General features: G+C 36.5%; 5 protein-coding genes across 5 annotated transcripts; 3 read left to right on the top strand and 2 right to left on the bottom strand.

The window, feature by feature from the left end:
• Positions 1-25725: 25725 nt before the first annotated feature.
• Positions 25726-86327, bottom strand: LOC116174620 (leucine-rich repeat and calponin homology domain-containing protein). Its single transcript, XM_031492559.1, has 12 exons — positions 86227-86327; positions 81389-81462; positions 42462-42658; positions 39381-39698; positions 39093-39330; positions 38597-38795; positions 36055-36123; positions 35395-36001; positions 33336-33473; positions 33206-33283; positions 26523-26642; positions 25726-26011 (listed from the first exon to the last, which is right to left on the bottom strand). Exons 1-12 carry the CDS (start codon positions 86325-86327, stop codon positions 26006-26008), a joined length of 2145 nt encoding a protein of 714 aa, XP_031348419.1. The 3' UTR covers positions 25726-26005.
• Positions 86328-90602: 4275 nt separating this feature from the next.
• On the top strand, positions 90603-131449 carry LOC116173642. Its single transcript, XM_031491264.1, has 5 exons — positions 90603-90780; positions 106948-109560; positions 119007-119105; positions 119154-122838; positions 129221-131449. The coding sequence occupies exons 2-5, from the start codon at positions 106968-106970 to the stop codon at positions 130920-130922; spliced, it is 8079 nt and encodes a 2692-aa protein (XP_031347124.1). The 5' UTR covers positions 90603-90780; positions 106948-106967; the 3' UTR covers positions 130923-131449.
• LOC116173643 (galactoside 2-alpha-L-fucosyltransferase 3-like) lies at positions 104359-106115 on the top strand. The gene has a single exon (XM_031491265.1). It carries the CDS (start codon positions 104878-104880, stop codon positions 105868-105870), a length of 993 nt encoding a protein of 330 aa, XP_031347125.1. The 5' UTR covers positions 104359-104877; the 3' UTR covers positions 105871-106115.
• A 3535-nt stretch (positions 131450-134984) lies between the features above and the next one.
• Positions 134985-137587, bottom strand: LOC116173636 (bystin). The gene is made up of 4 exons (XM_031491257.1): positions 137427-137587; positions 136870-137371; positions 135318-135753; positions 134985-135269 (listed from the first exon to the last, which is right to left on the bottom strand). The coding sequence occupies exons 1-4, from the start codon at positions 137559-137561 to the stop codon at positions 135047-135049; spliced, it is 1296 nt and encodes a 431-aa protein (XP_031347117.1). The 5' UTR covers positions 137562-137587; the 3' UTR covers positions 134985-135046.
• Positions 137588-137701: 114 nt separating this feature from the next.
• On the top strand, positions 137702-139202 carry LOC116173641 (cyclin-dependent kinase 2-interacting protein-like). The gene is made up of 4 exons (XM_031491263.1): positions 137702-137838; positions 137903-138012; positions 138064-138452; positions 138507-139202. The coding sequence occupies exons 1-4, from the start codon at positions 137831-137833 to the stop codon at positions 138663-138665; spliced, it is 666 nt and encodes a 221-aa protein (XP_031347123.1). The 5' UTR covers positions 137702-137830; the 3' UTR covers positions 138666-139202.
• The last annotated feature ends 254 nt before the right edge of the window (positions 139203-139456 follow it).

The raw sequence follows: 139456 nt of genomic DNA, 5'->3' as shown, positions 1-139456 counted from the left end.
TTAAATTGTGGTCAGTGTAATTGTGTCGCGAATAGTAAGGCTGTTTTAAAGCGTACATAAGGGAGTGTCAGCGAGTTGTAAATTTGCACGAGTCCGCTAGAAATGGAATGATAAATTGTGATGTTTATTTGTAATTAGAAAATTAAGTTAATTGCGTGTTCAAGACACCCTCGAGTTCTTAAGAAAAGGGCCTTGCAGGTATATTGTTATATTTTCAAGTCAAAAACGTTTCCAATCTCATTAATGAACTAGATTTTTTATATTCGTAATTAATGAACAACCTGGTACAAAATTCTATTCAAAATAAATTGGATGCTAAATAAGATTTAACCCACCCAAAATAAAGGTATTGCTGAACTCAACTTCACAAAATAATAAGAAAAAATGTACCAATATCTTTGGTTTGAATTCACTCATTCATAAAAAATAAACAAATTTGTTCACGGGATAAATTCCCGTGGGTCGACCTCTTCAGGATTGTTACAATGACTAAACCAATTTTTTATGTAAAATCCCGATAAAATCGACTCCTTTGTTTACTCAATGCAAAAAATTCAAAATAATTTACTGATTTATCGATGAGTCAAAATTTTCTCCAATTGACAGTGATTTTCTCCTTTGGAAAGGTAGCAGCAATTTAAAAAATTGAATGATGGAACGCCTTGTACAATACAATCAGACCTTTTGTATCACCAAGTAAACAATTTGGTTACTCGTAGAAAGTGAATTTCGAAAGATGTATTAGAGGTAGAATACGGAACAAATCATGCTACAGGTTTCTCGAAGTTTAATAGTTGAAATTTGGTTTATTGACTGGAATAATATGCCAATGTTCCGCAGTATACCCTTTTGTTTGACAGCCAACAAAAGCACGAATAAATTTCCTTTCACCTTCTTACCGGTTGACGTTTAATGTAGATCTAATAACATCCCGCATGCACTAGAGACGTAAACAGTTTTGATTGACAAACTTGTTTTTTAATCGTCTAACCGTGCTAAATATATTGGCAATGAACATTTTGCACCTTGGACCCCAACGCTTTCGTGGTAACTTTGGAAAGGGCTTTTAATTTCCTGCGCGTCTACTGTTTACTTTTCAAATTCGAGCGACTCTTTTGGAAGATGCACTTGACTGTAGGGCTCAGGTAAATATGTGCAACAAACTACGTAACACCAGTAAGTACCAAGACAAAACATTGGCATCTGACCTTTCAGATATTTCATCAGTTGCTCATAATGGGGGAAGTTTTATCAGATTTTATGAGTCTAAATGTTTGAGGTTTGATTATGTAGATTTTGTCATGATTTATGTTCTTCAGGGCTGTTTTGTGTAGCTAATATTTCTTATGAACGTGTTTATTCAGTAAAAGCTTGAATATCCATTAGATTTATTTGCCATTTGACAACCCATGTCCTTCAAAGGGCTTGCTCAAATTTAAACACTAAACCATAGGCGTGTACGAAATGATGTGTCACTCGACCCAGCGTTCATTTTTATTGAAGCGGCGACAACCCAGGGGGTTGATGCTAGGGTGTAAATTTTAAAGTAAAAGATGTCCCTCTTCCAACCAACATTGACATGAATTGATCAGTACTTCCCGAAAGGTCACGTAACGGACTTTTTATGTGTACAAAGAAAAATAAATATTCGTATAAATAACAAATTTAGCATTGCGCATGCGCACATCTGATTTTTACAAAATGCGATATGTTTATCTTTACTAGAAGAATTTTTAATTAAAATTTAAAAAATATCTCTAAATAAGAAATTCGATATTGCACACGCGCACAACTCATTTTTACAATATGCGATAGGTTTGTCTTTACTAAAGTATCTGTGGTTAAGATTTCTAAAAAAATATCTCCATAAACGAGGAAGTTTACATTGCGCATAGGCACATCTAATTTTTACAATATTCGATATGCTTGTCTTTACTAGACTGTGGTTAAAATTTAAAAAAAATCCCCATAAATAAGAAATAAATTGACACTGCGCACTTGGCATATGCGCAAATTAATCGTAAAGATTTTGCTGGGTTGAAATGGCAGAGCTATAAGCTACCGAATGAAAAAGAAACGAACAAAATATCTTGAATACTGGAGTAGTACTCTTACTTTAGACATTATTTTTTAATTCTTAAATTGTTTTGGTATGTGTTTTTATTTCTGAGTTTATCTATATCAAGTGTACACTATGCTTTACAAGTGCTTACAATTGTAACAGTTTTATTTTTGCAATTACATATAAATTATTTTTGGTTGAGTATCACTGTAATTTTAGCTCGAAGATCATTGTAGTTTTCTAATTTTTATACTATTTCGTGGTGGCGAATTATGATTGGTGGTTTCTTAAAGGTGTTGACTGTTGGACTCCCCATCGTGGCTTTTGTTTCGGTTTTATTCTTTTCTTTACGTTACGTGCATCGCTATAAATTTCAATGAAGGTGTAATTGAAATAGTTTGAAGTATAAGTATTGTTTCTGGTGATTCACACGTTTTCCTCGTAGTAGTTTTGGAATCGAGTGACCACTTTTCTCCCAATTTTGGAGACTATAAATTGAATTCATTAGTGGACGCATGCATGGACTGCCAGTCGAAGGTTGAACAATTTAATTTTCAACCGTTGTCGTGCTGTTATTGTTTTTTAAATCGCCCTCTTATTAATTAAGAACCTTCAAGTGTTAATTTCACGTTCTAATTGTGAATGTCAGTCCTACATCCTGAGTGTAATTAAAAGTTCAACTTTACGTCTACGCCAATTACAAGGTATATCAACATCTGTCTCTTAACAAAGTCCACATATCTGCTAGAGGCTAGCCGCTAGACGAACAATCTGTAACGGCTACCTTGTTATAACAACGCTTGGAATGGAGATAAGAAATTGGGTCAATTAGAATAATCCATAATTTTGGAATAAAGCAACTTCATAATTATTGGATAATTCCTCTTCAAGGGAATTGTGAATTATTAAATTATTATAATCGATCACTTTTGAATTAGGGGTTTATTTTCCATGTTTACCGTAATAATTTTGATATATGGAAATATTTTGTATTAGAGGGGAAAATTTACGTACGTTTAATTTTTGCATTTTTGTTGTGGATTAATAAATTAGTAAATAGTATTTCATTGGTTCATTTAATTGTTACTTCCTTGAAATCTTCCCAGTTTTATAAGAAACTGGGTGGTGCTCAACCCTTTTCGAGGAAGATCCAAAGAATTTTATGCCTGACGAACTAACCGCTGTAAAGCATCTGCCCTTCTCCTTTCACATCTCTGCGCTAGGTAGCCCTTTCTGCGTCGGGTTTTGAGAAAAAGCACTGCCATATTAATTAACGTTACACAATATCCCGATTACGCCTGGCCTGTAGGTAAGTACCTACTCAGTCCGCCCCTGTGTAGCGCGTTTTACTGCCACTGGCGCGATCACAAAAAAAAGTATGTACCCCACTTCAACCCTCTGATGGAGAGTGCATGCAGCACCTCCCTGAAAATAGTAGTCTACGGAATTTTTAAAACTTGAGATACATTTATGTACAAACTCTCATAAATCACCCATTTCCCAATACGTAGACGCATGGACTCTCTTTTCTTGCAAATTATTCCAGATGGTTACGCAGCGCGGTATCAATTATATAAACTTGGATGCTTCCTCCCCATAAAACGTGAGACCGTCGGCTTATTATTCTTTCCCATGTTATAATAACCCACAAATAGAGGAAATTATATAAATCAACAAACTCTGTAACTGAACAAATAGATTTTCGGTCAAAAAAGCTTGGGTAATTCCTTCGACTTTACGCTGTAGTGTAAAACTCTTCTGGGGACTTTTTATGTTGATACTTATAAGAGTTAACTTTAAATACTTGTAAACCGAGATTTACGACTCTAGCTTTACTATCAAATTGTGTACTTAATCATTACCTTTGTTTATATAATGGTTAATGATTAGATGGCTTCGCTTTAAGTGTATAAAACAGTAGCCAGATGCCTTTCGATCGTTAATATTTTTTCGAAGCCATAAGTAAAAAGAAACAAACGTCGAGTGAGTCGTTTAAATTGGGCCATTATCCGAAGTTATAGGCAAATTCAAAACCACTTACTACATTTTGTAATTGTTTCATAATTTTTTAGAGTACACGCCAAACAAAAGACTAGACAATTAGTGTCTGCCACTGTTGTCTAAAAGTAGAATAGTCTAAAAAATCAACTTTATATTAATTACTTACAAGAGAATTGATATCTTCACTTTCCACTAGCGGGATGATCAAAACGAACTATTTTCTAAGCGTTTCCAAACTATGAAAGTGAAGGTGTATATTAAGAACTATAAAAGAAGGTACTGTTGTAGTAAAACCGATCTCGTGTAATTCATTGAACAGTTTTTGAAACATAACGGCATTTCAAAATAGAAAACGAGGGCATTTCAGACATCACCGTTCATCGTTTAGCTGTATAAATTAGTGAACAAAACCTCCCATTATTGCTAGTTTGGCAAACCGTTTAAAATCGGAATTTATTAGTTTTCTTTAAATCAGGCAACTTCAGATTGCATCAGTTTCGCAAATATTCAAAACTTCGTAAACGCGCCATGCCAAATGAGCGACCTAGCAGTCAGGTATTTTCAGTTTTTTTCCGATTGTTTTCAAATACGGGTCGTCAATCTTGTCCTGCGTGGCGGAATTTTGTTTTTTTCCTAGGGGCGAAATAAACCACCTTTTGCACGACGCGCTTCGAGGGGTAGTCGACTTGTGGCCCCAAAAGTTTCTTACAGCGCGAATCGCGGTCTCTCTTTCTCATGTCGCCAATAGAAGCTCGAGCTATGAGAAGTACCCAAAAACTGAGTACCATTTTGTGCCGGGTGTTTAGCGAAATCCGCCAAAATGCGAATCTGAACTGTGTACTGACAAAGAGAATGTGGTAGCCTCGGATAGTCCGATAAGATCTTACTGATGATGCAGTCAAAACATCGCGGGTGAACAGGACGTCGGAGGTGATCGCGGGTGAACAGGACGTCGGAGGTGAGTACCAACAAAGGGAATATGCTAACCCCCGACGAGATTTTACGTCTCTCTTTCTCGGCAACCATAAGAGTTACAAAGATGGGTGGCACGTCTTTGAATAGGTTTTCGGGAATGCCCTATCCGATTTTGAAAAAAAAATGTCAAAATTCCTACCACGCATCCATAAACAAAATTAAAGAAGAAATCCAAATTTCACCACTTCTTTGGGGGTGGGTCCCAAACGAAACCAATTACACCTTCGGTTTATTTGGAAAAAGTGCTTGTTTTGATCCCCTCTATCATCCAATTTTTTTACATACGGTCATGTAACACCCTGTATAACAATAATTGCATTCGTAGGTTTTTTGTGTTTTAACACAATCTTTGAATATAAAATTTATATTCAAAGACACAATGCTTAACATTTAATATTTACAGTCCGGACTATTTACATAAAAGTCAGGAAAACGATACATTACTGGCGAGGAAATATTGAAGTGCGAGGCCCCTTTGGGCCGAGTACTTTAATGCCCCAATCGGGTAATATCATTTTACTGACGAGTTTTGTATTAAATTTTACCCGAAATCGTATTTTAATATAAAATTTCAATTTTTATAATTTTTGATTAATGTCAATCTGTCAGTGATAACAGGAGTCATTATAGACAAATTTCCTGACAGAAAGTAGACATAAAAATGAAAGTTTCAGGACGATTTTGGGTAAAAGTACATTTCCGGAATATTCCCTCATCAGAAAATCGCCTTACAGAATTTAACTGATGAAAGTTCATTTGAAACATTCGCTTCTAATAGAAAAGGTTCTCTACGAAACATTTTCCCTCTCCTTCCCCCAAGAAAAATTCGGTCATTAAAAATTTCCCCCAAAACATTTGCTCAAGTAGCCTCAGTCGTATTCTCCCCGAAATATTCGCCTCTAGAAAATTACCACGGAGTATTCCCATCAACAAACAAGCCCCTACAACATTAGGAAACGAAAATTAACTTCTGAAATATGTTCTCCAAACATTCATTCTCGTAATATTTGTGCCCGTAAAATATTCTTCGTTAAATTCACCTCCGGAATATTTGCACCCGGGAAAACTACATTCGCCTCCAAATATTCGCCCCAGGAATATTCGGCCTTGTTTGGCATACTGGAGAAAACAGTCAACTCGGCATTGAAGGCAAATAAAAAAGAATCCACGGAAAATTCACATCCATAAGTTAGTTTTCTTGACATTAAAATCCTAGCCATTAAATGCTCCAAAATTTTAGCTCTTCATGAATCTCCCACCTAAAGATTCGTTTACGAAAGTTAGTCTGAATATTCATCTCCAAGAAAACTGGCCATCGGGAAAAGTTTCTATGTCGGAAAATTCCCCTTGTAAATTCTTAATTCGGCCCCATCGAAAAATCAGGATTCAGGCTCCAAACAAATGTGATGAAACAATCCCCATCTTCTTTGCGCCTATGAAATATTCGACCCCCCAACATTTAATTGTGGACGTTTACTCTCGGTATATGCGTCCCGCTAGCTCTAAAATATTAATCGTGAAGCATTAGTTGTCGGAATATTCTATAATAATAATAATATCTTTATTATATATTCATCCAGGGAAAAGTTCACTTAGGGGCAACATCGCCACCACTCGCCCTTCTACTTGACTCATAACCTTAGGCAAATTCTTATCCTGGATATTTATCGATTTATCCCAATTCTATTCACTCCAAACTATTTGCGTAAGATCCTATCCGGAACATTTGCTTCCCACAAAATCGCCAAGTAGAATTCACTCATGCAAGCCCATTTGGGTCACTCGCATCTAATATAAAAAAGTCATCGAAATGTCTACCTCCCCCTTCCCCAAGAAAAATTCATGCCATCAAAATTTCTCCCAAAACATTCGTCTCAAGCAATATTCGCCTCCGGAAAATTACGACCCCAGAATATTCGCATTAAAAAATAAACCCCTACAATATTCGAAAACGGAAAATCTCTTCCCGTAACCTTCGCCACAATCATTAATTGTCGTAATATTCACGCCCATGAAATGATTTTCCGCACAATCCACCTCGGGAAAGTTTGCATTCCTGAAATTAATTCACGATGTATTTACACAAAAACCTTGTTATAGAATATTCGCTTCCAAGCGCAGCAAAAATTTTGATTCAAAGAAAATTTGCTGAAAGATCCCCTTTCTGGAATTTTCCCCCCTCTGAATAACATTCGCCACGAGATCACCCACAAAAGCTCGTCCCAGGAGATTGGTCTCTATAATACCTATTCACGGCAAGTACCTACATTCGCAAGGGAAAAATTGCCTCCTCTCAATTCTCAAATTCTATCGGAGGATTTTGCTCCCATTATATGCGACCGGCTATATTCCGCCAAAATAGTTTCGAAATACTGATTGTTGCAATAGTTACGTATGCTATCCCCTGAATATTTGCCCCTGAAAAATCACGTACAGTAGATTCGTCCTGGAATATTCCTACAGTTCATAAAGATGTTCCAGTCTAAAAATTGCACTCTCGGGATATTAGATCGATTAAAACACTTGCACCAAAGCATCCCTCTCAGAATAGCGCTTACAACAGAAAATGAACACGTATTTTTAGGAGCTCCAGGAAAAGTACTTCCAGATGGGGATCGTGAGGTTGTAGGATCACTGGCTGAAAATACCTATATTGCAAGGTGACAAAATATCCAAATAGCAATTCAAGATTTTTTCCATCATTGTGTCCAATCCAACGGTCCATTCTGGATTTGTATTGGGATCAATAAGACCTAAGAGCTTACTTTTTGACTATACCGCGACGCACGTTTCCAAATGGGTTTTCTACCCGGAAATGCCTACCTGAATATTACTGTAGCTCACTATTACGTCTTTGTGTCAACAAATTTCAGGGGGTGGCTATTTCTCGTCGACTATATTGTCGTATGTGGTACACCACCTTTCTTCCTGGGTTGCCACGAGTTCGCCCATCATCAACGCTATGGGCTATCGAAAACTGCAAACCTATTCAGTAAAAACATAAATGCAGGTACTTTTTGATTTTTGTATGAATCACACCAGAAAATTTGTATGGACCCTTCCCTTAATTATCCTTGAAAAGAATCTGCCAATTTCTAAGGCAATAAGTCGCCGACTAATTCTTCGGTATCAGTTTTCACGTTTTTTCAAAATATACCCACATGGTTTGAATAAACTTCATCGGCATTAAATTGAAAACATGTTTGAAAATAAAGCGCGCAGACATTCCGGGAATATTGTCGTGTGGCACACTAAATGGAAAAAAAGTTGGCATCTGACGCTTTAGATCTATCGTCACGTCTCTTTTCTTTTACATAATATTATTTCAAAGAATTCGGCCACCCCAATCTCTGATTAAGAAGTATTCAACACACGCGCTCTTAAATAGAGATTTGAATTGATGAAGTGACACGAACCTTCTTAGGTCAAGAGTTGGTTCACTTGATTCAAGTTTTTTTTTGAATTGTTTACTTGGTGATCGGCCGCCTCCTTACCCAACACGAAAGAACGATGACTTTTATTTATTTATTTATATTTAAAATTTTAAATGAAGCAGACGCACGTCAAGAATGATAAGTAATTAATACGAACTTTCTCTCTCGTTTTGTTTTAGTTCTTGTACGATTTCCGCCATGCGACAAAAAACGAGGAATGAAAAACTTAATTAGACTTTTACTGGCTAGCGTGCGTCCAAGTAGCGTAAGTCCCGTTTCCAACAGATACTCCTTGTTTCCCGCTAATGCTCCGTATAAATTGCACTTCTTTGATGATAACTTACTAAAAGCTAATTGCTTTGCGTTGATTTGTTAACTGTTTTTGCCACCGTTTTCTATGGTTTATGCGTCCACCAAATAATTAATCATTTTCAACTTGCTTCTTTTTTCAAATTTTAAGCGGGTTATTCTTGCGGATGTAATTTAAATTCTTTTTAATCTGCCACTTGTTAGGAGTCACGTTTCAAAATTTTCATTTTTGGGGTAGATTAATGTAATCTTCTCTACTCCAAATTAAAAATGCAGTCGTACTTGAAAGTGAAGTGCCGACTATTAGAGCATTTTAGTGAATTTCTAAAAACATTTTAGCAATCCTCATTCTAGCCTCAGTATAGTTCTGTTTGCGACCAACGGAAGAATTTTTTACAAATTTGTACAATTGTAACCACTGTATGACCTGATGATACCTTTTTAACCGAAACATGTCGCCTTTTACTTAAGATTTTGCCTCTAAATAAATTTTAAAATTTTATGGGGAAGGTTTAGCGCACTTTCCCTCGGGTTTATCATTTTACTCCATTTCGAGCGTCCTGAGAGAGAGAATGGATACCCATCAAGTCAAAATTCTTAAGTTTTACCAAAATTTCTAAGTGTTTTAAAGAGACAGGTTTCGAAATTGTTATATTTGCTAACAAGATTTCGTCAACATAGTATTTCCAATAAGATAAGATTTTGGAAAAGATTGTTATGGCAATTTCTAAGATTTCAAGGAAGACTTTCAAGAATACTTTTCTACGAAATATTTCTCAGAAAACTCCTACAAATATTTAGTTAAGAGGTTCATTAGGGACATTAAGGATTTTTCCGAAGATTATCTGCATTTATTATCTAATCTAATACAGTTTCTAAAAATCCAACCTCAGTGCACACCAAAAATTTGCTAGGTTAGGTTTTTAAAGAAATTCCCATAAGGAAATCACTAGAGAACCTAGACATGGTCTAAGTAGGTGTCTAAGAAAGTTCTTGAACATAATTTTAAAAAAAAGTTCTTGACAGGGGAGAGAAGCACAATAAACGGAAAAGATTTAAAATTGTGAGGAATGAAAATATTTTTTCTTTTGTGGCACAGAAAAAATTCCTTCCTTGATGCAATTTTCGACACCATCACGAAGTAGATACTGGAAAAAGTAGCTCACTCCTAGGGACAGACGGAAGGACGGACAAAGTGGCCACAACATTTTATTTTTGTAGAAATGCAAACTATACGAAATTCGAATCAGTACTTAAAATTTGTATAAAAATTGAATAATTTCCTTAACCTTCGAATTTTAAAAAAGACTCATTACTATCCGTAACTCAAGAATTCTAACCCGAAACAGACCTGATTATTTCCTTAGCACATGAAATACATTTATAGTACATATATTACTATTATCTGGAACTAATTAAAACTCAAAAAGTTTACCCAGAAATGGCCCCAAATATTCTTTTGGCATTGGAATATAAAAAAACCGCTTAACTTTTTATAACAATGTCATAAAACGAAAAGTCTTAGAACTCCAGCCAGAACTCCAACTCTTCGTAAGTCCCTAAGAAAAATGGTCAAAAATATACCTTAATATCTTAACAAATTGAAAATGAATGCACATGTCAAAATAGTTATTTATGTATTAAGGGCATAATAGTGATGTTTATATTCTCGAGGGCGACAAGTTAAAAAGCTCGAGGGCCTATGGCCCGAGAGCTTTTTAGTCGCCCAAGAGTATAAACATCCGTTTATGCCCGTGGTACATACACAATTTTATGTTTTACAAATAGTTTTCTTCGTCAAAATTCGTTTACAAAATAATTCATTATGTTTGATCGAGTATGCGTGGTTCGAATTTGTTAATGTGATTGAAACCATCCAATCGTCAAACGTAATTTTAAATAAGTTCCAGAAACTATACGAAATAAGGTCAATTTTGTGATTTAGTAGGTATTGACAATTAATAACGTTTCTAATTTTCAAGGACTTGAAAATATTTGTTTGTTTTGTCATTAAGTATAAATGAGTGGTGATACTTAATGCCCTAGGGCATAAAGTGGTACTTTATGCCCGCGTATCACAGACATAAAATGTGCTATTATAGGTTAGTAAGACATAAATGATCTAACGTTATTACTTGTGTGCTGTGGTTTCGTGAAATTTTAACTAAAGACTAAATGTGTTTCTTACAAAGCGAACTGAAAACTGTCTTTATTTGTGGACCAATTTTTTCTCAAATTGTAACAGTAGATGCCTCTTATCGAGCTTCTTATAAAGGAAAATTGAAAACGTATGTCAGAAAATGGATTGCGCGTGCACAGAGCCATTTTCACAAAAATAAAACAATGTGCTACTGTGTTCACATTGTGCACTCATCCGTGAGTCCGTCTGTCCATCCCTACGGCTGTGTCGCTTTCAGATCTTAATCTTACGAGCTGCTTTTTAGCGCATTTTCCGACGAAGTCACTTTCTCTGTCCGTCCGTTCGAGGCCTTAACCACTCCTACAGTTTTAAATTTTTTCTGGTTCGTTCTTTTTGAATTAGGTAACTTATAGCTCTGGCACCTGAGCTTAATGTGCGCATGCGCAGACTGCGCAATATCAACTTTCTTATTTAGAATATATTTTGCTGCAATTTTAAACACAGACACTTCTAGTAAAGGCAAACATATCGCATATAGTAAAAATCAGATGTGTGCATGCGCAGGTTGCGCAATGCCAACTTTCTTATTTATGGAGATATTTCTTTGAAATTTTAACCAATGATGCTTTTAGTAAAAGCAAACGTATCGCATATTGTCAATATCAGATTAATGTGCGCATGCGCAGGATGTGTAATATCTCTGAGATATCTTTTTGAAATTTTAATCACAGATGTTCTGTTAAAGGCAAAAATATCTGATATTGCAAACACAGATGTCCGCATGCGCAGTCAGTGCCAAATTCCTTATTTCTTTGAAATTTTAACCATAGATGCTTCTAGTAAAGAAAAACATATCACATGTAGTAAAAATCGAAAACTACAAAATGTCATTTACAAAGGTAAACACGTCAGATATAGTAAAAATCATAGCGCATATAGGTCTGACCTTTTGGGAAGTACTGAACAATTCATGAAAAATGCGCTGAAGTTACTCGCCTTAGGGCGAAAATCTTTTTACGTGTTTATTGATTTGACAACTATTGCTGGTAATCACGCAGGCTGGATAAAAATTGCATTGTAGACCACTTTAGAGATAAAAATATCGGCAAACAAATGGCCTTCAAGTGAAATAATTTTCTTTTTCTAGAAATTATGTAAGTATACCGTGTGTACAAGACTGATTTGACCAGGTAACGGAATAAAGTGAGATAAGAACGGGTTACCCTAGTTTTTAGTCGTTTTAAGATAGCAGTAAAAACAGCTCAAGTTGACCCACCCTAAAAACCCAACCCCACCTCTAGAATTTAATAGAATTTGGTTTTAAAAAATTCTTGTATGGATTAAAATAACCTAATCAACAAATTTTGTTGTCTGAAATCGTAAATAGGCAATTTGGTGTTTTTAAAAAAGTAGGCATCGATGCAGTTATTGTTATGTATTTATTTATTGTGAAAAATTGGCTGCATCCATACCTCCTTTGTTCAGACCACGAGACTACCCACAATACGAGCCAATTTTAAACAACGAAATCTTCTTAAATAATAATAATAATATATTTACGGAATTCACCTGTTACATTAAATACCACAAAAAAAACATGTTCTAAGCTAATTTAACATAAATTGATTTTCAACCCAATAAACCTTCGCTAAACAATACAAATAGAAAACTAGAAATCGCACAATAGAATAAAAACAAAAATAGGTAATTTTAATCCCAGCAAGAAACTTTAAAAATTATAAAAGGTGCTATTTCAAATTCTAGATGTTTTTTACTTTCGTTTTAAAACGACTAAAAAACTAAGGTAAACCATTCGTGTCCCATTAGAGTTGTGACACCCGGTATACTGTATATACACTAAGTAAGTATTGTTCCATCATCTGAGTATTAATTTAAGTTAACCCCCAGGTTCTACGCTAACTTGACACTACAAGAACGGCAATAAAGTCGACCCGGAAACGTTTAAAAATGGCCACTATTCCCTCCAAAACTAAACAAGATCCCGCTTAAATTTGAAAAGTGGCACGTGATAAAACATCTAAGGCAGGACCCCCTTACGTTAGTTGTAGACAACGCTTTGACCTGAAGCACAGTAGGGAAGGAACGTAAAATAAAACACTCGGAAATTTAGGTCCAAAGTAAATTACATTGCAAAAATAAACTTTGAAAATGGTAGTTCACCGAATCAAAATAGAAATAGGCTGGTGAAAAGAGAACTTACCAATAAAAAAAACCAGCCGTTAAATTAATATCAATTTGTGTTGTAAAATTAATTGTTAATTAATTAAAAAATTAAGCGTTCACTTACCTCCCATTTGTATTTATCAAACATTTTCTAAAAAAACACAAACCATGAGCACAAAAGTACAATTTTTTTGGCTTGGACCAGTGGGCATTCAACCAGCTTCGTTATGTATAGTTTTTTTTTAAATTTACAAAGTGATATTTCCATCTGCTAAAAATTCTATTAAGCATGAAAAAGCCTTTTTGTTAATATGCAAGAATTGACAAAACATTGTAAGGACCCGATATTTTTCTTGCTACCAACTGTTGACCCAATTGTTTTTGCTGCTTTTGAAATTTTTTGCGCTCAAAGAAGATGTGGTCTAGACTTCCAACCATTCCGCAATGCACGCATGCGCTATTTGGTAGAACCTCGGGTAGAACGTTTATCTTGAAAAGGTGTTCAATTAATCACAATCAAACCACTATGCAATACCGCTATTTCAGTATACACAAGTTTCAATTTCGGAGGGGTAGGCGTTTCTTTTTTTATCAACCATTTGATTTTTCGAAATAAGTATTTCTGATAAGAAACCGAGAGCGTACAAGCCAAATTAAAGTACCTCGTAAAGTACTATATCCCAGATCGTCATTAAAGTATAAAAAGCAACCTCCGCTAACTATTCAGTCGTCGCATTCTTTGGGTAAAAAAGTCATATTTATTTCGTATTTGTAAAAATTCCAAAGGTGATACGACAGTCGACAGCACCTCATTTTTGATCGTATGGTACTTTTTAAAAGCATCTCAATAGTCAATTCCAAAAGAGACTTCTGCTTTGCTTTGTGTGCTCGTAGGTACGTAAATCGCTGTTTTTTGCAATATGAATTTATGCCTTTTTTGGCATAAAATTACTCCAGCTCATTTTGAAATGAAATTCCTGCATATTCTTATTTTTTGAACTGTAAATTAATAGCGGACAAATCTATCATCAACTTGTACCATACGAATTTAAATTTTTATTATCCAAAACGTTAACGATCATTTCAGGTTATTTTGTTTAAAAGCAAAGGCTCCAGATATCGTCATTACTTGTCAAACTGTGAAGGACATTTTAATGACTATACGACAATAAAACATGCTGAACTTACAACCCCACGGCCCACGCAAGAGTGCGTTTAAGTGGATAGTATAATATAAACCAACTCGAGCAGACCAAAACTTTTTTCAAGTTATTAAATGCCCTAAAAACAGCGCTCGAATAACACGCACAAAAACTTGATTTTCTAAACTGCCTCCCGTCAATCACGGCATCACGTTTCACGCCTTTAAAGTGAAAAGCTGATCGAGATCGACGTTACAAGCTTTTGACATTTTAATGTGCCTTTCGGGTTTCGAATATAGGGGATAGGAAGTTCGTCAACTGCTTAGCAAAAAATTATCGTTATTACGGTAGAAAACTCTGCAGACTCAATAAACAAACTGCAAGTACGTAGATCTCCTTATCAGAGAGGCATTTCCTGCCGGAAAAAATGAAGAGACGGATTTTTTTATTCATCTGTGTCAGTCAGCTTTTGATAAAATTCAATCTTGTGCAACTAATCTTATTTATAATTAATTACAACCTAAGAACTTTTAATTAGCCTTATCAAAATTTAAGTCGAGATATTTATGTTATAAAAAAGTGATTTAGAGTAAACATTATTCATTTCCGCGTTTTTATGTGAACTGCAACGTCCAAATACTCCAAATGTTATAAGATGAATTGTAATATAGTGGAGGGCTCAGTTGGCTTAATATTATTAAAACCACACATAGTGCAAATCTGGTGCATTTTTTTCAAAATTCTGAAACCATAATTCTTGTTGTCCATTTTTTATAAATATACTAATTTCACAAATGTTGGAACGTGTGGAAGGTTTGCGATGTAACTTGTAGAGAAAATTTGCTACATTGCAAACTTCCCAATCGTCATTGGTGGGTACCCTCTTCCGACAATCCGTTCTGCAGATATAAGGGAATATATCTGATCACGGTAAGAGGTCGAGGAGTNTTTATTTTTTTTTCGTAAACCATCACAGTTAGCGATATTCATCAAGAGACAAAAAATGCTTGCAAGTAAACTGTCTATCAGTGTCTAAAAATTCAGAACCGTCAAAATAGTAGTTAAAAAGTTTTAGACCTCTTCAGATGTGGATGGTCAGTATTTTACCACCTACATAGCAACTACAATCAAAACGATGATATCACAAAGACCCTTTTTACATTGGACATTCACATCCCGAATTTCATTTTAATCGGCAAAACCATTTTCCGATAAAATAAAAATAACGATTTTTTTTTTTAATCTTTGGCGGTAGATAGCGCCTTACCGAAGCACTTTTGGATAGAGGTAAGTTGGGTTAAATCGTCCTATTTTGATACCAAGAACCCCTGGTAGCGCGTTGTACAGACCTTTTAGGGACACCCTGTATATACTTGATAAATGAAATAGGAACGCTTTAACTTTAACCAAGTAGGCAACAGAAAACGAGCATGATATTTCTAGTCGATTCCTAACGGTAACAGCTTGATTAGTCTATTCACCCTTCTCATTATTGGTTGCTATATTGTCCATCGATCAATCATAAACGAACTATTTAAGAAACAGCACGAACCAAATTAGGGCCCATTTACTTTTCGCTCCTGTCAATAAAAGATAATGGAGAAAACATTAAAACAATGACGTTGGATGTAAAAGAGAGGCTCATTGATAGTCTGGTTATAGGGAAAAATTCGCAAGAATTTATTTGCTGCGTTTAGGAAAAAAAGCCCATCTTTCCAAGCAAGTATACCTATGTGTATAGCAAGCTCCAGTGAGCTTTTGTTAGAAAAATCACTATTGAAATTACTGGCGTAGTAGTACAGTCAAATTGTATCCAAATTCGTCAAATATCCAAGAAAATTGCGAAGTCTTTGTAACTTTGTATACTTATACATAAATATATTCTGTTTAAGAATTCGACGAGTCCCTAGCGTTACCTAGTGTGCTCAACCCAAAATGAAGGTTTAAAAACCTTCGCGCCGCTCGCCCACCTGTCGTAACGGCTCATTCACACAGTAAAGTTTTCCCTGATCGGATTTTTACCGTATACGCAGAACTAGGAAATAGGATGATCTCGTGGAAGTCTTCAAGTATGAACTTGCTCCGTATCGTATCCACTTTCAGTGTTTAAAGGCACCAGCGAAATAAGGAAGACAAAAAATTCTGCTCTTTATGACGTGTTCTGCTCAAAACATATCAAAGTTGTTATTCTTGCACCGGGATCGTTGGGAAAAAGACCAAGAACATTATCGCAATGGCCAAGACATGAATTTAATGCCTTTTTTGGCGGATATATGTATTTCCATCCAAGTTTTCAAAATTGTTATTTATGCACCAAGATCGTTTGGAAAAACATAACAGCATTATCTCAATGCCCAGGACATGAATTGATGCATTTTTGTTGACTATATGTATCATCCAAGATAAAAATAGATGGTCGTTAAAAAAGTGATGGTAATCCTGAGGATCCTTCGATATTTTGTTGTATCGGCTTGTTTTTACTGAAAGTATGAACAATATAAATGTTTAACAATGGAGGAACATGCGTGTAGGCAGCGAGGATGTTGATTCCTTTGTTCTCTTGCCTTTACCACCAAAAAATATAAAGATAAAGTTAGACAAAGGCAAAACTAAAAAGAAAATTTTTGCAGTAGTGATACCACATATTGTATGTTTCAGAAGCAAAAATTACCATTTCTCAAACTATTGCAAAACAAAATGCAATTGGCTATAGTGAGAATCTTCAATGACCAAAATTTCAACCCTACCAGAAGTAAGAGAAGCTGGTGAACCCCTTTTTCTGATGGTATACGGTGAGAAGAAAATTTGAAATCTTCCTTTAATTCATATAGGTTTTACCAATTTAAAAAATTGTGGGAAAAGCAAAAATCAGGGCCGAATTATTACCACTAACTTGAGTGGCCGCTGCTCAGCATTACTCACGAGTATTCTACCAATTTCCGATATGGCTTCGTAGTACCAAAAATACTGAACAGTGGGGCTGGAAGAAAATCAACGGTTCATTGTAGCCTATTACAACACTCTTTACGCGAGGACCACAATCCGTACTACAACTTATTTCGTGCAACTGTACCGTTGCATACATGGAGCAAATTTGCTAACATCTTTACCATGAAAAATAGAGCATGTGTTTACCTCCCCCCCCCCGTTTACAAAAGTTATACTTGGCATCACTATATACTTATACAAAATCTCAAACCAATTGGTTTTCGTATATAAAAGTGATGCACGTTGTACTCTCAAAAACAGCATCTCAGGAAATAATTAATGGGTGGGGGGAGGGAGGGGGGGGCTTAAAACAGCGAATTTGATGGCCGCCTGGTGCACCTTCAAGATATAGGCTACCTATTCCAGGACTTTTTTATAGGATTTAACTGCCACTTCCTGTTAAAAAAGTGAAAATCCAGTTCACCCTACGTTGTTTGAGCATGACCACTCCAGCACACCTCTTGCGGTTAGGGACTCTTCGGTTCCTTGAAATATACGTATTTTCAAACGTCTACACCAAGTTTCAACTACTTCGCAATTTTCTTGTCTATTTTGGACAATTTTCCTGTACTATAGGTAAACTATGCGTAAAGAACGTAAACAGTATGCAACATAACCTCGAACATAACTAATAGATCTGATTTCCACGATTGTCATCAGTGACTAGGTGCGTTGGTAAGCTGTAGGCGGTGATCTTGTCATCATTAAGAGCCCGGAAGGTTCTTCTTGAAGTCATTGTTCGTCAACTTGGCCGTCTGACCGCCCGCCGTGTGAACGATAACTTTCGAACAAAAGGTCTTAGGGTCTTGAAATTTGGTTCAAGTAAGAGGCGTATTGAATTTGGGGTCAAAGTGTCAAACGTCCGTCCGTGCTAACCATGGTGGCCTTTGACCTTATGGCTCCAAATTAAATAGGGTTCTTAGTTGGGTCAAGAGGAACCTATAGAGGATGTATGAGTACACTCGTACCACCTTTTCTCTCCAAAACCTTTTGACCCACCACCCACACAATGGACAAAAAAATTTTATTACCAAATCAGACCCGAAGAGTTAATTGGACATACAATTACGCGAACATCTGAGTTATGCCAAAAGTAGGGATCAACTATCAAATCAGAAACTTAGTGCTCAACGTGCCACTATAATGGACAGCGATCCTTTTGGTACTACATTCTAGAACACCAAAACCAAAGCAACTACGAGCTGCTCCAGAAAATGTCCTGCACTTGAGTCCACAACATATGCGTTGATAATTCTGTATTACACTGAGGGTCCACAGGCACCGACCAATAATCTGCGTTATGAGTGAACTTCCCCGTTTCTCTTAAAAGAAACCTCATCTACTCAAATTTTTCTGCAAATTGCCCGACATTTCGTAGGAAAGCAATTAAGCAATATTGACGCGATTTTGAAAAAAAATCGTGCGGATTCAACTCAAAAGTAGAAATTCTTTTTTCTATTTCGGTGTCACAATGATGATTTTGTACAACTGTTTTCGGCCGAAAACAGTTGTACAAAGACAGTGATTATAGTCGTTTTTTTTTTTGTAACTCATCTCTTAAGTTGGCAGTTACTAGTTAGTACAAGTAGGTACTTCGTTGGGTACTTCCATGTTTGAACTTCAAAATGTCAGTCTTACTACGCTCTCAACCTAAAACTTAACGGCATAAAAAGTGTTCCCAACATAAAACATGTTAGTTCTAATGTTCCCTATAGTTTATGATAATGATTTTTTTAATTAAATTAAAGCACCGAAATAGAAAAAATAGTATGAAAAACGCGTGTTACAATGCTTTATTGTAATACTCCTATCTTGCGGACACTCGTGGCTAGGGATGGGCGATAACTGTTTTCACCTATCGATAAGTATCGGGTACTTACCTATCGATATATTTTACTTATCGATATGTCGATAATTATCGAAATATCGATGGTTATCGATACACCGATAACTATCGATATGTCGATAATTATCGATATATCGATAGTTATCGATAGTTATCGATATTTCGATAGTTATCGAGATTTCGATAGTTATCGATATATCGAGTTATCGATATATCGATAGTTATTGATATATCGATAGTTATCGATATATCGATATGTCGATAGTTATCGATATATCGATATGTCGATAGTTATCGCTAGGGATGGGCGATAACTGTTTTCACCTATCGATATAAGTATCGGGTACTTACCTATCGATATACATATTTTACTTATCAATATGCCGATAATTATCGAAATATCGATGGTTATCGATATACCGATAACTATCGAAAGATCGATAACTGCCGCTATATCGATAAGTATCGGTATATCGATAGTTCTCGTTATGGCGATAGTTTTTAATAGGTATATAGGTATCGATATAATGGCCCGTATGAATAAAAGTAAGCAAATGCTTATACTTGCAAAATTCAAAGTAAATACTCGTAACTGCCCCTTCATACTGGTCTGTTTAGCATGGTTTAGCAGCGCTGCATTGCGTCCTGTCCTTCTACTTAGAAGCGCTGCTAAGTCGCCCAGTGCGAAGGAGCACTTACGAGTATTTACTTTGAATTTTGCAAGTATAAGCATTTGCTTACTTTTATTCATACGGGCCAATTACCGATAATTTTTTTGAAAGCGTGTCTAAAAACTGCATGAGTTTACTTTTATATTTTGGCGAAAGAGCCCGACAAGACAAGAGGGCTCTTTTAACAAAATATGAAAATAACCGAATGCAGTTCTTGCAACTTTAATGGAGTTACCATATTAGCTGTGCAATTATCGCAGGGCTCTTTAGCTTTATACAATGCAATTACCGCTGTAATTAAGCGGTAATTGCACATCTCATTTGAGAGAAATATTCGACGTATCGATAGTTATCGACAGGGATAGTTATCTTATCGAGTTTTATTAATAAAATCCATTTTCCGGTTTATTCTCGTGTATAAAGTGACTATTAATAGTTACTCGACGTTTCTTTGCTACCTTTATCAAGAGTTTTTTGTTAGATTTCGTAAATGTCAATCAATTGAAACTGTATATCTAAATTTGAAGTGTTCTTAGCTTTTTCTGTTTTTTTGTGACTGATGGTCCTCTGTAACCATCAATCAGATACCGATACATAGGCCATGATTACACCCTTTGATTGTCTTCTTTATTTTATCTAAAGAGTAGCCATTTTGATGCAACATTTTGTTCAAGTTTTTGAAGTGCTTCTTTTTTTGAGCAATGGTCAGTAAGACGAAAAGATCTATTTTCTAAAGATTTTATTACTGCGTTTATTTGGCATGGATGATGATGTGACGTAGCGCTTCTCTTGAGAAAGGGAGCAAAGTTAAGTTTCCGAAATGCCGAGCAACTAAAAATAGTAAATTTACACGAGAGTAAACCCGAAAATGGATTTTATTAATAAAAATAGTAGCGCTCGTTGAAATTTCAACAATAACATAATTTTATCGTACCAATAGTTATCGACATATCGATATATCGATAGTTATCGACATATCGATATATCAATAGTTATCGACATATCGATATATCGATAGTTATCGACATATCGATATATCGATAGTTATCGACATATCGATATATATTGATATGTTATCGACATATCGATAGGTATCGATATATCGATAAGTATCGATATATCGATAGTTATCGATATATCGATAAGTATCGATATATCGATAGTTATCGATCTATCGATATATCGATTTTTTAGCTCTACCTATTGTTATTCGATATATCGATAACTATCGATACCTATCGATATATCGAAAAAAATTCCCATGCCTACTCGTGGCTACGCTTCGCGTCGCCACTCGTGCCACAAGATAGTCGTATTACAATAGGTCGCATTGTAACACTTGTCTTTCAATATACTATTTCCTGTCGTACAGGTCATCTACATAATTTCTGATCCCGATGTTTGGGATGAAACTGACCATTCGCTTGAACTCGAGCCGCCAGACGCCGAAACACGTTATGAGACTACTATTGCTGCTGCGGATATCACAGCAGAAATAAAATATGTTTTAACATTATTACAAGAACTAATGATGTTCGCATCATCATTGCGGTTATGTATAGGAATAAATTAAACTACTCTCTGTGCCTGATTTGATGATTCCTCGATTGCATAACTCCAAAAGTTTTCGCTTGTATGGGCAGAGCCGTCGTTAGGGTGGAGCGAGTTTAGCGGCCACTCCCGGACTCACGCTGAAAAAGGCCTCGCGCTCACTCAAAAATAAGTAAAAGTTTTGGTTGGGAATGAAAATAATATAATAATGTACAGATAGATATACGTACCAGAGCTGGATCGAGCGTTCTAAAAAAACCGCGTTCTAATTGTCTCAAAAATGCTCGCAAGCATCGAGTTGTTTTGCAAATCGAAACCGCTTGCGAGTTCCGCAGTTGCGCGAGGACACGCGCATTTTTGTGCATTGAAGTAAATGTTAATGAAGAGAGAGTTTGCTTTTTGGTGGTGGATATTTCATTGGCGACGAGGAGTTTTAATAATAAAGATCAGGAAAATGATGCATGAAGCCTTTGAATATAAAATTATTCAAAGATGAAGTACATTGACGAACGAAGTATGATATTTTTCAAATGAGACAGATTAATTTTTCTGAACCATGTATTTTTGTGAAATGGTTACCAATTACATTCGCATTAAAATATTAATCAGATTTTATACATGCACACACAGCACACTCGCAGTAAATGTATTATAATTTTTAACCCTTATATGGAACCTAGTTGGCATTTTAGAAACTACCATCATTCCGAAATTCGATTAAATTTATTCAACTGAATTAATTATTTTTCATTGTCGCTAATAAGCCGATAGCGATTTACACTTGCAGCATAGATAGATAGCACTTAACTATTTACTCGGCTCATTTTTAGCGAATTTCCACAAAAATAAAAATGTCCTCGTGTGAGATCGAAGGGACTTCAGCGCATTTTTGTGCGGCAGATCATCAGTATTCTATTAGCCACTTTTGACTGAACCATCAATAAAAGATCTTGTCGAAGGCTACTACATTCACTCGGTACCCGCTTCCCACTTTCCGCGTGCACCCGCAATTCGCGTTTGAAGATTTGACTCCAGCATCAGTAAGATCACAGTTAAATCTGTGGTAAGACCGTGTCAGGGGCTATCACATTCCCTTTGACGGTATCCAGTTCCGACTTACCGTTCACCCGCATTTCGCATTTGAAGATTTGACTTCACCATCAGTTAGATCTTGTCGGAGGCTACCACATTTCCTTTTTCGGTGCATACTTATATTACACCCACATTTTGGTGGATTTCGCTAAAAACTTTCCACAAGATAGTACTTAATTTTTGGGGCACTTCTCATTGCTCGAGCTTCTATTGGCGACACGAGAAAGAGATACAGCGATTTAGGAAACGTTAAACCGCGTGATAAAATTCGCAACGGAAGGTAAAAGGCACCCTAGGACAAAAAACAAAACTCCGCCACGCAGGAGTTGTGCGCGTTTACAACATCTTTCCAACGACACCAATTTGAAAAGGATCGGACCAAAACTGTAGTAGAAGATCGGAAAAAACTGAAAAACCTTCACGTCAGTAAACTACGCTCTAGAATGACGCCCAGATGTCGCCAACCTCACATCATGTAGCCCTGTCCCTAAGGTTGACAAATTACACGGCCTTGTAGATACACGTACAGCCGTTGCCTTTCTACAAGAGTTCTTCTACGCATCCACATTTGCTGCCAGCCAGCCAGCCAGCCAAAGTGAGATTAAAAGCTACTTTTTACAAATAAATTTGCAAAAATGCACTATTGTGGCTACTTTGTTGTTGTGTTCCATAATTTTACACTTTTGATAATTTTGTATCGCCGTCTGCCCGTCTATCTCCGTCTGTCTGTCCACCCGTCTGTCTCTATCCAGGTGCAGTTGTGCATGATAACTTTTGTATTTGCGTAATCCAATTTTCTTATTCGTTAAGATATTTGTATGTAGGCGCCTCCAGTAAAGGTAAAACTAATGCCGAATTAAAAATTTCCAATTTTTTTTAATGAAATGTATGTAGGCACTTCGAATGAAGGCAAATCAAAATAATTACCTATTGCGCATGCCCAGACCCACATTCGTTGTTTGTAGACTAATTCTTCTAAAATTTTAGAGTAGGGTTCTTCTTATAAACTGAAGTAGCACGTCAAAAATGGATTGCACATATGCAACGCTTACTTTATTAATTGTGGCCCGATTTTTACGGTTTTAACAGAAGTTACACCTTACAAATGGGAAATGAATGCAAGTGGAAATGCGCTTTTTTCACTCATGGTATTAAAAATAGAGCAGGGTTTGAATCTAGTTCTAATCTAGTGAAAGCTTGAGCCAAATTACCAAATTTGCTATGGCCAGCACACCTGCGCATGCGCTTTCTGTCCAAAAGCTTTTCAGCTCTTCCTGTTATGTCTATAAGAGTACGAGTATGTGTACCAAATTTGATTCCAATCAGGTTTAGTCGTTTAGCCGAAAATTAGAGAATAGACAGACAGACCGACATCACCGGGATTTTGTTTGATGCGGATTCCAGGCGCTTGAATATATGTATTTCTGTAAAAAAAATGGGCGGGTGGTAAAAATAAAAGATTCACCGTCAAGACTCATTCTTCAACTGGTTGATTGTTACTTGAAAAGACTTGCGTGTTAATGCTACTTTTAGTGATTGATTCATTATAAAAATTTCAAGTTTTTTTTTACATTTTTTACCCTTCCACCCTTCTTATTTCCGATGGTTTCGCTACTGCCCTGGACAAAAGACCTGCAAATTCAAACCCACAACATCACGCACCCATTAAATCAACAGCAGAAGGCAATCACCTATACCTATTTATTTAATGGTACCTACAATAAAATTACAAAGAAAAGCCCTCGGAAAAGCCTTAAAACTAACGCACGTACGCACCCCAAAGCGCCTATCTTTCTGTCACCTCAACTAAAATAGTTATTTGTCCAACTAAAGAAGCGCTTCATTCAATTTGTTTTCTCCTTCTAGTGATGTAAACATTTAACACTTTCTTTTGGAAAATTAAAATTTTATTATCTGATCTAAGTAGTTTATTTATGCCCTTAGGTTGGAGATTTAAAAATCAGTTGTGTACTACCCTAGAATAGCTTTTTACTTGAATTAGTAGCATCTGATTCAAACCCATTGATCGTATTGAAATTGCAGTTGTTGGAGTTGTAACGTTTTGAGACGCTCCCCCCCCCCCTCCTTCCGCAATCGCGCAATCTTGACTAACCTTTATACTTACAGTTGCTAACTCTGGTGAAAAAGAATATAATTAGAGCCATCAAACTTTCAAATCAAAGCAACAAACAAGACGTTTCATGGCACATTCTGGATAGTACATATTATTAAAAAAAGACCCTACGTTCTGTATACTAGCAGTTCTTTTTATGTCTTGGGACGTGAGACATAATCAGGAAGGGAATTAAATAAAATATATTAGGTACAAAAGGCGATACCAGGGAAACCTTTTATTGGCAGCATATTTAAAAAGAAGTTTACCATTTGATGAGTCATTATTATTGCTTTATATAACAAAATGGAAACATCTCATTTCAAAATTTCAAGGCACGTGGGATCTGAGAATTGAAAAGCAAAGGCAGAGTACCACAATAGGAGTTTTTACAGATGATGTGTTTATCCCAATAGTTACCAGTTTCCGGAAATGGCAGTTTTGACCAACACATTTTCAGCCATGAAGCACGTTGATTCCCTATCCAGGAACATAAACCTCAGACTGCCTGGCGTACTGAAAGAGTTTTCAAGCAGCGAAGGAGATTGAAAAAATTAAGGTGGATTTGAAGCAACAGCACCACACACTTTAGACATATTCTAATATGCACAATAAATATGAAAAAAAATTGACAGTTCCTATAAAATTTGCAGGTGAATTTAGTAATTTAACTAAAAATTCTCTAATTTTGCAAATACATTTTATATACAAAAGGAAGATAGATGGTGCTTCGTTCTTGGTCTCAAATAATTAGTAAAATTGGCTTTACATTAAATAAACTAAAAAAAGTGAAATATGTATTTTATTATTGACTAGACATACATATATAACTCAATTACTATCCTACATTTTGCAGACCTGTAATTTCAATTAAAATTTATTTTGAGATCAATAAAATTCCTACTTAACCAAGAAGAGTTTTATCATCAATCACAAATAAATTCGAAGAATGTATATATACTGTTTGGTAATAATTAATTGTATCTACCTAAAAATTATATAAAACATAATCACTACTTCCGAGAGTTCTTAACTCTTACATTTTTAAATTATACTTTTTGTAAAAATTATACTTAAAATTTATATTGCATCACTAAATTTCGAAAATGAAAATCTTTGGCACTCAATTTATAATATCGTTGCTGTAGTACGCACGGTATTGAAGAATGACTTCGTTATTATATAATAAATAAATATTCAGATGTGGCAGTTAATTCTAATATAGTATAGAAAGTGTACTGGTATCTAGAAGGTATCAAACTTCAATACCATGTAAACCAAAAAAGCTGTACATACCAGATACAGGCACAATATGTTCACTTATAATTAAAAAATACAAAAAATAGTAGTATTTACAGACTTATACTGAAAAAATTCCAGCATGCCATACATCTCAGTTGGCATAGTGTAGAAGACGACCCAAAATAAATATCTGGTGTTATTTCGCTTGTATCGATAATTGAGACTGCACTCCATTTAAACGACGGAGAATCCAGGCTAATGCTGAAACAGGTGGTAAATAAAATAACACTGTAAGTAAGTACTTTTTGATTAGGAAAGCCAATCTTACTCTATTTACATAACATAATACATAATTTGTATGGGATAACTACGCCAAGAGATCTATCAGACATTTATGGTGTATTTTCAAATGAATTTAAGAAAGGAAATATTACAAGTAGGTAATAATAAGCAAATTTTGCAATGTTATAACTTTAAAATAGTTAACTAAGTAATTATTATTAATAATCTTTAAATTATTAAAAAAATACATATGAGTATAATTAAAGAAATAAACAAAAAATGTGGAAAATGAAATTACAAAGTAATTAATTTTCGACACTTCTGAATTTATATTTTGTGCAGTTATTTTAAAAAAACTTCCTTTGTGAGGAGAATAAATGAATAAATACGGGAAGAACCTCTAGCTTGAATCACAACTTCCAAGATTGCACTATCAGTGCAAGCTAATCTACAGTAATATATAAAACTAAACTAATATTGAAACCCTTACCATATTTGCGTGAAGTGGAGATTTATTATTTGGATGAAATCGAATAAGTTCAGCTACTGTAATGGCAATTTGTACTAGTCCCCTTCCTTCCAGGACATCGGACGAACAACACACTAAATGCTACAATAAAGTACGGTATAACACAATGTGTAAAGATAGCATGTATTTAGCAAGGTGGGAATGTAGGAAATTGATACTACAAGAAAGGAAGGGTTACTCCATTGTCCTAAACTGTAATAGTAATATAATAACGTATAATAACCATTCCACTTTCTCTTTTCATTTGCACTTCTTACTTTCCAAACAGCCTGTGTAATTTTAATATTAAGTATGCTCTTAGTAACTATATTTCCTTGTTATACTGAGATGGGTTTGAGCCAAGGCAGCTGTGCCAACTCTATCCTTTAAACAGATACTCATCTAACACAGATGTGAACCAGGAGCCCTCTGTGTTATAATCTAGCATCTACTCATAATCCAACCACTATGTCAAGCGAATTAGCAAGTTTCTAAACGTGACTTGACATAAAAACAAATGCACCTTGGTACTGGTAGCAGAAAGTAGCGGTTGATGGTAAGCTGCGTTGGTAGGTTATTTGTTGGTTTAGACATTTTCTTTTTTTTAAATGAAAACAGAACCAAAAGCAGAAACAGAACCGAATGAAACATTATGTGTCAATTAAACATTGCTTCTGGCTTTTGATCTTCAAATGATGTTTCAAATAAGAAACAAACTCAATAAAAAGGCAAATGATAAAGATCTCACACCATAATTCAAATTGGAAACTGTATGCCGTTTAATTAATGTGCCTCAACTGACTGTGGCGTGGCCCCAAAGGAATCCAAACCACAGGGAAAGAAAGACCGGCAACATTTTTACCAACAGTGAGAACAAAGAATAATTTGACCAGTTAAGCTGTTGGGAGCTTATATTAGGAAGAAGTGTACTGGTTTCGTTCATGATTACCATGCTGGTAAAAGGATTTTCCTTTCCTGTTTCAAAAAGGACGCTCCGGTCGATAAGTTTTTCGAAGGGTTTGCAAATCTGGTTTCCTCGTAACCTATTTTTTTGCTATATTGTTCTGGAACGAAAGACGATCAATAAATCAAGAATGAAATAGTGAGGAACCGGCGCAAATAAATGCATCACCTACAGTACATTTTTGGAAAGATCTTAAAAAATTCTTTTGTTGTTACCATACAATTGTATATAAAAAAAAACTTCGTATATTCCAATATGAGTTGGAAAATGCTTACCCTAAGAGCGGAAGGTAAACGTTATCTTGGGTCAAAGACACTATGAGTTCTAAAAAGTATAAGTGTATCATATCCACCATTGCTTCAGAATGAAACGACTCTTCAGATGGAGGAGGTAAGCAATCGAAACACACCTTTTCTTTTTCATTTATCGACAAGTGTCAACTTAGAATTTCAATTGTCTACTGGCTAAGTACATGATTTATCAACACAACAACACAGCCAATGGAAATGAATATTTCCAACAACCTTTGTTGTTACTGCTTGACAAATCCATGTCTGTTACATTAAACAACACATTGATCCTTAATTACAACATACACTTGTTTTGCAAGTTTGTTGATAGAGTTAATTACAGTCCATTGGAAAAATTTTGTTTGCATAGTTTTGTTGTGAAGCGTTCACTATCAGTTATTTCGAGTGAAATGAGAGTGAGACACACTGATAATATATCTATTTTATTAATAACAAGCTGCAAAAAATACTGAAATACATAATACTCCTAAGTGATAGAGTAAAGAAATGCGTAACAATAAAAATATACACTTTTTTTAAAATTTTAAAGAGCTACAACAAATTAAGGCAACTTAAATCTACCCCTAAAGCACCGACATATATTCAAAATAATAAATAAAAAAACTTAACACGCATATTTGGTAGAAATTGTACAAATGGAATGATTGGCGATTTACATTAACACAGTTGTATAAAAAACCTTTGGATCTTGCTACCCTAATACCTTTGTGAATATATATGTATAAAAACGTTTATATATTTAAAAAAACTTTTCATGGCACTTGTATGCGTGGAGAATAAAGTGATTGTGTATAAATAAGTGCCATTATTTACAAGTATGTGTCTTGCTCAGAAGACTATCCAATTTTAAAATGGATTCATGCTCCAAGTTTGAAAATTGCTGTATGCGACAAACTATGGGTAATCTTTGAGCACGACACATACCTGAAAATACTACTCATAATACTAAGTAGCAGTCTTCACATAGGAATAGGTAATACTGAGAGCTACCGCTAGTGACTAGATATAAGTCTATGTTTAGCACTTAGTTGTATTCATGGCAAATATGTGTTATATCAACAACTGAACTATAATGTATTTATTGACCATTTCAAAAACAAACTTTGGTGTAAATATTATGTGGTTCAGATACATATATGTTAGGTTTTATCTACAATGGTATCTGTACAATACCCAGCTTCTTTTCAGAAAAAAAATATTAGTATTTTATGACTACTTTGAGTTTTGTTTAGGGAAACAATTACAAAGCCGTTGAAGTGGGTACTTAATAATAGACACAATTGCTCTGTTAATAAATTTACACACATGCTACAGAGAAAAATTCTACTGTGTGTATTTACACTATCCCTTAACAAAGATGAGACATAAAATATTGTGAAAAAAAATTGTTTAATAGTCTGAATTTTTTCTTACTTAAACTTAGTCTTTTGTATCAAATATATTAAATGTCATAAAAAATTGGCCGCATCCCAACCACTTACTACTTCCTTATAACTACTTGAGGCACAGCTTTTTTCACTCAATTTACAAATCTACTATCCTTAAGAATTATGTTTAAGTACGCCGAATTTATCAAATACATCGTAACACTTTTAAAGACACCCAATCACACTAAGTAATTCGTAGATGAAATTGGTCAGGTACGAATTTCAAACATCTGTTACATTTCTTGCTGAAATTATACGTACTTAAGGAAACTCACACTGAGTGAGTTGCAATCATAACTTAGCTGCAGCACCATTAAATAGTAAAATAAGTATAAACAATTAGAAACGCCTCCAAAAAAATAAAAGCACTTCATTTTTTTGTATGAAAACGTAAGCAAATTCCATCAATTAATTCTTCATTCCATTTTAAACAAAAAACTTTTGAATTCATCCCTTAATAGTTGAAGTACTGTGCAAGAAAATAATTCAAGCATGCCATTTGACCTCCTTATAGCTGCACGGAATTAATAAATAGTATATCACAAGTACAAGACCTCGATTTTAGTGACCATTTACCACTTCTGAAAGGTGGCAAATAACCCAAAATGCATAAATCCAACTGTAAGTTAAAGCACTACAAATTATAATTTCAAGGACCTATAATTTCAATTCAAAAAGGAATTACGGTATACACTTCATTTTTTGAGTTTATGTGCGATGTGATGAGACTATTCCCCCACAAACAAATTAAAAGAATTGTTTGCTAATGATGTGAGCAGCGAGTGGAACTCTTGGAGAATGTCCTTGTAGCCGCTCCACGAGAAATGGTTTTCCAACACGACAGAGGTCCTGCACATTACAGCGATTCGGGAATATAAGATTTTCAGATTCATGGATTGGCTGTAGGAGTCCAGTAAGGTTGCTGCCAAGATCGCAGACCTCACAACACTTTTTTAATGAACAAAATGTTACCCATATTTTTTAAATTTTTTTTAAAATGGCACACTTGGGTTCGAAAAATAGCGTTTAACTCAAGAAGAGGTCTTGACCTGGGTCTCAATTCCTAACTTAACCGCCGCGCCGACGCGATTTAGTTTCTCTCAAAACAAATTCGAAAAACTGGCAAATTTTTCAGTTTTTTTTAAAACATGGAGACGATAACTGTGTACAATTTCACTCTAAGACTTTTTTCGCTATCTTTTAAGGTAAAGGAATTATTATCCGAGGGGTGTTAGATGCTCCACCCTGTATAAAAAAAATTGGTTGATAGAGGGGATCAAAAACCAAAACCAATACTTTTTCCTCTTTAATCCAAACAGCTGGATAACAGCGATCAAATCAAAAACAATTGAGTATCCAAGGATCAGGATACCAAAAAAAATTTTAAATAAATACCCAGTATACCTTTACATTTTTTGAATGAAAATGATACTTTGAATAATTATTTTAAACCATATCCATCAGATAATTAAAAATTAAAATTAAATTAATTAAATTAAAATGTTCTCAACAAAAAATTCCGAAAAAGAAAAAACTAAATTAAACGCAAACAAAAGATAGAAAACTGTTTCAGTTCGCCCAACAAGACGCTTACTAAACTATGTACTTTTAATTATGCTTTTGATCAAGATCAGCAAATTTTCTATTCGAAATACATTATTTTAAATTAGAATGATTAATTAATCGAGGGAAATATACAGGGTGAGTTTTTTCACTTCACTATGGGAATCTCGTAAACCATAACAGATACAAAGTGCAACGATATGTAGAATTTTTGCTGAGTAATTTTCCCATTCAAAGTTTCTTGTAGCTCTAGTAATAGCCAAACAAACCGAAAAATGTAATTTTTGAGAATGCGCCATTCTAGATTTTTTTATCACTTGATGGACAAAAAAAGTAACATGTGCTACTAAACACAGTGTTTCATTTGAATCAATCTTGAATTTTTGGGTTTAGGTTTACGATGGTATTTCTTATCCCCATATAATGGGCAGGTTCGACAATTTTTTATTTTAACTGAAATTGAGAGATTTTAGTTAAAATAAAGGACATAACAAAAATGTCGACCCTCCCTAAGACAATAAACAAATGAATTTGATTTCAATCATAAGAAATATTTAAAGCCAATAATTCAAAATTTAGTGTTTAGTATTACTGCTTTTGTAATTTTTTGTCCATCAAGTGATATAAAAATCCAATATGGCGTCCTTAAGAAATAAAAAAGTTGATGTGATTTACTCTAAACACGGAAGTCATATACAATTACCTCTCGCTTAAAGACTGTTAGTTTTGATCCTCTCTAACCATCCAATTTGTTTACACGCCTGTAAGTGGGAAATTTAGAGTGGCAGCGCATTTTTACTTTTGAGGTCTTCATCTTCTTGGCATTGGAAAATAGTGTTTTACATTTGTATAATTAAAATAATGTATGCCTTATTATACAATGTGTTTTTTGGGGAGCTTTAGTAAAACGTTGCTACGAAAGTGAAATAAGTAGGTAGGTTTTTGAAAATTTGTCCTTGAGAGTTACCTACTCTCAAGACCGAATCGATGTAAAATATTTTCAAAATAGTGGCACTTGAAATGGGATACACACTTTTTAAAAGTCAAAATAACTTGAAATCCATAAATTGCAGATATTGACAGGTGGATATCTAGCGAATTGAAATCCTAAGTAGAATCAAAAAATGTAATAAAAAATAGGAGTTACCATTTAAAATAACGAAGTTACTAGCTACTTCCCGTATTTCCGAAAGTGCCACCATTTTGAAAATATTTTACATCGATTCGAAGGTCTTCTAAATACAATTTTAAAAAACCTACCTATTTCATTTTCCCAGAAACGTTCAACTAAGGCTCCCAAAAAACACCCTGTACATAATATGTTTGTTATGGCCACTGATTTATTGTACTTTTTGAATGTTCCCTATTTGGGTTATCAGACATTTTGTTAACATTCAAACATACTACAATGTGTAGTGTGGATTTTCATATGAAAAGTGATGCAGTCAATACAACTTAATTAGAAATGCTAACTCCACCTCCTTCCTTCCAACACTTAGTATTTATTTGGCCAAATGACTATCATTACAAAACTAAAAGAAGTGAACTCTTTCAATTCACAGACTTTAAAATAAACAATATTTCGTCGTCTTTTATGACTACATTAAGGAGGGAACAGTCCTAAACTGAGGTCTAAGTCTGTAACTTACTTTTGTTTTAAAACTCACATAACCTATACAGTGTGTCCCAGATCGGGTGGATTAAATCCCACGCGATCTGGAACACACTGTATGCTTGATGCGACCTATAATACCCATGATCACATCTTAAGGAGGATGTATTAATTCATTGAGAGCTACAGAACAAATTACTCTTTTTTTTCTACTAAGTACAAAAGATAAACATTTAACATATAACATTAATCCTAAAAATGTAACTAATCTTTAGTCTCTGTTGAAATTAAACCATATACCTTAAAAATAAATATTTCTACATTTTCCAGGTCCGATAAATTATGATCAAAATTATAGTACTTACTGTTCTTTCATAAAAATTGTAAGCTCGTTGAGACGTGGGGAAATTTTAAATTTAGTCAGGAGGGGGGAAAAGGATCAGCAATACGACAGTACTAATAAACACAGTAAGAAGCAGGAGTGAGACTGCAGTATCGTGTTGACCTCGAACTGGTGACATTTTCAGTGTTGTTACTTCTACCTGGCAGAGCGCTTCCACCGTGTCCAGCAGGCGTGGCAAACCTCGTCCTGCCAGTGCTTCGGTAACATCTACACTACTGCATAGTCGGCCCTGCAACCAACCCACAGTCTCACTCTCTGTTTCAAAGAAAAAAAGCATTGTTTAATACACCGGCCAGCAAAAATACACTTCAATTTCAATATAGTGCCACTTTGCTTGTCAGCATATGCAACACACAAACTACTCACAAAATTAAAGTTAACTCACCTCATCGACACCTATCCTCCGACATGCTTCGATGAAATTGTCTACATTCCTCCTACATCTCGCCATTGTCAGTTTTGGCTGTGAATTTACACAATTACAACCTAATTAACAACAACGTCAAACAACTTACAACTGCCGGGGAGGGAACGTGAATACTAGCCACCGATCTAGGCCTAATGTTATTCGCTAGATGGCACAGTACCACTCCGTCCGTTAGAGCCGACGATAAGTCATCTGGGAGAGCCATTTTCAAACGGGCTTCAATTATCTGCAACATGAATACTTTAGCTCCTTTGCTGTTTGTATAATAATAGTGTTAAGATGTTAATTATATTATATTAAGTCGGCACTACAACTTTCTTAGTTGTAGAGTAAGAAAAACTGTTGAATTAGCAAAATTGTGTATTTTTTTCTACTGAATCCAAATCTGTATATAACACAACACAACATCGCGTTTAGATAACAAAAATTTGACATTTTTATATGGAACACCCTGTATGTTATTACATCATATGACACATTATTAGATTCTCTACAAAAGTTCTAAATGCACCATAGTCCGGTCAAGTTAGCCCAAAAAATAGGGGTATCCTTGCATAAATTCCCAAGAAGCTGAAAATTCACATGAACATTAGGGATACCATTATAAGTTCGCAGAAATGGGTTTTCTGGATTTTTTTAGTGAAGCGGTTAGTTTTATGATAAAAATAGCCCAGACACAAATTTTAAATCATGCAATTATATACAAAAAATGTCCTTGCACTTTTTCTCTTAAGACTCAGTACTTCTGAGAAAAAACGATTCCAATATTTACTAAAGGATATTCTCTATACTATACGTTTCCACGCCACCTGTGAGGTAGTGTACTTGGCGCGTTTTTTTTAACGTGGTTTCCACGGTAGGCCTACTCTTCGGTCTATTTTATTTAATCCTAGTAAAATAATAGGTCTTATTCAATTTATTCTTGTTTTTCGTCTTCTCTTTCTCCATGAACTTCTTGTTTTTCTTCGTTTTCTTCTTCCTGAGTCGACGTAAATTGTTCAAACAGTGGTACATCAGGTGTTTCGTCGTCGATGTAAGGATCTTCTCTTGTTGAAGATCTAAAATTTGAGCAAGATTGTTCTTGACAACTGGTGCATGCTGGTGAACAAAATAAACCTACATTTTTGCGGCCGCATTTCGAATTACACCCCTTTTTGCAGTTGCAAAAAATAGTATTAAGGAGCTTCTCTGGTGAAGGTGGAAGTAGTGTGTGGATTGGTTCCAAGACATTATCAATTAACTTCCAACCCCATTCTTCTGGGATAGTGTATACAAGTTTACTACACAATTTATTTAATTGAAAACATAATCAAGTTGATTCAAATTTGCACTCATTTTTTTCCATCCTGTTTCATACAGGATTGTATTTTGAAACTACTGTTTGATTAACTGAACTTTTGATTATCCGAAGCACGACCGGTCCCAATTAGTTCGGATAATCAACGTCCTACTGCACCACATCTTTCAATACCAGAGAATGTGGAAGACTAATGGCATTTTGTTGGGACCATAACAAAAAAAGCAGAAAGACGCGCACTTATCATTCAATATTAATGTATTAGTCACGCAGACTAATAGTTTCACTTATATTATTTGTCCAATGATGTGCATAGGCAGCGTAGTCACGCATGTTATGGGGAATGCAGCTTTATAGTCAATCGCTTTTTCTCAGAAATACTCAATCTTAGGGGAAAAAGTGTAAGAACAATTTTTATAGATAATTGCATAATAATCTACAATTTTTGTCTAACCTATTTTTATCATAAAACTAACTAACTAACTTTTTAATTGCAGTTTTCGATTCAGTAGTATTACTTACAAAATGGTGGAGTATTTGAGCAAAATTACTTTTCATAATTTCTAGGATAATTTCGAAGATGGTTGGTTTATAATAAAGTTCTATGGATTGTCTGTCATAAAAAAGATTTATCAACAAATTCCCAGGAAATCTTAGCAACAGACATACCAAGTTTACAACATACAAATTACCAGGGAACGTTCTTAAAAAGTCTAGTTACTATTCCATTCACCTAGCTAAGGCAATGAATAAGTGCTATGTTTAATTACTATTATCACCAAGAAAAATTTGAAAAAATCGCAAGCTTTAAATGCTAAAAGAGCAACCTATATTGAGGCCAATTACTTACATTACGCAACTGGTCGATCATCTCCGACTCTTCTTTCGCCTTGTCTATTTCTCGGCGCATAGTAAAGCTAATTTTTTCGGTAGGAACACTTTCGTTCCACGACACGCTGCGATTTGTCTTCAAACCATTTGCACCCTTCGCCGCGCCATTAAAGTAACTTATTGTGTTCGCTATCCGTGGACTGCTTGGTTTACCATTGATAAAAGTCACCGCGGTCGTTTCGGTCGGCGGTACATTATTGTGCACCATAATGCCTGTGGAGTTTTTCAGAGGAGATTTGGGCTTTATATAGTCTTGCATGTATTTATTTGTACCATTCATCGTATTGCCGTTTGATTGAAGATAATTTGCATGATTTTTCGACGGGGACACTTTTAGTACGGGTTTTCTCGGACTAGTATCGTCGAAGACATGTTTAGGGCTACTTAAAACAGAATTTAGTGGCGTCGGATCTGACTTCGATGTTGCCAGAGCACTTCTTGATGGCGACATGTGATGCGTAGGAGTGTTTGGTTCCGTTTTATAGTTGTGGTCATCGTGCTCTCTTGTACGGTATATTGAAGGTACATCTTGCGCCCGCTGCTGTCGAAGTGCCTCCTTGTACTCTCTAAAAATTGTTAATTATCGTTTCAAATACACAGTACAATACTTTCGACTTACTTGTAAGTTTGAATTTGAGTCAATGGGCGACTTTTATCTTCCATGCCATTAACCAACGTTGTATCAAAACTAGAAGTTATAAAAAATGAGAATTTTGCACCGACTTGGGTCTCCCCCCCCCCCCCACCTGCTACTCCAGTTCAATTCAGGAACATTTAAACCTATTCCCTTTTTGTTTTGTCAATGTTGCCATCTTACAATTTTTTTCGGAATAATTACTCTTATGGCCGTTTGCACCGACAAATTTAAGCGGAGTGTAGCTTAAAAACCATGACAACGATTATTGAGACAATGGTTGCCATGGATTTTTAGCTACGCTTAAGCTAAGCTCCGCTTAAATTTGTCGATGCAAACGGTAGTTAAACAAGCCTCACTTTTATTGATTGTAGCAACCTTGTTTGTTGTAGTTAAGAACTAAATTTGAGCAATAATGTTATCCGAGTAAAGGGCAACACTTCAATAATAAGAAAGTAGGATTTAGTGATACAGGGTGTTCCAAATGAAATGGTAACATTTCCGAAATTTCAAAGTGCCATAACTATTTTTTTTTCAAATCAAACTACCTGTATTTTATTTCGCTATTCCATAGTATTTTGTGTTCTCTTCAATTTTTATAAGAGACGTCCTGTATCTAAACTTCACAGTTTTGAGATTATTCAATACTTTTCACAAAAGTACCTACCTATTAATTAATTACATGTTTATACACAGGAGTAAGCCATGATACTTTTGTTTATTATTATCACGACCTACTCCAATACATAAACGTAAGTAATTAATGGGTAGGTAAAATACACTAATAATTATACCAGTCACCTTCTCCCAGATTCAGGGCTCCTAGATGATATTGTAAGGACCATAGACGTTGTGTCTTGTAGTATAAAACACCACTCGACACCAATGGACCACGGAAACGCGGACTGGTATTAGTTTCCAAACTTCCTGCGGTCTGTTAAATTTAATTAAGTCTGTCTTCGGACCACGTCCCCAACGGCGGCATTGGCTCACCCTTTTCGAGGCAACTAGACCACTAAGTTTTGTGACTTATAAACAAAAACAATCTTAAATTACGTATTGAATTCAATTATTCAATATAAATGAAAAGAAATTACCTTTGCAATATTCCTACAATGGATTCGAACTGAATATAACTAATAAATGCCTTACTACATTTCATATTTCTCTTCTAAGATTCAATTTGATCGAGTGTGTATATTTTTAGTAAAGCTCTACTCATGGAACAACATTGTACATTTTCTTCTAAGGAGTTGCTCGTTAAACTTGCATATGTCTACATATTTCACCTGTGAATGAGTAAGCTTGACTACCTACCCGAACGCTTCTTTTACAAGTTAAATATCCATTTGGGGTTTTATTCATTACTTCCTGGAAACGTTAACGAGCCCAAGCATTTCTGTTTATACAATCAGTACCGTATTCAAGTTTTGATTATGTGAAAAGTTATGAAAATGTGTAGCATCGAAACTGCGTCAAATAAATATCGTCCATTTATGAAGTGACCCATATTAATATTTAAGAAAGATCTTGCAACGCTCGTTGAGAAATATTAATTTAGATAAATCGCTAAATTATTAACTTTTACATAGCGTTCTGATACCCATTGCAATTCATTAAAGACGGATCACTTCAGTACTTGAAAAATATTGAATAACTAAACCTAAAAACTAAGAGGTTTAGACACAGAGCATCCCTTATAAAACTTGAAGAGGACACAAAAGACTATCGAGTAACAAAATAAAATAGTTTGACTTTGAAATTCGGAAATTTCATGAACATCCTGTATCACTAAATCCAACTTTCTCATTATCAAAGTGTTGCCCTTTACTCGGATTAACATTGTTACTCAAATTTATTTCTTAACTTCAAAAAACAAGGTAGCAATGATTCATCAAAGTGGAATTATTCGGAAAAAAATTAATAGGATGGCAATATTGACAAAAAATCAGGTTTCAATGTGGAAGTTAACAAATGGGATCGAAACAATTAAAAATTTACTGGGTGTTCCATTTAAAAAAAATCAGTTATTTATTTAAACCGTAAAAATGGAACACCCTGTACATTCAAAATTAATTTCTATAGATGCGCAGCCATCTATAATTGACATTTGCACTGCACAAAAGGTTTTTTTAAAAATATTGTTTAAAATGCATGAGCTAGGAAAAACCACTGTTGCAGGACCCCGTATAATGTATATTCACCATTGTATCTATAAATCATGGCTTATAAATTAAATTGAAAAGACTCGCTTTAAGTGTCCTTAATTAACTTCTAATTTATGCACAAAATATTGCTTTATATATTTGTCCTTGAATGAGCGAGTCTCAAAAATTACAAATGGATCCAATAAGCAGACTCAACCACCCCACAATACATTTTTAATTCCTACTCATTTAAATAAGAAACGATTTTATACTTGTAATATAAAAAGCTCTTTACCTTATGCAAATTGTTGATGCTATCCTTGAATTGATATAGAGCCCTGGTGAGGGAGAGGGGGTATGTCCAAACAGGTTGTACTTACCTATTAGAATCTCGTACAGTCTTACTATCCTCTCTCCTGTCAAAATCATTAAATAGTGATTTTGATGAAAGATCATCATCTATTGTTGTATCAGGAGCAGGTGATATCGTTGAAGGTGTCGAATTAGGCGAATTTGTACCATTAAGTTCGTAAGCACGTGATAAGATTGGTGAAGATGTCCAATGTTTCTCTGTGTCGGCTGAAAATTCACATTTTCTTTCACTTCTTTCATCATTTGGTGTGACGTACCAAATTAATAGAGATAGATAACAAAGATCAGACATAAAAGGGCAAAAAGGAGGAGAAAGAATGAAATACCTACGACAAGTAAAAATATGAGACAAAAAACATAATGCTGGTGAAGGAAAACGATACTACAAACAGAAAAAGTATTCATTCAAAAAATATTAAAAAATACAAAACCAAATGAAATTAAAGAAAATAAAAATCTTCGAGCACTAAAAATGAACATACTGTAACAAAAAGGACTACTTACGAGCGATTTCTTGCGACCATCTTTTATCTAAACCATCGCTGGTACTGTAGCCACTATCGACGTTATGCCTTTTTTGCCTTAATCGTTCAGGTAAATGTGCAGGTGGGCCAGAAGTTCCAGACGATCGCCTAGATTTTCGACTTAAAGTATTATTACCACTAATTCCGGTTTTACGCTCTAATTTAATAACTTCAGTCTCAAGATACTTAAAGATATGTATTCTTCCTCGCTTACACAACTGCAAGAGGATTGTCAGTTCCATTTCCCACACATTTTCGGTATACTCACGCTCGCAGGGGGACTCGTTAAGGGGTTGTCTTCGATGAAAAGTTCTACAAGCGACGTAATATTGATCATCTCTACTGGAAGTGTGCTAATTCGATTTGCTCTTAGATCTAATCGTGTAAGATTCAAGTACGTAATCTCGAGAGGAACGCATAATAATAAATTACTTCGTACTACGAGCGATTTCAAATTTTGCAGATCGCCCATCCGCGGCGGGAGATGCGTTAGCTGGTTACCCGAAGCGTCCAGCTCTGTTAGCTGCGACATCCGTCCTAATTCGTCAGGTAAACACGCTAGCCTATTGTTTGAAACTAACAATATCTGGAAAAGAAAACGTCATTAAAGAAATGGGAATGGCATAAAAATGAGTAGTAAAAGTGTGCGGGATTTTAATTTCCGTAATAGCCAGAAACAGCGCTGTTAAGAGTTTATTACAAGTGTTAAAATTGTAAAGCGTAATAAAATTTAAGACCTCGTTAATTGCAATGATTTTGAAAGAAGTACTTTAACCTTCTACACCCGCTTCTACATGTGTAATAAAATAGTTATTCATTTTTGTATTTCAATTTGGCCAATGTATTATTACTTTCAGACTTCAGTTTCAACAGGTGGAGAGAGCGGTATCCACACAAATCAAACGATTTTAATTAACATTGCAAAAGAGATTTTCTGGTTCTAACAGTTTAGTTAGCCTGGTACTGAAGCCCTAAATTCAAATGACTCCGCCACACTTACTGCCACAGTCCAGTACCTTAAAGTGACCAACCTGGTCAATAAACTGTAAAAAATAATAATGTAGTTTTAAGGTGCTAAAAACAAAGGTTGATGTACCTCCAAATAAATCGTCAATTTAAAAAAAAAAACCCTTTTGAAGGTAACCGTAGCGATTCCTTTACATTTACAAGTTAGCGTACATGTTGACATAATTACAGAAGCTTATCTACTACACTACCACAAAGTCAAGATTAAAGAAGGATGTGTGTATAAAATCATTTTTCCTTCTAAGTATTTTTATATTATTAGGGTGGGGAATTAAAAGTAAATAACATACCACCGTACCACATATGCAGTGAGAGGGTTTTTTTATGTCAAGCATGGAATCTCAGAAACTATTGGAGATAAAGGCGGTGAAATTACAGAACTACGACCCGCATGTAATGTAACTTTACATTTTTGAAAAAAATCTATACATATATCTAAATATTTTTGTAAAAACCCTTTACTTTCAGGGGAGTAGTTACCCAAAATCTATGAATGGCGAAAGGAAAGTTCATAAAAATCGCCAATCCAAGCAAACCGGCTGCAATTTCGCGACACTAACACTCGACATCGTGATTGTGCACATGTGTAATAAGCCAATGTTCCGCAGTGTTGATATTATTGTCGAATTTATTAACTAGTTTTTGTAAGTTATTGGCGTTGTGACCTGAGAACGCAGCAGTTTCATCGGAAGTCAAATTAATCGGACGTTTCGCAAACCCATTCAGGAAGGATTATCGTGGAAATGCAATAGAGATAAACTCTTTCGGTAAAATCTACGTGCGATCGATTTCGTATGTAGAACTATTGAAAAATTATAAAAGTAGGGCTTTAGACTGACCATTGGAACGAATACAGAAAACTGTACAGTTTAGTAGAAATGAATAATCTAAATATAGATACGAAACGATACCCTTGTGTGTGCGAATGTGGGTTTTAGCATTGAAAGGAAATTAATTATTTCAGTTATTTATAACCCAAGTTGATTTGCTTTATGTAACCGTCATAAGACTAAAACCGTTGAATGAAGGAATCAGGTACAGGCGGAACCTCCATACTAAGCATTTCCCTTCCTTATCCAACGTACTGGAACGCCGACTGGAAACTTGCCGTCGGGATCTGAGATTCCATAAGCGCCGTGTAAATCTCAGATCCTACGTACGCAACGATTTCAAGTATAGGCATTGAGCCTCTATCTCGATTCCTTCAGTCAATGCTAAAACGCAATTATGAAAAAGTAACAGTCGCGGTGTAGAATTCAGATGTAAATAAAGTGAATGAATATGTATACTGCATTACGTGTGTATTTATACAATTCATCGTTATAAGAAAAGCGTTTCTTGAGTCAGAACTTATAACTGCGGTACCTAAAAATATGAGTGCAAATAGTAGGAAAGAGCATTGGTTAAGCAACCGTAATTGCTGCCGTCCACTTGATGTATCCCGAACAAAGCAATTAAGGCAAAACCGAGAAATCATATCCATCGAGCCATCGCCGAGCCGTAGACGAAGATTTTCGCAGCATTTCCAAGAAAGAAAACAAGATAGTTGAACATTTCCACGGTGTAACTCAGACAAGGATTCTGTAACCGGTCCGTGCACAGTACATCTGAAGGCCAATTTCATTTCCAACAAACGATCTCAAACTTGGATTATATAACCGGTCCGTGCAGAGTACATCTGGAGGGAAGACCATTTTTATTTCAATTTTGCACCAGGTTCGTGTTTGTGGACACTGGACACCGAGTGCCAGTAGAGTTTAAACTGGCACCTGAAACTTCTTAACATACTAGAGTAATGCAGTTCGTTTCGTTTTTATTATACAGGGTGTTGATGAAAATACAGTACAAACACAATTACTTTTCTTTTAGTGTCTGACAGCAATTCATTATACATTGCGTTTGGTTCATTTGCAAATAAAGTTGCATACTAGGTTGAATACTTCCTTTTCCTATCAATGCAAATTGTGTTTTCGTGAATGTATGTTTTTTAACCATTTACCTCAAACCCCTAAACCCAAACCCCAAGATTTTATCGTTGTAAATTGTATTCATTGCTTAAACATTTTTTCAAGAAAACAATAACACTCAAATGAAAGCACGAAAAAAATTACTTATGTAAGCAATACGAATGCTGGATGAAGGCGTGATCTCATCGGCGGCTCCGGTGTTCTTGCTCATGTAGCAAGAGTGGTCCGGGGAAAGGATGGAATACGCGGAAACCCAACGTATTGTGGAGCAGTTAGAGTTAGAATTTTATTTTATGAACTGTATTAGTTTGAACTTCTTACTTTTTCATTTTTATTAATAAAATACTTATACTTACTTGAATAGGTAACTGGCAGATCTCTTTTGGAAGAACAGTCAAGTGATTTCGGCTAAGGTCGAGGTAATTGAGACATTGAAGATTACTAACGGTGTCCGGAATTTGACGTATGGCATTGTGATGGCACTGCAATCGTTCCAAAAACAAAAATTCGGTAATTTCTTCTGGAAGCTCATTAAATCGGTTTTTGGACAAATCTGGAAAAAAAAACAAAATTATTACTTCATTTGCGTGTTACACAAAAACACTGTAATTTGCCCATAGAAGGTAATTATGCTTTGACTATTACTTCTTGGTCTTAACATTAATCAATTTTTTCCGGATATAGATAATCAATTAGACACTGACCGTCGAGTCTTTATGTTGGTTCAACAGTCATTCCCAACACAAGGCACGTACCGAATAAGGTAAAAATGTATTACAACTTCTCTGAAACAGTCAGTCAAGTTTATAGTATAGTTGATAATTACGCGTAAGTACAAAGAGTAACTAAATTAAAAGTTAAGTAAAACAATGACGAATAAAGGATATCGACATCCTTCTTGATAAAATATGTATTGTTCGATGGATAAATTACTGGCGCCGTGGTCAGCATACAATTATTTGTTAGTAAATGAATATTAAAAGGCGTCTAGCCATTTTTTTGTCATGGCGCTGTACCGTTGGCATCTCAGGGGAAATCTCAGTTATCGCACGGAAATTGATATAATTAATTAGGTAATAATGTTACGTAATCAGTATTTATTAATGCTATTTCACATTCAAAATGTCTCCGGGCTAGTGAAAGTAGCGGGACTAATAACTAAGCGCATCCGCGTAATCCCGTAATAAAATCCCAATAAAATGTGATAATGCAAAAAAATGGCACCTACTAGTAATAATTCGAAAATTTGACCACAAATACGAAACAACACGAATAATTACGATTTTTTCTCGTCGTAAAATGCAAATAACGAGTATGATAATTATTATTTTTGTTTAAACATTAAGGTACATTTATTATGCAATTAGTGAACAGTCAATATTAATACCATTGAATATTCAATTATAACACTTAAATAAACAATTAACAAATAATTTATGCACGAATTACCTATATATTTATTATGTACTTTTTATTACAAGAATTGATTTGCTCCGACCCACTTCACGTAGGTGCGGATATGAAAAAAAAATTTTCTTATGCACTAAAATGAAATTTTGTGCCATTGGAAGAAAAGAAGCTGTTGCAAAAATGCGATTGTTTTTCCCATTAATCAAGTCCTACTAATCAACAATCTATGAATGCATTCCACATTCCACTTCTGCTTGTTTTGATTTTTTGTAATAGACCTTGAAGGTGTGTCAGTCTTGATTGTTGGAAGGATGAATTACTTCTCGAGATGATGTTTAGCAACTAAAATTTGCGTTTTCTGAAAATGGGACTGTAAATGCGTCTGGTTAAGACAATCATTTATAACATTTTGTTTCAGTTGTTATTTTTTTTCTGCATACAACTTTTTTTTTTAAATTTTCGTCTGTGGGGTTTGCTCAACATTGAATTTGTTGTGGGTAGATTTAAGTAGTATTAGGGAAGATTAGGATTTAATTTGTAATCGCTTTTAAATTTTGTCACGTATGTTTACGAACCCAATAGATTTAGAGTCTTTTGTAATTCGGGTAAGTCGAGTGTGTGATTTAAAATATGATTGTGAAAATAAATGCAAGTAAATTTTGTTTGTAAATCTGGTTTTTGTGACCTTTTGAATAAGTCATTTTCAGTGACAAATAGTCTCATTTATTTGATTAAGTGTTAGCCATGAAGTTTTGCGGATCTCATCATTTTGTATTTTTGTGTGGATCATACTGGACGAAGCAAATTAGATCTTAAATATCTGAAAAGTGAAAGTACGGTTGGACATTCACCTGGTAAATATCAAATGTATAGCACCTAACCTAAAGCACGGACGGGCAGACGAACATAGTGTTGGGAAGTGTTCGGAAGCATTCGTAAAAGACCGACGTTTGCTATATAAGCAAATCGAATTGCGATTCGATAAATACCTCGCGCTGTATTTGTGAGCAATAAACAATATTTTAACTGCTGTAAATCATTCAATTATAAATTTATTGTTAATTAATTGATTGTAAATAAATAAATCACGGTATTAAATTTACTTTACATTATCATCATTTCGATTATGATAATGATTAATTTTGATTCAGAACAAATTTATTTTTAAGAAGTATTTTTTCGAATTCAAATTTGGTGAACATAGGGAAATTTACACATATACCGCTTTATAGATAACAGGAACGAAATTACGTCTGGAAAGTTCTTGCTGGACAAAATTTAAGCAAGTCGCAAACGCACGAGATCCGACTGTGTCTACGTTACTGTCTGATTACTACGAGAATTATTTTCTGTTAGCGTGACTACATTGTAACCTTCAGATTAGCTGTGTTATTTGAGATATTAGCTACCGTTGCTTTGTAAATTCGTTTTTGAAGTTACCGATACCTAGATAGAAAAATGCTAGGAAAAATGTAATAACAAATTGAAAATTTGCAGGAGGTCGATTCAGTTTTGCTCAATATAATTATTGAAATAAATCTTAATGAGGAAACGAAACTTATTCATCGTTATTCCGCTTCCACCCGTATCTTACACAATAATATATAATATGTATAATACAATTCTAAAGAGTTTCTACAGAGGTAAATCAGGCCGACTTGCTCTGTATAGATTTGTTAGTTCAGGGAAATATGTTTAACACTTGGAGATGATTAAACTACTCTACGGCTATGCAATAGAAACTCGAGAGTCAAGACAATGCACACAGCAGAGTTTGAAGCAGGAGCGGAGACCGTACGGTTTTGATACTTTTCGTCTTGGAAATTGTTAGACAGTTGGACTTGTGTGAAGGGTCCAATGACGCTGAGGAGGGTTCGTAGGATCCACATTGATCCATCGTCGTTTAACTAACTAAACAAAAATATTATTTTCGTTTTCACGCCAATTTTGCATTGGCGCGTGTTGATTTTTATATTTTTACCCGTGACAAAATGCACATCAAGGACGTTTGCACTTTTTAGAATGTTTTATTACCTATTAGTAGTACATACAGCGGGTAATAGGCATACGTTACAATTTGTATGCAGATCAAAAGACGGCATCTTTAAGAAGGCACTCATCCGCCGTTGCAAGATAGTAACAAAAGGGACCAGGGATATAATGAAGCGCTTGACTACTCTTGTGGAAAATTAATTCCTCTTAACTTTTTGTTTGAAAAAGACAAGCTCAAGTGCGAAATCCTTGCCCTATACACGAAAAGTGACCGTAATCGACGGTAGATAGTGAAATTAATTTTCAAATTTTAAAAGTTCTTGTACATTGTGACACACAAAATTTACAAAATCACGTCTGTATAAATGAGAGTTTAACGATTAGAATTCCATCTCACATCTACTAACCAAATCCCATTGTATGCTTGATTTTATGCGAAAAAAAGCTTCCCATGAAAAAGAGGGGCCAAAAATAAACCAATGTACATGAGTTACGGTGCAATGTACCCCAGTCTATTCCGTTTTTCATTGTACGCTGAATCCAGGCCGTTGTCATAAAATTCGACCCCAAAAATATTGAGAAAAAATTCACGCAAACACAGAAACATTTTGATAATAAATGATCGTTATGCCTTCTTCAGTCTTGAGCGTTTAATTAGCCAGATTCATTTCTATATGTCCATTGTCCGTTATCCAAAAATGGGATTACGAGAGGGCACAATATTAAAGTAGATCATTTTCTATATCGGAAATTTCACCGCAACTTCGCTTATTTTCAAACTGAATTAGCTTTACGTTGCGACAAAAAACTCTTATCGCAATGACCGGAGATAAACTTTAAAATAATACAATGCAATTATTTACAGTTAAACCTCGAGTTAAACCTTACCTTTTTACGCGATATTCAACTTCACAATAAAGTACATAAAACAGATAAACCGATTATTTAAACTAAATGAACGTCAAATAAATGTGATATAAAACACATTGACCTCAAATTCAAATAAGATGATTGAAATTGTGGTCATTCTAAATTAGCAACCACATTTAACGTCAAAAGTAAATTAAAATAAAGAGTGACCCAACAGTACCGTAGGTGCTGAAACCAAATAAAACGTCCGCATGACGTAATTTACGGACCAGTATGTGTGAACACAAAAAAATCGAAAATCTTAGCGCACAAAGCGATATATAAATTCATGGATGTCTGATTAACATACAGTGAGTTTATTCAGTTTTCATTCTTCCGCATGTACAGTCGTGCACATGCAGTTGCAGCACATGTAACGGGAGCCCTTTAATGAGCTTGATTTAGTTTGATTTTTTTATATACAGTATATTGATTTTGCATGCCCAAGCGTATATTTCTTTTAGTATTAGACATAGGAAGAAAGGGTAAAAAACAAAAATACTCCACTTTTGAATTCTGACACAACTGCATATTAAAAAAACAAATGAAATAAAACAAAAGAGCATCAGATAACAAAGTATTTTTTTAAATGATTACTTTTTTCTGCAATATTCTTAAAGAGCTTGAAATTCTCTTTACAATGATACCAAGGCTATAATTACCTTACAAATTAAAGCTACAGTCATGTTTTTAAAACCATTCACAGTAACAAATTTAATCAAAAACAGAAAGTTTTTCATTTGCCACGTCTGTCACAAACCTAGTGGACAATATAACTTATAAGGTCCACAATGCAACAAAATAATAATTACACAAATGATGAAAAAATGATTTTCTCTATTCGATGTAATAATTTATTTATTTATTTATTATCCCTTTCTTGTTCTGGGCAATGTATTTAAATTTGTCTTAAGTTAACTGCTTTTTATTTGTTGTCTTCGCTTCCTGTTGTAAATTTTATGATTTTGTTTAAATTTCCACAGTTACTGCGATTGGTTCTAAGCACATTGGTTAAATGCACCTGTCAGGGTCCAGTAAAAACCTGAACGTTTAAGTTGAGGAGAAAGCTTCCTGTATGTCCTATACCTGCATCCGGTTGCCTTGATCAGAATCCGTGTCTGTATTGAATAACTTAAGCGTATAATATGGCGACTATATATCAATAAAAAATAATACCCATTTGAAGCCACATTGCGCTCTGCATTGAAAGTGGTATGTCAACCGCCTGGACCTTAGCGACCATGACACATGGCCATATGGTTTTCCTACTCCCACTAGATAGCGATGCAAATAAAATTCTGTTCTCAGGAAAAATTGCAGCTGGAAGTGTTAAGTGTGGAGGTAAAACATCCAAACTTAATTAGGATCAAAAATAAAAGAATGTGCGCGTTAGTGCAAAGATCCCACTTCCCCACTCAGTTTCCCCTAGAAATACCAGAATGTAAAAATTTCTACTGTGACTGCTCCTTGCCTTCGTGCTTTTGCCAGACTTAGCAACGCCTACCCTTATCGCCAGATCCCTGGTTCCTATAATTGAAACTTTTCCAATCCCAGCGCCGGTGCTTTTTATTAATTTTTGTTAGTATACCGATAATTATAATAGTAAACGATATGGTAAACCGTTAGTCAGTTATTAAATTCATAAACATGAGCACTTTAACATAGTGCGATATCCTCTTTCCTTGTGGTTGCGTTTTTCGTAATTCTAGTGACGAATCGATCGTTCGCTGGTAGGATTTATTTTCCTGCTGTCAAAATCGCCCCAGAAGTTGTTACAGAACTCCAAAAGGATTCTTCAACCCATGTACCTAAATTATGCTCATTAATTTGATTATACCAATTTAAGTTTGAGTTGCGTATCATAGTACCCACCAATAGATAACCAACAACGAACAAAGAACATAAATTACAGATTTCTACATCGAATGTTGTGGTTATACAAATGCTGTGCTGCCAGTTTTTAATACGAGCATAAGTAAACCACTTTTGGCTAGTGCACTCCAGGCAAAAACCTATCTGACCTGAAAATGTAAAAAAATTCTGTTTCTGTTTGGAAATAACTAGGAAATGCATTTCAGGATACCATAATGATTTGTTTACCCATTTCTACAATTTTGCTCCTTTAAACTTGTAATTTTTAAGATCAAAGACAGAATCGACCAACTGCAATAGATTTTATGATAGTTCCTCGCTAATCGAAGTATGTATATTTACTTTATTTTGATGCAGTAGTTAAAAATAAACATACACTTTAAATGAACAGGTCCACAAACGTTCCGCTTAATGTTAGTCATGTAAATTACGTTGCCAAAATATTTATTTGATCTCGTAAAGCATCGTGACCACGCTCAAAATTGATAAAGGACGACGCAATCCCATCTTTTACGATGCCCTTGCGATCGCTTTGGTTACTGACATTTGACCTTTAAACTAATATATAATCGATCTAACATTAGTCTCGTTTATTTGTGGAAATCCTGCAAAAATTAAATTGCTTTCTCCCATAATGAAGTTTGATATATTAAACGAACCAAATTAACTTGAAAGGGTATGCGCTTAATTAAAATGGCGCGTTGCCGGATGAATGTTTAAACTGACGAGATGAGAGAATACGCTGTATTTATTAAAGTATGTACAGTACATGTATATAGTGGCTGCAAAACTAACAGAACAAAACATTCATGCATTGGCAATAAGGGTACTTTTTCTCTTCATTCTTCACATTTATTTTATTTTCCCTTTTGCATTTGAATTTCATTCGGTTAGGGCTGTTCTACCAACCCAGCCAAACACGAATCATGTACCCTAGGTGGTTTTTGGTCCATCAGCCACTCCACTACTCTAAAAATGCCGGCTGTACACGCTCGCCGAGGCGACTCGAGTACTGGGATTGGAGGTCCCGCGTTTGTAGGCTGTGTTGATATTTTCGTAAATAAAGGAGGTATAAGAACTAGCATTAAAAAGTAAATTGAAAAATCTTTAAAACTACGTTTTTTAAATGAAATCTCTCTGTTTTTTATGACAGTGTCTTAAATAAGGGTCCTTTTCTATTCTTCTTCTTTTCTTTTCCAAACATTTTCAGTTTTAGAAATATTCACTAGGTATTTTATACTATTTCTATTGTAAAGATACCACTAAGTAGGGTTAAAAGAATTTTTGACAGCGACGAAAAAAAATATCGAGCACTAAAGAAATGACGAGTCATGGCCGCAATCAATAGCATTTTTGCAATAGTAAAATATTAAATAGCCAATATTTCAAAAACTGATTTAAATACGTCAAAAACGGGTACATTTAGGTAATAGGTAATGTATATACAATATAAAAATGAAATATATAGGGTGTCCCATTTAAAGTAAGCAGGTTGGAATCAACTTCCATTATAGCCGGAAGTTCTTAAATGAAAAGTCAAATTTTTAAAAAACTCCAAAGTCTCCCTTTCTAAATATAGACAACCGGCATTCATTGTGAAACACTCTGTATGTATGAATATGATTGTTAAATAAATATTTTCACACGGTAAGGAGCCAGTTTCTCCTATCAGATGTAAAAATTCGCTCTGTATGTGTACGATTATTCACACAATAGCAACAATATAATAGTGCAAATTAAGGAAGGATCATTAATAAGGAAGAGTTAGATTGTCCAGTTAAATTCAGACAACCATACTACAATTGTTCAATTTTGCGACAGAAGTTGCGTGTGGATAAAAGCAAAGCCACAAAAACTCAATAAGGCCACTTTCTATTGATTTTCAATTTTCTGTAATGCGTTCACCGGTTAGAAGTTGAAATATACTAGAATGTCTTAAGATAAAGTATGTAACAACGTTTTGTGGCTTCATAGAAATTCACCCTTCTTGAAATCCGGAATGTATAAGCTACGCGACGTGAATACTAAAACAGTTTCGGCAACCGTTGTCAATCAATCATTTATCAAATTTCAAATTTTGAACAGTTTCACCAATAAATCGAATAAAGAATTGATACGGTTTGAAGGCAGGGAGAATTTTAAAAATAGAATTCCACCCTTGCAACAACATAACACGACTATCCGACAACGGAAGTACAGAAATCCAAACTTCCTTGTGTTTTTTTCTTGTTGCCTGTATTATATGTAGTACACGAAGTTACGTTTCATTAGATCGGTTAATTAAGTTTTAAGAAGCAAACTTCGTTTACAGAAAATCCATAACGAAGTTCCATGATTGGTCAAGTTTGGAAGAACCGTTATTTCAATTGACGTAATTTTTATTATAAGTACATACACGCTGTGCCACTTCCAATTTTGATTATTGTGCTAACTGAATGCTAATGAAACTGGTGAGCTTATCTGCGTCTAAATGTAGAGCTGGTTCTTATAGTCGTGCGCAAATTTTAATTTGTCACTAATGTATAAAAGTCAAAACCCCAGTTCCATTAAGTCTGAATCAATCAATATGGATGGCCAGAATTCAAAATATTTGTTCTTATCACAGTGTTATTATTTTTTATTTATTGTCCCTCTCTTGTTCTGGGCCCTCAACAGGTTTTCGCCCAATTACAGAGTGACCCGCATAATGCTCTTTATACGTTTCCACACATTGCGAATGACACTGCAATAGGTTCACATTTCTATTAGGTATCAAAGCGCGGAGGACCCATCAACAAATTTCATAAGTTAGCTTTCTTCTTTGAACTGTCATTCGGGATGCCATCTCAAATTGTAGGTTTTCATAACTGAGCTTTCAAGATTCGTGTAGCTCTGGAAATGTCCTAGAAAGTAGAAAGCGCAGGATGGATATTTATGGAAAGCACTTGAAGTAAAACTGAAAAACATACGCATGCGTCGAAAGCACATAATACAATAGTACATTATATATCAAGGTAGAGAAGTACAGTATTATTGCCTGAGCACCAAGATTACATCTCGAGGCGCTTGCGCCGAGGGGTGTAAGGTGCGAAGTATATATACTGTTTTTTTCACTACTAGCACTTGAAATCCTCTAAATTAACATATTAATTTGATAAGAAAGTGAACGGTTGGACAGAATTGTTTGTTTCTTAATTTAACATGTCAATCAAGTACGTAGAAGTACAAGTCAAACAGGCCGTATTTTCATCATTGGGATATTTTCAAAGAGTAATTTCGTTCGAATTTTTTCAAAATATGATAATTTTAGGTATGTAATTTCTCTGGAAATGGCGGATGGTGGCAATTATTCATTTTAGAGAACTTGTCCAAACGTTTATTGAGCGAAATTTCGGGTTGTTTTTCTAAAAGTGACAGCGTGACAGTTCTCATTATTGACTACTAGTTAATAATGTCCACATTATTAACCACTTTGAACAAATGCCGAGAAAGCCTACTTTACAAGTGGAAAAAAGGTTAATAATCATGTCATCAGACGCTAGTAGTGAAAAAAAGTACTTATTTATTGCTATGCTGTAATGTCTATTTAGCATGTTTTTTTTATGAAATTAGAACTTTATTTAACATTAAGCTGAAACCCACACAAATGAACAAAATGTATTTAGACTCGAAATACATTGCAAACGAGGGTTGTAGAGTCTTATTGATAATAATTTTTATTTAATAATAAAAGTGAATATATCTTCATCGTTTTCGGATTTTTCCCTGAATCGTTTTGTAACGAAGCACACGTTTTCCGCCATGAAGTTCATACCCGAAGTTATGACCACACCGTATATTTGTGATGTCGACCAGCATTAATGAAAGCCCGCTATCTAGAAGAGTTCTAAGCTGGCTCTAAAATTTGTAGTTTCGGAATTTACTTATTTGCTGTAGGAGACGAGGAATGAGTTCTGTGTTTTCTTTTTTGTTAATTATTATTTATTTCTTTTTTATTTTATCGCCGATAACGCACGTAAGTTTTGTAGTGAATGTATTGGATTTCCAACCGTTCCGGTAGTAATATTTACATTGTATTTACAGCCGCCGAAAGCTCTCTTGCCAGAGAAGATGAACACGAATTAATATTTTGAGATTTCAGTGCAGATAATTAATTATTAACCATTTTAGTTTCCAATAGCGAAAGAAAAGCAGGATAGAAACGAGTTACAAATCGAAGTGTTTACCCGTTCTCAATCTTGCAGCGTGCAACTGCCCAGTGATATAAAATCCTCCCATAATATTACCGCTTTTTGTAATAAGATTAAATCATGGCTATTATCCCAAGAAGACATCAATGTACTGAATTATGTGTTGTCCTAATGCTGTTATATTCAGTGTTATCTTTTGTTTAGAAATTACTCAGTTTTTCAAATCCGGAAGCCATATTAATATCTTTTGTTGTTGTGATTTGTTAAATACATAAAATATGCATGTACCTCATTTTTTCTAGCATAAGATTAGCTTAATCTCTGTTAGACGCCATGTGGAGAGGCATTTTGTTTTCTGTTTTTTACCTTAGTGAACTGGACTCTGTACTTTTTATTTTTATATAGTTAAATATTATCTAGCGTCGGTCACTTACTACTGGTATCTGTGACCAACGTAATTCCGAATTTCTATACCTTTATATATTTTGTAAACGATTAATGGCGGAATAAATTCATTATTTCATTTCATTATTTCATGTGTGTAGATAACAACAACAGTCGTTGTGTCGGGAAAATTCCAATTAGGCCTACGTAAATTTATTTGGATTATCGCATATTGCAGCTTGAACGCGCCTAATTGGGTAAGAATAATTAATGACTGACATTTTTATGAGTTGCAGTGAACGTTATCAGAAGCAGTCGTGAGAGGTCTCTGGATTCCCTCTAATTTTTCCAGATTTTTGCAAGTTGTCCCATATTTTTCCGACAACTGCAGGCCGAGTAATTAATTAAAAACAATTTAACTTCGTTTAACTTATCCAAGGTATACATGTACGAAATGAAAATTTAGCAACTTTCTTGCCTACCGTTCCGCTAACTGCAAGGTGAGCTTTTTATTTTCCGTTTCACTAACTATAAGGGGGGAATACTTTTCCGGAATTGCTTTTCCCCCGCTTCCCCCGATTTGTGTTTTTTTGCTTTCGTATCCGAATAACGAAAGCGAGTCCGAATAACGAGTGAGAAACCCAGTGTGTTGGTAGCAAACGAATTTGATTCTAGCGACGCCATTTTACGGTGGTTCAGACATTGTTTGCCCATGAGTGCATTGCTATTGACCACCACCAAACATACCACTTTCAGAAACTCACGAATATTTACTAGGTCCCCTTCCCCCGGATGACTATGACAACTGGACTAAAAAAGACATTTTCATGTAAGTAAACCTACCTCCGCTTGGATATAACTACAAACCGCAATCAAAGCTGAAACTCACCTGTAACAAAAAAAAAATGCAATTAGAAATAGTCACATAGGAAATTAATTATCTAAGATATAAATGCATGTCATTCTGTTTCTTTGTATAAGACCAGGTGTAAGAAGTGTGTGTTTCTTCATTGCCGTTATAATTCAAATGAGAGTAAAAAAGTACAACTCACGATTTTACCTGGATTTGAACCAAGAATCCACAATGGCGGCATAGTCAAACTGTCAAACCATCTCTTATGCAAATTGCGTATCAAAAATAAACTGGATTGCCGAACAATTTATTTGCAGGTATGGAGACCCACTCCCAATTTCCACTAGTCAAAGTATAAAAGGCAGCGAACAAATTAAGAACTGGGAGAGGGAAGGCGATTACACTTAACATTAAAAAGTCGAACTCCTAACTCCAAACTTCTATTCTTTTAGGCAACCCGCCCTCTTTACAATATTTGACCACAATTTTTGGCACTGATATCGATCGAGCAGGTTTTTGAGTCTCAAAATCCCGGACTAGGCATCGATCTTCGTCGCCCAGGTCGATACAACTTCTAGGTTTCGTATAATGAATGGTTCCTTTGATTTAAAGTTATGTGATTCGTCAGGATCACAAAATTTACCTGTTTAAAAACCTCCGCTATTGTTCGTGTTTATCGTAATAGTTTCCAATTTTCGCAAGATATCCCCTGAATATGAAAGTCATCAAAACTTTAATTTACACGTTTAATGCACACGCTAATAGTCGCGCGCAAGTATCTCACCAATTGTGTAAACTACGTCATGCGGATGTTTTATTTGGCATCATCATATATAATAATGATGGGTCACCCTGTATGAGGTATTTAAATTATTTATAACGTTAAATGTTAGTTGTAATTTGAGATTAAACACAATCTCGATCATATTAGTTCAATTCGAGATCAATGTTGTATACTAGAATTATTGGACGTTTAATTTTTGTTTATATAATCGCCTTTTAATTTGTTCATTTTACTGTTCACATACAATTACATGATATGTTTCGTAAAAGTTTGTGGCATGTTATCTCCGGTCGGTGCGATAAGGTAATTAAGTTCACCTAAGCAGATGTTTTTTCGCCGACTTAAATACATACGGTAGTTATACGACGACTCAGTAATTTTGATAAGGAGATGGTCAGGAAAGAAAGATAAGAAAGAAATTAATATAATTAAAGTTTTATCGAGATTTTTCGTAGTAGCGGATACTGGAGGTGTCCTCGGAAAATTATAATCATTTCGTATAAAAAATGTTCTTATGACCTTTGTTTAATTGAACTAGCTGAACAGGTGCTTGTGGGTGGTTTAGTGACCGTTTGCCATAGCACATATATGTATATAAAACCACCCTGCGCTTAATTACAGATAGTTATCCTGTTCTACATGTGATTGACTTCACTCACAACTGAACGCGTTTTTCGCAACCAAATAAAACCACTTTACGTTACTTTACAGGTGACCGGCTTAACTGCGCTGACGGTTTGACGCTAATTGTCTTACGGTTCTACATCGCGGTGCAACGCCCCGATAAGGCGACGCCATCTCCCACGACTCACCGGCGCCGTAAGGTTTCAAACGCATTTACAAAGTCATAACCGTATTTAAGGATCACTCGCCCAAGGAACGCAAGAAAAAAATGTAAGAAATCCTACCAAATAATGAGATCATCACAATCGAGAAATAAATCATACTTAATGACTATGAGTAAAATAGCCTTCTACGGCACGCAGTGCTCTCTCAGGTAGGGTTATTTATTCTTTCATGTCTCTACACGAGTAAATATATACAAAATCGAAATCGAAATGTCGACATATCTGCACTTTTGGCACAATAGCCTCAGAACTCTGTCCAAGCTGCATAAACACTGGTTTTCTGTTTTAGTTTATTTGTTACGTAAACCCAAGTACCAAGTTAGCCTTGAAATTAACAAAGGAAAAAATTCACTGAAAGAAAACAAAGACGTTAGTGTACCGCAGGGATCAATTCTGGAAACAACATTTTACACTATTTCGGAATCACTTATTAGCACGTAGGTACAACCACACCATATCCATTCTAAGTGGACATTACGTTAATTAGTTCAGGCCAACGTCTCGGCAAGTTCAAAGATTAAATAAATTATCTATAAATAACTCCCTCGTCTAAAGCCTAAAAATTAAAAATCTAGTTATAAAAGATTAATTCTGAAATTTCAAAAAAGCCAGAACGCTTAGAATAGTTTTGCACGCGACCGAAGAATTTGGTTTACAAAGCATACCGGGTGGCAACGAAACTATTATCTAGGTCCACATTTTAAAATTGCTCGAAATAAAACAATGAGGGCAAGATTGAAAAATTGTTGTATTTTAAGCAAAAAAACAATTAAATAATTAAAGTAAAAATACAACAATTTTTCAATCCTATCGTTGATAAAAATTTCATTGTTTTATTTGGGGCCATTTTAAAAAATGGACCTGGATAATGTTTAAATTAAGCAATGTCGTAGTTTCGTTATCACCGTGTATAAAATGACAATTGAGGTCGTAATATCTTTTCTTATGAACTTCGTTGACTGCGTAAAAACCAATGGCCGAAGAAGGTGAAGGGGCACTCAACAATAAAAGGGGGGCCATGGTTAAAATCTGTTACCGACAACAATAAGAGCATTAAGTACTTATTATAGCATTGACGTCAGAGTATTTTAATAAACCTGAAAACCATTAACCCAATCGAGCGGCAAGCGATAATTACACATAGCAAAGTGAAAGTGGTCATTAAATCAACGCACTGATTGTCGTTTTCCATCTGTTCCTTGTTCGAGATGACTGAACACAGAAATATTGGTACACATGTCTGGACATTCCCTAAAACGATGAGAAATTTTGCAGAATAACCGAAAGACCGCTCTTGGCGAATACTTCGAGAAAATGTAAAACATTCCATGTTCATTAAGTAACAAATTGCGTCAGAAGACTATCGTATTGCGATCACGCAATCTCGCTATCGGCTATCAATTTTAATAAGCATCGTCAAAACCATCAAGGGAAATCACCTACTGTTTTTTATGAAAACCCTCTGCTGGGAAGCGGAAAGGCTCTTGTCAGACATTTAGATGCCTTCTACTAGTTCGGTTTTTTCAAATATCAAGATCCGACTTTATACTCGGATGATGTCCCCACAAATGTTAACGCATATTTTTGACAAGCTTAGAAATCAAATTATCATTTTTGGCGTGCTTATGAATCGTGAAAATACACACAGCAGGAACGCCGAAAGAGGATGTAATTAAACGCTGAACATGTGATTTTGTATGTTGTTAGACATGATTGTAATCATTCACCAGTTGGTCAAAGAAGTACGTCAATCAAAATTGAGTTCAATTGTAAGCAAATTCTCATTCAATTATTGTTGGAGGGTTCACTGCCTTTGGCAAATTATATGTCAGTATTATATTCTAAGATATGGATGACGTTTTGGTAGTAACGTATCGCAAGTACAATCAAAATGCTCTAATCTCTTTTGGGAGGGTGCCTATACGGAATGCCAAACAACATACTAAACGTTTCCGAAGATCCTACTGCCGCTTCATCCCTTTTTTTTGAGGTTGAATCCCTGACTCATTGGTTTTTTACCTCGTTTTTTACTCTTATCCTTGAAATGTTTGCAGCTACCTAAAAAAACACGTACAATACAGTCTCAAACCTTAATGCACCACCCATAGTCCAGTCGATATATCGGAAAAAGTGGGGTTAGGTGGAAAAAGGTCGGAAGTTAATGAAACTTGGGGATGTTGTTCAGGGATGTTTAACCAACATTTTCCCAAGTTTTGGACCTCGTGGACCCTGTGCAAAAAGAGGGGAGGGGAAAAAACTTTAAAATTTTCGACAATTTTCCGCTTTTTGCTCAATAACTTTTTTCCCTTACTTCCTACAAAAAAAGCTAGCATTACTTTTTTGAAGAGCGTTAAATTCCCTACAATTTGACTGTTCAAACATGTTTCTACGTTGATTTTTTACCGAGATATCGCATTTCAAAAAAAAGTAATTTTAGAAAAATTCAACGTAAAATACAAAAAATGCATCTAATTTTTTTCTATTACTCACAATATATCACAAAATGTTGTTGTAATTACGGTTCCTGGTTACAAGCACCATCTCTGGATCAGAGTTGGACTGGGTCAAGCATAGAGTGACCCAGTGACCCGGTGACCCAGTTAGTTTACTGACCCAGTGACCCGGTGACCCAGTTGACCCGGTGACCCAGTTTGACCCGGTGACCCAGCTTGACCCGGTGACCCAGCTTGACCCAGTTTGACCCAGTGACCCAGCTTGACCCGGTGACCCAGCTTGACCCGGTGACCCAGTTTGACCCGGTGACCCAGCTTGACCCGGTGACCCAGCTTGACCCAGTGACCCATCTTGACCCAGCTTTACTCAGTGACCCGTCCTGACCCGGTAGCCCAGTAATTAAATTATTGTTAGGTATCATCCAAAACAATTTCAAGTAACTTTTAATTTTAAAAAAATTATCAAAGTCCTCGTTTGAGATCGAAGGGACTTCAGCGCATTTTTGTGTGGCAGATCAGTATTCTATTAGCCACTTTCGATTCAACCATCAATAACAGAGCTTGTCAAAGGCTACTACATTCACTAACCGCTTCCCACTTTCCTCGTGCACCCGCAATTCGCTTTTAAAGATTTGACTCCACCATCAGTAAGATCGTGTCGGGGACTACCACATTCCCTTTGACGGTACCCCCTTCCGACGTCCCGTTTACCCGCAATTCGTGTTTGAAGATTTGACTCCACCATCAGGAAGATCGTGTCGGGGGCTACCACATTCCCTTTGACGGTACCTCCTTCCGACGTCCCTTTCACCCGCAATTCCCTTTGACGGTACCCCCTTCCGACGTCCCGTTTACCCGCAATTCGTGTTTGAAGATTTGACTCCACCATCAGGAAGATCGTGTCGGGGGCTACCACATTTCCTTTGACGGTACCCCCTTCCGACGTCCCGTTCACCAGCAATTCGCGTTTGAAGATTTGACTCCACCATCAGGAGATCGTGTCGGGGGCTACCACAATTCCTTTGACGGTACCCCCTTCCGGCGTCCCGTTCACCCGCAATTCGCGTTTGAAGATTTGACTCCACCATCAGTGAGATCGTGTCGCGGGCTACCACATTCCCTTTTACGGTACCCACTTCCGACGTCCCGTTCACCCGCAATTCACTTCTATTGGCGACACGAGAAAGAGAGACAGCGATTCGAGATTTACGAAACGTTAAACCGCGTGAGTTCGCAACGGAAGGTAAAAGGCGCCTGACTACTTCTCGAAGACGCGCGCGCGCGCCTCGCAAAAGGTCGTTAATTTCGCCCCTATGACAAAAAACAAAATTCCGCGCAGGAGTTGTGCGCGTTTACAACATCTTTCCGACGACACCAATTTCAAAAGAATCGGACCAAAACTGTAGTAGAAGATAGGAAAAAACTGAAAAACCTTCACGTTAGTATACTACGCTCGAGGATGACGCCCAGATGTCGCCAACCCCACATAATGTAGCCATGTCCCTAAGGTTGACAAATTTCACGGCCCTGTAGATACACGTACACCCGTTGCCTTTCTACAAGAGTTCTTCTACGCGCCCACATTTGCTGCCAGCCAGCCAGCCAGCCAGCCAGCCAAAGTGAGATTAAAAGCTACTTTTTACAAATAAATTTGCAAAAATGCGCTAAAAAACTTCCTCAATAATATTCGGCAACAAGCACGTAGCCCAATTTCATTCAAGAGAACTAATACCTAAAAAAATCAAATGCATTTGTTTATAGTTTGTAGTCAAGCAGTCAATGAAAGTATTTAGAAAAAAGATTTATTTGGATTAAGCTAACTAGTAGAAAAAAATTAAATGTGAATGAACACCTGTAAGCAAACTGGTAAGCCCTGAAGCAAAGAAATAACATTATTCTAATACAATTCGGGACATTGAAAGTTTTTTACGGCAGTATTAAAGCAAACATCACAGAAATGGCAGTTGTCAAGCAATCGAGTATTATTTTCAACAAACCAGCATTTCATTTATTGCATAATCTGTACACTTGAACCGAGGGCACTGACTTAACTGCGTTATTCAATCAAAGTAGGTGACTGGGTCGAATTGGGTCCCCGGGTGAAATTGCGTCGCTGGGTCAAACTGGGTCAAGTTGGGTCACTGGGTCTAACTGAAAAGAGTATGACGTGACCCAGCGACCCAGTTTAATTTAGTGACCCAGTGACCCAGTCCAACTCTGCTGTGGATACCCCCATACCCCACTTACTCCACCAAATTACCCACCCAAACATCAAATGCAGAAAGTATATATTGTCTGAACCTGTTTTATTTAATATTGTGGCAGAGGTATCAGACCAATGTGTAACTGCCCTGAATTTCTATTTTAAAACTAACGTGTTTTCAGCCCTATAACTTCTGTAATAATCCCTAACCAAACCCTTAATAATCGGTAGTCTTTTATGGTATTTAAAGGAACTTTCTTTATCTAGCGTTTTTATTATATCACAAAAATTGACAACTTATTACTTGACACACTCACATACTTGATAACTCAAAATATATTTTCTTAAAACTACGTTACTCGTCGTCCTCGCAGACAGAACCAGCTGATTCATTTAAAATATTGTTTTCGAATAACTGTACCAAACAACTGTAATATTTTGGTTACTTTTAGCCGGTAAGCTGTCTGCTAACCACGTTATCGACATTGTTAAATACCATATGTTTGAGGTAAAATGGCATTGTTTTGTTTTTATTTGTTTTTATATGTCTTATGTGTAGTTAAGTTTTGTCCCAGCCGTTTGCTAAATAAGTGAGATTTATTTTGTGAGAATAGTTGCTGATTCTAGTAATTGCGTAAAATAGATTACATTTTTAATATGGCGTGCACACCAAGTGGTTACCGAAAAAGCTAAGATGCGTGGAGACGAGAAGGGGAAAAAAGTAGAAGAACGTATCAAGCAGTTAGCCTATTTGAACACTGATTTAGTCGCCGTCAAAGCTGAGTATCACCAAAAGTGCCTTGCAGATTTCTACCATCCACCTAAGTCAGCGCAGAAAAGAGGATTTCGCCCATCGGCAAGTGTTGACGAGGCAATGCAGGTGATATTTACATACATTGACGAGAACAGTGATGAATGCCAGTTTTCTATTCAGCAGCTGATTGAGCTGATTGAGGAAGGCAGTCGACCACACTGCAAAACTGTTAGAAGTCGTCTTCAGGCGAAATATGGAGACCAAATCATCATTTCAGATTCAAGGAGAGGGCCTGTTGTCAGTCTGAAGAGAGTTGGGGACAAAATTCTGTACGATAACTGGTACTCTACAGAAAAGAAAGGGGACGCACAGGAAGAAAGACGTCGAATTGTGAAGGCAGCTGGAAAAATAATCTTAGAGGACGTACGCTCCACAGTGTTCAACACAGTTGTATATCCACCGATTGACAACTTCTTGGGTAGTGCGCGAAGTGCGGTTCCAGAGACGCTGCTTCTTCTACTCCGCACCCTGATTTTAACCAACAAACAAGGATCCTTGGACTCTTGGAAAAAGAAATGCCTCGTTCTGGCTCATGCAATAATGGTAGCAGTACGCCCTAAATCTTTTGTATCCTCCATCATGACTGCTGTTTCCGTGTTTGTCTACAAGAAGTTTGCCTCTAAACATCTCCTGAATTTCCTATCCTCCATGGGCCTTTCATCATCTTACGAAGAAGCCAGCAGGCTAGAAGGGTCGTACGTGCTGCAAGCTGAAAGTGCCAAAATTGTGGAGTCTGCCGATCCATTCTGTCAATTCATATTTGACAATGCTGACTTCAATGTTAATACTTTGGATGGACACGACACATTCCACGCAATGGGAGGAATCATGGTTGTGACTCCCCTGAAAGCTGTAGCCCCTGAATGTGAAGTAACCCGTCTGAAGGTGTCTTCATCAGCCAAAGTCATAGCTGATGCTGGTACAGTAGAGGTGATGTCATACCACCGACCACCCAATTCAGGTCTGAAAACAACTATAATAGCGGATGTCGACATGAACTATTCACAAGGTGTTATACCCTCACTTGATGAAATTGCTTGGCTATATGGGAAAAACTCTGCTTATTCACCTTTAGTCCCTGGGTGGAATGGTTTTATGGAGCTTGGAACCAGTGGTGAAAAGTACGATTGCTCGAAAATAGTTTGCCTCCCATTCATTAATGCTCCACCCAGCGATTATAATACAGTATATACATCTGTTGTATCTGCTCTAGAAAAGTGTACATTGGTTAAACAGAAAACCTGCATTGTGACTTTCGACCAGCCGCTGTACTGGAAGGCACGTGATCTAGTGGCAAATGACACTCAACTGAAGAATGTAGTTGTCAGGTTAGGTGGATTTCATCTGTTAATGTCATTTATGGGGGCGATTGGCACAATCATGGATGGGAGTGGTTTGAAGGAACTATTCAGCACAATTTACGCTACCAACAGTGTCGAAAAAATCATAACCGGGCATGCGTATGCCAGGGCTGTTCGCGCTCATATACTGGCACATGCTGCTTTGGCTGGCAAAATATTTGAACACGTTGATTTCACTGAAAAAGACTTGAAAGTGCTAGACCAAGTGCTCAACTTCCCGGATAGATTCATCATCTTGAGGGGAGCAGATGATCCAGACTTCCTTGCTGTGACTGAGCGGTTTTCAGAGATGTTGACCACTATTGAAAAAAGAGGGCCAACTTCTGCCCTATGGATTCAATATTTTCGAATGTGTACGCTGCTTAAGAACTTCATAAAAGCTGAAAGGATGGGTAATTGGAAACTCCATTTAGATTGTGTCAAGGAAATGATACCCTACTTTCATGCTGCTGGACATCTAAACTATGCCAAAAGCGCTCATCTCTATTACCAAGATATATGGTCACCCTACAAGACAGAATGGATCCTCAAGAATATTTGAAGTTCACCACAGACGGCTACTTTACCATTCGCCGATCTGAAAAATTTTGGTCGGGCATCTGGTCCGACATGAGTATTGAGCAGGTCCTCATGCGGGCTATGAAGAGCTATGGAGGACTCACTCGTGGTCGCGGTGTAAGCGATTCTGTGCTATCTAGATGGACACTAGGCATGTTGTGCCTTCAAAGCATTTGTGAGCAAGTAGAGTTGTTCGCTGATGTTCGCTCAGAGACATCTGAACAGCATGTAGACATGAGACCAAGTAGAGTAGTGAGAGACAACATGGACATTGATAAACTGCTCGCTTGGTTCTCTGAACACCCCCCATTCCTTCACATCCCGGAGATAGTTTCTTTGAGCACAGGAATCACTGGTCATGATAAAGTGAACTGTCACTTAGCACGAGAGATAGGCATATCATGCATGAAGAAAGTGATGGGAGGAAACTTTCAAGATTTGAAACTAAAACGGAAGGATAAGGTCGTGACTCTCGCTTCTGTTTCCTGCTCTTTGAAGATTGCTGGTAAAAATATTACTGTCGATCCACTCACTCTTTTCCAGCGTGTTTGCGTTGCAAAAAAATCTGAAGAAGATCTAAAAGAGCTCTTTCAGTTTGAACTCGCCCCCTTCCCTACATCAATCTTCACCGAGGAAGGAATGCGCAAGGGAACAAAGTCTGCAATGTACTCACTCTTCACTCCCATAAAGAATGTAAACCTTGGCAACAAGAAATGTTACGTAATTGATGGAGGATACCTGCTACATAAAGTGGTGTGGAACAAAACTCCCACAACCACATTTGAGATGCTGTGCTCTATGTACATCAACTTCGTGCAGAGACACTTTGGGAGCCAAGTGGTTGTTGTATTCGATGGATACCCTACCAATGCTGGCCATAAAAGCACCAAAGCTGCAGAACGAGCTCGCCGTTCTGCATTACATTCAGCAACAAAAGTCGTGTTCTCCTCGTCTACTATGGTGACTATGCCACAAGAAAAGTTCTTGGCAAACGAAAACAATAAGAGCGCATTCATTTCGATGTTGATGACACGACTGGCGGATGCTAGCATAGAAGTGAAGCAGGCATATGAGGATGCTGACGTGATGATCGTCAACACCGCCATATCCAAGGCTAGCGAATTCGACAGCGTCGTCATTACTGCTCAAGATGTGGACATACTTATTCTTTTGACAGCATTAGGAACCAACATAAATAACATATATCTTCAGAAAAGTGGAAGAGACAGAGATCCCAGTGTCCTCTACTCGCCAAGTTCCTGCTCCTTTCCCCCCAAGGATATACTTTTCCTCCATGCAATAAGTGGTTGTGATACCACATCAGCTCTGTATGGATTAGGGAAGAAGAAAATTTGCAGCACCTACATAAAGAATACCTCTCTCTCTGGAACAGTGACTCCGTTTCTCATACCAAACGCTACTCCTCAACAGATCAGCGAAGCTGGAAAAAAGTTCTTGGTTGCAGTTTACGGAGGCGATATAGATAATGACAACCTTAACGACCTACGATACCGGTTATTTACACGATCAGTGACAAACGCTAAATTACAACTAGCCCGCCTACCACCAACAAGGGAAGCAGCCAAGTACCACTCCTTCCGCACTTACCAGCAAGTACAAGCATGGTTAGGCAATGAACTTCCCCCATCACTTTGGGGCTGGAGCCTAACCGCGCGAGGGGTAGGCTTACTACCTATCACAACAACCAGAAATGCTGCGCCAGACGACATCCTCAAGATTATTTCTTGCAAATGCAGCAAAGGTTGTAATACCGGAGCTTGCAGCTGCAAAAAAGCAGGTCTCCAGTGCTCATCAATGTGCAAGTACTGCACAGGCCATTCCTGCGAAAACGTCCCCGACACTGATTTGAACGAGGACGACTCAATAGACATCGACACATACAACGGCGGTGATGATGTCATTGACAACCTGATCGCTCAGGAGGAGGAAGAGCTGCCAGAAGCAGAACCAACTATGAAGAAGTCCAAAAAGTAAAAGTAAAGAGTAAAAATCAGCCTGACGTTTCCATAGTAATATCTCTACTCAATAATGAATGTGTTTAACTTTATCATTAGTTAATTATAATATTTTTTACCACGAAAGGAAAATTTTTTTAAACTAACCTGGGATAATTATGAAGGGGAAGGTTGGATCCAAAAAGTAACAGATATCAATACCAACATGATGTGAATACGGTTGGTTTTCATCACAGAAGAAAATAAGCTTTTGAGAATTGGGGTTGGATGTGGAAAGGGTGGGTGGTGGGTGGTGGGGTGGGGTGGGTTTGGTATGGTGGTATTCAGAGATGGTGCTTGTAACCAGGAACCGTAATTACAACAACATTTTGTGATATATTGTGAGTAATAGAAAAAAATTAGATGAAATTCTGCATTTTTTGTATTTTACGTTGAATTTTTCTAAAATTACTTTTTTTTGAAATGCGATATCTCGGTAAAAAATCAACGTAGAAACATGTTTGAACAGTCAAATTGTAGGGAATTTAACGCTCTTCAAAAAAGTAATGCTAGCTTTTTTTGTAGGAAGTAAGGGAAAAAAGTTATTGAGCAAAAAGCGGAAAATTGTCGAAAATTTTAAATTTTTTTCCCCTCCCCTCTTTTTGCACAGAGTCCACGAGGTCCAAAACTTGGGAAAATGTTGATTAATCATCCCCGAACAACATCCCAAAGTTTCATCAACTTCCGACCTTTTTCTATCTAAAACTACCTGCCGACTGGACTACCACATAAGTGAGTGAAAGTGATTGTTCAGTAACTTTTTTTTATTCAAGACGTAACTATCCTTTGTACAAATCAACGAGCGACATGGTCACTTCCAGTTGACGAGTAACGACAAAAAAAAAACAGAACTGGAAAATCTTGCCTTCGGGAAGCTCAAGCCGGCTGTCAAAAGACTTCATAATTTTACTCGTTTTACATGTTGTAATTACTTATGAATTATAACAACATTATGATACAAATATGCAACCATATACACATCTGCAATTCTCAGTGGCGATGAGCGGTTGGGGAGACACCACTGACGGTAAAGTTTTATCTAAATTGTCCACATCGCTCCATACACTGCGCCTGCGCAAAGAAACGCCATAATTGACCTACTATTTCGTAAAAAGGATTCGGTTCAATCACGATGTAATGTGTGCCACAATGGTCTTGTGGCAAGGATACTCGACTTGCGGCTCGGGTTCGATTCTTTGCCTGAATTTTTTTTGTTGCAAAAATGCATACCCAATTTAGCGGAGTTGGACATAAGTTTATTTGTAGTTTTACGATTTTATCCTTAAATTTTTTTCAAAATCAAACTTCTACATAAATATTCTGACATGTGCAGTGGTACGACATGGACGATTTATCCAAACGTAATGTTGAGTGTCTGTCAAATGGTGGGTTATTGTGGCTCCACGTGTTTTATTTCACCCCTGGTTTTCGGGCGTATGATGATGACCGATGAGTGATGAGTGCAGCTGGTGTTGTCACGACTGGATGGTTTGTATCCGCCCGCAGTGCATTTTAATCAATCGTAAGTCCTTATTTTTACCTAACTAATGTGTGGCCGTCCAGAAAAACTGATACGGAACCGCCGCAATTCTCCTGACTCTCTTGGATTATCCCAAGCCACCCGCACTTCGTTCTCGTTATTGAACCTACTCGCGCTCACTTTTCGTATAAAGCGGTACATATGCAATCTTACACATACAGACCGCAGGAGTGCTGCATTTAGTGTGAATGTGGGCTAATTCTATCCGAACTGTAACGAATTACGTAGGGAAGGTCAAAATTAATAAAATATTGTAAATTATAGTTATTTTTCTTATCATGAGTTGGTAACACAATATATTTTGTTGGTTAATCGCTAGCGTGTAGTTTCCAACTTCACGTTTAGGGGAGAACGGCATACGAGGCGGCATATGAAGCGTTTTCTCTTGCAGACTTGAGCGACGAAATTAATTTGCTTTTACGATTACGCGAACAAAAATTAGAAGTCATATTTGCACGAAATAAAAATATTCTAAGTGGACACTACGTGTTTTGAGCGCGTCGCAGTTCATGAACTCTTATCTTCAAGTAATTAATCCATTATCAGCCAAGACGAACCTTGACATCAGGATAGCTGCACCCGTATGCATTCATTTAGGAATTTCTTTAATCTGGGCGGAACGTAAGGCAACTATAACTCTCGCCAGGAAAGATTGCCGGTCACAGCACACCTTGTGTGGATCTACAATCTATGTTTTTCTTAAGATGCGAGCGACTACCGGAATAGGGTCGTGCCAATGTTGAACGAAAAATCTTTTTGTTCAACATTGACAAGATACTATCCCGGAAGTCGCTCGCATCTTAAGAAAAACATTGATTGTACACCGGGATCAAGTGTTCTATGACCGGCAAACTTTCCTAGCGAGAGGTTTATATCTACATATTTCGGACAATTGTCCATTCATTTCAACTTCATATACCACCAATACGAGCCTTGACCTAGGAAATTCTGAATCCGCACGATATCTATGCAAATCGATGCGACTGCAGGCTAAGGTGAATTAAGAGGTATTGTAAACATTATTATATAAATCAATATATAAATTATTGTGTTGTATTTCAATCGCCAGAACAATTCCAGTGTTTTGTTAAATACATAGTTTATTTTGTTTTATTGGATTAAGCAGTTTAAATTTAAATAAAAGACGTGTAAAGGTTCAATTAGCAAATAAAGTCCTATTTTATATGTATTTTAATAAAACTAGGTAATGCGAGAGGTAAGGTTTATTTTCGCGAGATTTTTCATTGCGAGCGACTATTCACGAGAGTATTCATGTTCTGAATTGAGATTTTGGCTGGAATTAAGCCACGGAAAAACGTACTGACACATTATAATATAAGTTAAATTTCAGGTTCGTCCTACAGTGCCGAGTTATCTACATGTAAATATGATAACCAATTTAATTTTACTAACATCACATGCTTCCAAATTCCATTAACTGAACGTAGGCTTTTCACTGAACAATGCATACGTAGTTCTAATAGCAGGGAGCGTTGTGAACAGATGCTGGTTTGATTTATAATAAAATTGTAATGTAAGGATAATTTCAAACATATTAGCCATCGCCATTATGATGTTTAGTTTCTTTCTTTTTTTTTACTGTAGTTATTTTATGTTCGTGCTAATAAAGACATTATTATTATTATCATTATCGCCTATGTAAACTTAAACAATTGAAAGAGCCTAAAACGCATTATCCTAAAGCCAGGTGGACAACTGATAAATATCTAGGGAAAACTATAAACGACAAAAAATTATTTCGCAGGAGGTGTCAACGACGTTTGGACGTTCTCCCACCAAAATTGATGTCGTAACATGCTTGTATCACGAGAGATACCAGAATTTCAGATTGGAATTAACAAAACATTTGCGCAATGGTAAGTAGCGTATCGACGGTATCCGCAAGTTTTCTTTAATCTACCGATTGCGGCCGAGTACGGTACAATCAACACTTGACGGAACATCACTGTCTTCTTCTGCTTGACGAAACCGGTAACTTCATACCCATACAAAACGCTAAAATCTAATTTTCACCCACCCTTAAAGGAATCGGTTTATTACTGTTTTGAATACAAGAACAAATTGTTACCTTAAATACCTATACAGCAATACTATGGCGATGTATCCCATGGTCGTTCAAATTTGCAGTACTGAAAATGAATGAAAGAAAACAGTCGATACACAACCCTAGGTGGCGTATAATTACAAAACCACCCTGCGCTAATTTTACAGGTAGTTTCAGTAACCCTGTCTTACTTCTAGGCGCGAGTTAAAACACACCCCACGGTAATATGTAGGTGGTGCACTTAACTTCGCTGGTAATTCAAAGTGACAGTTCCCTCGGAACTTGCTACTACTTTAATATTTTTATTGACATCCATCTCGTGACACAACACAAACGGCTCATGCCACATTCACCGATGGAATATACAACAAAAAATTATCAAAGTCCTCGTTTGAGATCGAAGGGACTTCAGCGCATTTTTGTGTGGCAGATCAGTATTCTATTAGCCACTTTCGACTCAACCATCAGTAACAGATCTTGTCGAAGGCTACTACATTCACTAACCGCTTCCCACTTTCCCACTTTCGTGCACCCGCAATTCGCTTTTAAAGTTTTGACTCCACCATCAGTAAGATCGTGTCGGGGGCTACCACATTCCCTTTGACGGTACCCACTTCCGACGTTCCGTTCACCCGCAATTCGCGTTTGAAGATTTGACTCCACCATCAGGAAGATCGTGTCGGGGGCTACCACATTTCCTTTGACGGTACCCCCTTCCGACGTCCCGTTCACCCGCAATTCGCGATTGAAGATTTGACTCCACTCCACCATCAGGAGATCGTGTCGGGGGCTACCACATTCCCTTTGACGGTACCCCCTTCCGACGTCCCGTTCACCCGCAATTCGCGTTTGAAGATTTGACTCCACCATCAGGAAGATCGTGTCGGGGGCTACCACATTCCCTTTGACGGTACCCACTTCCGACGTCCCGTTCACTCGCAATTCACTTCTATTGGCGACACGAGAAAGAGAGACAGCGATTCGAGATTTACGAAACGTTAAACCGCGTGAGTTCGCAACGGAAGGTAAAAGGCGCCCGAAGTTGACTACTTCTCGAAGACGCGCGCGCGCGCCTCGCAAAAGGTCGTTAATTTCGCCCCTATGACAAAAAACAAAATTCCGCCACGCAGGAGTTGTGCGCGTTTACAACATCTTTCCGACGACACCAATTTGAATCGGACCAAAACTGTAGTAGAAGATAGGAAAAAACTGAAAAACCTTCACGTTAGTATACTACGCTCGAGGATGACGCCCAGATGTCGCCAACCCCACATCATGTAGCCATGTCCCTAAGGTTGACAAATTTCACGGCCTTGTAGATACACGTACACCCGTTGCCTTTCTACAAGAGTTCTTCTACGCGCCCACATTTGCTGCCAGCCAGCCAGCCAGCCAAAGTGAGATTAAAAGCTACTTTTTACAAATAAATTTGCAAAAATGCGCTAAAAAGGAACCAACCAGGTACATATACTCACCAATAAAGAACCAGAGCGAGCACGAAAGACTCATTACTAAACATCATAAAAGCTGCAAACACAGACTTTTATGATCGCATTGTATTGCATAATATATAATTAATCGAAAGTTATACTCGTATCGTTCCGACATGTTCCAATACACACAAAACAGGAAAACCTGGAAATAATAATGACTATAAAGTTGAAAACATCTATATATCACTTGCGTAAAGCTGTTGGGGTGTATCCCCTGCAACAGAAGATTTTTTTTCTCGGGTGTTTATTAGATGCAGACATTCATCAAGAATAGATACCAGACAAAGAAGTTTTTCTTATATTTAAAATTCGCCCGTTCAGCACAAGCTGAAATAGAAATAAAAAGCTAGAAATCCGCTATGTCTGGTTCTATTTAAAGCGCCGCCGGAGTAATCTGAAAGAATTCATAATGAATACGACAGATAAAATAGTTACAATCCTCCATGGCGTGGTATTTTTTGTGGTCGTCGGCGTAAGCAGCAAAAAAGGCGGTGCGGAATAGAAAATGAGACGAAAAATCATTGCTTCGGACAAGTAACAATTTTTTTTCAGGATTTTTTTGTACCTAGCACAAATAAGACCAGAAGCAGTGCCAAGAAATAAAATGAAACTTTTCGAACAATTTTACGAAAACACAATTGCCGCATGTTGATAAAGGGGGTTCCTCAAGGTCCAAGGAAGTTAGTGGGACTATATAGTTGGCGTGTGTCAGCTGTTATTTATTTATGCGCCCCCGCTGATCTACTTTATTCCCCTTCGTTTCCATTTCGTTTGAATTTGCTATTAGAGACTAGTAATTGGAATATATTCGAGAGAATATCGATAAAGCAGTGTTTGCGTTGTGAAGGAGAGCAGGACCGTAGGCGTTGTTTGCACATTTCAGGTGCTTAATCTAATTCTCTTTGCATAATGCATAAAATAACGAACCTTGTAGCAGAAATTCTCGGAAGGGGATAAACTTTTAATAGGGTGCAAACGCAACATCTTAGGGCAAGGTATTTAAAACTTATGTGACAATATAATGTAAGTACCTACCAAAAACATCGTACGGTAAATTACTCTGTTTTTATTAGATCGAAACACATATAGACCATCACCGTTGTTTAATTTTTAAAAGGGGCGCTACAAATTCTCCACTTCTGCACAGTATACAGAGTGATTGAAGAACATCGTCCCCGGAATTGCTTATGCTTAACTACGAGCCAAGTGAAAAAATGAGGGGATTAATTGACCCACCACCATGAATCATATGTAGAATACTGCTATGTCAAAAATAACTTGCGTCAGTTTAAAGCGGCATATGCACGTAAATGCGCACGTGACTGCACGAAAGAACTGAAATTGAGAAAGCAGAGGTTGTAACGAGTAGAGTTACAAATTGAGGGGTGCGAATGCGTGTTCGTACTTACTCTCGTACTTACTATTAAACTTTCATTTTTAAATGTTAAATTGTCGGAAAAATTATTACCGTCGGCTAGCTCAATATAATGGAAATTAACGCAAATGGCTTCAAGGAGAATGGAGCTTACTTCTCTCCTCGCTTCTCTCGTATCTGAAAATTAAATCTGTCAGTTCTCTGTGGTAGATCATTTGGTTGCACATAAATACAAATCCAAAATTTCGAAATATTCACATATTATTATTAGGAATGATCAATCGCAATCTGTCTCCCCATAATAATAGCGCAAAACCATTTAAAAATCAGTACTAACGTTGTACGAGAATTTAACGAGATTAATCCACCTTCCATTTAAAAAACTAACCTATAGCTCCTCTGATTAAGTAATGCAAATGATAACAAAACAGTCGTAATAAAAATAACAAAATTCCCTTGATCGTTCAACTTGAAGTACTAAACAACCCTCTATCTTTAATCGCTCATGGATCCAACGGAATGAAAATAACGATCGATGTAGAAACCTGAATCTTGTAATTTGGCAGCCGCTTATATGATGATTGAAGACACGCTTTCTCAAGAATTTAATGGTCCGACGGTAACGTTAATGTTAAAATATTTGCATGTACCTGATCACTACAGGCGGAGAAAATTACGCGAATTTGTTTGTACAAAATTTCATGTAACCGACAATATAAAGCCACCTTTTCGCTACACAATACGCTCTCGTGGCTTAACGCGCACTTCCCCGCGGCCTTGAACGGAATCCGTTTGTCTGAATTCTTCACCAACCAAGGGGCAAACCACTGTGGAATTGTAGTGAACAACAACTTTCGCACGTATTTAACAGACCAGGGTCGTACTGAGGAACTATTCGCCCAAATAAAAAAACGGAAAAATGTAAAGATATCGAATTAAATAAAATACGTTAATGTTGCAGCGTTAAATTTTTCCCATTCCATTGCAGTGTATTTCATCCGTTTTTAAAGACTAGCGGTTTTCGCTCCTTTTCTATGAAAATTTTCATACCACTGTTTTTGAGTTTTGACCCAAAGTTTGTATTTTTTAAACACAACACCCTGTATATCTTAACGTCAATTTGTTTGCATTATTCTTCCTAATTACGTTGATATCACAACCTATATTTTTTTAATTTTGCCCATGAACCAAAAATAAAAATTTTATTTTTTATGGTTTTTAAATAGTAGATTCGTGGAAATTTTGTTTTATTTATTTTTATAGCAATCAATAAAAATGGCTAAAGGTCATTTTAAAAATTTGAAAAATATAGATCTGTAATTATGTTCAAAAATATAGGTTATAATAATACATCAATGTAATCAGGAAAAATAATTCAAAAAATTGACGTTAAGATATATGTTGCATTTAAAAAATACAAACTTTATGTCAAATCTCAAAAAACAAACGTGGCTAGATTGATTTTGTTTGTGGTATTAAGTTTCACAAAAAAGTATCACATGGTAGCGAAAACCGTAAGTCTCTATCTTTAAAAACAGCTTAGATACACTACAGTCTTAACCAAAACAGGATACACGATACATGTTTGAACGCCTCATTTTATGCTCTATTCAATTACGTATAAATCCAATATTGTGGCCATAACAAATATCAAAGTTGGCTATGGTTGGAAAAAATTTAAAAAAAAACAAAAAAAATCATTAATGCAATTCCATTGGTCGTAGTCGCTAATACAAAACTACCAAATTTTATTAAATTTGTTGGCAAGACGGTGACGATAGTTCAATTTTTCGAAAAATACAATTTTTAGTTTTTGCTCGATATTTTGAAAACCTCTGTAAATATTTTTACTTTTGATACAGCTCTGCATAGCACAAGTTTCGAGACAAGTTTTCTCCATTTACCCAAAATCTCTTAGCGTTTCCGAATTTTATCTGGGACACCCTCCATAGTCATGATCTAGCAAACATCAACAATGTAATGTACGAATTTACTACATTCACATCCGTTTGACAACCATAATGTCCTGATTACAAAATCGTAGTTTATTATGGGACTGTGAAAGTCTGTGGGCACCTATCCAGAATTTCGAGCCAAAACGAGAGCATTGATCGGGTATATGAAAGTTGTGCACCCTATCAATTTTCTATACATATTGACCATGCCCCAAATGCCCCAAAGACATTTCTCTGTGATATAGTAATTTAGTAATAACAGTGTTCCTTTTTACATTTTTAAGGTCAAGTGTGCATTGATATGAAAAGTCTGCAGCAATATAGCGTACAGGCACTTCATAATTATCCAAATGCACACAACACAAAAGAAACGAATCAATAGCGTATCACCAGTATAATAAATAGCTAACGTCGGACGTCCATTGTACTTTAAAACAATGAAAAAATGGTTGGCGCATACTAAAGCAAAGAATGAAAAAATTACGGCCTCCACAGTATGACTCTGATTACAGCTTTGATTATCCCTCAGTAAAAAAAATGTATGAGTAAAACTGTGTAAGTACAATGAATGCGGAAATCGCAATGCTAATTTCCCTTTGTACGTTTCTCAATACTTCTTCTTATCTAAGCTGAATAGATATTGCACTTAATCAGTTTCCTTTAACCATTTTCCACCGGAATTGTCAGACGTTTGCTATGTCATTTCGGATACTGTCAATGCAATATAAATTTAATGCGTAATTTCTTTTATTATAAGCTTCACGAAACGTGAAAATGTACAATGAGTTCAAAAATGATTGACAAGGAAAAGGCCTCCCATTTTTGTTTGTTTAGTATCAGGAAATTTAAAGAAGTCGTATGCAAAAACTATTTGCATCATTCTTGTTTTTAAACTCATAGAGTGTGCACGACAAATGTTGTGAAATCAATGGGGATGTTTTCGAATTTCAGTAAACAGAGGGGAAAAAATTGAAATGCTAACAAAACCAGGTGCCAAATTCTTGACAGAATAGCTTCCTAGCTGAAACCAAAAATTGCCAACATATGTACGCATTTACAGACGGGAAAAATTTATTCTTTAAAAGTTGCACATATGCAACACAATTTTTTGACTTTGACAATTTTTTTCTCCGTTTTTTGATAATATAACCCGGCCCAATTTTTTGTAGGTTGTACACAGGAAAATAAGGTCTTCCAAATAATAGAATAAAAATTTTAGGTTGCTATTTGAAAAAAAAAGTTCGATGCCGTTACGGCGCTCCAAAATTTTTTTTCAAAAATCCGGCCCGTTATTTTTCTGTTCGATATGCCTAAAACATATATACAAAATTTCAACAAAATCCGTCGAGCCGTTTTCTCAGAAAATTGCCAACATACGTACCGTACGTACATACAGACGGAAAAAAATTTTATTCTTTAAAAGTTGCTTAAAATGGTCTAAAACGTCGACATTTGATGAAATTTTGAAATGTTCAAAAAACGGCTATCGCAATAGCTACCTAGCACATTCTAGGAAGCTAAAAATTGCTTCACTTTCACACTCCAATTTCACGGATGAATTACTAAAGGAGTACGTGTACAGTTCATTCAAATTGGTCACGTCCATTTTTGGCGCATTTCCCAACAAAGTTGGGTAGTATCACCATTCACCATGCAAAAAAAACAACTGAGTTACATAATGAACTTTATAGAACGGGAAGTTAGGGTGTGAAGAAATTTTGATGAAATGGATGCAGTAGAAATTCGAGAGGCGATTAGGATTTTTTCTCGGATTTTTTCGACATTTTAAAATAAAACAGGTTTCATTTCAAAAAATTTAGTTTGAACGGTTTGAAGTAATTAAAATTGACCATTAGTTCTAAAACACCCTGTAGAAGTTAGTATTGTTGATATTGGAAAACTTTTTGAAATTCAAGTCAGCCGAGTCATAAGTACCTACAGGGCTGAAAAGAAAAGCAGTCAAACGTCAAAAATTTTGAAAAATATTCAATAACTTGAAAACTTGATGATGGGTACACAAAAATGTGGTATCAGACGACATAGATTTCGAAAATGTAATAAATACAGGGTGTTCTATTCAAAATAAGAAAATTGCTACCTACATGAAACGATCATGATATTATTTTCTTGCGATAGATCATGAAAAACTATGTCGGTAACTCGGTATGCAAGTTTTCAGATTTAATGTACCAATGAGACCCTGAACACTTTTAGGTAACGGTTTGTTTGTTTCTTTGTTTGGCCAGATACCATACACAATGCAAGCATTCCAATTACATGGCACTGGGATGCTGTACTTAAGCTAGAACTACATAGAATTTACGATCTAACCTGACTAATTAATTCATTCAAAGAGCCGTGAAATATATCGATGTCTTTCGCACGGCAAGTCTTATTCAAAGCCAACAGGGTCCTTGATAGCGGCGATGACGGGGTGGTCACTACGTTTGCGTGAACCAGCCTCTATAGTGTATTCATAAGGCTAACTTTCCGCATTCATAATTCATCTTGTTTGTAAAAACAATTTTTCGCATGACAGAAAATTCATAGAACCCATTTTGTTTCATCGAATTTAATGTTTAACTAAAAATAGACGAATGATAAACTTATTCATGGACAAGGCAGGCGCCGCTAAGTACTTCCATTTCAATAACCTTGGATTGGAACATTAGCACTAACGATCAAATTTGTGTTTCCGTGCCGTACTTTACTAAAATTATGTCTCGCGAGAGTCCCTAACAGAACTATTTATTATTTGTATAGTTTCCGAGATAGTTTCGCTTTGGCTGCTTTTTAAAGCGAAGTAGGTATCTCGGTCAATATTTTCATCTCTGTCTAGGTAAAAGGCAATTGGACGAAAACAAAAAATTAATTTCACCAAAAAAATTACTATCCTCCAGAAATGAGTTTTTTCCATTCAATACGTCAACGTACAATAATGGTCTTTGTAAAGAAAAAACAAAGTGGCTTGTGTATCTCACGACATAGACAGATTTCATATAAATTAGGTACTTACTTTATCAAAAACAAAAAATCCACTTTAAGCGGCGGTTCACTAACATCTTAATGATACGATGGACAAATTAAACATGTATAGTAAATAAATAGTACAATCACATGTTTGTTTAAAATTTAAATAAGTTGGGAGCAAAAAGTGTATATGTCTCAATAAAAAGAACGAATTAATATATGGGGCTTTCGGACTAGGAGAATTAATGAGGTTAATTATAACTAGAGACGACATTTTGTATAATGAAAATCGCATCACCAGAAATAAACGCTCGGAACTACTAATTGGAGACTCCCCCCAGCACCTACGGAACAGTGGCGTAATCGAATCATGTTTATATCATGAACACAATGAATTTGAAATCACAACATTAAATTATTGGGGTTCAAAATGTTTTGCTTAGGAGCTACAAAAGTACTAAAATGCCATTTACCAAAATTACCATGGTTGTTTGATAAGTCTCCTGTATTGAAATAATGATTATTGCAGGGATATACAGGGTGTCCCACGAAGAACTCCGGCTACCTATAGCTCGAAACGGAGAGCCCGGAATATTTTAAAAAATTGAGTAGTATACTAATGTCAATAAAAGGAATTGATCTAAAATATTTTCAAATTGGATGTGCATTCACTCACTTATCTTGAACGGTTTAAGAGATGTGAATTTTTGAATGAACCCTTGCATCTTCAAATTTTTAGAAAAAAATTGACATGTCAAAATCTATGACAGACAGGTACTTAAATCTTAAATGCGTTGAATTCAAACTTAAATAGTGCATTCAGAAAAAATAGAAAATGATGTCTCTCTCTATTTAAAAAACCAGATTGCGGTATTTACGGAAGCGGCGCCATGTTGAAATTATTTTATTTCAAATCGAAATGGTCGATTATGGCTGCAAACCAAATTTCAAGTTTCTATTTCAACTGCAAATTCAAAGAATTAAAGGGTCAAGTGAATCATTCCGTATAGGTGTCAAAGTATGTAGCCGAAACAGCGACAACAAAATTGACACAATGGCGTGCCCTGTAATCCAATAATCGGCCCGTATTTCATTTCTCTACCTTTGTCATTCTACGCAACTTCGCAGCTCTAGTTATATGACGAGCGTCTAAGTTGCTTTCCTCTTTTTAGCGCATTTTTGCAAAAATTTTTTTTTTGTAAAAAGTAGCTTTTAATCTCACTTTGGCTGGCTGGCAGTAAATGCGCGCCCGTAGAAAAACGCTTGTAAAAAGACAAGGAGTGTACATGTAACTATCGGGGCCGTGTAATTAAGAACGTTAGGGATGGGGCTACAAGATTTGGAGTCGACGACATCTGGACGCCATCCCCGAGCGTATTATACTAACCTGGAGATTTTTCAGTTTTTATCTATCTTCTTCTACAGTTTTTCTCCGATTGTTTTCAAATTGGTGTCGTCGGGAAGATCTTGTCAACGCGCACAACTCCTGCGTGGCGGAATTTTGTTTTTTTTTCCTAGGGGCGAAATAAACCACCTTTTGCGCGGCGCGCTTCGAGGGGTAGTCGACTTTGGGCGCCCAAAAGTTTCTTACAGCGCGAATCGCGGTCTCTCTTTCTCGTGTCACTAATAGAAGGTCGAGCTATGTGAAGTACCCAAAAGTTGAATACGATTTTATGCCGGGATTTTAGCGAAATCTACCAAAATGTGAATTACGAATGAACGGGACGTCGGAACTGTGTATCGACAAAGGGAATGTGGTAACCCCCGACGAGATCTTACTGATGGTGGAGTCAAAACTTCAAACGCGAATTGCGAGTGCACGGTAAGTGAGAAAATGGTACCGACAAAGTGAACGTGGTAGCTTTCGGCAAGATCTTATTGATGGTGGAGTCAATATTGGCTAATAAAACACTGATCTGCCACACAAAAATGCGCTGAAGTCCCTTCGATCTCACACGAGGACTTTGATAATTTTTTAACCAAACGTTAATGTAAGTATAATAAATAAAGTTATTCAGCATAATTGCTTTTTTCTTTTATCTTTTCAAACAATTAACCATATTAGATATTTTACGAAAGCTCTCAATGTAGTAAATCGAAAGTTGGAAACTGAACAGGATGGTGCAACCGCGCACAACACCCGTATCGTACGAGAATACCTTTGGGACAAATTTTCCATGTTCCAAGAAATTTCTGCCCTAGATATTCTCACACGATTCGGGCGTTGTGTTGGGTTGCACCATCCTGTTGAAACCAAAAGTTTCCAGCTTTTGTTTATTTTTATGTATGTCGTATATCGTTGCATTCGTAGTAAAAAAACAGTCAACGCAGTATGTACTTTATTACGGTCCATATAAAAAATAAAGTTGATGGTGATTTCTACGAAACGAAACGTCGTACTGAAAATCTTTCAATGTTGTAGAGCTCAAAAAGTGGCGATGGGAAAATGTTTTTATTTTATTTTTTGAATCTGTTCAAATAACATCAGAAAAAAATTTAAATTTCTGGCATATTTGCGGAAGTATGCGGAACTTTCTGGTTTTCTTTAAAGCATGATTATATCTCTTTATTGCGCATCTTTTCTCTAATTTGACCATCGTCGTATCTTCTATGGTTATCGAAATCCCCATGATAGACATCCTTATCTTGGACACAGTGTATATAGCACGGTGGTATAGACATATACCTAGGTACTTACCTATTTGAATCTAGGAAGACTTTTTAAGCTTCAGTTTGCTACCAGAGTTGCTTCAATAATAAATAATTACAAAAAGCAAATAACGAGGCAAATGAGTAATTAATTCCGGAGTTTGGAAATTTCAGCACGCAGCTCTAACCCAGGGGCCGCCGAAATCACGGCAACGGCGTAAGGTTTTCTCTTATCTTATCGCATGTTGATCGCTCTACTCCAACTCGCGTTCACCTTTCGTATATTTTTTTCCGATTTTTTTACTTTATTTTTAAGGGAGCGGGGGGGGGGGGGGGTTTCAGCCACACAGGCCGCCATTTTTGTATTCGAATAAAATTATATTTTTCAGTTTCTTCATTTATATTCACTTACTTATAAAAGGTAGATTTAAACATTGACGTAATATCTGGCGTAATATTGGATAAAGTATCTCTATTTTTCAGTTAAAAAATTTTTCAAAAATACATACGTAGGTACTTAAGTACTTGTATTTTTTATGTATTTCAGTCTCAGTATAGTAAGAATGCAGCGACGTCGGAAGTATGGGTCAGACATTTTTTACACTAGGGGGCCGCGCCCCCTCTAAGAATGAGTAGATAAATCACTCAAAAGCGACTAACACATCTTCTACTGCATGTGCATGCAGAAATTACAAAAAATGTAGAAGTAGAGGATATACTTATTGAAAGAATTTGCCAGCAAAACTGCGGAAAATTTTTGGATAGGTATATTTAATTTTTTATTCTTGCTTTTCTTTACAATGCTCAATACATACTGCAATAAATAGGAACAACATTTTTGTAACTTTTGTATGTGTAACTTGGTATGTTCTAGTTCTTCATTATTAATATTTTTTAAATAAAATATTAATGATCTATGGCTATGGTTTTCTCAATCGAGTCAAGTATCTCCGAGTTGCTCAGTTACATAGAACTAGACATCCTCCGAACTTTTTTGAATTTTTTTTTAACTTTTTTTTCAAAAATCCATTATTTGATTGATTAAATACACGTTTCAGGGTCACTGCTTTGCATTAATTCATACACAATTTTGCATGGGGCAGACTCCATGGTCGCTAATTTTTGCCCCCCCCCCCCCCCCCCCAACCACTATTCACTTCCGACGTCGCTGTAAGTATGATTTCACCTCGGATTTCACTGTTTACATTAAAATAATTTTTTTTTAAATTATTCTTTTTAGTTTTCATGAATCTATATTATAACATAAAAATTAAAACAATTTCATAAGAATTCCCGAGAGAATACCTGAAGCACACAATTTGCATTTTTTATTGTTTTTAGGAATTAGTTGGGATTTTTGGAATTAATTGTCATTTTTTGGAAACATTTGATATTCTTTAGAATTTTTTTGGATTTTTGAAAATTCTTTTGCATTTCTTGGAATTGTTTGCAAATTGACTTGGTGGGCATTTTGGACCCTGGCCTTATTTGGAAAAAAATCCGCTTAGCATGTTGAATGTTTGTTTCCAGTGTTGTTCCATTGCCCGAATTTGTTAAGCCGTAGTCGCAGGTTGACATGCGTTGGGTTTTTGTTTAAACATTTCGAAAAGGCGATCACACTCAGTTAGGCAAACTCTATCTGAAAGACAACAATCCTAAAACGGCAGATACACACAAATAAAGACAGTGGTGCATTGTACCATCGGTTTTTCAATTCTGTTCTAATTGGGACTCCCTTGCCAAATCAGTTGAACTCGTGAATCGGGTTACACCAACAACATGAATAAATATTTAAAGATATAAAAAAAAATGCGGAAATGTTTACATTCCTGTTTCCAACTCATTTCATCGTGAATTTATTTTTTGACGCCAAAGCACACTACCTATGTGAGTATTTCGAATTTATACCGACATTAAAACATCCATTTCGAGCATGGTAACCCTCGCCCCGTTAGAACCCACATTCACGAAACTGCTCTTAACAGTCTTAACAATGTGGGGGTTACCAAGACTATAACTCTTCAGTTCGGCACAAACAATTAACTACTCGTAATAAGGGTTGAGACGACCTAGGTCTAAATGAACAATTTCGGCAAGAAAATGGACCAATACCATTCGAAAGAGATGTCTCTTTTCAATGTTCGACAAAATTTCGTGTATTAATAGAAAATTCTAAATACACTGCGGTTTCTACACATACTTACAAAACCTAAAATTAGTCATTTAATTCTCATGAAACATTCCTAACCCTTGAATGGGGTAACTGGCGACAAAAAAAATTACGTTAGAAACGCACATCTTCACGAACTTGTCCCGAGGGAAAAAGTCAATGAACATATAAAATTGTGTAATGTAAATCAAGACGACAATAATATTTTTTCCAGTAATTTATACTAGGAGACACTTTTTGCAAAAACTGGAACATCTGGAATTGCGAAACGGGTTGTTAGCCCGTCACGGACGCGTTAAGTTCGAAATAAATAATATGAATTAACTTTGAAAATGTGACAGAAGTTTGTGTTTCCATTGAACGAGTAATCGTGATCGATTTTACATTCACGTATTCCTAGAAATCGTGAATGAATAAATAAAAGAAAGAGAAATATCTTACCTGCAACGACCGTATCACTTAAATTATACTTGGAACATGCCTTCGGAAAGTCTTTTAATTTTCTGTTACTTAACCTTACTCATGCTAGTTACGCTTTTTAATACCACTCGCGCTAAGTGATCTATCTGTTTATGTTGGTACGCAGTTGTTCTCAGTGTTCAAGTGTCGAACGTGGTTGGTTAAGTGAATAGAAAAAACAGATTTTTGATTAATTTCTGGAATGGCAGACAAGAAGAGAATTAAATTAAAGAAAATACTGTTACTAACGGCGTTAAGTAATGAGTTGGGGTCTTGCATACTCAAAGGAGGGTACGACGGTGGGCAGTAAGACCTGTTAACAAATATAGGAGAAAATTTTGAAGGTTTCTCAATGTTTTTCAAGTAATGGTGACAAAGGATCAAGAAGAGCTGTACGCCCGACTACAAACAACTGCGTACAAAGTTTAAATTCTGCGAACTTCTGCGTCTCCTACAGACAAGCATATTTGCGGCAACCTACGTTTTGTATTTGTGCGTTCAAGCATAAACAAGGCCGTATATCAACATGGTCTCGAACTACCTGCGGCTGCGACTTTCTGCAGCAGCGCCGTTCTGCGTACGAGCCTAAACCCGCCTTAACCAACTACACCAAGCATCATTACCTCATTGTTGTGTAAATACAGTGGCGTAACTAGGTAGGTGCCAAAGGTTCCGCGTCACCGCGGTCTGAAAGGAGGAGGGCGCGCCGGAGGCGCGCTGAAGCCAGAGACACTCTCTCCATGTCTCTGGCTGAAGCACCGAGGGCACTAAGTCGGGATGGGCAGTACGTGGTGTACCGTATAGACCAGTCATAAAAGACAAGAACGGCAGTTAAATTCTCATACTTTGCTAAAGTCGAATACAGGGTGCACTGAAATATAATTAAAACTAAATTTACGCTCCTTTAGGATGAACCGAACATTGTTAAAAAATGAAAAAAATTACCAAAGTCTTCGTGTTAGATCTAAGGGATTTCAACGCATTTTTGTGTGGCAGATCAGTACTTTTATTAGCCAGTTTTGACTCCACAATCAATAAGATTTTGTCGGGGGCTGCCATATTCTCTTTGACGGTACCCACCTCAGAGTAAGAAATAAAGATAAGAGTACGCGTACGCTATAACAACGTGAACGTTTGTGTTGTTTGAACCAATGAACCAACATCTCCCCATTGAGAGGACGAAAATAAACATTAGTCAGTGGCGTAGGGTTTATTTATCTTTATAGGCAACAAAGTTTATGTTTTGTTTACATGTGCAAACGTAATAACGTATCACTAAATATTTATGATCAAAAGCTGTATGTGTTTGAAAGGTCCCTATTGATCTATGATAAGGTATGGTAATACTTCAAAGTGGGAACTTAGAAGGAAATCTAAACACATTAAAATGCGAAAATTCCCGTATGCACGTCTATGACATCAAAACAAATATCGATGAAAGGTGATGTTAGGTAATTCAATAATTCCACAAATAATACAGCTTTTCCCCATTTCAAAGCGCTCCCATAAATTAATACACCATAAATCGAATAAGTCTTGCACTATAAAAACGCCTAAAAATTAAGGAATCGCGTTTTAACGAAATAAACAAAATACCTCTCAACGGAAAACAAAGTTACAGCGTTGCTGATGTGGTGCACTAATCACCATAACTTTTCTTGTTACGCCGTTTAATTGTAAGTTAAAATTGTTTGGGTTACTGAACTCTTATAAGCATCTAAAAATCCATTTAGATTACTCCAGATGCATATGTTATTATTCCCTTAAAAACTATCTCGTGAAATGTGAGAACTTAGCCTCCTGCAATGTTAGTAATCAAACGAGATGATGGCACGCATAGATAAGCATCAAGGCATCTCTATCTTTATTTCTTACTCTGAGGTACCCACCTCCGACATCCCGTTCGCCCGGAATTCGCGTTTGAAGTTTGAACTCCACCGTTAGTAAGATCTTGTCGAGGGCTACCACACTCCCTTTGTCGGTACCCACTTCTGACGCCCCCACAGACGGCGGATGTATACAAAGTTTGAATAAAAAAACTTGTACCACGCTATGTTAAGTGCCTCAATATGAATGGCGACTGTGTTGAAAAATAGCCTAAGAGTGTAGCTTCCAAATGGATATAATAAAAGTTATTAATTCTTAAGTCTTAATTTTTTATTTCAAAACGTCTGTTACATTCTGAATAGCCCTTCTTGTAGCATCTTTCTAAAATGTAAGCATGCAAGATTTGTGTGTAAATTCGAAAGAGTGCAGTGCTTTTATAATCGTGTTTCTCTCAAAAATGGACAGTGTTTTATTAATTAGAGCGCAATATGGTAAATGATAAGGCGCCAAAATCTGGTAGGGCGCCAAAACCTGATCCTACACCGCTTCGAAAAATACCTAGTTACGCCACTGTGTAAATAATATTAAAAAGTAATTCACATATGTAATGGTTTTGATTTTTGAATGGGCAACTTCAAGTCGATTTTCAACTCGAAATATTCAAATTTAGAGTACAAGTTTAAGAATGAACAAATAGGTATAGTCAGTAAAATGAGTAAGTTCGCATATCGGATTAGCGCTTATATTCACAGCGCGCATGAGGTTATACATCTTTCCTTATTTAAAACATGACATTTGAGGTAGAGGGCAAGTGCGTATCTAGTTTTACGAACCGCGGGCGGTGACCTAAGAATTACACTGGACGTTACAGACGTTTAAAATGGAGGTTGTTGCAGCAAAAAGAGAAAGCAATAGTTAAGGTATGTTGGTCTAGGAATGGGTAACACCCACTTAAAAGCGTCAAGCCAGTGACACTCAAACGTGTTTTAAGTGGGTGTTTCCCATTCCGAGACCAACATACCTAACAGTATTCGCAAAATTGTGTTTGTTATTTTAAAAGCTTACTAGTTCAGTAGTTGAGATGCTATTTAGCAATCAAATTTAAAATGGTAGTTCAATTGGTAACGGCATTTATAAGATTTAAGGATTTTGATGTTTATTTATGTTTTTGTTATTACCTCTTATTTTCATTGTTTGTTTTCCTTTTTCTAAGATTATTATTACTGTATTCTTAAAATTAACCGATTATAATGAAATTAGTGTATTATACCTTTAAAATATGTATTTACACGTTATATATAGTATTGTTTGTTTGGAAGGGTGGTATTGGTAAGTGGTAGACCCCCTCAAGGCGAACCCTTAACCATTTGCTACTCAAGTTTTATTTTTGTGTGACAATAAACGTTATTATTATTGTTAAAACATTTTATGGTCTTCTCGCCATAACATACTTTGACGTAAATTAAATTAGGTAGGTGATCTACCTATTTATACAAAGTTAATTATATTAATGTGCACAGAAACTTAACAGTAGGTATAAAAATAATCTAAATTTATATATATAAATTGATTTGTAACAATTCAATATTTATCACACATTTATTTCACGAGCGCGTATTTCGTCATTTATCACTTTGATGTTAAGACTAACACTAAACACAATTCAATTTGCTTATATAGCTAACACTAAACTTTCTAAGAAAACGTGACTAATCTTTTATAGATTTGATAGCTACTTCATATTGTTCTAAAAAATTCCCTACAATACAATACGAGGACCATCATTGGTGGCCCAGCGCATTTATGTCATACTGGTCATAAGCTGGGCAAATATATGTAACTTTTCTGAAGGCAGCCAGCACTGGCCCACAGAATACTTAGTACCTATACTACCGACTACGCTAGAAAGCCAGCATCGCACCAATACCTACTTTTAGTTAGAATTTATTCAATCCTCAGTTTGACATTCCTACATAATATCAAAGAGTACTATGGGTACTTTTTGATAATTGATGTTTCGCATAACCTTTAGTCCAGGGAATAACGACTTTAAACTTGCACAATGGGAAGTTTTCGACCTCGCACCCCTTGTGCTTCTCCATACCACTTCCTAAACTTCCAAAATTTGATTGGTTTCCTAGTTTTCCAATCATATCTTTTTAAAGGTTCAGTTTAAAAATATTGTGATCAGACATTGTAGATCATAAAATTGTACACACCTTTGACAGTGTGCCCCCGGATTGGGGTAGGTATAATTGATCCAAAATTTTTGAATCTCATTTTGATGTTTTGAGATCCCAGCCTGCTTGGTCTATAAAGAATTTCGAGCACATTTTTACCCTGCATTTTTACTTTTTAAAATCCAAGATGGTAGTGACAATTGAGATGAAAATAATGTTGAGGTTAACTAGTGAAGTGCCATTTCACCCCCTTGCTTGGCTCTATAATTGGGGGAGTGTGGGACTACCACCCACTAAAACCCTCCCCTGGTTAACCAAAAGTTCCATCCCCAACCCAGAACCGCGTGGGCATTACTTCAGGTTACGTATTATTGGGTGGCCCGGTGATCGCACCCATTGTTAGCCAAAGTAATTACTTGTGTATATTCTCCTCTGCTGTTATTTCCCACCTCTAGTCTCATTTTCTTTTCTACGTATATCAAGATGACGAAATTACTTAGGAATATACTCAGTTCCACTTCTCCTTCTCGCTGCACATTACTCTAATAATATTCTGCGGCGTTAAACCAACCCCTGCTGCCACTCACGTGGTTCCACCCTTTATACACTGGGGGAAGAGGTGCTCCGTGCTCTTTATTGTTGTCTCTCATTAGATCGTCGAGGTAACCGCGAAGGTCATCCCCCCTTTGCTCAACTCACCGTACCCCATGAAGAACTAGGTAAGCAGGTAGCTTACCTCCCCATAATCAAAGTGAGTCCAAAAATGTCTGCCACCCCAGTGTACTTCCCACTCCTCTAGTTCCCGGGACCTACTCCATTTTTGAGCTTTCGCCTCCATCCATGATTCTTGCCAGTGGAATGTCGGCGATCACCAAAACGTCATCCTCATAGCTGCAGTGCGATAGCCGCTGCATATTCGTATTGCGATCAGACGTAGCAGCCTACTATGGATAAGATTTGCAGCGACGAACTTGTTAAGCGATGTCTCCCATATGTTCGCCGCATACGTCATGGTTGACACCACCACATTTTCTGCGACGCCCGTGCACCACCCAAGTTCGGCATATGAGCCGACTTAGACACTAGTTGTTCGGCCCTTCACAAAGCCCAACTGCCATTAGACAGTTTTGTCATTGCCGTATCACACACTCTATTTTTTATTTTTCTTTCGAAGAGCTTCCTCACCAAGTCCAAGACGCATATTGGCCGATAGGACTGGTTGGTAGTATGTTTGATAAATACCTTCGCCACCTTTATCTAGTTTCCCCAACGCCAGACCCTTAACGATCACCCTCGGCACCCCGTCCGGGCTATCTGTTTCGCCGCCTCGTCTACCTGTGTTTCACTTATGGACACAACCCCGGATCATCGTCTTCCTGTGGATCCCAGTTCAGGAGCTCTTCATAGCTCAGGAAGAGTCTAATATTGTTTCCTGGAAGCGTTTTTTTGTCCAGCCCACATTGTCCTCTCACACAACCCTCAACGTCAACCTCCATCACCTATGTTTCCTTTGCTTCGCCACCACTCAACGATGTACTGTACACCATCGCCACCATTTTAACGCCTCAGACCCTCAGATCTCCGCCGGTGTCAAACTGCTGCTTTTCACGCCGTGTGCTAACTGCTTAGTTGAAGTAGGATGACCGACATTAACCTACACCACATTTAATTCGGCAATTCCACTATCAAGATCAACCCCAGTGCTCATTTGAATTCCGCTCTGGTGAGTCAGAAACATTAGCCTCACTGTTTTTAACTACCTCGTAATCTCCATTATCGACCATATAATATTGAGTCTCATAGAATCCCTTTTTTTTGGGACCCCCATCGCTGCCAAACACCTGATGTCTCATATCCGCTAGGATTATTATTAATTATTACACAAATACCGATTGGCATCATTCGCCGCCTTAGAGACCTGAATTTTCAGATCGAAACGATGGTCTCACAAATTGCATACCCCCATGTACAGCTATAATCCCAAATTATTTCCACCGACCAGGAGAAATAAACCTTTTCTGTCTGGATCTCCCAAATACCTTGTCTCTTCATACAGTCCTAATTTCGATCTTAATTTTAAGAATTTTCCTTCGAGGCCGATATCGAAAACTTTGACACCCTCTAATTCCTGACGATCTACTCCTGATTGATAGCCCACGTTCTTCCAATGTTACTCCAAGACAGGAAGGACAAGATTAATGCTCTCGCTTCCGATGGCCTTAAGCTTCGCTACTTACCTCCAGACGACCTTCTCTTTCTATCAGACTTTTCAGACGTCTCACTCCCCTAAGGCTTGAAACACTTTCACTACCATAATGATTTCAAATCCCCACGTTGACCTCACCAACCCTTCTTCTTACCGACTGATCTGCATCGCAAATAATTTGAGCAAATCCCTTCCACTCCACCTCGGGGAATTCTTGAAACTTTTCTTCCTAACCAGTGCAGACCCCCTTTTCAAACTCCGCACGAAGCTCACCAAAGCCTTCAAGTTTTCGCCAAAGTCTAGTATGCTGGACTTACCCACAACACAAGATCCACCACCTCGGCGTCCCCAACGTGTTTACGAGATTAATCCTTTCCTACGTTTCCGAGCGATCGGTGAGCCTATAAGGATTGAAGATTTTTCTTTTAACCGGCGTAATCGAAGGATTTTCGTTTGCCTTACTCTGCCTCATCGGACAAGCCGCCACTGCTTACTCCTATATCCAAGATACTTCATTCGGAAGCCAAAATGGTATTATTCGGAAAAAAATCCCACCTATACACTACCCATTCAATATGGCAGTATCGTCCTTAGCGACCGATGCAAGCGCATTTTCCCCGCACAGAATCAGGAATAACTCGAGAAGGAAGTGACTAATCCAACAAATCTTTTGTTGTTGTTCTGGTCTCGAGACTGTGCTACACCATATAAGAAAAAAAACCACAACAAAAAAGCTTAAACTGGAGGACTACTAATGGTCCAGACGGACAGATAAATGGATAGACGGAAATAGTACGGAATATAGATCGTTCATTTTCCTTTTGGAAAGTGCGCTAAAAACAAATTTGTTTAAGGCTGGGATTGCCTGAAAAGAGAAGTACCCATAGTAAAGGACAAAGTTTTTTTCGTTAGAATGTGCTGGTACCTAATAATTAATAGCGTAACTACAGCAGTTCTATACAAATATTTAAATCATTATACCGTTGATTATACTCTCTTTAAGTGGGCCCCAAACAACACAGAGGGAGCTTTTAAAAAAAATGCAATTTGATTTGCATAACCACACGACAAGAAAATACAAAACACAACGCAAGGTCGTTCACGGCTCCTTACAGACTGCTAGGTTAACAAAATTATAATTAGCGCTCTACCACACATAACTTGAGGAGAATAATGAACCGCTTGTAACGTAACGTATGAAGTAAAAATCGCGTAATTATTGGCATGGGGGACTTTCAAAATTAAGATCGTAAAATTGGTTCACAAGTGGCGACAGGGGCTTTTTGTTTGGAAGGGCCCTCAGTAAAACTCTTGATTCCTTCATTTAACGGTAAAACGCCGACATTTCAAAGAAAACACCTTTGGAAATTCAATTCTTTTCCATTGTTACCATTGAATAAAGAGGTTTTTATTCAATGTCATTACGAAGTGTGTTTGTTATACTTATAACGATCCTAGTGCCTATTCAAATAACAGGTAACGAAGACTTTGTAACTAACGAAATGTTATTTATTACACTAGAGACGCGTTTTGACTTTTAGGACTTGGAAAAAGTTCAACCATATTTTCGTTTTTTTTGTATTTTTCTCTGAAACGGTAGGGAAATTTCGAATTAAAACAAGCAAAAGCTTTTATGGAGAATGCATTTTTGTCAAAAAGTATAGTAAAAGTTTTTCTTCTTGTAAAGTCAATCCGGGGACATACGGTATACCGATTTTTTTAAAATTTTTTAGCCGTTTATACCTAAATATACATTTGTTCCCCATGTCTTACATTCGAGGGATGGTCTTTTGTAAATTAGTAATATACAGGCTGATTCAAATTCGAGGGCCACCATGGCAGTACCGTATTTATATAAGGGGCAAACGTAGGCAATTGCCCACAGCGGCAAAATTGTAAGGGCGGCAAATTTGGAGGAAAACAGAAAAATTAAAATGCGTTCAAATTTTTTAGGTAAACGGTGAATCGGTAAATGAAATGAAGCAAAAATAAAATCTGTTAGTACATTCATTGCATTGCAAATATAGCCAATGAATGCCTTACTTTTCCCACCTTGTAATAATGGTGGTATAGTGATATGTCAAGGGCGGCAAAAAATGTTTGCCCACAGCGGCAGAAACCCTAAATCCGGCACTGCACCATGGGTATCTCGGGAACTGTAAGAGATAGGTAGGTGGTAAATTTGGCAAAGTTGTGTATTTTGATGCTTAACAAAAACAGTTTTGAAACTGAACATTCTGACTACTTTCGGACTTACGACTTGGTTGATGAGGAGCCATCAATGTAAATATGCGTTGTCTCCAATACGTATGCTGCAGGCACGAGACATGAGCGCGGTTGATGAGTTGCCTATGTAGCGGGCGCAAAGGGTTGTAATCTGTAGTCTGCAGGCAGATTGCTTTTCCAATTTAAAAAATGTTGTTTCCCAACATTTTTTGGAAAGGAAGGGTTGCGTCAGACTTCACGTTCACAGTCCCCCGGTCTTAAAATTGCTTTTGAGGAATTTAGACTGAAACAGTTCACTCTCAGGCGACAGAAGTGCAGTGACTTCCAAAAACAAATGGGTTCCAATTTTCGAAATTAATGAGCCAATTTGCATAATACATACCCACCTTTGCTAAGGCGCAATCAGCTCTTACATAAAACGTGAATTCCCGCAAGCAACATAAAGATATTCGAAATTAATCGGGCCATAATAATACTAAATTGAAATTGACAAGTTATAGAAAAATTATGCAAATGTAGCTAAATGTTATTGTTTACACAATAATAAATAAGAAATAATTATCAACATGTTTGGTTGTGTAAAAACATGGGAATAGTAAATAAACCCGTATTAGAGGTGTAACTAAATCATTTGAGGAATTTCGAAACGAAATCGTTTATAATTGGAGTCCACATGTACGGATTTTTTCAAGCATCCCCAGCCATGAAAGAGAAATGCTAACGAAACGACGACGACGTCTGCGCAGAGTCACGGGTGCGAGCAGTGTCGTTTCGTGTTGTACGTGAGCTTCTCCCTCATCGTACTTGTTATATTTATTATTAAGGATAACATTATTGTTAGGCGTGATATTGTAATCATGTTTTGTATAGTGGACACCGTACCAGTGTTTAGTAATAAGAAAATGCTTGCTTTTCAATAACCTTCAATTGTTTAGGTAGGTAATTTTGACAACCTAGTTATCCTAGTGTTACTACTATCATGTCCTTCATTTACTATGCTTATGCCTGAGGGATAAATCATAATCGCATCGCGGCTAGTGTAAAATGCATATCACGACACATGCACAAGCATTAATCGTTAAAAAATATATGTGGTTTCTGTGACCCGCCTCAGATTAAAATAAGTATATTTTATCAACTATTCCAGCAATGCAGCTGGCCTGTATACAAAGTGCACACGATCAACATTCATTTCTTGTATGAAAATATCCACAAATCTTGTGGGTAGAATCGCTTTTTTGAAGGAAGACTCTTTAGCTTCGCAGTAAAGAACAAATTTTAAGCACGTTTGGGGTAGAAATACACATAAATGAACACAAACAGATATTTAGCAGGCGTAATACGCGAACGCCTCCGCCGATGCCTACATTTCGTGAACTCCATTGAAAAGTTCTCTTTTCCGTTTTTACTTTCAGAATTCTCTTGCTAGGTGTGTCCTCTACATATTTTAAAGGCATAATGTGCAATTTTGAATTATGAATCGATACTATTCAAAACCAAACTGGACAAGTTGTAACTTGGTGGTTTTGTTTTGGAAAGAAATCGGAAAAGTATAAAAAATCCACTTTCATATCAAAAGGGATAGCAGTGCGAGTGTGCACTCGGTGTAACGGGAAACTAATTTTGATTTTCATTATTATACAGCGTGTTCACAATCAACTCCATTGCAACGTTCATTCTTCATGCACGGAATTGTGGCAGGGAGAATGTTATTCGCAAGTGTTGTTATTAAAATGTGTTGCTAACTTTTTTTTGTTGTTTTTGCACAAAGCAAATTTAAATTGCTTTGTTCAAAGCAAATTTACATTGCTTTGTTCAAACAAAAAATCTGAAATATGTGAACTGCAAAAAACAGTAGATGGTAGGTACTACAAACGTTTCATTTGGGAATTACTTAAAACTTGAAAAGTTGCAAAACATTTTTTTTTGTTTTTATTGTATTATGGTGCAAAACTTGAGTAAGTGTGTCAAAAAATTGTGTGGTAAAGGACGCAAAAACAAAAATTGTTTGCAAATTGTTTCGTTGTCCGTCAAAAGTCCCAGAGTTTGCGTTTTTCTTTATGTATTTTTGAACAAGGACGCACGGAAACCAAACCCAGTTTTTGAAAATAAAAAAAAACCTTGTCATTACCTAGATTTACGTATAGGCGAGATCACCGAAGACCACTTTGACGAGACGAGCATATCTTAATTGATTTCGACGGCAAAATTCATTTATAGTACTTGGCAAAAAATTGGAGAAAAAACATAAATTTTAAGATCCACGCGAAACATTTTAGACATTCGGTTTATTTGGGAAAAATGCTTGTTTTACTTTTAAACTTTTATTGTCTTGACCACTTTTTTATAATTGTATAGGTAATTGACATATCGCCGACTGGTACCCGTATCGCTAGGATATCGTGTCATTGGCCAACCCCTATAAAAACCAAGTGTCAAATTGTTGACAGAATAGTTTCCTAGCTCAAACCAGATATTAAAAAAAGCCGTTTTTGGCAGTCTTACAGTGATACCTAATACCGTTGTGAAAAGAGCGAGCCATTTCCAGCAGACCAAATTTCCGAAGACGCCCGAAGTATAAATTGGCTTTACAATACAAATTATGTGATTGATACAAATTATGTGATTGTGGAATTGTTCTTCAACCCCTTGGGTGGCCATGCAGGGGGATGTTTTTCTGGAATATTAATTATGTTCTTGTTATCAAGCTCTGGTGTAAATTTGGTCCTGATACTATGTGCCGTTCTCAAGATAATATACGGGGGTGAGTTTTTCAACCCCTTGGGCGGCCGTGCACGGGGATGTTTTTCTTGAATATTAATTGTGGAATTGTTATCAAGCTCTCACTTAAATTTGGTCGTGATACTATGTGCCGTTCTCGAGACAATATACGGGGGTGGGTATTTCAACCCCTTGAATAGGCGGTGCAACCGGCTCATATGTATTCTAAATTATTATTATTGATTATTATTTTTAATTCTGTAGCAATATATTGACATAATTTGTATTGTACAGCCAATTTATACTTCGGGCGTCTTCGGAAATTTGGTCTGCTGGAAACGGCCCGCTCTTTTCACAACGGTATACCTGTACACTGGCAAAATGTTAACAAAAACAAAACAAAAGTTTTGTTGAAAAAAAAATATTTCAGTTTTTTAACTTTGACATTTTTTTCTCCCTTTTGTTCGTAATAAAACTTAGCATACCTAATTTTTGTAGGTTGTACAGACTGGTGCATTGGGATCTCCGTAACGGTGAGAAATGTAAGGTTAAATTAGGGCAAAGTTGTCCCTTGTTGTTACTAAAAAAACGCATTTGAAATTTTTGATAAATCACTGCAAATAACTGAGATATTACCGAAAAACTAAAAATGTCAAATTTCGTTTTTATTTTCCCTAGCTTAAACGGCTGGAAATGGACGGTTCCCGTTAAAATCTGCCGGATTTTTTCGGAAAATCTGAATCTGTTAGCGGAATTTCGATAACACGCTACAATGTTCTTATTTCTTATAGCCGCCATATTGGATCTTTACGGAATGGGATAGAGGGAAAAAATTCATTTTAATGCATCGCCATCATGGCCATGTTGTTTCAGCAAGATCTAGTTGCCCGTGGATGTTTTGTGGAGAAATTAATGCAAAACATTTGATTTTGAAATTTTTCTAGTGTATAGTCTGACACGTCATTATTTTTCTTTTTTGTCCTCTATCCCATTTCTTAAAAATTCAATATGTTGCCCATAAGAAATAATAAAGTAGTACCCTACTGTAGCTGTAGTTCTACATCTAACATGTTATGGAAATGTTAACAGATTCTCCTGGAAAAACTGCCCATAGCGTGCGATTTTGCACGTAAAGAACGCTTCGTGGAAGTGGGAAGTCAGAGAAGTAAAGGCTTTTGAACAAGTGAAACTTCTACTAATTTGCGTTCCCATTATTGAAACAGTCAGGATACCAAGCGCCCTTTATTAATAGTAAGAACCAATGCAAGTTCCTATGCCATCGGGGCTGCTTTACTCCAGGAGGAGTCGCAAATGAAAAACCTATCTAGTATGCAAGTATGCTACACACCACTGGAGAACAGAACTATATAATTATATTATTGAACTGAGACATTGGCGGTGGTATCGGCGTGAGAAGTTTCGTGGGTGCTTGGAAAACGTGAAAATCAAGGCTGATTGGCTGATGCGGCTAAAATAATAATAGTTATTTATGTATTAAGGGCATAATCAAAAGATTATGGCACGAGAGAATGTTTAAAGCCCGACGAAGGAGGGCTTTTAATTTCTCGAGGGCCATAATCGATTATATGCCCGTGGTACATATACAACGTTTTATTCTATTTTAGCACATCAATCTCTAAAAAGTTAAAAGGGATTAGTAGTTCTTGCAGGAATTTGTCGCTAACCAAATATGAGTGGTGTAGATAGTTGGCTTTTTTGTGTTGCTATGGATACTGAGACTTTACTTTTTATCAAACAATTCGCTGTTGGAAATGAGTGTAGGTGAAATGGAAAACGTTTATTCTGACGAAATATTACGTGAATTCGAAATCGCACCAAGTAAAGTGGTTCCTCATAAATCCAAAGATCTATATGAAAAAGAATATAGCAAGTTTTGCGAGTGGCAGTATCGTTGCTAGGCAATTTTTGACAGTTCTGTGCCATAAAGTCCAATTAATACCCTCATTTGGGTGCTTATAATAGTTATTTATGTATTAAGGGCATAATAGTGATGTTTATATTCTCGAGGGCGACGAGTTAAAAAGCTCGAGGGTCTATGGCCCGAGAGCTTTTTAGTCGCCTGAGAGTATAAACATCAGTTTATGCCCGTGGTACATACACAATTTTATGTTTTACAAATAGTTTTCTTCGTCAAAATTCGTTTACAAAATAATTCATTATGTTTGATCGAGTATGCGTGGTTCGAATTTGATATGTGATTGAAACCATCCAAACGTCAAACGTAATTTTAAATAATTCAATTCATCGTGTGAGCAAGAAGTTCCACTCGAAGTTCCAGAAACTATACGAAATAAGGTCAATCTTGTGATTTAGTAGGTATTGACAATTAATAATTGACGTTTCTAATTTTCAATGACTTGTAAATATTTGTTTGTTTTGTCATTAAGTATAAATGAGTTACTATGGTGATACTTAATGCCCTAGGGCATAAAGTGGTACTTTATGCCCGCGTATCACAGATATAAAATGTGCTATGATAGGTTAGTAAGACATAAAAAGGATTATAATCTAAAATAGAATAAAATAAAATAGTTGCAATGGTATCGGAAATTACGCTGCGTTTTTTTCGCGGCGGAAAAAAATGCCCTTATAGTTTCGGTCTAAGTATAGTTACGTGTACCCTATTCTGTCTACTAATTATTTGTGTGCATATTTACTATTCTTTATGAGTAGAAGATCGTTCACGTAGCTCTTGACGGCACCGGTTTGAAGTGTTCGCGCGCAGGGCGTTCTAATAGATTTTCAGTTTACATTTGAAATTTAATTAAACTTTAAATCGACGTGTTCAAGTCTGGGCGTAGAATTTAAAATGCAATTATTTTGAAAGTGTTTAAGTGCGACGGAGAAGAAATGGAGTAACGGTATTGTATGAGACGGAGGTCGCTGAATCGATAAAAAACATTTTTTTTATATTTGAAAGATATTTTCGATAATATTGCCAGAGACTTGTTCTGAATATTGCTTGTTCTTTCGATTTGGTGTGGAGGTTGTACGATTATGTATATCCGTCTGCCTGCTCTTATTCGCTTATAGCAAAGATCATGATCTTTGCTTATAGGCAGAGAATTACTATAGCGCGTTCGCACCTCCAGATGCAGTATGGTGCTTATGGACATACAGTACATGTTTACCAAACTTATTAACAAACGCGACAATGACAGCAGAAGGAGTTTATCTCGGAGTTTATGTTGTATTTTAATGTAATACTTCAATTGAATTATAATATGCCACTTTGGAATCATTCCAGGACAAGGATAGCGTTATCCAAGAATGAGACAGATTAGTAAGAAATGCACTCGGAGATGCATTTAGTTCATAAGACTGGCATCTGGAGGTGCGAACACGATATATGTAGATGGAATTTGGGTGTAATCACAAGTGTGTCAAGTAAAAGTACACATAATTAGTAGCGTTACTACTTGAAAAAAGAATTTTTTACCAATTTAAAGCGCTGAAATTGCGTTTTGAGTATCAAATTTTTTTCATTTGTCTGGGGATGACCCCCCCCCCCTCGCGTTTTAAAGGGAACATCACAACCACCGGCTCAACTGAGTACTGAGAAATTGATGGGAACATCATTGGGTATACCTAATAAATTTGGAACTTCCTGATCGACCACTTGATTGCAGTTAACAATAAAAATATCACATAATTACGTATTACTTGCAAATACTTGTCCAATTAGCCCAAAATAAATTTGTTTATTTATTTTTGTGTAGGAGAGGTTTCAGCCAAGGCTTTTCTACCAACCCAACCCATTATACATTTATAAATACTCGAATCTGGATTCGATTCAAAGACCCTTAGTATCGCAGTCGAACTTTCAGTCGACCGCGCCATACGGGCAAAATTGATACTTAAAATTTTTATAATTTCTCATCGTACACTTCCAGCATCTACTACAAAGAAAAATCCCTCGAAAAATCCTAATATTGACTGAAATTAATCATTTGAGACACTCAGTGGCCTCGATCCACTTCTGAAATAAATCTTGGATACGAAAAGAAAAATCCTCGGAAAAATCTGACATAAAATGAATTGATTAACAATGACAAAACGTTATTCCAAAACACATTAATGGAAATAAACACAACATTTCTAAAATAAAGAGAATCTTAAAAAGCTTGGTTTTACCTCGGGTTTTACATACTCGTAGTGCCTCGTACGCATACGGTCGATAATTAAGAATAAAATCTGAAAATTACTTACAGTTTTTTTCTCTTTTAATAATACCTAAATCGAGACCTAAATCTGGTCAGGTTTGCTATAAACTGACGCCCTTAACTCAACACAAATGCAGACATCTTCAGAACTTCACTTTTCTTTAACACAAACTTGACGATAAAGGAACTGGCATGTTGAAGACGAAGACAAAAATTCTCGGTGGCTGTGCGAACTGTTTAAAATTCTTACTTTGACATAAAGAGAATCTTGATAGATGGCGTCGCGATGCACTAAATTTTATGTTTTATTCAACTTCAACTGGGCTAACTTTTTCCATGAAACGGGACACGCTTTTACCTTCTCACAACTTTTCAACAGTCCCAACCCAATAACTATTGTAAAGAAAGATACACTCTTTTCCGAACCAGCCGCGTTTTTTCGTTGGCTGCAGTATTTAACGAAACACCACGTCCACCAAACAACAAATTCGTTCCAGTAATTAGAAATAATGCGCAAATATGAATAAGCCTTGATAAGGCCAGCTTCGAAGGAACGCGTTCCCACTTACGCCGAAAATAATGCGCACAACATTGTCCACCTTCTCTCAGTATTAACACTAAAACACGTGCGCCAATCAACATACGTCCGATAACAATCCTTGTCCACTTATATGTGGAAATGGAACTCGGGATTTCCCAGCCGGCTGGTGTATTTGGTTATTTACCTTTAAAAATTAAAACTTCCTTACTTAATTGTACGGCTTGCGATAAAGACAAAAATCTGTAATTCGTCTTAAAATTTAGCTCAATTAAGTGCGCTTCTAATGAGACCACTTACGACTGGCTCGGATAACTCTTGCTGTAACACGCCTAATTACTTAACTACGTTTAATTATACTCACTTATTTGCCGGATTAAAATTTCCAAATTCGGTAGCCCAGTAAAGCCCATTGTTACTTGGAATTTCGAGTCAACCAAAAGGTGTCTTTGTTATCTACGTAAACAACGAGCTTGCTGGTTTTGAATTAACATAGGAAACCAAAATCATCTAATAATTACTTAACGGAGCTGAAATCATAAAGTACTAATTTCCCGTCATCTTCGAAAGGACAACAGCTTTCGGATGCTGCAAGAATAATTACAATATTTCTATGGGAACAATTATAAAATTGCGCAATTAAATACGGTCTCTTGTTTTTCCACTAACAGCGGTTAACATACGGTGTCACGAAGCGCCCAATTATTCCTCCATATATACCGGGTGGTGATTGAAGCTGGTAAACTTAAGGGTTTTTCGAAATTTTACGCGATTGTACAAAATTACGCAATCCGCCGGTCCACAAAATATCATTCAAATAAGAGTTATCTGTGCATAAATGGTGGCAGGCGGCCAACTGAATGTCTATTTTTACTTCACTTTATGAACTTCTGGGTCAAAGCGTACAAATACGCGTGACTCAAAACTTCAAAAATCACGACTAATTTTGCTCGTCCGTCCATCGCTCGCTCGTCCGTACATTCGCTCGCTCGCTTGAAGGTTTCATGTTTATCGATTTGAAAAAAACGGATGGGCCGATTACATTGAAATTTCGCAGGTGGGTTCTATGTATACCAAATTTGTAGATCGGAATTCGTGAATTGGCAATGTAGGCAAAAAAAATAAGGAAGGCTCTTTTGACATCTCCGGTAGTTATGAACCGAATTCCATGAAATTCAAACTGGGAATAGGCAGAACCATACCAAATGTAAGGTCATCGCTTTGGCACTCTTGATTATCTATCGTAAAGGCTTAACTTGTGCATATTCTAGTGTTTGCATATTCCTTTCACAACAGTATCCTGGTTAATTTATAGGATGATGAACTTAACTTTTGCGATACGACCGTGAACGCGAAATGTGTTCCCCGGCTGAAACTGAATTCTTTTCGACCCACTTTTCTGGCGACTGGAAACTGAACTTTACGGCAAACCTAACCAGCTTAATTTTTTGAAACTACACCCACCGACCATTCGAATCTGTTCCACCAATAGCATTCATTTCTTTCAACCAATCACATCTTCAGAGCTCCAAAATTGCCCGCTCTCCCGTAATCAGCAAAATATAAAACGCTGCACAGCACGATAACGCGCGGATGTGACTTTAGCGGATTGCCATGTAATTGTAGTTAATTTCGTCTTAGGTCGCGACAGCCTGGCGCCATCAACTTTCACACGCTCTCAGAAGCCCTTCGGCCAAAATACAACAGTCAAATTTAAAATATTCGCGCAACCTCCAACAAATTCCATTTCACATCTTTGGAAGAATCAACCCCTAAAACCGTTCAGCTACCAAACTCTCCAGCGGGTGAGTTTTTTTTTCATTATGGGGACTCTGAAACCGTAAGAGATACAAAGCCGTTTGGGGCAAATTTATGCAAAATGTATGGTGATTAATTTGCCCTTCCGAAAAGTCTTGTAGGTCTACAAATAGCGAATTATGGTCAAAAAACCGAAAAATATCATTTTCGAGAATACGTTGGCGTCCATTTATTTTCAAAGATATCAAAAAATTATTTTAACAAAAGCTTGGTAAATTTTTCTCAACTTTCTGACTGCTAAAATAGTTGTTATGGCCCATAAAATATTATGTTTTTCAATCAAGTCGGATATTGCATTCTAAACATCAACGGCTTTTGAGGTCGTTTTTGGTTCATTCGAGATCTCTTCTTTTATAGCACATTAGCAACATCTATGCTTTTATCAGCATAAAAAGGCGAATTTACCGAATTGTAGATACCTTCTTATTGGTGTAAGAATTGGCCAAGAACAATTGTACATAAATACCTAATATAAATATGTTAAAGGTAAATATTTACCTTAAACACATCAGGGATCTTGCGCCGCCCTTAACAACGCCTTGCGCCCCCCAGTTTTTGAGAAACACTGTTTTAGAGAGCTGAAGGATAGTTTTGTAAATTTAGGTTTTTTTAGTAGTCCTTAAAATAAGGGACGATTTTTCGAAAAACAAAACAACGCCAATAACTCACGAACCGGGGCACCAAATCAAAAATTAAAAACTTAAGATCAGTTGTTTGTTTTAATGAGTTCTAACTGCCCTTTTCAGGTGTAATGACTTAGTATTAACACCCTGTATATACAGAAGAATATATGCACTCCAAATGTCAATAAAAATTGAAGGAAGTCGAATTGAAGAAAATACGGTCGCGAGCTACCGAACTTGGACAATGTGGTTTGCATGATTAACGAGCTCCTAGCGAGTTTATAATTTTGCGGTGTTTGTCCGTCTGTCCGTCCGTTAGCACGATATCTCGATAACGAATGGACCGATCAACATTCATAGTGCCCTTTTCGCATCTCGACCATTTATAAACCGAATTGCAAACTTTTTTATTTATGAAGGTATTTCAATGAAATTTGATACATAGCCACTTTGAAAAAAGCAAATTTAACGCGTTTCAAAATTTCGTTTTGCGCATGCGCAGTTCTATCTTCCTTATTTATGGGGGGATTTAAATGAAATTTGATACATAACCACTTGGAATAAAAGCAAATATAACGTCACATTCAAAATTTTGTTTTGCGCATGCGCAGTGCCAACTTTCTTATTTATGGAGGGATTCAAATGAAATTTGATACATACCACTTGGAATAAAAGCAAATGTAGGCCATTTTCCAAATTTGGTTTTGTGTAGGATGTGCAGTGCCAACTTTCTTATTTATGGAAGCAATTAAATGAAATTTCATACATATACACTTTAAATAAAAGCAAAACTAACATCAGGTTTCAAATTTGGTTTTGCACATGCTACAGTTTTAACATGTATGTAAATATATTGCTAGAATGCTATTGCCCATTTCAATGGTTGTTGATCTTTTTCGTTTAGTTTAATAGCCAAGAGGCTGCTCCTGTAAATTTAAATTGTGTTTTTTTAATGCAAGATTGAACAGGACTGGAAGAGAAGATTACGTTCTAATTTCAACATCTTGGTAGGTAAATAAAAGTCTTTAAATGCAAACAAAGTTCATCGAAAGGGGTTGCCTTTTACTTCAAATTACGGTCTTTACAAAGCGATATACAATGATTAAAATTAATTTGTATAAATTCGCTTCAATAAATTTACTTGTACCATATTTTGGAGAAATTGAGTTCATGGAACCAAACGCGACGTGACCCTTTTAACCATTAACGACGCAAACCCTGCTTTTGAAGGGCTGATAAAATCAATTCGAAATAAAAAAAATGGCAACCACCCCTTCTTACGTAATAACCAAAGTACATATTTCAAATACGACTTCAGATTAAAAGATGGAAGAACGTTAGGGGCAACAATACAATAATCATAAGCATGCGCGCAACGAGACCGTGTTAATTTTTCAGGCTTCTTTTGCCGTATAACGCGAATGAATTTATTTCGTCTCGGATTTTCAAGTTTGAGAAAAATTATAATGAAGGCGGTAATTTTAATTTTAATATCTTATTTGGCGTTTCATAGAAGGATCACCTATACTCCAGCATCCCTAAGATCTGGGAATATTAATTTTAGTCGGTGCAGAACGAGCCACACCAGCGACGTTTTAATTTTTATATAGCTCATTTCATTGACCTATCTTAAAATGCATAATTATGCTTCTTTGCACAATTGAGCAATTTCCCACATTAGACGTTACATTGCAACAAGTGTGAGAAATTTAATTCTCTTAATTTACGCAAAAGAAGTGACGGAGATAATAACGAATTTGGGATTTACATTTACACCAGTCGATTTACACAGCGATGATATTGGCATCTCCCCGGGTAATTTGTCGTTTGCAACACCGACAACCTTGCATGGAACTCGACAAACCGGGAAACTAGAACGACTGCCAATGTTGACTGCGATAATGTATCCTAAATATACCGGGTGGTGCAAGTAGGAATATAGGGATTTAACATGGGAAATTAGTTTTATGCGCAATATCCTGCCCTCCTGTACATTTTACAGAAAAAACTGTAGAGTTTAAAGTTGTTCAGAATTAAAAGGTACATACAAATCTGTTTTTACATGTTTTATTAAGCTTTTGGTATACCCGCAAATTTAAAAATAAATTTCAACATTTCTGTTATTAGTAGCAATAGCCATAACTTTTGTTGTTTTATGAATTGTACACTTCAATTACGGAAAATGCAACTGGCGGTACTTACGATTAGACAGAAAAAACGCAATTATATCCTTACTGTTGGAGTTTTTAGGTGAATCCGTCCTAAAAATATTTCCGGAATCCCCAAATTAATGAATTTAATCGCCAGAGACTAATAAATATGGATGATGGCAATTCCATGCGTTCTAACTAACGCCTCAGCTGTTCGTTCAAACTTTGATACGACTCACAAAAGAAAGAGGAAAATGAAAGTGAACAATCTAGAACCACTGCGCGGTAAGATTACGTTGTTGACGTCTAACAATAGAGGGAGCCATCTACTCAAAAGTTACGAGGATCAGTCAAGTAAATATACCGTGAACACTAATAATGCTTGTAATTGAAAAAATAAACCATTACACAATTTAAACCCAACCACAGCTCTATATGCCTATTGGATATGGAAGTACAAGTCTTCAAAGTAATGGTTTACAAAATGTTTTAGGGCCACATATCGGTTCTCAGCAGTCCAGTTAAAGTATTACTTTACAAACAAATCTTCAGATCGTTGAAACAAATTTAATTACATAATATCGATTTGAAACCAGCACCTTGTCTGTTGGTGCAATGCAATCGCTCTGAAGTACAGTAGGGAAGGAACGCAAAATAAAACATTGTAATAGCATAATACTATAATTTGTTGTATTTTACTTTTACGTAAATCGTCTTTCTACAAGCATTCTTCAACGGTCCCGCATTTGCTGCCAGACAGCCAGACGGCAACCTTTTTACAAATAAATTTGCAAAAATGTGCTAAAAAGGAATCTTTCAAAACCTTTAAAGGTTTTAAATTTTTCGAGAAATTTTTAATACTTTGCGTGAAGCTCAAAAGGTTACCAAGAGTGTCCAAGAGAGGATCTTCAAAGGTTTGGATTGTTAAAGCGCCCTTAAAACTCGATAACACTTTTCAAAAGAATTGCCTTAAAGCACTCTCATGAGTCGTTAAGAACTTCCAAGAGTGTTCAGAAACTTTTAGAATACTTGAAATTATTCCCTCTCTTTTAGAGCAAAGGTTTTAAGAGTGTTGTTATCTATTATTTACGGAGCTTTTGGTGTTGAATAGCCTTTAAAAGTCTTTACAAGGTCGTTTAATAGGTTTAATGGGTGTAACTCTATCTGCAAACGTGGGCAATTATCTTAAAGAGTGTCTAAAAGGTTTTGTGAACCTCCAAGAACCTTGTAGATTGTTTTGGAACATCTCAAGGCTTCATTAGTCTTTAAGATCCCAGCCTTCATTTTTTATGAGGAGCTTGAGTTGTGAATAATGTGAAACTTTTTACAAATCTCCTACAGCTTTCAAGATATTTAGTTTGTTCTTTTTGAATTCGGTAGCTTATAGCTCTAGCACCTGAGCCAAGAACAATCTTGACAATTAATGAGCGTATAGGCAGACTGCGCGATGCCAACTTTTTTAGTTGCGGTATTGTATTGTAAAACCCCAGAGGATTCTAGTAAAGACAAGCATATCACATATTGTAAAAATCAGATGTGCGCACGCACAAACTGCGCATTGTTAATTTCCTTATTTATAGATATTTTTAGCGCATTTTTTAAGAATTAAAAAAAATGTGGTATTGTTTGCGTTTTGTCCGTCCAACTTCTGTCGTTTCGAACTACTTTTAGCGGAATTATCCTAAGAGTCCTGGAATTTTGTGCTTTAGGTAGCCTATACCTTGAAGGTGTGCCGGACGGCCATCAAATTTCGCTGTCTAAAAGGGGCCCCCATGAATTATTTCCTGATATGCTTTTACATACGACAACCAATCGGTCTCAGATTTTGCATACGCATGCGTTTAGTGGTGCCAAGTTAACCTTTAGGAAATGGGGGGGGGGGGATTAATTTGATCTCATTGTGTTCTAATTAAAGGTCTCAACGAAAGGAACCGTTTTCTACCAACTACTGCCCTTCTTTCTGTCCTCTTATCAAAGTACAGGGTTGAGGGGAGGGGGGAGTGGAACTAGTTTTATCCTGTCGGAAGAGGGTACTCACAAAGGGCGATTGAGACGTCTGCAAGGAATATATCCATTGGTGATGTCAAATCAAAAGCTATTTCTTTTTAAAAAATGCGCTTTATCTGCACAAGAGTTGTGCACAATTTATACTTGTTTAATTTTCTAAACGAAATTCTAGCCAACACACAAATCATAATGCCCAATTAACATAATCTCTTAGTTATTCAGTTTGAAAAGTGATATCTACTAATTTTTAGCACAATTTAAAATCATTTTTAACGCATTTTCCAACAAAGTTGAGTGCTTTATTGCAGCCACTTTCTCTGTCCGTCCGTCTGTCCGAGCCCCTTAACTCTTCCTACAGTTTTAAATATATTATATTAGCTATCTCTGAGACTTGAGCAAAAAAATCTTGACAATTAATGTGCGCATGCGCAGGCTACGCAATATCAACTGTCTTATTTATCGAGATATTTTTTTGAAATTTTAACCATAGATGCTTTTAGTAAAGGAAAACCTCGAGGAAAACATAGTCATAGTCTTTTGGGGAGTATTGATAAATGCATGGAAAATGCGCAGTAGTTACTCGAAAAGCGAAAACCTTTTTACTTGTTAAGATTAGAACTCGCTGTTGCTAGCGGTTAAACCGCACTCTCGACCGCACTATTCCGATGTTTAAGACCCTCCATTGAATAAATGCAACCAATAAACTTCCTAACGCCTAACATAAGGTTGTTTATCAACTACGGGGTAAATAGTTAACAGTACATATAGGATGACAATATCAGACACAACCTAGGATCTAATTTTAGGGCGATAGAATTTGTAGAAATAGAATGGAAAAATGATTCCGAGTTATTAGCTGACGAAGCAAATTAACACTTTCCTGCGCGTATAGTGTATCTAATCATGTGATGATAATGTAATCCATGAAGCCAACAGGATTATTAAATTACACCTGATATACTTACCGTGTATAAAGAACACATTATTTAAAATGGGAGTTACATTGAAGATGGTAATCCTGGCTGTGTTTTTAATATCTAGTGTTACATGGTTTCTATACATTCAATTTTTTTTATTGCGCCCAGCTACATCTAGTTACGCTTCTCCTACCAAACGGTACATTGACTTGGAGAAAAAAGTGTGTTCCAACCCTAAATTAAAAGAGAAAAAAAGTTGGGCGAAACAACAGTGTCCAAAAAATGGCATAGTTACTTCTGCAACTGAAGGACGACTTGGTAATAAAATGTGGTCTTATATATCTGTATGGGCAGTTGCCAGAGCTGTTGGTTTGGATCCCTACGTTCCACGTTGTCTCCGTAGTCCACTGGACCAAATTTTTGATCGTCTTTCAGTGCCATTGATTGAAGAAATCTCGCATTGTCCATTTGACGAGAAAAATGTTGTGAACAGTTTGGATTCGTGGCAACACATGAATCAGAGTATAGTAATACCGTCATTTGCGTTTCAACAAAAATTATCGGTAAGATGGGCGCAGGATATAAGATGCGAATTTAGATTCAAAAAGGAACTGATTAATAAAAGCCAAAATATTTTAAGATTAGCTTCTCAGAAACGCACAAATTGTACGTTTGTGTCGGTGCACATTCGAAGAACAGATTATCAAGCGTATCTGAAAAGAAAATATTCCATTCGTCTGGCGAATACAAGTTTTTACTACTCCGCCATGAAATACTTTGAATCAAAATATTCGAGCGTCGTTTTCATCATTTCGAGTGACGATCCTAATTGGTGTTCGAAAACATTTAAAGAGAAAAATAATGTATACATTACAGGGACCAGGGTTTCCCCCGCTTTAGATTTAGCCATAATGAGTTCGTGTAATCACTCAATAATTGATTATGGTACATTTGGAGAGTGGGGTGCTATTTTGGCCGGAGGTGAGACAATTTTTTATAATATTGGTCGACCACACAGTACTAATGATTTTGCAAACAATATGCCGGAATGGCGTGGACGTGTTTAAGTAGATTGTGGTATCAACTCAGAAGTCAAGAAGAAAAGTGGAACTTTAAGACACACTCAGCCGCATGCGTACACAAATTAGGAAGCTAATACTAGGTAACATGTACTCCCAACATCAGATCTATGTATAATTAAACTTTTTTTGGATCAAGTAGTTTTATCTTTTTTCCTACCATGTTGCTTGAAAATTCAGCTTGGTATCAGTTACAACCAATATTCGTTTCCGGGACGGATTTTTGAGATGTGTTCAGTTAGGCGATGCAAATAAGTATGTATTCAATTGTGCCTAAATTCAGAACACTTCTATTTTGAGTATCTACTCTAAGCACCTACCTCGACACCTACGTTCAATTGAGAGAGGGGGGGGGGGTAGAACTAGTTTTATCCTTCATGGTAGGTACTCTAATGAAAGGTAATGAAAAATACACAGACTGCATTTGGATATCATCCGCTTTTGTTTACAAAATTTGGCTATACCTACCTATCCAATTTTTCAAGTTTACTAACGATTAAGTATAAAGGGATTTTCTGTAAAAAAAAGGCATGCGAACTTCTCAATTAGTGACGAGTGGATATTTCGATTTTGATTCTACTGAACGGGCAGTAAAACTTTAAAAATCTCGTTCTGCATCGTCCCTATAGTCTCCGAACTGCCCTCCGTATCCTTTAAAAAGCAGAACGTCTGCTTAATAAACCGTATGCATTCAACTTGAGGTTGCAAAGGTTAATAGTCGCGATAATAGTAGATAGCCGACGCTACCGTCGCGACGTGACAATTTCCGTCGTAATCTGAAATCTGCAGTTTAAAAAATTAACTTTTTATGCTAATATTCGAGGCTTTTCTAATAGAAATATAAACATACTTAACTGCTACCTATTTCTTTCGATAATAGATGAAGATTTATTTTTTGTCTTGAGGAACCACATCGAATTGTATGCTTTGAAATATTAATTGAAATGAAGAAACGTGTGGTAACTTTTGTTGTAAATGTTTTTATCCATGTGTTTTCTAGTGTGTTTTTAATATGTATTCCCAGTTGAGTCAATATCGGAGAATAATACAAGTTACTTGTTTCAGGGGATCCCCTGGTGCTCGCAATGGTGAATAGCGGGTCCTTCGACTCAGACGTGGATCGAAATGAGAAAGACGGCTTTACGCAGCTAAATCATATCGTAGAAACTCCACAATCGGTCGTTTCGATTCACGCGGTAAGCGGAAGTCTGTGTGAAAATGACTTCACAACGCAAACAGCTGATAGCTTACCAGTCTCGCAAGCTATCGAACCGACTGCAACCAAAACAGAATTTAAGTGCAATATGTCGGCAGAATTTGTCCGCGTGCGTGATACGAATGTCGAAGGAACAAAGGAAATGCGTGGCAAAATAGAAATACAACAGAAGAATAAAAAAGTCGCCGAACAAATTGTAAAAATGAGATGTTTGAGGAATTTTAAGGTCGAAGGGAAACCGAGCATTTGCTGTAGTGTGCCATTAGATAGAATTCCCGATGTATTAAAAGTTTGTAGTTCATTAATTGCAGCTAAAACGGCCGTCACTGTTGGCGAAAAATCGAAAGAGGTGATGAAAAATAAGGAAATGTGCCTCTATTGCGATCGCACCTTCATCATCCCCGCAATGAAACAGAAGCACATGAATCGATTCCATTCCTTAAAATTAAGTAAATTTCGAAATTTGCCGAATGTGCGAAGATCTTTAATTAAATGTTGGTTTTGCGACTTAAATACCGAAAAATTCGAACTGAAACAACTATTCGCGCATTTCGTTACGGAACATTCGGAAAAATACTTCGGTTGTTTAGAATGCGAAATTAGATTTCCCACCTTCCACGCGATTGAATCCCACAACACCTTGATGCATAGCACCGTTTCCCCACTAAGAGTTTCAACGGAACCGGTGATTACCTCTGAACTCAAAACGGGTACGCACGAAGATACAACGAAAACACCATCTGAAAAGGTAGAACCACCACTAGCCAAAACAAAAACAGAAAATAAAAGAAACATTAAAGCAAATAATCAAAATTCCTTAAATTATTTAAATAGTGATACAGTAAAAACCAGAAGAAAGTGCCAGTCTAAATATCTTAGTTATAACAAAAACGGCAACTCCAACTCACAGTTACCTGACTCATTAGAAGACTCTCAAAAAACGAATAATAGTAAAATTAAATCTAAAACGAAATTAGTAAAAGAACTGCGAAATAAAAAGCTATCGGTAATTAGCACGAAAATGGGAATGAAGCACTGCCTACGAATCACTAGGCAACGCAGTAAAATACTAGAAAATGCGAAAAACAGCAAGAAAAGAATCGCGCCGCCAACGCAAAAACCTCAATCGAACCTCACTACCAAATACATTACGTACCCAAATAGCTGTTCCCCTTACGACATATCCTATCGAGTAAAAAAGATAACGGACCATTCGATAGATAACTTACGGATAAGTTCATTAACTTTTGACGACGTTTTCGATAAGGCGTTTTTTAATCGGGTCAAATGCAATATCCAAGAGAATCTGCTGAACTTCGTCGATGGGAAGGTATTCAAAAGTGTCGAATCGGAAAATCGCATTTCGAGCTTTCAGAAGAGGGAGGACTCGCCGCCGGAGGAGGGAAACAGCAATTGCGGGTACGCCATGACCTCCACCCCCGTCGTGCTAATCGAAGCGAATATCATTGACGATCTGGAGTCGCAATTTGATTCGAAATCGAAAAAGAAAGGGAGCGCGTCCGCCGACGAAATTCTTCCATTCAAGTACTTCACGCGCAGAAAGTACCAAGCGGTCATTTCGGAGAGGAAGGGCAACAAGGACCTGTCAAAGCTTGATATGTGGACGCAGTTAGTGATGAAGAACAGGCAACAGAAGATTTTGAGCGATCAAAAAACCGACAAGGAAATGGTGGAATACAAGAAGAGCGACGAGTACAAGACGAAAGTGCAGTTGGAGGAACTGAACGGGATTTTAGACAAGCGCGGGCCGCTTGAAGATCTAAGGGAGGAAGCTATGCGAACGGTTGCGTTGGAGAAACTAAATTCCGTTCCTGCCGAAAAGAATGTGGAAAGCTACCTGGATGTTACCATAATTCTGAACGATCTGCTAAATAATTTATTTCCAAAGGATACGTCCTCGACTGATTTGCCGTTAAGTGATAGTGTTCGTAATCAAGCAATTATACCGGAAAATAAGCTTCAGGCTGAAGAAATGCTGAACGTGTTCAACTTGCAACGGATTTCGTACGTGCCTCAGCGTGTGGAAGATGGCGAGACTGCAATGACCGAATTGACCGGGGAGTGGGCGCGCACGAGGATATATGTGTGTGCGGCGTGCGGACTGAAATTGCCCAACGCAAAATTACTAGTGGACCATAAAAATTTGTTTCACGTAAACGTGTGGTGCCAGCATTACGAATTTGTCGGGAATCAGGGTGAATTGTATAGACATTTAAGTATTCCGGGTTTGGGGAAAATCGGTGCAATTGAAGATAAATTAGTGAACGATATTTGGAGAAGGAGTGACGCTAGGGTGTGTAGTAAGTGCAATAAACGGTTCAATTGTTTAGGAGATTTACATAGACACATGTTGGAGTGTGGTGGTGACTTGGCGTGGATGTTAGAAAGAAAGAAGTACAAATACCGTCCATACGGATCAAAAACTAGAAAGAAGAGGCGCGGTATGTTGGATATAGTTTTTATAGGCTCCGTTAACTTAGCACCACCATTTCAAATTTCTGACTAAAGATAGATTGCGCCACTTTGAGTTCAGCTAGCGCCATTATAGATTTTGCAGAAAAGCCCTTGTTTCGGGGGGTGCTATGTTAACGCTAGCACCACCATTGCGTCCGATCACTTCCAAAAGCAAGCGCTGTGTTCGTCAGACCTAGCGCCAGCTAGCGCCACAAATTGTAGAGCTAGCGCCACCCCCCAATAGTGAGGAGAGCAATTTTTCTTAGCACCACCATTTTGTCTTTTCATGTAAAATTTTGACGTTTTGTGTTCTTCTGACCTAGCGCCAGTTTGAGTTCAGCTAGCGCCATTATAGATTTTGCAAAAAAGTCGTTGACTTTCGGGGGGTGCTATATTAACGCTAGCACCACCATTGCGTCCGATCATTTCCAAAAGCAAGCGCTGTGTTCGTCATACCTAGCGCCAGCTAGCGCCACAAATTTTAGGGCTAGCGCCCCCCCCCCCATAGGGTGGGGGGCAATTTTTCCTAGCACCACCATTTTGTTTTTTCGGGTAAAATTTTTACGTTTGGAGCTCTGCTGACCTAGCGCCACTAATTTTACAGCTAGTTCACGAGCTCCTAGGGAGCCTCGTAGGGAGCTTATGATTTTGCGGTGTCTGTCCGTTGGCACGATATCTCGATAACGAATTGACCGATTACGATGAAATTTTGTAGATGGATTCTTTATCAAATTTGTAGATCGGAGTTCGTGAATTGGCAATACAGCCCAAAAAATAAGGAAGGCCCTTTTGACATCTCTGTGAGTTATGAACCCAATTGTATGAAATTCAATATGCGTATAGCTTTAGCCATATAAAACGCAATTCCAAAAGTTGAGCCTAATCGATCAACATTCGCATCTCGACCATTTACAAACCAGATTGAAAACTTTTTTATTTATGGAAGCATTTAAAAGAAATTTAGTACATAGCCACTTGGAATAAAAGCAAATTTAACGCCAGTTTCAAAATTTGGTTTTGCACATGCTGTAGCCATACCCAGGAGCTCGTTTTCTATTTATTTACACGTCGATGCGAAAAGGGTACTGTGAATGTTGATAGATTAGGCTCAACTTTTGGAATTGCGTGTTATATAGCTAAAGCTATACGAATATTGAATTTCATGCAATTCGGTTCAAAACTCACGCAGATGTCAAAAGGGCCTTCCTTATTTTTTGGGATACATTACCAATTCACGAACTTCGATCTACAAATTTGATAAAGAATCCATCTACAACATTTCATCGTAATCGGTCCATTCGTTATCGAACTATTGTGCTAACGGACAGACACCGCATCTGGGATGGTCAAACTCTTTACCTTTTTTAAACCCCAATGTGCAAATCTGTCCCTCTTAGGGTCGGAAATAATAATCAAATTATTTTAATTTGAAGTCCTTTACTTTTTGGATTGATCGTTCTGTTTAAAGTAAAAAAGTTCCAATAAAAATACTAAAATTTGTATGTAAAGTAGCAAGATTGTAAATATGAACAATCCCTTAATTTCAAAGTAAACAGACGGTGAGGTATGCAGGTACAGGGTGTAAATCGAAAAGTGGAACATAAGCGTTTAACATGGGAAATTACTTTTTCTTTGCGCAAACATTTCCTAATTATTTTACTTCAAATAAAAGTTATCTCTATAAGTCTAAGTAGCCATGGATGGACTATGTTTTTCTTTTATCATAGTCCATGGATACTAAAAACTCGTGAAAACAGAATCTTTAAAATTAATTTTTTCGCGTACAAGAAGAGGTAGAATAATCGTTTCACATGATTTAGATGCAGAATTTATATCTCTATAACTTTTATTTGAAGTATTTTTGCGTAAAATAATTAGGAAACGTTTGCGCAAAGAAAAAGTAATTTCCCATGTTAAACGCCTATGTTCCACTTTTCGATTTACATCCTGTACCTGCATACCTCACCGTCTGTTTACTTTGAAATTAAGGGATTGTTCATATTTACAATCTTGCTTCTTTACATACAAATTTTAGTATTTTTATTGGAACTTTTTACTTTAAACAGAACGATCAATCCAAAAAGTAAAGGATTTCAAATTAAAATAATTTGTCTATTATTTCCGACCCTAAGAGGGACAGATTTGCAAATTCGGGTTTAAAAATGGTAAAGAGTTTGACCATCCCAGATGCGGTGTCTGTCCGTCTGTCCGTTAGCACGATATCTCGATAACGAATGGACCGTTTACGACAAAATTTAGTAGATGGATTCTTTATCAAATTTGTAGATCGAAGTTCGTGAATTGGTAATGTATCCCAAAAAATAAGGAAGGCCCTTTTGACATCTTTTGAACCAAATTGCATGAAATTCAATATTCGTATAGCTTTAGCTATATAACACGCAATTCCAAAAGTTGACCGTAATCTATCAACATTCACAGTGCCCTTTTCGCATCGACGTGTAAATAAATAGAAAACGAGCTCCTGGGTATGGCTACAGCATGTGCAAAACCAAATTTTGAACTTGGTGTTAGTTTTGCTTTTATTTAAAGTGTATATGTATGAAATTTCATTTAATTGCTTCCATAAATAAGAAAATTGGCACCGCACATCATGCACAAAACCAAATTATGAAACTGGCGTTAAATTTGCTTTTATTCCAAGTGGCTATGTACTAAATTTCTTTTAAATGCTTCCATAAATAAAAAAGTTTTCTATCCGGTTTGTAAATGGTCGAGATGCGAATGTTGATCGATTAGGCTCAACTTTTGGAATTGCGTTTTATATGGCTAAAGCTATACGCATATTGAATTTCATACAATTCGGTTCATAACTCACAGAGACGTCAAAAGGACCTTCCTTATTTTTTGGGCTATATTGCCAATTCACTAACTCCGATCTACAAATTTGATAAAGATCCAATCCATCCATTTCATCGTAATCGGTCAATTCGTTATCGAGACATCGTGCTAACGGACAGACGGACAGACACCGCAAAATTATAAAACTAGCCCTAAAATTAGTGGCGCTAGCCGGCGCTAGGTGAGCAGAGCACCAAACGTGAAAATTTTACCCGAAAACACAAAATGGTGGTGCTAGGAAAAATTGCCCCCCACTCTATTGGGGGATGGCGCTAGCTCTAAAATTTATGGCGCTAGCTGGCGCTAGGTCTGACGAACATAGCGCTTGCTTTTGGAAATGATCGTACGCAATGGTGGTGCTAGCGTTAACATAGCACCCCCCGAAAGTCAAGGGCTTTTCTGCAAAATCTATAATGGCGCTAGCTGAACTCAAAGTGGCGCTAGCTAGCGCTAGCTATAGAGATTCTAGCGCAATCTATCTTTAGTCAGAAATTTGAAATGGCGGTGCTAAGTTAACGGAGCCGTTTTTATAACGAGCCACAATAAAACAGTAAAACGAACACATTTCCTCAGCAAAGCAGTCAGTGGCAGCAAACTGTTCGCTACTGACAGCTTTGCTGTTCATTTGTTTTATTGCGGTATTTGTGTGCTTCTGCCTTTTTGTGTTAAGGGCACCACAGACTTTGCACGACGTGTAAATCAGTTGACACGATCTGACAAAGAAATCGGAAGTGTGTCTGTAAAGTACGTCGTGTAAAATTTCAACGGACTGTATTTTGGTTCGACTTTTTGCCTTCCGATCGAACAGACACGAGGTGTGTGGACATAATCTGTCGTACATTTTCAGTGTCGTCGAATTCGACGAACAAGTGGGAAGTCTGTGGGGCCCTTTATTTCAACAGTCACAAGGGTTGTGGGGGGAATATTTTCTATACCTATCGAGATCTTCAACTCTACAACTGATAATCGAGTAATGCAATGTATGTAGGTACATCGTAGGTACATAAAAACTCCGATTTATAAATATGACGAAAACGACCGAAATCTACTCGTGCTCATTTCACCAATAGGCGAAATGAGAGAAAACAAAATAAAATTGTGAATTGGATTCTATTGCAAAGTTCACGCAATACAATACACACCTTGCCAACATACCCACTACACACTACACAGACAATAAATAAGATGAAGGAAGGCTCTTGTTTTTTACGTGTTACGTACTACTTGTCCTTGTGTGCGACCTTGCGTAGCTGCAGACAACAATTCTGCGTAAAGCCAAATGGAACAACGGCAACGGTTCATTGTTCTTTAATTACTTGGATAAAAAAAGTAAACAAATATATTTCCTGTGTTTACTAGATCCTCCTAAAAGGACTTCCCCTCGGACTTCCCCGATTGGGGATAATTATAATTACCACATGCAAAAAGAGCCGATCTTACGTGTGGTCTTACAAGGGGCTTAAATAAGTAATTCATATAAATAGCGCGACTCGTATTTCGCGTTGTTTTTTAATAACGAGGTTAATAAACAAACGAGACTTGATACAACAAATATGCTGCATTGCGGGTTACCTGATTTCTATAAATAACTATTTCAGATAACTGCAAAGTAATGCCCGTAATCTCAGGGTAATATAGTGATAGTAATGTCTTGTCGAGGGGTGTGCCGCTATCTTTATATATATCTGCACACCTACTGCCGAATTTATGTTTACTGCCCTGAAAGAGATGTGGTTCATCCGAGGGTTCATCATTCATGGGATGTATAACATACAAAAACACATCTAGTGCTAGATTTTAATACGAGATGTAATCATAGACATATGTATAATAAACACTGTGCCGGTCTCTTACCGTTACGCATCTTATTGGTTCTTTCAACAGAAGCGATCGCGATCGCATTCAAATTAAATCATTTCGTGATATTTTTTAAAAATAAAACCCAAATGATAATAATTAAAAATGTGCCGTTTCATAATATTTGATCCGCTCGACTTTCTGCAAAAAAAAACCGAAGCAAAAACCGTCATTTTTGGATGTAGGAATGTGTTCAGAAACTACTCTCATTTTTCCAGGTAGATTCCATGTACATTTATTTCATTGTTGAAGAAAAAAGGGGGTTTACGAGGAAAATCACTGCAGAATGTTGATGACCATCACTCGTATTTTGTAAAATTTTCGAATTTTTTTAGGATTTTTCTAGAATTTTTAGAATTCTCTACAATTTTTTTTAAATGCACATGCACACACAATTATTATTTTATACAATAGAATTTTAATGTACACAAAATTTGAAGTGGTTTATCCCGAGGAGAAAATCTCTGTGGAATTTGTTGGAATGTTCCTCGGAATTTTTTAAAAAATTGTTAGAATGTTTTTTTGAAGTGATTTACCGCTTGGGGGTTTCTATTTATAAAAAGTAGGTAAGTTTTTGCATTTTCAAAATTCCGAACACTTATAATATTAAGTAAACCCGTTTCTGAAAACAACGGATCTGTTTTGCTTTATAAGCGGCATTTTATTAACTGAAAGAGTTTCCAAAAATTTTGAGATAAGTCATTAAAAACTACTCAGTTTAGTCTTACGGTTTCTTAAGGACGGCATACTATTCATGAGAATCAATAGAGGTCGCCACTGACAAATTGCATTGTAAAATTATATCGAACTTTGAGAATGACTCCTGGGCTTATACAATCAATTATTAGGGTGGTTTTTGAAAATATAAATTCTACATACATTACTCTAGAGCGACTGTATAAAGGTTTTACTAGAAAGACAGTAATTACTACAATATTGCTAAAATAAGACGACACATTTTATTTTTTATTTTAAGCAATTGTTGAATTTTAAAGTACAGTCGCTGTTAAAACTGCTCCTCTTCTTTCAATATTAAGTTTTGTCATTTCAAATCTAATATTGCGACCAGGAGTCATTCTCAAAGATTTCATTTTTAAAAAGTTACATCAACCGCAATGACGGCAAGCAGCAGTAGTGCAGCTATTTATTTCTAGATGTCGCTAAGGTACAACTTAAACTTGGCGCGCGTCGGTAAAAAATATAAGGAACTGCTTCATCCGATTATGATGTCATTAAGTACAATGAATGGTTGAGTACATAAACGTGACCAACATTTCTTTCTCCTTTACTAAGATAAAATGACATTTGTGATTTGAATGTGCGTGGGCGACCCTACGGTAAAATTTTACACGATTGTGTAACACTGCCCTTATCCTATGTCTATCCTACGACGTGCATTTCCTAAAAAATCACAGGGGTGCAAAAATGCATTTATTATTTATTACATAAAAATTATGGGGGGGGGGGGTCTATGGTGCAGAGAGACCACTGACCAGATCTACCATTGAATGGATCTACTCTCGAAATTCTCAGGGGTAGAGATCATGGGGGGCGGGGGTGAATTTTCAGTAAAAAATATTAATTGCCCCGAGTAACTATTTTTTCGGCACGGTTAATTTTTTACGTCACTGCACCCTCGTAGCGCCGCCCCTAGGCATCCTCTGCCAATTTCGAGGGCAGATCCGCAGATATGGACTCTACGCCCCCTATAACCCCACAGTAGGATTTCTCCGGCTTGTCATATAACGAGCGATCAAAAAAGGATTGCCAATCGAGTCGCGGACTCTCCGGGTAACCAAAAATTCCAAAGGTTACTCGACAACTCTTTTTTGATCGCATAGTATGAAGTTTAGTGAAAATAATTATTACAATAATTGTGGGAATGACAAAATAAACAAAAACAAACCGTTTTTTTTTAAATAAAGCAAATTCCCCTATGTATCCTTTTAAATTCACCACGTCAAAGCATTATTATAAGAATAATAACTCAATAACTCTGGTAATAGTGCATAATCGTTTTTTGCGTGTACCTTTAAATGTAATTTAATCTATGTCAACCACCTGTTTTTTATCTCGTTAAAATAAGCAATGGAATGTGAACAAGGTCACGGAAGCCAACATATAAAAGTAACTTAATTTAGAGTATACACAAACCAATTGTGTAAGTAGATAGTACCACCTACTCGACACGATGTGGCAGCACAATTTATGTACTACAAAAATAATGCTTCACGATATTTCGATTTTAAAACATGCTGCGACCTCTGATATTTAATAGCTGAATCATGGTTGCCTCATTTCATAAATGATTTAATTTTTCAATTCGTATGCCGTCCTTAAGAACGTTAAGAACGGCATACGAATTGAAAAATTGAACCAGACGCGCGCCAAGTTAAGTTGTACCTTAGCGACATCTAGAAATAAATAGCGGCACTACTGCTGCTTGCCGCCATTGTGATTGATGTAAAAAAATGAAACAAAATGAAAAAATGAAATCTTTGAAAATGACTCCTGGCCGCAATATTGGGTTGTAAATGACAAAACTTTCAATATTGAAAGAGGAGGAGCAGTTTTACAGCGACTGTACTTTAAAATTTAACAATTGCTTAAAATAAAATATAAAACGTACCCTCTTATTTTAGGAATATTGTAGTAATTACTGTCTTTTTAGTAAAACCTTTATACAGTCGCTCTAGAGTAATGTATGTAGAATTTATATTTTCAAAAACCAAGCTAAAAAATGATTGTATAAGCCCAGGAGTCATTCTCAAATTTTGATATAATTTTACAATGCAATTTGTCAGTGGCGACCTCTATTGGTTCTCATGAATAGTATGCCGTCCTTAAGCTAAGGTTTCTTTCCGAAGAAATTACTTATACTTACCGTTTAGAAAAAAGTTAGCATTGTAGTCTGCGAAGAGACGCATCTCCCAACAGTAAACAATGGTTTAAAAATTAGGTGCTGTCTCGATCAGTCCTGAAAATGTACAAAATGGTTTAAAAAATTTTAAAATCCACATTTATGACTGTCTATTTCTCTTATAAAATAAAATCGCATCTCTGATAAGACTTGTAACGGGCGATCAAAAATGAATTGCTGTCGAGTCGCCTTTGGAAGTTCAAGTTATATAACTCTCGCCAGGAAAGATTGCCGGTCACAGCACTCCTTGAGTTGATCTGCAATCTACGTTTTTCTTAAGATACGAGCGACTTCCGGAATAGGATAGTGCCAATGTGGAACGAAAAGTCTTTTTGTTCAACATTGACATGATACTATCCCGGAAGTCGCTCACATCTTTAGAAAAACATAGATTGTAGACCAGGATCAAGTGTTCTGTGACCGGCAATCTTTTCTGGCGAGAGGTTTAATTACGATTTCCCATCTAAATAAACATTCCAAAGGCGACTCGACAGCAACTCATTTTTGATCGCATAGTAGTTTATCTTTGTCCACAAAGAAATAGGAGATATGAGATAAAATTTGATAACGTGAAGTCGAGCCTGAAGTTATTACCCTCACTACTTACCTAGCTATAATCCTCCATGAAATTCTATTTTTAATGTCTCGTGAAATTCTCTGGTATATAAATAGTGCTGTTGGTGTATTCCCTAATATCTGGTAATCTTTAATCTCTTTGAATCCAAGATATTCTCATACTATACGAATATTAGAGAATACAAAAAAGTACATAAGAAAACCAGAATTCGTAAGAGTGCCATACCCATTGACGACCAGACGTGTATACATGTTAGTGTTTGATTTTTTTTGGGGGTAGTTTAGCTGAATTTTTCTTAAAATCTACGCAAACCTAAAAAAAAACAGTACAAATTGTGCACAGCCCTTGTGCAGGTAAAGCGCATTTTTTAAACACCCCTACGAAAATTTCTTTCATAAATAAGAAAGTTGGCACTGCACATCCTACACAAAACCAAATTTGGAAAATGGCGCTACATTTGCTATTATTCCAAGTGGCTATGGATCAAATTTTATTTAAATCCCTCCATAAATAAACAAAGGTGGCACTGCGCATGCGCAAAACGAAATTTTGAAACTGGCGTTAAATTTGGTTGCCATCTTATTAAATTAGGTCCGGGGATTCCGAGGGGGGTTCTTTAGGTCTAAACGGCGACACATTCAAACTATACACAATTTTCGTAATGTCTTAGTAAAATTCTTTGTAAAATTGTTCATAACCATAGTAGACCTGGCTGGACCAATACGTTTTTGATACGAGTTCACTCTATTGTGGGAACTCTCTTCCGACACATCATCCCCATTTAAAGTTCTGACCCCACCAATAGATAGGTATGTGGCGTTCAGACGTCCTATTTTCCTTGTGTAAGTGCACTTGTCTGACACTCTGTTTTCAGGATGATAATGTATAACTGATCTTGATAGAAATTATTTCTTTTCCTTAAAAGACCTTGCATTAGAAGTTTGTTCTTTTTGTGACCAATATAGGAGTACCTGTATGTATAACTGACATCTTTTATCATGATACTTGTGTTAAATGTAATGTTGTTTTAGTTGCATAAGGAATTATTTTTAGATATCTCAGCCATGCAACAGGGTTTTTCTACGTATGTTTTTTTATGTCATGTAGTCTGCGTTGTGCCCTCAGTGGTGCCAAACACACGCACATATTGTGATTTGAAAAATTTTTGTAAATACTGCCTGTTGTACGATCAGGAACATGAAAACTTTTCTTTGTTTCAGGTTTATTGCGGTTACTTCATGCATTCCGAAATCATACAAGGGAGAAAAGAAAAAAGACAATTAAAAAGTTCACCGGCCCTCGTCAAAAACCTAGTGATGGTAATATCTTAATAAATAAGACATTTTTAAATAAATCTTTTTTTTCAGCTGATACCATACAGCGTATGCTAGCGAATTTACCAGCAAAAAGAACGACAAGAAAAGTAATTTCTCTTAAAGATGGATTTCCAAGGACCGTATTAACTAAGAAGTTAGTTAATGCAAACTCCCAACCAATACAAAAAGAAGTGAAGACCGTGGTCAAGAATGTGAAAAAGAATTCGAACATAAACAGAACAAGAAGACTGTTGCGTTCAAACAGTTCGATTTTATTAGAAAACAATTTACTATTACCAAAGTTTAAAAGAAAAAAGAACGAAAATCACATTATTCAAAGGTGCTCTTTGAGAACAAACAAAAGTATACAGAAGAGGTTTCTAACCAAGAATCCCATTGTCTCTACCTGTAAACTATCGGACGAATTGATTAAAACTCTCACTCGAAATGATCAGGGATCATCAGAAACAGGAAGTAGTGATGATGGTACATCGGAAGATCAAGTTGAAAGTAACATTCCACAAAATGCCGACGGTAGTCCAATTAAAGATACTGTACCAGTGAATGATAAATTAAATGTACAAGTAGAAGTAGAACAAGACGGTGGAAAATCGCTTAGGAGAAAGAAACAGAAAAATAAGGTACAATCGAAAGTTGTAAGGAAAAAAGTTTCCGAAATTAAAGGCAAAAAAAACTTTAGCGATATGAGTAACATTCGAAAATTACGCTATCGAAGCGCGAAAATTTTACCAACAGTTTCCTCTCAAAAATTTCGACCCAAAATTAAGAAAAAGACAAAGAGGAATTTTGTTAAAAAGAGCGTGACTGAAATTATTCAAGTTGATGGATGCTCGCAAAGTAAATCCTTCTCTAAGAGTGATATCGACAGCAAGGAATGTGATATATCTTCAAATTTAGTGGTTACTGTAACCAACATTAATCCACCAGCGCAAAGTAGTGATAATACTTTGCAACTATCTACTTCAGAGGTTGAACCTAATTTGGATGAAAATAAGTTAGAACCGTCCAACCTAGAAAATGATAAAATGCCAACAGAAGATAATTTACCAGTACCCATTATAGCTCCATTTGAAACTAAGATTGTCGAAGCCACACCTGCACCGCAACCACCCAAACGAATTAAGAAACTAAGGGGTTTGAACGATTGCATCGCTATGTTAACCAACAAATTACATGACAAAAACTTTGACTCTAATGGTAGCAACGCCCTGGAGAATTTCTGTAGTAAAACCATTCACTCAATATTGAACAACGCAACGGGAGGCGTGCAAGTCGAGTCCAACAATGCTCCAGTAACTGTGCAACAAAGTGAAGAACATAAAGAACCTGCCCCATTAATCGATCAAGTGATGTTGAATATTTCCATTGAGAATAAAGTCGTGGAGACTCAACGCTCGGTACTAACAGAATCGGTCACCTATGAAGATTTCTATTGTATACCTGATAAACCAGCAAAAGTTAAACATAAGAGACGAAAAACTCGGAAGAAAGAGTTGAAGACTATTCCTGAAATTGTCAATGATAAATTGCAAGAAAATAATCCGGAATTCAACAGGAATTGTTGCATAGAGAATCAGTTAAATTTGGAAAAGGAGCAGGTGTGCAGCGATAGCGATAAATTTTCAAACAGCGAAAAGGAGAATACTTTCAGTGATCACTTACACAAAGTCCCAAAGACGAAGAAGACAAGGCGGAAGTATGAGAGGGTCATTCAATTGACGCTCCCGACACAAGTAGAATCTCCGACTTCGATTGTAGACAGTCATATCATTGACGTTATCAACGCGGTAGCTACCAATGAACTTGTTGATTCGGAAGATGAGGTCCCACTAGCGCAATTGATAAAAAAATATGACGTGCAACAAATTGAAGAAACCTGCACATCAGATCACGGTGAAGTTATGAATTTGGTAAACACAGATCCTTCCCCAATTGCGAATGAAGAGGTGGCTGTATCCGAACAAGTGGAGAATGAAGAACCGAAAGATAGTGCAGAAAATGTTGATCTTCACCAAGCAATGGAACTTTTCAAGGATTCGAATAATGAAATTGAATCCAATGAAGCACCGCCCGATTGCACAGATACTTCAGCTTCTGAGAAGTTGGCAAACGAAGCACAAGAGACGGTTGTAACCGCCGAGACCCCACTGTTGGATAATGTTCAAGAAAAAATCCCCAAACCCGGCACAGCTAAATCAAAGCGAAAAAAGAAAGTCGTGCGGAAAACCAAAGTGAAGGTGATGAGCAAACCAAGCGAGGTGGAGAATGCATATTGTGATATTTGTAATAAAACATTTCGGAGAAGCGAGAATTTACTCAAACACAAACGTACACTAACACACATTGCGAAACTTTCAGAACTAGAAGCCTTGGAGATGGCAACGAATTCGAAAAAACTTGATGAGCCGATAGTGATAGAAGAATATAATGTGATGAACGAGGAGCAAATGAGTTACGAAAATATTGGATCGGTAACATGCGATGCTTATCCACAGAGTGAAGTATCTGCCACTTTTGATTTGGGGTCGCCTCCCGAAACACTAAAGTTGGTCGATATAATAAATGATGTTCTAAGCAAACCAGTCGACACTGAATACGTTGAGCATAGAAATTTCTCAAATTTAGTGTTGCAATCGGATCCCGAAATAAAGCGTTGCAAAAGTTTAGGGGAACGTAAGAGTTTTGACTGTGATAAATTGCAAACTGTCGATACTACGTCTTTGCCTACCATCGAAGATGATTTTGAAGATGCAAAGATTTCGAACACTGCCGCTGACGTAATTGTAGAAAAGCAGATATCCTTACTAGAAAATATGATTGAAGATAATAGGAAGTCGGCCGAATTCGTCTCGTCCGATTTACCGGAATATTCCTGCGAAAGTAACTCCTCGACGTTTAGTATTCTCAGTGATCATAAACCCGAAGACTCGAACGAAATTACGTTTACTCACAACACAAATATTATCGCTAAATTAATCAAGCCCACGACTGACGATGTCGTGATTCCATCAGCTCACTACGAACAAATTTCCGATGATAGCAATTCTAGTCATTTTCCAATTGAAGAACAGAAATCTCGCAAAGTGCTAAATAGGGACGAGGAGTTATTTTTGGAATGCTGTAGTTTACTGAAGAGCAGTTCAGATGTATCCGATCTCTGCAGAAAATCCGTAAAGCCTGCGAAATTCTTCAATAACTTCGGCTTAAAACCAGTCGACGAACTTGAATGGATGGAACAAAAACAGATACCCATCGCTGGTACGCTTTTAGACCACACAACTGCAACACCACTAAATCTTACTCACTCGAATACCCCCGTTTGTGATACTTTCTACAGTGATGTGACGTTTTCAAACACTGACAATTCAAACTCGAAAATCTTTTTGGAAAAGAGTGATAACAATTTCTTTACGCAACCACCAATGTTTGAAGATATTTCTACCGAAAGCGATGACTCGTCAAGGAAATCGATGACTAACTCAAAATCGGTTGCGACGGCTTCCGCAGAATATAACGGTAACGCGAATTTCGGTAACGAAGATCGATCTAGTCCAAATGTTGAAAGTGCCCAAATTCCGTGCGAAGATAGTGATCAGATAGAAGTTGAGTGTGACAATGTACGAATTGTTGAGAATCAACGGCAAAATGAAGAAGAAGCTTTGCAACCAGTAGAAATTCAAGATGATGTCAAATCACCCTCTCCAACGCCATTGCAGTGAGTATTTTATATTTTATTTCTTCTTTGGTAGAAGCAAATTTATATGATAGTTGATTTGTGAGAATATGCAAGATACTAGTTCAAGATTTGGGGGAAGGGGGGGGGGGCTGAATTCTTAACTGCCCCGAAATTTTACAAATAATATTTTTTCACAGGGCGACCGATTGCGCTTTACGCATGTATGCGCCCTGATACCTTCAAATTGACTTTGATTTGCCATCAGTCAGGAATCTGGGTATCAAAAAGACGCTTCTAAAATAGTGCCATCTGCACTCGAAGATATACATTTTGAAAAATATGTATCTTGGGAAGAATTAGATGCCGATTCTGAATCACGAGGGCGCGATGGTCGCAGGGATTGCAAATAGCCAGACAAAAATAATTTGTACAAAATTTCGCACTTCCCAAAAATTGGAAATTTTACGATAACTTCTCATTCCTGAAGTTATTTATGATTATTTTTCAAGAATTTGTGCACCATTCGAAAGCTCGTTGTATTTGTCGTCTCACAGAACAAAAAGAATGTCAATGTTGCCTTTAACAACCACTCTGTAAATTGTTAAAGCTGTATATGCACGAGAAGTGTAATAACAATTTCAGTCGCGAGGTATTTTCGTTATTATTGGAGATAGAGGTATACATATACGAGACAAAATATGTACAATGAAACAATGTAGTTTTTTTACTAAAACATTTTTTCAATCAGACAAACCGTTTAAGAAATATAATAGGTTAAACATTTATAAAAATGTAACGGGAGCGCGTCAAAATAGCAATACTACTGATACCCGCTTAATTACGTACCCTGTCGCAAAATCTCGATCATATCGGTCTGTCTGTCTCTCATATTCTTAGACATAAAATAAAGATCTGTATCTCTAATTTTTGGGATGACTACCATGTTTTTGATGGACTGGCGTGGCGGCTATGTCGACCCACGATTTACCGTTCACGGTCTCGAACGGCGCGAGCGCAAACGCAGGTATTAGGCGCGGGCATGTGCGCAATCGGTCGCCTGTGAATAAGAATAATTAGAAATTTTTTGCTTCCTAAAATTAGGGGACCAAATTCATACGGGCTTTTGCCCTTAAGGACGGTATATGAACTGCTGATTAAATTGTCTTCACACTCACACTAGGCGTGTCTTATGGTAGCTTCTTAAGATAAGTAATAAGTTTTTAAATGAGTAATTGCATTTCTGTATTGACGTCCACAACCCCTTTGAATGCTCATAACACAGAAACCTTAGACTACACCTTTTTCAAGTGTAATTCAGAAACCATCACATGTAATTCAGATTAGTCAAGTTAATTTCAGAAAGTGTAAATTGTAATTCAGATTAGTCAATTGGATTTCAGAAAACGTAAATTGTAATTTAGATTAGTCAATTGGATTTCTGAAAAGGTTAATTGTAATTCAGAAACCATCGCGTGTAATTCAGAACCGTAATTTCAATTTTGGGGAGTGTATAGAATCATAGATTTATTAATCTGATAAAATGTAATTCAGAAACTATGGATTGTAATTCAGATCAGTAACTTACTTGCAAGTACAGGTACTGTTATCTTAAAATGCCCAGATAGGTACACTTACATGTTATACATAGACAAAATATTTATTTTTAAAGTTAAGCTAGGGTTTAACATTGGTGAGTAAGGTCCCAACCTTAATAGTATTGCAGTCGTTCCATTGTTAACTGCTTCATTTAATTTTTAGAGAAAAATAACGAATTCTGAATTACAATTGATAAATTCTGAATTACATTAAATGACGGACTCTAAAAAACAATTTGTGCACTCCTTCGTTCTAAATCGCGTTTTCCCAATAAAACACGAACGTCGGGAACGTCCATTTTACAATTGACTATCTACTTTCGCGCACTAGTGCCTAAAAATTCAACGAAATTATCTATTTAGTGCGGATCATAAACTAAAAAGTAGTATGATGGAAGAGTAAAAAAGAAAATATAAATACACTTTTTTACATCATTCCCTGTAGTACACGGGCAAAAATAAGCTTAAATCAGAAGTTTTGAACATTAAATTCACATTTTAAATTTCTAGATTTCTACCTTATCGGCGTAGAGGGCTTGATTTTTTTCAAAAGAATTATAATGTCGCAAAAATCTCGCGAAAAGGATTTGAATTTATATAAATTCGATTTAACTAATCCGTGCAAAAAATAGAATACATTATTAGTGCGTGAACAGTGTTTGCTTGATTCGCGCGACATGCGGCGCACGTGCGCGTTGCGCACTCGCGCCGTCAAACTTCGCGCTCCTCGGCAAAATAACTGTTCCCGCACTAATAATGTAAATAACTATTTTATTATACTTAATTGAAATCACCTTATTTACACCTGTATTAGAAATAATGGTATCTGGCCTTTTCCAGACTAGCGCACGGAATAGTAGGTATATCTCATTAGGAGTCCGGAAAGCAGGCTTTTTCCGTGCGCGCGTGGCAAATTCCCGTGTGAGGCGTAGCCGAACACGGGAAGTCATGCAAGCACGGAAAAAGCATTTCTGGACGTGTAATGAACGATATTTTTTATTATACTTCTTTTAAATCGATAACAAAAAACAACAAACTCGCTAACATTTTTATTTTGTGACAGTTATAGAAAATGCGTTTTCATGGTTACTCCTTAGACCATATAGTATATGGACTGCTATTATCCCTATGCTTTCAATACAAAATGGGTGGTCACGGATAGAGGGCACTGTGGGTATGTGAATCTCAGGGTAAACTAAAGTCGTATGAACACCACTCGGATCGCGTAAAGAGTAGCTTTTATGGTAACCGCGTACTACGGGAAGCTTTAAATACTCTTGATTATCTTCTATACGTCCACAAATAAGAATAGGTTTGCATTTTTTGCCTTATCTAGGCGATTAATTAATTGACGTTTGTGAATTTATAGGTTGACAGTATCAAATCGTATCTAATCGGACAACTTCGGACAGACTCGTTTACCCTGAAACTCACATACCCAGGCGATGTCCTTGACCATATTTTCGTTACAATTAGCAGTCCATGTACTATATGGTCTAAGGGTTATTCTCAAATCATTTCAAAGGCGATTTGTTTAATTAGTTTATTTTAGATAAGGTGGACGAAACGTCAAAAAATGTCACAAATTCTCAAAGAAGTTTATCTAAATATTCAAACATCTACGAATTAAAACGCAAAATACTTACATGTGAAACATTACAACGCATATAGATTTTCTGAAAATTAGTTTTCTTCCCTGTAAATTTGTATTTTAAAGCAATATTTTGGGTATTTATATTCAGCGCACGGAGAGAATCAAAGGGGCCGGGAAAAGTTTTTACACTATCTGAAATACAAGTTACTAATCTGAATTACAATTTACGGTTTCTGAAATTAAAATGACTAACCTGAATTACATGTGATGATTTCTCAAATTCAATTTACTATTCTGAATTACACTTAATGTCTTCTGAAATGTATCTTACGGTTTCTGAATTACACTTGAAAAAGGTGTAGACACAGAAACCGTTTAAGACAAATGCTATCGTGGAATTTTGGGACACCAGTAGTCGCTGCGGACTCATGGTCCACAGGGGTTATATATGACGTTACAGGGTTAATTTGGAGAGCAGACTTCGCCAATGCTGCGGTACTCAACTTTGCCCTTCATTTGAATGTTTTGGAATAAATCTTTCTCTCCTTTTTTGAATAATAATTATAATTTTATATATATATAAAAATATTAATAATTATTATTACTATAAAAAAATATTACAAAAAATATAGTAAGTACACGCTTTTTACATTTTTGAAAGTTTATAATAATATACCAAAAATAAATAAATTAACTCTACTTAATAACAGTTTAAAATAACATAAAAAGTAAGTTGATTTTCATTTAACAAGAGACCCTTTAGATACATTCAACACTTATGGAGCGGACTGTTTGCACTGGGTATTGTCAGAAGGTAAGAAGAGCATGAGAGCATGAGAGCGGTGGGGGTCTAAATAGTCACGTAATTACAAAAAAATCAGTGGTGAGGAGCGGGAGTCTGCAAGCGACCACTGTAGGGTTAAATGCTTATTATTCATATAAGTACACTAAGCGGAATTTTTTTTGGAAAATTTATATCTGTACAATGGTTCTTCGATACATTTTTTCCTATCTACAGGGTGCAGCTAAAAAAACATCTTAATTCTAAAAGGTAGTTAAAAAAACCTAAGAAAGGTACAGTAAAAATATCTCTATTTCTGAACAATGAATACATTGCCATTTCACATTACTGGGTTTTAAAAAGTATAGCAGTTAAATGAATCCTGCATTGTTGACATATTGAAGAAGTTTTTCCCTGAAGTTTTACATAGGTCTTTGTGTCACATATCTGGGAATAGCTGTCAGTGTCTGGGAGATTCCTTCAGTTCTGCAGAGTTTGTAAACTTAGGCCCTTAAGTACTCAAACAAAAAAATTACAAGGTAACCCTCGTAAAAAAGCTAGACGTCCAGAAAACAATTCCCTCAACATTTCCATACAAAAGGTTAAAAGCGAGGTTGAAAGTGTGGACGGTGGCTCCATCTTGCTGGAACCAGATTTGTTGCTCTTCATGGTCTACAGGCGGAGAAAACCTCTACCATATGGCAGTAACGATTTGAATTAACCGTTACTGTTAAATCATATTGTCTAGTTTTAAACGCACCCCTGCATTTTCTATTCTCCATTTATAAATTTCATTTTTCCAAGCGACCGTTAATGGATGGAAAACTGCTACATCCATTGTAGAAAGAGTGTAATATTTGGATAGGGGGCAACAATTTCTATTCCTTTGGTTTTGCAAAACTCACTTAACGAAGTACCCCCCTAGATAAAGGATTATGTTGTCAAATCTTCCAATAGCCCAAGATTGTGGCATAGAAGCGGCCAATAATTTCGGCACTCTCTTTAAATTGACCACAATCATAGGAGGAGTAGGGTTTCCTCCTTTGCGTTTCCCATGACGAGTGTTGTGATATTTTATTTTTCATCAGAATTGGTTACACTATGATTCAATTTTTGCCGTAACGAGAACACAAACATATGACCCGAGATTTTTATATATTACATAAAATTCAAACTGTAGGACGCGACGGCAATGTGTCTATCATAACCCGTTTATGTATTATAAGCATTGAAAAAGGCATTGCAAATAACAACATGGAAATAAAGTCATTTAAATGATTATGGTACAAGACACATATTCTTTGCGTATTTTTTTATGACAAATTTATTCCTCTACACCTTTTACCTTCCATACATTTTTTCTAGCTATTTAGTTTTCTCTACGCTTTGAAATAAGTGTAGGCGATCGTGATTTTCGTAAGAAAACACTATAAGACATTTGGAATTGCGAGTTTCTGTTGTTTTTTGGTTAACATTTTGTCTTATAATTATTATAACCCATATGTCTGTAAATGGTTTTTAGCGCATTTTTTAAGAATGAAAAAAAATGTGCTATTGTTTGCGTTTTGTCCGTCCAGACCCACTTCTGCAGTTTCGAACTACTTCTAGGGGAATGGTCCTAGAATCTTGGAATTTTTTGTAGTAGGTGGTGTATTGAAATTGTGCCAGACGGCCATCAAATTTCGCTGTGTAAAAGCCCCCCCCCCCCCCCCCCACGAATGATTTCCTAAGATGCTGTTTTTTAAAGTAAAACGTGCATAAGTTTTACGTACGACAACCAATTGGTCTCAGATTTTGCGTACGCATGCTTTAAGTGGTGCCAAGTTAAACTTTAGAAAATGGGGGGGGGGGGGGTTAAACACATGTTCTACCCTTTATGGTATTCGAATGAAAGGTCTCATCGAAATAAATTGGTCTGTACAAAGTGTAACTTTCCCGTGCGACTCTTTTTCGAGATCAGTGAGCGGGGGCTGAGGGGGGTTAAAAAGGTCTCAACGAAAGGAACCGTTTTATACCAACTACTACCCTTCTTTCTGTCCTCTTAGCAAAGTACGGGGTGGAGGAAGCGGGGGGGGGGGGACTAGTTCCTTCATGGTACTCTAATGAAAGGTCTCAATGAAAGGAATTAATTTCTACCAACCATAACCCTCCTCCTCGACATCTTATCGTGATTGGACATATTCCCTTATACCTCAAGTACGGATTGTCGGAAGAGGGTGTTTTACACTTATAGCTTTTTGATGATAAATCTATCTTGACTTTATGAACAGTTTTTTTTGTATACATTTCGTTTCACATTTAACCTTACCTACCTCTGGATTGTAGTACTATTAACTGTTCGGAGCCTTCAAATGATGTCTTGTTTGTATTGACATATCGTCAAACTTGGTGCATAGTTTAGAATTTAAATAAAATACGCATTTTTTAATCGCACCATTTCTTTTGTTACAGAAAAAGCGAGGGAGTTAAAATAATTCAATCAAATATAACAGATTATGTAGTAACAAAAAATGTTAAAAAACATGAGAATAAGAAATTGCTTACTAAAGGCGCTTTAAAGGTATTCGAGGGCCTTAAGGTTTCCATTCCGAAAGGCGATCTAGATATGAAAGAGGTACTAAGCTGTAGCCCTACGTCAAAACGCTTAGAAATTGAAGCCGAGCAAGACAAAATAGCGGAAAAGAAATCTCACACGAGAAAAGACTTCATCAATCGGAATTTCATTTTTAATAACATACTTAAGAACGGTAAAAAAGTAAACAACAAATTAGGATTGAAGGTCACAAAGAAAAGGTATAATGCACAAAAGCATGCGAAAGTTATTAAAGCGAGTCACGATAAAAAGTCTCATGACGTTTACGACTTTGAGGAGACGCAGGACAGCGTAGATATGTTTATGAAAAATTCCGATTCTCTGCCAGATTATCACAGTTTTAAAAATAAAATATCGTGCAAGCTGGGTCTTGCGGAGGATGTCGACGAAAACGAGTCAACATTACCGAAAAGTAAAGAGGATATGAAAAAAACCACTCTAAACAATTCCAATTTACCGCCGTCGAGAAAATTGAAAATGAATAAAACGATTACAAAGAAGAAATGTATGATAATGGGACGAATTTTTAAGAATGCTCTCAAGCCGAAAGCCGCAGACGAAATGAAAAACATTCCCGCCATTGATAATTCGAAAATCGTCGAGAATTTCGTTATGGATTGTCACAATTTACAGAACACTAGTCAAACGAAACACAAACTAACAGAGGAGGAGATGAATTTATTGTTCGACAGTTTATTAAACGAAGATAATTGTAACGGCGCAAGTAAAGAGACTCTTAAAAATGATCATACCGCTGAAGTGAAAAGTGTCGATACGAAACCTAAATCGAAAGCTAACCGGCCGAAGAAAAGGCAGAGGGCACATTCGTCGGATTCGTCAGACGAAGAGTTCAGCATTAAAAAATCGTCCAAAAAGCAAGTAAATAGAAAATCTAGTAATAACGACTGTGTTATCAATCTCGAACAGGAATTAAAGGAGTGCATCGGGGTTGCGAGTAGAAAAAGTCAGCGCAAATGTACTAGTGGGAAACAAAACGTTTTGGTCGAGTATTGGAGTTCCGACGAGTCTAATTTCGATTACGAAAGCGTTACCATGTTGGATAATGTTATCAATACTAACCCCGTAGAAGACGTCCCGGCGAATCCATTTACACAAATCATAACTAGCGCAATAGACGCTACTGAAATGGACGAGGGAAATCACTTGGATGATTTATCGGTCAAAGAAGATGCAGACGACAAATCCAAAGAAATGAAGAAGCGATGTTTTAAAACAAAACACTTCCGAAAGAAGAGCGCCATCGCGACCGATAAAACGATAGAAGGGCGCGATTCGGTGACAATAGCGTCTACCCGACAGAAACGTAACGCCGCCGACACATTGTACTATTGGTCAAGCTCGAGCGAGGACGAAATGCAAGACATCATCGAAGTGAAACCATTACGGGACGACGGCGAAGATGATGATAGGCCGACGCAGCAAGGGTGGATCGTTGGCGATTCGCCGAAAAAGTTAGTTACAATGTTAGCACAGGCTAAAGGTAAAAAACTCGATGTAGAATATGTTAAAAAAAATCGCAAAAAAAGAACTACTCTATAATAATTATTAAATATTGTGTTCATAAATCATGCGTGTCTGTAGTGTGAGTCGTAATCAATTTATAAAACACACCAAATGTTATATTGTGCCACAAAAGTAAACGTGATAAATTATGCGTACAAACAAAAAAGGGAATAAATATTGTGTTATAATGAATGAATGTCGGTTGCTCTTTTAAATGGAGAAGTTTTGTTTGTAGTTTAAAGAAGCATTTACAGATATAGATAAAGCTACTAGTGATGTTTATTGGTAAGGCAGTGTATCGCTGCACCTGCACATACGGTTGTAGGTTATAAATTTTATCACATTGATAATTATTTCTATAAACTGTAAGTAATTGAATTTGTAACTAGTAATCTATAATAATTATAATTGTAGTCATTGTTCTTCCCATACTCAAATTAAGTAATTTGGCATATGGAATTCGACTGTTTATTTACAAAAAGCGTACATTTTATTTTCATTTTATTTATACATATATATTTATTGTTATTAATACTACCGAATGGTTGTTATTTCCAAAAATTCGCGTTTTTGTTTGTTTTTATTTTTAGTTTTTTTAAATTTTGATTTTCATGTTCGTCGACATATTTTTTATGCAAATGTTATAAAATCGAGTATTAATGACAACTAAACGATTTTTCATTTAAGTTTTTTATTTCCGAATAAGAGCTTTTTTACAGTTTTAATCCACGTGAACTTACAAGGTACAAATATTTGTGTGTCTATTTATTTTTGGTTTTTGATATCCCGCGGAAATTAACTATAAGGAAATTCTCAAGAATTACTTCTATCGCCTAAACACAAATTTGCCATTGTAAGTGTAATATTAGTTAAAGAATTATAATTACATTGTTATAATTGTGAGACTAAGAAAATTTTGTATGTATAAATATCTACTACATTATTTTCTAACACAGACCGAGTATTTTTTAATACCTACAATGAAATATGCAAGTCTTACATATTTGATATGAATATTTCAGATAAACATCCATGTGTTGAAACTTTCCAATCTGGAGGATGGGTGATTACAGACCCGTCATATTTTTCTGGTACTTATCAAAGGGTACAGCAACGTATGTGATTTGGTGTGAATAATGGTATGCAGCATGTTGCAACTAGGGATGTTACGGAAGTGGTTATATCGGAACCGAATTCGGAAGGGAAGCTTTTTAATTTGGTTTATCGGAACCCAAATTGGAGTCAAAAGAGAGATGTCAAATGTCAGTAGTAATAATAATTAAATCAAATGTGACTCCAAAAGAAGCAAATAATATTTAATGAACAAAACAACAAGTGAAAGAGTAATAGACATAATATACGGTTCTGCATTTTCGAAATCGGAATCGAACCTCCGTAACATCTCAAGTCTCAACTACTACAACCGGTAATAGGGGGGTTAGCTCGAAATCCACTGAACGAGAGTGAGAAAATAAGTTATACACCAAATCAAAACGTTAATAGCTCTTAAAAAATGGCAAACATTTGATAACCGTAAAAAAACAATTCTTGGTCAGTTTTTCCACGAACGCGATTTCAAACACATGAATCTGCATTAAGGTTAAATCAAGTCAACTTCAAAGATTGAAATCTCACAAAAAATATAAAATGCTGCAAAGAAAACAAATACATTATCAAGAAATGCAAAGATTACTGCATTTAAATGACACAAAATAACAACTTATACTGCATGATGCTTTGGTGACCGCCATTAACCACAAGTTCTCCAGTTGGCGCAGTCCTAATAGTACGTCGGGTACATGGCTAGAATGGGGAAAATACTGCACTTTTTGATTGGAATATGCCACTTTCTGTGGTAATAGTTAATACCAAAAGGCAACTTTTGAGATAGGGAGCCACTCGAAAATCCGTGCAGGAAACCAAAATGGTGGCCGTCAAGATGGCGCCAGTAGCCGCAATATATTTTTTTGTATCTCTGCTCTTAATAATCCGATTTTAATTTTCTTTTTTTTCTATTGAAAGCTCTTGTGACGAGGAAACTTTTTTGCTATATAACATTTATCTCTAAAACTTAAGGATTTATCACAATTTAAAAAAAAAATGTTTTTTTTTACGAATTTGAATCACAAGTAAGCTCTTAATTGTGCAATCTCCCGGTCTTTTCAACAAAAAAAGGCCATCGTTTAGAAATACAATCGATACAACCCCAAAATTCTTTGTATCTACCCTGCAAGTTCGGAAAATTTCAATCCGCCATGTTTTTTTTCTCTTACTCTCGCTCTTGCACTTACTTATCCTATTTTATTTAATTAGTTGGTTTAAGCTACGACGAATGTGAAATTTGGAGTGCTTATTTATCAGATCATGGGTTTTTTCGTGGGTTTTCTTTAAGAATATTAAAGGAATATTATGATTTCCAAGTTTTAGATACCTATTCATATAAGTTGAATCATTTTTATTAGACAGGGAATCCACCTTCTGTAAGCGGACGATAGAGCCTCAACGGTTGGGATTAATGGTAACGGTTTGTTGGTATGAGAAGCCTGAGGGGAAGCCTAAAACGTATTTTTAGGTATATAGGGTGTTCTCGAGGGCAGCCTATACATTTTGATATTTTTTATAGGTATCCCCGGGTATATTATTTTTGTAGGTCTTATCTGTTTTTTTTCGTAATGCTAACCGCGAGGCTAACCGTTTTCCGGATATGCTTTTTATACAAGGTGAAACTTTATCTTTAAAACATTTTTTAAATAAGCTTTTTATGACATCATAATGGGGGTTTACAGTATAGTTGAATTCCGCAGTTCTAATTTAATAAGCGTGTACCTGAAACCATAAAACATTTTTTTGGACAGTAAAAGTTTATTTAAAAATAGAGGCTGATTAGCAAAAAAATAATGAACATGTGCGGTTTTAAAGGTTTATTCAAAACGATATGATTGTGGCGGGCTCTGTGACGTAATAAGCCCGACCAATCAGCTCCTAGAACCATTCAGATGACATAACGACTTGGCAATAATGCAGGAGAATGGCATTTATAACTTGCGTCATCTGTCACTTTCGTGCTAGATGCAGTTAAACATCCCTCTCAAAACGTCAAATGTGGCAAACGTCAGACCCTCGCGTAAGGTTGCCAGCTCACTTCTACGTGATTGGTTGTAGGTTTGTGACGTATTTCAAATTCGGACTAAAAACACAGCTTTTCAATAATTTATTTTGGGGTTATTTTACTCGCAAATAAAAATTGAGAACACACGGGTCTTTTTATTTTTAATGTAGTTTGTGGATCAGAAATAAAAAATGAAGGCGGGATGAGCCCATAAAAAGTTTGCTACCAATCCACGTACATTCAATTTGGGGTCAGTAGCATAGGTACTTCTGCACGGTCAAAGGGGGCATACTGTTTTTAAATAGCAACCACTATTTTCTTGACGTAGTGAATTATTTGTCGATACAAATTGATACAATAAAACTCGTTTTTCAAATAATTGAATTTTAATATCTATCTCAAAAGTTGCCTTTTGGTATTAACTATTACCACAGAAAGTGGCATATTCCAATCAAAAAGTGCAGTTTTTTTGGCGTACCCACGTACTACAAAAATTGCGTGGTTGCCAGCTCTCAAAAATGTGTGCATCGTCAGAGGTTGTATATACACTCCAACTTTTGTTAAACCATCATACTCCTACTTCCGTAAATTTTAAATGCAACGCCAATAAGGGGCGCTCGAGATGCCCCTCTTCCATAACAAAATTGCGCAAAAGAAATTATGCACCTGTATCGTTTGTTATCAGCGTCAAACACACGTGCGCCTTGAAATCAATTAAATTACGCGATAACAAAGTCCTTCTCACACGACCACATAGCACTTAAATGCATTCGACCAGATGTTCCTTAATTTTAAACAACGCAATTTTCACATCTTACAATTCAGAAAAAATAGACATTGAAATACCAAATTCTGATGAATTCGTAATGTAATCCTACAGATTTAAATTAAAACATTCACATATGCAGCTTGGCCCGGTATATTTCGACATAAAAAGCTCACGTTGTTTACGTAACAACAATAAAGGCAAAAGAATATTCACCAAAATGTCGAAATTAAATAGACTGTGAACAATTTATTTTCACACAACAAAATTAGAATAGCATCATAATTAAAACGAACTTGTTTCCATCTCTTGAACTTCTGCATCTCTACATTTAGCACTTTGTAATTCTCTACGAATTTCTGATGTAATCTGTGGATGACTTTGTGTGCGCAAAAGTTCCAATAATGCCTCCTTTTGTTCTGTAGATATATCTGCTTTGTAACGTTGCACGAATGTGAGAAAAGCTTGATGCCACAGCACGGGTAACTCGCGGTGATCGTTTTGAAATCTAGAAGTATCCATTAATCTTTGTGACATTAGTTTAAATTCAAATTACCTAAGGAAATGGAAAACGAGTGCGTCAACAACACGATACGGTAAGGCATACTTTTTATCAATGAAAATCCGCAAAAATATTGAGTTGGCACTGGTGTAATCCATTTCCGCAATTTTCAAAAGTGTGGCTGACGAATGCAGCATGGGTATGGAGTTTTGTGAAATTACAGATCCGATTATGATCGCTTCGCGTAACGTGCAGGTACCACTTTCTAGTAGGGGCAAGAGAAAACCTTTCATAAAACTTCCAGGTTTGTACAGAGCCTTTCGTAATGCTTGATAAAGGTGAAAGTTTAAACGCTTATATTCGGCCATATCGTCCCTTACTCTAGGAAGTAACACTAAATTGTAAAACCTTTGAGCCATCTTTTCTTTCAAATTTGATGCAAATATTCTCGTTGCTTGATACATGGCTGCGGCGGACCACTTTGGAGGATCTAAAAATAAAAATATCACCTGCCAGTAATAGGTATCTGTGAATTTCTTAATAGTGTACAGGTAATAGTCCTAGAGGAAATATACAGTAACACTTTTGAAATTGTATTGATCAAGGATGTACTACTACATCAATAACACTCGCATCATGTACAGTTTTGAAACAGCAAATTTGAGAATTATAGATGTTGCGCGCATGTCAATATTACATGAATATTAAGTAAATACCAGCCACTTTCTCTGTCCGTCCGAGGCCTTAACTACTTCTACAGTTTTATATATATTTAGTTCGTTCTTTTTGAATTCGGTACCGTATACCTAGCTCTGGCACCTGAGTTAAGAAAAATCTATAATGTGCGCATGCGCAATATCAACTTTCTTATTTATGAATCTATTTTGTTGAAATGTGAACCACAGTTTCTAGTGAAGGCAGGCAACGCACATAGTAAAAATCAGATGTGCGCATGCGCAGATTGCGTAATGCCAACTTTTTATTAATGGAAACATTTCTTTGTAATTTTAACAATAGATACTTCAAACGCACATAACTATGGCCTTTTTGGAAGTACTGAGCAATGCATGGAAAATACACTAAAGTTACACACCTTAGAGTGAAGTTTTTTCCTTGTTTAGGGAAATCTTGTACTTTTAAAATGTATGAGGAAAAACAATTGAGTTCCGAGTAAGATGCATGTAGAACTAGAAACCTATAGTCAGTTGCACCTTGACTTTAAAGTACAGGAAACATAGGGCAATACAATCCTCAAAGGAGTTTTTAGCTAATTTTGTAGATTACAAATCATATTCTGATAACATTTGGCATCGTTGTAGATCATAAGAACGTGCACTGTAAGGTCATGGTGAGATGGACTATAGTGTGAATGCATTCGATTTGGATTTTTGACAAGTTAAATTTTTAGACATTTTTTTAATCATGGGGATCTGCCCTCTGTGACATTGGCACTTCATTTCTTGAACCGTCTCAAGTAAATAAGCGGGACTCACTGAATGTTTATATCTGTAGAACTATTATGACTGCAAACTATTTAGAAATTCCCCAATTTTTGATAATGATATGTGCTAACTTCGCACACACAAGTAACAGTAGATAATCCTACCTAAAATAAACAGGATTTGCTCCCAGTTCCGTAATTTAGGTACGATTTTAAACACCTTTGGTAATTTACCACTTCTGTACTTGTGAAGCACCTGCCGTACGCCCTCGTACATCTGCTTTACTCGTGGGTCGATGTCTTGTATTTCTATAGAATTGACGTCAGTCATTTTAGATTGTAATTCCGCTTCTTTCTCTTGAATCTTTTCCATAATTATGTCGGCCAGTGTCCGTCGAGGTGCCGGATTTTTATTCATAAACATTTCCATTGCTTCCTCATCCTCTTCTTTTATTTCAATGTTATCATAAAATGTGTCAGTTTCCAAATCTTCCTCTTCGTCATCGTCATCATCATCCTCGTCATCGACACTGCCGCTTGGTTCTCCTAAAGTAACGGGTCGTCTCCGTGGGTTCGCTTCTTCCAGAGTCGGATAATCATCGTCTAACTCTTGTAATTGTCTTCGAGCGGCCGACAATATTTTCGAGGACAAATTGGAGTCCACATACTACAATTATAAATGGAATTAAAGAAGTCCTGGTGTAAAGGTATTGAAGGTTAACCTCCTCATCTTCCTCCTTTTTCAATCTAGTTTTAGTTCGGCCTTTGGGTTTCACGAATTTACTGTTGTTAATTTCATCTTCTAAAGGGATTTTTATCCCTACCCTTGACGAGTGAATTTTACGTATTTTTCCCATTTTTTTTGAGGAAAAATTCGCAATGTAAATATCTGCAAGTCTGGTAAATATCAACACGTGCCGTATAACTGTCAAAAGGAAAGTTGCACTTCAAAGTTAAATCTTTGTGTGACTCCCATCAGGAGCATCCTGCTTTGCATCCCACAGAACAGTGTAAAATTTAAAATTTTGTTCTGTTTTGCATCCGTTGGTCGTATGTGGGAGTATGGAGCTTATTTTCAATTTAAAACTGTTTGACGGTCAAGACTTCTTGCTCTGCTATTTAAACAATGCCACGGTATACAATTGCTAATGCTAACTTAAAGCACCTATGATGGGAGCAACGTTTAGTTTTAGCATAGTTTTAGATTGTTTCACTTGCCGTTTGTCAACAAAATTTTGGATTTAATAAAAATGTCAACGTCACCCAATAAATCTCGAAATGTAGAGAAACATTTTTCACCTATCACCTGTAAGAAAACCAGTAAAAAGGAATTTAAATTGTTAATTTTCAAATTTACAGTGCCACAAAGCCCTGCAGGGATATCATCACACAAAAATCTGACTGGATTACCTCGAGTTGCAAGGGATATCGTTGCAGACTTATACAATAATATTCAACGATGGAATGATAATCATATAAGAGGAGCAAACATTACAAAAAGCATTGCTCATTTAAAAACAAATAACATTGCCGACTATTCAAAGAACTTGGAGAATTTAACGAGCGATTTATTTGATGTGGTAGAAAAGTTGTCAGGCATCTCCGAGGCCTTTGATTTTCTATGCAGCCAAATGAAGTCCTTGGTTAAGCTTCATAAAAAAACAACTACATTATTTATTTCCATGCGTAATGAACAATTGGCAGATTTTGTAGAGGCAATCACGTCTGCGTACAAAGGAGAATTGAAAGTAGGTATATAATTTGTGAAAATACAGCCTGAACTAGAAGAAATCCTTTATTAGGTTAAGAAGTTTGTGTTGGAAAATATCGCACATGCGAAGAACAAAAATGAGGTAATGTTTTATGCTGTGTGTTGGGCACATCAACAAAAAGTAAATGTAGAAACAAATGTAAAATTGGAAGCATTGTTAACGGAAACAGGACATAGACGAATTATGTAGTGATGAATACTATAATGAAGCCTATAATTAACAATAACAGTTTGCAATAAAGCGGTGACATCTAATCTAACTTGGACAATTTTGTAGGTTAAAATGCAAGTGAAAAATTGAAAATGTAAATAGTGTTGTACTCTTAGATCAGTATGATCTAAGGATGTACTTGCCCATTGCAGTCTTTAATAACAAGTTTTTTTGTAAAATTGGCAATGCTGCAGAATGAAGTTTCCAGTTTTTAAAACCACCCGCCCGTTAGTAAGGGGGGTTTGCATGGGTAAAAAATGACCGCTCATCTTTTAATGGAAGAAACAGAAATCCGAATTAAACAAAATCTCGATGTTGTCGATCGGTCTGTGCTCTCATTTTTGGCTAAATGGCTGAACCGATTGGAATCAAATTTGGTACACATATTCTAGACATAAAAGCAAGAACTGAAAAGCCTTATTTGGGCAGAACGCGCATGTGGTGCTAACCACAGCAAATTTTTTGTTATAAGTTAATTATGAAAATTTAAGTAAAATGAAACAAAAATGCGAAAAATTATTTGAATCTTGAAAATACCACCAAAAAAAAGACTAAAGAAAAATAATTCATATCAACGTGTGACGTCACTTAACCTATTCGTTTGCTTAGTACGTGTACAGTTGGTTATTGGTGCCTCAGAGTAAGTCTTTACTTCTTACTCTGAGATTGGTGCACTCGATTAGATGAGATGACGTTACAGGCAGTAGAAACCTCTGCTGTGTTCCACACAACTTAAATATGGTCATGAGTTTTGATCTATATTTCAATGT

The sequence above is a fragment of the Photinus pyralis genome, unplaced genomic scaffold, assembly GCF_008802855.1.
Source record: "Photinus pyralis isolate 1611_PpyrPB1 unplaced genomic scaffold, Ppyr1.3 Ppyr1.4_LG6, whole genome shotgun sequence".
Classification (NCBI taxonomy): Eukaryota; Metazoa; Arthropoda; class Insecta; order Coleoptera; family Lampyridae; genus Photinus; species Photinus pyralis.
Note: the sequence above shows the minus strand (reverse complement) of the source record. Positions and strands in the feature narration are given on the sequence as shown.

What these genes read in the sequence shown, in the direction of transcription:
- LOC116174620 (XM_031492559.1), bottom strand. Translation starts at nt 86,327, where the DNA reads ATGCAGCGGCTATCGCACTGCAGCTATGAGGATGACGTTTTGGTGATC. An exon ending in TCTGCCAGTTACCTATTCAA is followed by an intron (nt 39,699 to 42,461) that starts GTAAGTATAAGT and finishes TTTCTTTTCCAG; the next exon opens with ATATTGTTAGTTTCAAACAA. An exon ending in TAACGAGTCCCCCTGCGAGC is followed by an intron (nt 39,331 to 39,380) that starts GTGAGTATACCG and finishes ATCCTCTTGCAG; the next exon opens with TTGTGTAAGCGAGGAAGAAT.
- LOC116173643 (XM_031491265.1), top strand. Translation starts at nt 104,878, where the DNA reads ATGGGAGTTACATTGAAGATGGTAATCCTGGCTGTGTTTTTAATATCT.
- LOC116173642 (XM_031491264.1), top strand. Translation starts at nt 106,968, where the DNA reads ATGGTGAATAGCGGGTCCTTCGACTCAGACGTGGATCGAAATGAGAAA. An exon ending in TCGTCAAAAACCTAGTGATG is followed by an intron (nt 119,106 to 119,153) that starts GTAATATCTTAA and finishes CTTTTTTTTCAG; the next exon opens with CTGATACCATACAGCGTATG. An exon ending in CCCTCTCCAACGCCATTGCA is followed by an intron (nt 122,839 to 129,220) that starts GTGAGTATTTTA and finishes CTTTTGTTACAG; the next exon opens with AAAAAGCGAGGGAGTTAAAA.
- LOC116173636 (XM_031491257.1), bottom strand. Translation starts at nt 137,561, where the DNA reads ATGGGAAAAATACGTAAAATTCACTCGTCAAGGGTAGGGATAAAAATC. An exon ending in AAAAGGAGGAAGATGAGGAG is followed by an intron (nt 137,372 to 137,426) that starts GTTAACCTTCAA and finishes TTATAATTGTAG; the next exon opens with TATGTGGACTCCAATTTGTC. An exon ending in GCAAATCCTGTTTATTTTAG is followed by an intron (nt 135,754 to 136,869) that starts GTAGGATTATCT and finishes TTTTATTTTTAG; the next exon opens with ATCCTCCAAAGTGGTCCGCC.
- LOC116173641 (XM_031491263.1), top strand. An exon ending in ACATTTTTCACCTATCACCT is followed by an intron (nt 138,013 to 138,063) that starts GTAAGAAAACCA and finishes TCAAATTTACAG; the next exon opens with TGCCACAAAGCCCTGCAGGG. An exon ending in CGTACAAAGGAGAATTGAAA is followed by an intron (nt 138,453 to 138,506) that starts GTAGGTATATAA and finishes ATCCTTTATTAG; the next exon opens with GTTAAGAAGTTTGTGTTGGA.